The sequence below is a fragment of the Lepidochelys kempii genome, chromosome 2, assembly GCF_965140265.1.
Source record: "Lepidochelys kempii isolate rLepKem1 chromosome 2, rLepKem1.hap2, whole genome shotgun sequence".
Taxonomy (NCBI): Eukaryota; Metazoa; Chordata; order Testudines; family Cheloniidae; genus Lepidochelys; species Lepidochelys kempii.
This window is the reverse complement of record NC_133257.1, coordinates 3,067,566-3,205,066: the sequence shown is the minus strand read 5'-3', so window position 1 is coordinate 3,205,066 and position 137,501 is coordinate 3,067,566. Positions and strand designations below refer to the sequence as shown.

General features: G+C 58.3%; 7 protein-coding genes across 11 annotated transcripts in view; 4 read left to right on the top strand and 3 right to left on the bottom strand.

The window, feature by feature from the left end:
- Positions 1-21,295, bottom strand: part of PPP1R16A (protein phosphatase 1 regulatory subunit 16A) — an 81,603-nt gene extending 60,308 nt beyond the window's left edge. Inside the window, exons 1-2 of the mRNA XM_073329909.1 lie at positions 21,226-21,295; positions 1-296 (exon numbers count right to left, since the gene is read on the bottom strand). The exon at positions 1-296 is cut by the window's left edge and continues 521 nt beyond it. The gene's annotated coding sequence lies outside the window, so the exon portion shown is untranslated. The remainder of the gene's footprint in view (positions 297-21,225) is intronic.
- Positions 21,296-35,917: 14,622 nt separating this feature from the next.
- On the top strand, positions 35,918-42,339 carry LOC140907959 (forkhead box protein H1-like). Its single transcript, XM_073335046.1, has 3 exons — positions 35,918-36,202; positions 40,724-40,828; positions 41,242-42,339. The coding sequence occupies exons 1-3, from the start codon at positions 35,918-35,920 to the stop codon at positions 42,337-42,339; spliced, it is 1,488 nt and encodes a 495-aa protein (XP_073191147.1).
- Positions 42,340-56,362: 14,023 nt separating this feature from the next.
- FOXH1 (forkhead box H1) lies at positions 56,363-59,497 on the top strand. The gene is made up of 3 exons (XM_073329325.1): positions 56,363-56,485; positions 57,468-57,572; positions 58,553-59,497. Exons 1-3 carry the CDS (start codon positions 56,363-56,365, stop codon positions 59,495-59,497), a joined length of 1,173 nt encoding a protein of 390 aa, XP_073185426.1.
- Positions 59,498-60,478: 981 nt separating this feature from the next.
- Positions 60,479-96,889, bottom strand: KIFC2 (kinesin family member C2). 3 transcript variants are annotated; one of them, XM_073329904.1, is made up of 19 exons: positions 96,729-96,889; positions 88,385-88,454; positions 87,916-88,082; positions 85,300-85,552; positions 79,170-79,366; positions 78,652-78,717; positions 77,684-77,821; positions 76,224-76,421; positions 73,690-73,863; positions 73,131-73,278; positions 72,708-72,838; positions 72,385-72,496; positions 71,233-71,414; positions 68,891-68,995; positions 68,284-68,414; positions 66,343-66,466; positions 65,242-65,371; positions 62,306-62,535; positions 60,479-61,823 (listed from the first exon to the last, which is right to left on the bottom strand). In XM_073329904.1, exons 1-19 carry the CDS (start codon positions 96,807-96,809, stop codon positions 61,698-61,700), a joined length of 2,763 nt encoding a protein of 920 aa, XP_073186005.1. In that variant the 5' UTR covers positions 96,810-96,889; the 3' UTR covers positions 60,479-61,697. The 3 variants fall into 3 exon arrangements, with proteins under 3 accessions (XP_073186005.1, XP_073186008.1, XP_073186007.1); XM_073329907.1 differs by lacking the exon at positions 88,385-88,454 and having other exon boundaries at positions 96,729-96,807; XM_073329906.1 differs by lacking the exons at positions 85,300-85,552; positions 88,385-88,454; positions 96,729-96,889 and having other exon boundaries at positions 87,916-87,997.
- Positions 96,890-99,136: 2,247 nt separating this feature from the next.
- Positions 99,137-108,567, bottom strand: LOC140906273 (probable flap endonuclease 1 homolog). Of its 3 annotated transcripts, XM_073329901.1 has the most exons (11): positions 108,404-108,567; positions 107,961-108,051; positions 107,374-107,476; positions 106,911-106,956; positions 106,517-106,602; positions 105,921-106,057; positions 104,068-104,128; positions 102,460-102,591; positions 101,745-101,896; positions 100,823-100,976; positions 99,137-100,478 (listed from the first exon to the last, which is right to left on the bottom strand). In XM_073329901.1, exons 1-11 carry the CDS (start codon positions 108,483-108,485, stop codon positions 100,392-100,394), a joined length of 1,131 nt encoding a protein of 376 aa, XP_073186002.1. In that variant the 5' UTR covers positions 108,486-108,567; the 3' UTR covers positions 99,137-100,391. The 3 variants fall into 3 exon arrangements, with proteins under 3 accessions (XP_073186002.1, XP_073186004.1, XP_073186003.1); XM_073329903.1 differs by lacking the exons at positions 101,745-101,896; positions 104,068-104,128; XM_073329902.1 differs by lacking the exons at positions 106,517-106,602; positions 107,374-107,476.
- A 3,123-nt stretch (positions 108,568-111,690) lies between these two features.
- TMEM276 (transmembrane protein 276) lies at positions 111,691-115,862 on the top strand. The gene is made up of 3 exons (XM_073329899.1): positions 111,691-111,759; positions 112,457-112,568; positions 113,383-115,862. The coding sequence occupies exons 2-3, from the start codon at positions 112,479-112,481 to the stop codon at positions 113,884-113,886; spliced, it is 594 nt and encodes a 197-aa protein (XP_073186000.1). The 5' UTR covers positions 111,691-111,759; positions 112,457-112,478; the 3' UTR covers positions 113,887-115,862.
- Positions 115,863-120,806: 4,944 nt separating this feature from the next.
- Positions 120,807-125,220, top strand: LOC140906271 (ras-related protein Rab-7a-like). The gene is made up of 4 exons (XM_073329900.1): positions 120,807-120,854; positions 121,532-121,848; positions 122,464-122,626; positions 124,613-125,220. Exons 2-4 carry the CDS (start codon positions 121,654-121,656, stop codon positions 124,945-124,947), a joined length of 693 nt encoding a protein of 230 aa, XP_073186001.1. The 5' UTR covers positions 120,807-120,854; positions 121,532-121,653; the 3' UTR covers positions 124,948-125,220.
- The last annotated feature ends 12,281 nt before the right edge of the window (positions 125,221-137,501 follow it).

The following is a 137,501-nucleotide window of genomic DNA, read 5'->3' as shown; positions in this document are numbered from 1 at the left end:
CCCCTGGTGCTCTGCAAGTTAACTGCTTCCCTTGGAACTGCTTGAAAGCCCTCCAAGAGGAAGCGGTGTGTTTGCACTTCCCCTCCCCGGGGTGGACACAAAGGAGAGCTGCACAGGAGCTGGATCTCTAAACCTCGGCTTGCATCCTGGCAGTCAGTGCAAGTGCTCAGGCGGCCTCCCTGGACTAGCTGGCAACTCCTCCCTCCCTACAGTCAGTCACAGTGACACTTGAAAGCTGGGCTGAGCTTCCTGCTATCCTCCGTCAAGCACGCCTGGAGCATGGAGCTTCAGGAGTCCTGCAAAGAAAAGAACAAGGGGAAAAAAATGGGGGGGGGAGGAGTGTTAGGGCTCTGCTGAGGGGAGAGAGCCTGCCCCTCCCTACAAGACCCTGACCCCCCTCTGCACCCCACCCGATGCTGTTTTTGCCCTCTGTTAATCCAGGATTAACCTACAATCAAAGTTTAAGCAAATTACCCAGAGCTTTGCCAATAGCCATTGAAAGCTTCTTTCTCCCTCACTGAAGCTGCCCGCATAGGCCAACCCTCCAGAGCACACCTTCCTGCCAGCAGCATTCCGACAGACCTGCCAAGGCTTGGAAACTCGCAGCCTCCCCTGCAATCCAGGGTGTTGCTCGGGTAAACTGGCATTCAGAGCACCAAGAGGAAGAAAATAAAAGCTTCCTCTAGGAACACAGTTGCACTGAGTTAGCGGATTACAGAGGCGTCTGACCCCCAAAGGGTGAGCAAGAGACAAGGCCGCTCCATCTCCCAAGCACTTGATTTCATTGTCTCAGACTTTATTTGAAGAACATTCTGCAGTTCAAAGCAGTAACCGTAGCCACCCCACCAGGAAAGCTCCTGTGTAACAGACTAGCATGGAAACAAACCCTTTCCTTCACCTTGAAGGGTCACTAGTCCCTGCCAACGAGGGACAGATTATTTACTTACCTGAGGACATGAAGTTTCCAGAATTGGCCAAAGCATCTTATTATTGAATCAGAGAAGGGAAGGGAAACTTACTAGGTCTTAAGAGTATCTCTGGGGCCAGTGCAGGACTGCTCCCCAGCTCTCTTAGCACTCCCAGTCTAGCTGTGACCAGCACCACACACTTTTCCCTTCAGAGAGCCCAAAACACTCCTAGTCCCTTGGGGGAGGGACTGCCTCTTTGTTCTCTATTTGTACAGCCCCTAGCACAATGAGGGCCTGATCCATGACTGAGGCTCCTTGATGGGGCTCCACGGTAATACACATAATAATGCAAGGTGGGTCAGAATTATTATCCCCATTTTACCAATGAGTAAACTGAGGCACAAAGAGGTGTCCAAGGTCACAGCCAGTCTGTAACAGACCTGGGAATGGAACCCAGGTGTCCCAACTTCTAGTATTCTACTACAACCACAAGACCACCTTTTCTCCCATACACCACTTCCCATGGGAGAGCACTGTGCACAACCGAAATCACACAGTGGGGCGGTCCCTAATATTCGCCAGCCTTTTTCTAGTGTATTCTTGGTACCATCCATTCAGGACAGATCAACAGTGAGAGCAGAACTTGAGCTAAACACCACACACTCAGCCAATCAACAGGAGTCACAGAAATATAGAAACTGCCAAACTGGACAGACCCATGGTCCATCTAGCCCAGTAACCCATCTCGGACAGTGGTCAGCACCAGATGCTTCAGAGGAACGTGTAAGAACCCCACAGGAGCAGACATGGGATAATCTACCCGCTATTAAGTCTCACCCTCGTCTCTCTTAGTTAAACATTGATTTAAGCCTGGAAGCAGGAAGCTGAGCGTGTTGGGGCTTGCCCATTTTTCCGGGGGGGCCCCCCAATTGGCCAGGGCCCCGTTGGCCAAACCATCACTGCTAGTGCAGACAGTATTCCAGATGAGGCCACACCACTGATTTACACCACTGGGCAAGAGACCCAAAAGCGTATGCCGGTAGCTGCATAAAACAGCACCTCTGTTACAACAGACGTATATGCATCTGATGAAGTGGGTATTCACCCACAAAAGCTTATGCTCCAATACGTCTGTTAGTATATAAAGTGCCACAGGACTCTTAGCCTCTGTTACAACACTAACTCACAAGAACTTCACAGCAGCAGACAGCCAGAATACTGTAGCCACTGGGATTTGTTTCAGAGCAGTTTCAGCTTGCTTCTTGAAGTGATCAGCCTGATCCATGTGCCTGGTGGAAATGTGTGTCTGCACAGTATGACAAGTGGAAAAAAGGGGCTCCCATCACAAACAGGAGGAACTAAATCAGAACAGCTCAGGAGAAATGCCATATATAGCACGACAAACAAGAATTCCTGTGACACCCATAATCTCCCTCTGAAAGCCAAAATCACTACGGAAAAACAAACAGGAATGTGCTTAGTTCGTCCTTAAGGCTCACATTCACCGGGAAGTGGGGGGGAAGGCTGAAGAATTTCACCACAATTCTGAACCTCATTAAACATTTTTAGGTTTAGCTTAAACCTTTGGCACCGAGAGCAGACATATGTTGACAAGGAAAATGCACTAGGCAGATGCAAATTAAAGAGACAAAACCTTAATTTTGCATTAAGGCACATTATATCTTACCACCATAAGAACAAAACCAGGGCTCTCTGCCCTATTTCCTGTGGCACCTAAAACACTGATCCGGGCGGCCAGGAAGCAGGAGAGGCAGTGATACAGCATGTATGGTCCTAACAGAAGATAAAATGCTACTTTTTTCGAAAGACCTTTCTAGACTATGACTGTTGTGGCTAGAATGGTTGCTCTACGTGTAGCACTGTGTAGTGACAGAATATGTCAGAATCTAATCTCAATTCCACTGATGTAAATCCAAAATAATTTCACAGACATCAGTAGAGTTACTCTACATTTACTCTGGTGGAACTCCTTAAATCAGAATCAGATAGAGGGATCTCACATTTCATATAGCACCTTTCCTTCATAATCAAAAAGGCTGACAAAGGAGGTGCTGTCGTCATCATGAATAGGTCGGAATATGAACAAGAGGCTGCTCGGCAGCTCTCCAACACCACTTTCTACAAGCCATTACCCTCTGATCCCACTGAGGGTTACCAAAAGAAACTACAGCATTTGCTCAAGAAACTCCCTGAAAAAACACAAGAACAAATTTGCACAGACACACCCCTGGAGCCCTGACCTGGGATATTCTATCTGCTACCCAAGATCCATAAACCTGGAAATCCTGGGCGCCCCATCATCTCAGGCGTTGGCACCCTGACAGCAGGACTGTCTGGCTATGTAGACTCCCTCCTCAGGCCCTACGCTACCAGCACTCCCAGCTATCTTCGAGACACCACTGACTTCCTGAGGAAACTACAATCCGTCGGTGATCTTCCTGAAAACACCATCCTGGCCACTATGGATATAGAAGCCCTCTACACCAACATTCCACACAAAGATGGACTACAAGCCATCAGGAACAGTATCCCCAATAATGTCACGGCTAACCTGGTGGCTGAACTTTGTCCTCACCCATAACTATTTCACGTTTGGGGACAATGTATACCTTCAAATCAGCGGCACTGCTATGGGTACCCGCGTGGCCCCACAGTATGCCAACATTTTTATGGCTGACTTAGAACAACGCTTCCTCAGCTCTTGTCCCCTAACGCCCCTACTCTACTTGCGCTACATTGATGACATCTTCATCATCTGGACCCATGGAAAAGAAGTCCTTGAGGAATTCCACCATGATTTCAACAATTTCCATCCCACCATCAACTTCAGCCTGGACCAGTCCACACAAGAGATCCACTTCCTGGACACTACGGTGCTAATAAGTGATGGTCACATAACCACCACCCTATACCGGAAACCTACCGACCGCTATTCCTACCTACATGCCTCCAGCTTTCATCCAGACCACACCACACAATCCATTGTCTACAGCCAAGCTCTACGATACAACCCCATTTGCTCCAACCCCTTAGACAGAGACAAACACCTACAAGATCTCTATCAAGCATTCTTACAACTACAATACCCACCTGCTGAAGTGAAGAAACAGATTGCCAGAAGAGTACCCAGAGTCACCTACTACAGGACAGGCCCAACAAAGAAAATAACAGAACGCCACTAGCCATCACCTTCAGCCCCCAACTAAAACCTCTCCAACGCATCATCAAGGATCTACAACCTATCCTGAAGGACGATCCATCACTCTCACAGATCTTGGGAGACAGGCCAGTCCTTGCTTACAGACAGCCCCCCAACCTGAAGCAAATACTCACCAGCAACCAAACACCACACAACAGAACCACTAACCTAACTAAGGTCAGGCTTGACAAAGCCCTGGCTGGGATGATTTAACTGGGAATTGGTCCTGCTTTGAGCAGGGGGTTGGACTAGATGACCTTCTGGGGTCCCTTCCAACCCTGATATTCTATGATTCTATGATTCTAACCCAGGAACCTATCCTTGCAACAAAGCCTGTTGCCAACTCTGTCCACATATCTATTCAGGGGACACCATCATAGGGCCTAATCACATCAGCCACACTATCAGAGGCTCGTTCACCTGCACATCTACCAATGTGATACATGCCATCATGTGCCAGCAATGCCCCTCTGCCACGTACATTGGTCAAACTGGACAGTCTCTACGTAAAAGAATAAATGGACACAAATCAGACGTCAAGAATTATAACATTCAAAAACCAATTGGAGAACACTTCAATCTCTCTGGTCACGTGATTACAGACCTAAAAGTGGCAATTCTTCAGCAAAAAAACTTAAAAAACAGACTCCAACGAGACTGCTGAATTGGAATTAATTTGCAAACTGGATACAATTAACTTAGGCTTGAATAGAGACTGGGAGTGGATGGGTCATTACACAAAATAAAACTATTTCCCCAGTTTATCCCCCACCCCACCCCGCACTGTTACTCAGATGTTCTTGTCAACTACTGGAAATGGTCCACCTTGATTATCACTACAAAAGGTTCCCCTCCCCCCGCTCTCCTGCTGGTAATAGCTCACCTTAAGTGATCACTCTGGTTACAGTGTGTATGGTAACACCCATTGTTTCATGTTCTCTATGTATATAAATCACCCCACTGTATTTTCCACTGAATACATCCCACGAAGTGAGCTGTAGCTCATGAAAGCTTATGCTCAAAGAAATTTGTTAGTCTCTAAGGTGCCACAAGTCCTCCTTTTCTTTTTGCGAATACAGACTAACACGGCTGCTACTCTGAAACCTTTCCTTCAGAAGCATCTCAAAGATTTTTACCATATATACAGAAGTTATTTTGTCCAACACTGAAATACAGCCACCTCTGAGATTAAATGCAGCAGCTGTTTAACAGCAGCTGAATGATACACAACAGCTTAGGAGTGGAGTGTCCGTTAAAACCACAGTGGAGGAAGCCGGGGGCGGGGGAGGAAGGAGCAGCAGGCAGAATGTAACTTCCAAATTGGAAGGTGCCCAGGATTGCGAGCAAGTAGTAGCTGGGTCCTTGTCAGCACTCCTAACACTATGCTGAGGTGTTAGTTCAATCCTGACTCAGAAGAATGTTGAATCACCGACACCCTTTTCCTGCAGCACCTGGATGTCTTCTCTAACCAGTGACCAAAACAGGCTTAGTTTAGGAGCAGGGATGCCAGAACAGGGCGGGCCAGGGAGCATGACTCCCACCTTTTCTGGGCCATAAGGACAAGTGACAGGGGTCGGGGTGCAGAGGGGAGCAAGCGGGGGGTGAAGTCTTGGAGGGAAAGAGGTGGCACAGGAACAGGGCCTTGGGGAAAGAGATGGTGCGAGGGCAGGAGCATGGGGAGAAGGGGCAGTGTGGGGGCACAGCATCGGGGGGGGCAAGGCCATGGTTTGGGCGCCTGTGGCCCCCACACTTTTAGGGCACTTCCACCACTCCTGTTTAGGAGATGGATGAGATCACAGCCTGATGGAGCAAACAGCATATTCCTGAAGACTATGGAGAGTTCCATGAAAACCTGCTCTCCAGTCAAAGGGCAAATACACAGGATTGCTGGATTATTTCGTATATTTAAGAGATCTGATCCCCATTGTTCGGTTGTTTAATAAGATTAACTGCCACGGGACAATTTTTTAAACTGGGGACTCAGAGTATGGATTGGTCATGGCAAACTATGATTTTGCATATATTAAAACAGTGGCACCCTCAGCTCACAAAAAGAATGAGAGGTACTTGTGGTATTCCTCGTTCTTTTTGCTGATACAGACTAACACGGCTACCACTCTGAAACCTCAGCTCACAGGCATTCCTGCATGCTTGTACTGTTTTCACCTTTGGACAACCTATTTTGCTGTCTCCTGCTGTTCTATTTATGTCAACTGTAAACTCCTCTGGGCAGGGATTCCACCTCGTGATTTCCTTGTTTTGTAAAGCATCACTCACAATTATGGTGTCAGTCATAAATAATAGTAAGGCTAAAGTTAGCAAAAACAAGGAATAGCACAAAAGATTTCCCCCAGATGGCTCTATTAATGTACCTCGGTCATTTCTTACAACACTGCAGAGTTATTGCAGTCCTGCACAACCACACAGACTTGCCAGAGTACCTCAATCCAGTCCCACCTAATATTCCAGTCCTGGGAGCTCCAGACCTCTGCCAAAGCCCTCCTGACACAGCTGGGTCAAGCAAATTTGAGAAATCCTGCCAAACCTTTCAATTGCCTCCAACCCCAAAAGCCAAGATTCAATGCATCACTTTCTTTCCCCACACCTGACCCAAACTGCTAGCCAGACCTGCTGACTGGGGAGGAGACAGCATTCAGTCAGGGAAAGAGAAGCAGGTGATGTGTTTTGTGGAAGGAGTTATGGGAATGGCGGATGGCTGAAAAACAAGGAGTGGACACTGGGAAGTCTGCTGCACGCCCCTGCCAGGAGCAGGGCTTTGACAAAGTAGGAGAGTCTGTTTTCCGGCCAACTCAGTCTCCCTATTGTAGAAACTTTCAGTCAGGGGGTGGGGGAATCTTTCATTCTACACTGGGACAAACAAAAAAACCCATATTTTTCACAGGAGGAAAAATTCTGAAAAATTCCAGAGAACAAATGCAAAATTTTTCAGCCTGGCTCCAGCTGCCCAACTCCCCGGGCTGCTGCCTCCTGGGGTTGCCCGCTCAGAAAAGGTTCCATCAGAACATTTTTGACCAGCTTTGGTAGGAGATACTTTAATTCCCTAAAGCGCTCAAGGTATTACCACTGACCTCTTAGTCAGCACAAAGCAGCTCATTGCCACACCACGTGGCCCTGGGGCCAGGGCACTTGCATTTCTACCTGTTCTTACTGAGGGGTCAGCACCTGGACCCAGTGTTACACCAATAAAATAAAAACCAGCAGGATCTTATTAAAGGGGAAAAGGCAAAATACCACATTTATTGTGAATACAGAAAGAATCATAGTAAGCAGTTAGTTATAGCTATAACATTCCATTCAATCTCATCTTTATTCACACATTCATTCATACACACACACACACACACAGGTTCTGCAAGGTTGTTATCATAGTTACCAGCCTTACTGTTGCTCGTGCCAGGCCACTGGCCAGGTGGCCTGGACACGAAGAGGGAGCTGGGTCTTGTCAGATGCACATCTGACACTCCTGGAAGTTGGTTTACAGAATCAGATCCCAAAGTTCTCAGTTTCTAGAGTCCATTTTTATAAGAATTTCTTCCTATGCCAGTCTATGGGATTTGCTTCATCATGCTGTTGCTGAATCAATCAGCAGATGGCACATTCCTGACGGCTCCCTGTTGTTCTTCGGTTCACCCATCCTTGATGCTGTTGGGTAGATTCCAGTCTGCCTTCTGGTTGTTTCCACTTGACGCCTTCTTCGGCTGATGGACACTGGATTCTTAGGCTGGCACCTCCCTGATCATTCATTTATTATCCACAGCAACCATCCATCCACATACATCCTCTATCTCTATTTTAATCACAATTGTTAACAAAGAAAGATAAATACAACAAAAGGGCGGGGAATCTGTGTATGCTGTTTCTGTTGTTACAAAGTATCGCTTTGAGTCTCTCTCTGTGTGAGTAGTTGTTATAAAGTATTGCTTTGAGAACAGACTCTGTCTTAGGATGCCTTCTCTAATTGCCTTCTATGACGAGATAACTGGTTCTGTGGATGAGGGGAAAGCAGTGGACGTGTTGTTCCTTGACTTTAGCAAAGCTTTTGACACGGTCTCCCACAGTATTCTTGCCAGTAAGTTAAAGAAGGATGGGCTGGATGAATGGACGATAAGGTGGATAGAAAGTTGGCTAGATTGTCGGGCTCAACGGGTAGCGATCAATGGCTCCATGTCTAGTTGGCAGCCGGTATCAAGTGGAGTGCCCCAAGGGTCGGCACTCGGGCCGGTTTTGTTCAATATCTTCATTAATGATCTGGAGGATGGCATGGACTGCACCCTCAGCAAGTTTGCAGACGACATTAAACTGGGAGGAGAGGTAGATATGTTGGAGGGTAGGGATAGGATACAGAGGGCCCGAGACAAATTAGAGGATTGGGCCAAAAGAAATCTGATGAGGTTCAACAAGGACAAGTGCAGAGTCCTGCACTTGGGACGGAAGAATCACATGCACCGCTTCAGATTAGGGACTGAATGGCTCGGCAGCAGTTCTGCAGAAAAGGACCTAGGGGTTACAGTGGATGAGAAGCTGGATAGGAGTCAACAGTGTGCCCTTGTTGCCAAGAAGGCCAATGGCATTTTGGGATGTATAAGTAGGGGCACTACCAGCAGATCAAGGGACGTGATCGTTCCCCTCTATTCGACATTGGTGAGTCCTCATCTGGAGTACTGTGTCCAGTTTTGGGCCCCACACTACAAGAAGGATGTGGAAAAATTGGAAAACGTGCAGCAGAGGGCAACAAAAATGATTAGGGGACTGGAACACATGACTTATGAGGAGAGGCTGAGGGAACTGGGATTGTTTAGTCTGGGGAAGAGAAGAATGAGGGGGGATTTGATAGCTGCTTTCAACTACCTGAAAGGGGGTTTCAAAGAGGATGGATCTAGGCTGTTCTCAGTGGTAGCAGATGACAGAACGAGGACTAATGGTCTCAAGTTGCAGTGGAGGAGGTTTAGGTTGGATATTGGGAAAAAAATTTTCACTTGGAGGGTGATGAAACACTGGAATGGGTTCCCTAGGGAGGTGGTGGAATCTCCTTCCTTAGATATTTTTAAGGTCAGGCTTGACAAAAGCTTGGCTGGGATGATTTCGTTGGGGATTGGTCCTGCTTTGAGCAGGGGGCTGGACTAGCTGACCTCCTGAGGTCCCTTCCAACCCTGATATTCTATGCTTCTATGTACTAACACAATTAGCAGCTTGCAAGTTTCACACTCAGAGGGAGAAACAGTAAAAACAAGAGACCAAAAAGCAAGAGACCTCTTAATTAGTAATACCCTGGAATTTAAACTATGGGGAATCAAACTCATTTGTGATTTTAATACAGAACTTCTTTAATATGATGCAACATAACACCAGGGGTCCCCGTAGCTGCAGGTACACACTGAGCAGGCAGCAGTGCCAGTTCCTTGTATCCCGGTCAGACTGCCAGGTGTACCAATTTCTGGGATGGTTTCATGCGGTGGGTGAACATTCGCTAGGACCAAATTCATTTCACTTGTGGTCAAAGTGTCTTTATCTTTAAGACTGTGTGTACCAATGCAGCAAGAGCAATATTGCATGAACTGCAGTCACGCCTGCCTGCCTCCGTAAAGAGCTGGGTTCTATTTCCAATTCTGCCACTGACTCACTGCGTAATTTTGGTCACCTAACCTCCCCATCTGTGAGATGGGAATAATGCCACTCACCTACCTCTGTAGAATGGTTTGAGATCTATAGATGGGAAGTGCAAAATAGTTGAGCCATATGGGTGGCTGTTGAAATGTGCAGACCCAGGAATGTTTTCAGCTAAAGGCTTCCTAACAGCAGCAAGAGCTTCAAGCATTCAGCACCAGGCTGAGGGACTGGGGCGAGGGTGGGAGGAGAAGTCTGTGAACTTAAGGGGTTCCACAGACATCAGAAATTTTCCCAAACTTTCACTCTTGAGGTCAGCTTTTCCTCTTGACACTCCAGACAGTAACATGGCTCTGCCCATACCCAGGTCAGGGAACCACCACAGGGCCTAACACCTGGTAAATCTGCAGCAGAAGAAAAGCAGCAGCAATTGCCAATATCAGTGTTCAATTTTAAGCAGAAGCCAAAAGTTTGGTTCTGGTCTGCAGGAGGGGAGGGAACACCACACTTCCAGCAACAAACGAGGTGTCAGCAGCAAGAAAGGAGTGTCTGGTGCTCCAAGAGAGTAAAACCAGATTCAAAACCACTCAGAGGGTTTAACTGATGCCCGTGGAAAACAAGAGATTTGGGGGAAACAGGAGATAGCCAGCTTAGACTTTTCAGGCTACGTGCCTCACACCTGAGGCTGGCAGGAACCAAACGTGCAGCAGAAACAGTGTGCTAAGCTAAGTGAGGGGGAATGCCATGAGATGCCCCACAGATCTTACGCATGAGTGGTGGGGATGAGTTCCAATATGACTCACATTCAGTCCTACCAAGTCAAAGAAACTCAGCACAATGCAGGGCCTCGAAAGAGGGGAACAGAAATCCTGAGGACCTTTCTGGTTGGGATGCTTTTCCTTCCCATGGTGAAACAAGGCTACAGAGCTAAATACTCCAGCAGAAAACATTTTTTATAAGATCTCATACAACATTACTAAAGGGTCTGCATTATGTGCAAGCCACAGACTAAGCCCAGGTCTATACTCAGAAGCTTACAGTGACATAGCCGTACTGAGACGTCCGTGCCACTGTCAGAGTGCCCGTGTGTCGCGTTATGCTGACGGGAGAGAGCGCTCCTGTCAACATAACAAAGCCAGATCAATGAGCGGCACTAGCTATGTCAGCAGGAGAGCGCCTCCCACCGACATAGCGCTGTGCACACAAGCACTTATGCCGGCAAAACTTATGCCGCTCAGGGAGTGGTTTTTTCCACACCTCTGAGCAACAAAAGTTTTGTCACCATAAGTGCTAGTGTAGACATGGCCTAACACAAACCTGGTCTCTGGACAGCTGAATCACCTTTCTGAATCTTTGGCAATCATACAGCCTCCAGCCTTCACCACTGATTTACATACGCCAACTACTAAACTATTGATGACCAAATAAATCCAGTCATTTCTTAGGACTGTTCCAACCCAAGGCTTTAGTGACACTAGGGGGTCACAAGTACCAGTGGACCAACACCCTTTGTGAGAGACCCCACTGCTCTTGTGAGAGCTTGACCTAGCCCAAGAATGACATTAGGAAAATCTCCCTGTCGCGGCAGATTAATCAATTGTCTGAGATGCACAAGAAGTGAATTTGTCAAACCCCAAAAAGTAACACACAGGCTTCTTAAACATAATTTCTTTACCCAAATGAACAACACAAAAATTCCTTATGCCCACGAAGGCTACAAACAATAACCCACACTCAGGATGTCTTGCCCCCCCACTACCACCACACACACCACCCGTGACAAAAGAGAATTCTAAATTCACCCATCTCTGGCCTCCAAGAGCATTTGTCTGACAGAGCTCTAACTGTTTCCACTGAATTCAGTGGCCAAACCAAAAAGGACTAGGAATGTCTAACTCTGTGTTCATTCCCCTGCATGGACTCCAGGACATACTTTCTAGAATTAGCCTTGGAAAACTAAAATAGCCTCTGAAATGTCTAAACCAAACAATGGCAACAACTGCTGCTTAAGATATCACCGCTACAGTGGCAGGTCTATAGCCAGCTGTTGGTTAGAGGAGAGGACTTGGACCTGTCATGTGGCTGGCTGAGATGATCCCATGAGGAACCACTTTTCATCACGGATTTTAAGCCTGGGACATTTATGAGTAGCTGCCTGTGTTAAAGCATCAGAGCCTTTGGTGAGTTGGACACTGTTATAAGGATTAATCAGGGCTCTGAAGGGAAAGTGATCTGAGGCCAGCACTGCAGCATACGAATCGCTGTCCTTCACTACCATACCACGTACCATCTGGTCATCACCAAATTTCCAAGTACTTGTGGGGAAACAAATGTACAAGGCATGGCTCCCCAGATCCAAACTGTAGGAGGTGAGTATTCAGTAGTCTGGAAACAAGAGTCACAGACCACATCAGTACCTGGGCAGCAAAGAAATCTGCTTAACAAAGGAGATGCTTCCCTTTTTGCAGTTTCTGGGGAAAGATACCTTCTCTTCACAGCTCTCATCAACACAGCTCTTTTGCAAACAACATTTTAGTTATATTTTGTATTAAGTAAGAGTGTTTTTGAGGCAGGATTCTCTCAGAACACTTCAATTCCCATAGCACTGGTGACACTGTCCCTGGATAGCTGACGATGGGCACTTTACTGCCAGAAAAATAACAACACATTGGGGTTCCACAGGGATCTGTTCTGCGTCTGCTGTTATTTAATATCTTTATTAATTACCTGGATGTAGAAACAGAAAGCATACTGATCACATTTACAGATGACACAAAGCTGGGGGTCGAGGGGGAGGTTACAAACACTTCGGAGGATAAAGTTCAAATTCAAAGAGATCTTGATAAATTGGAGAACTGGGCTACACAACAAAATGAAATTCAGCAAAGACAAATGTAAGGTGCTACACTTAGGGAAGAAAACCCAAATGCACAAATACAGAATGGGGGATAACTGGCTTGGCAGCAGCACGGCTGAGAAGGATCTGGGCGTCTTGTGGATCACAACCTCAACACGAGTCGTCAATGTGATGCTGTTGCAAAAAAACCAAATGCAATTCTGGGTTGCATTAACAGAGGCACAGCGTGCAAGTCACGGGAGGTGACAGTACCACCCTACTCGGCACCGATTAGACTTCAGCTGGAGAGCTGTGTCCAGTTTTGGTCACCGCCATATAGAAAGAAAACTGGAGAGAAACTGGAAAGGATCCAGAGGCGAGACACAAAGATGATCAAAGGGCTGGAACGCAAGCCAGATGAGCAAAGGCTGAAGGAACTGGGTATGTTTAGTTTGGAAGAGAAGAGATTGCGGGGGGAGGGGGGGAGACATGATAGTGGTCTTCAAATACTTGAACGGCTGCCATAAAAAGATGGAGAAAAGTTGTTCTCCTTTGCCACAGGGGGCAGGACAAGAGGCTGTGGGTTCGAACTCCAGCACAGCAGATTTAGATGAAATCTCAGGAAAAACTTCCTAACTGTAAGAACACTAGGAGAATGGAACAAACTGTCAAGGGAGGTCATGGAAGCTCCTTCACTGGAGGTTTTCAAAAGGAGGCTCACTAGCCATCTGTCTTAGATGGTTTAGAGACAACAAATCCTGCATCTTGGCAGGGGTTAGACTAGATGACCCTTGCACTCCCTTCTAACACTATGGTTCTATGATACTAAGATAGAGAGAAGAATTGAGTGATTGGTCCTGAAGGGATTGATTTATAAGAAGAGATTTATAAGAACTGAATCTGTTTAGCTTGGCTAAGTGAGGATAAACGTCTACAAATTTTTGAAGGGTGCAAACATCAAGTAGAAAGAATTATTTACAGTGCCGCCCAAGGAGAGAGAAAGTTAAGCTTCGAATTTCTCAATTTAGGACAGACACCAAGAAGTGTTTCCTGACAGCAACATGGATAAAAATCAATTATTTAAAATAAATAGATAAATCAGAATTATTTTATTTAAATTGATTTTTAATTATTTAAATTATACCTTTTTAAAAAAAAACTTGTTTATAATGAAATCTGAGTTTAATAAAAAATATGTTAAAACCCAAACTTCTTATAATTTAGTTGTAAATGTGGAACATGTTTTGATAAGAGAAGTTTATGTAAACAAAACATTTAAGGTTATTTTGTTTAATAAAAATAAATTTTACATGCTGTTTTGTGTTTAATTAAATTACAGTTACCATCCTAATGCAGCTTGACACAAATCATAAGCAAAAAGTTAATTATCTAATAAATAAGCAACATATCATTTACCATTTTCTAACATACTAAAGGTATACAATTAATAAGAATCTGACAATATTAAGCTATATAATTGCTCAACAAATGTATGTATAGCATACCCTCCAAGGTAGCAAAACAATATACCAAATTAGTGTAAAGGCTCTACTGAGTTGTAAATCAATTTAATAGCTATATCAACCAATGAGAATGCATCTTTCTTTAGAAAATAACTGAAGTACAAATGGAAAAATTGATTAAAATTGATTATTTAAATCGAGACTTTCCACTTGGTGATTTAAATGCCTGGATTTAAATCAATCCACCCTGCCTAACAATGAAGTCTAGAGACTGTAAAATAGTCTCCTAAGGGAAGTGATGGAAACCTCAGCTGAAAGTGACCTGGGCAAGGCATTAGAGCATATACTTTTGGAAATGGTACCCACCCAAAAAGAGGTATGAACTCCAGGGGACCACTAACCCTTTCCATCTCTTATTTCTGTGACTTCAGGTCTCTTTGTGCACTGAGCCCTGAAAGGCTGAGGACGCCACTCCAGCTTGGCAAAAGCAATCAGGCAGCCCGGACAAATGCAGGCAGACAACCAAAGAGCAAGGTTAAGGAGAACTGTGCTGCTGTTCCTTTGAACGTTCCTTTGAACATCTACTGGAAGCATAGAGCACAATATTTTACCTCCATGCAGATGCCCTTCTCTGTCCTGCTCTGAAAGCTCATCTTTTCTTTTAATGCTTTTCTCTCTGAAAGCTGGCAGCGGCGCAGGTTGCTTGGGCTTTGTTTTTGAGACCAACCAGCAGAAATCATGCCTTGGAGCGCACTAGCCTTGCCTTGGAGCTTCAGGGAGTCACTTGACATCACTTGCCAGTGATGTCACTTTCCGGTGGACAAATGAAACAAGGTTAAAGACAGAAGAGTGAGGCAAGAACTCCACTGAGAAATGGCAGCTCAGACACCACGAACGCCATCCTACCTGGAAACAGAAGGCACTCAACCAAACACTAGGCCAGAGAGTTGAGGGACTGTTTCATAATATGAAATATTTACATATAGAGCAAGTGAACATGCGGCCTGATAGCTGACTGTCATGCTTGGCTGCATCAGGATGGTTAGCTCGATGGCACGGTTATTGCGCACCATAGCAGGAGAAAGGAGGACTGGGGCTATTTAAGATTTAAGATAGATGTAGTGCATAATGGCCACAGTTTTCAAACGAAGGGCCCTACAGTCATGTCCCCCCAGGAGTACTGAGCTCCTGCAGCTTCCCCTTAAGCCACTGCTGTGTGGGTGCTCAGCACTTTTGAAAAGCAGAACAATCTAGTTAGGTGCCCTGCTTTAAGTACTCACGTGGGAAAAACGTGGCCAAAGGCAGATTTATGTCGGGGCGCTTCCACAAAAGTATGTTCCTAAGGATGGGAACTGCAGGTTGTTACCATTGGTAAAGTCTCAGCCACACACCTCCCAAGCAAGCAGAGGCCCTTCCACAAAGAAGCTTCCCAAATTTGCCCAGCTGAGGAATACAAATGACAACTTGTCTGGCACTTGAGCGTGGTGCCTAATATGCATGAAATGGAGCAGAATGCAGCTGCTCTGACACTACAGACCAGCCGAGCCCTGGGTCAGGGTGGGTGTTAGCAAGACCTCGCAAAGCAGTAGGGTTTGGAGCTCAGACCCTACTGAGATGCACAGGTCTGACTGCTGGGAAGTTTTTAATCGAGATTGAGCCTAAATTTTCTCTCTCATTTCCTTCCTCTCTCTTACTAATACTTCTAACCACCCGCCCCTCCACCCCTGTATCACTCTGAATAATTGCTCCCTCTGATACATGCTTAATTTGCTTATTCTCCTCCCCCATCTAACCTTGCAGCCTCTGATCATTGTTGTTGCTCTCCCCTGAACTCCGTCTAATTGATCAGCATCTTTCTGGTAACATGGTTCCCACAGTGCATTAAATATTCCAGGTCTGGTCACACCAGAGCTCCTGAGAAAGGGGTAGTTATCTCCATATGCATTTCATACGTCACACTGGACTTTTAGTAAGCTTAGCGCACTGTAAGCTCATTTCTCCTTGTTCCCCACTATCACCCTTATAACTCTGTCACTCCCGCAGTGAGGAGCGGAAGCAGAATTTGGTCATACATGTCGTAATTTCCCATGATTTACTGAAATCTAATATCCTCGTACTACAGCTTTCTGTGAAGCCAGTCCTTATTCATCCAAGCGTAAGAGTACCATTGTGCAACAAGTACATCACGCTTTGGGACTGCCTTAGTGCTGACCAGATGAACAATAACAGCCCCCACATTGAGCAATCCTACCAAACCCAACCAGCACTTGAGCGTAATTATATAGAATGTTACGCCCCCAATTGCTTTCCAAACATTCATCGGCACAACATGCCTGGGAGGCAGGTATTTTACAGAAGAGGACACAAACATGTAAAAATCAAGGGACTTGTCCAAGTTCCCAGAGGCAATATGTTGTGGAGTCAGGAAAAGAACTTAACTGGCTTCAAGGCTGAGCTTGATAAGTTTATGGAGGGCGTGTTGTGATGAGACTGCGTACAATAGCACGTAGCTAATCTGCGACTGCTAGCAGCAAATATTTGCAATGGCCGGGGATGGGACACTAGCTGGGGAGGGCTCTGAGTTATTACAGAGAATTCTTTCCCAGGTGTCGGGCTGATGGATCTTGCCCACATGCTCAGGGTCTAATTGATCACCATATTTGGGGTCGGGAAAGAATTTTTGCCCAGGTAAGATTGGCAGAGACCCTGGGAGGGTTTCGCCTTCTTCTGCAGCATGGGGCGCAGGTCACTTGCAGGTTTAAACTAGTGTAAATGGTGGATTCTCTGTAACTTGAAGTCTTTCAGTCATGATTTGAGGACTTCAGGAACTCAGCCAGAGGTTAGGGGTCTATTCCAGGAATGGGTGGGTGAGGTTCTGTGGCCTGCAGTGTGCAGGAGGTCAGACTAGATCAGTGGTTCTCAAACTTTTGGACTGATGACCCCTTTCACACAGCAAGCCTCTGAGTGCGACCCCCTTCCTTATAAATGTAAAACACTTTTTGTTTATATTTAGCACTATTATAAATGCTGGAGGCAAAGTGGGGTTTGGGGGTGGAGGGTGACAGCTCACGACCCCCCATGTAATAACCTCACAACCCCCAGTTTGAGAACCTCTGGACTAGATGATCATGATGGTCCCTTCTGACCTTACAGTCTATGACCCTATGAGAACTCAACTCTGACTCCAAGTCGTCTGCCTTTATCCACAAGATGAAAAGGAGTACTTGTGGCACCTTAGAGACTAACCAATTTATTTGAGCATGAGCTTTCGTGAAAGCTCATGCTCAAATAAATTGGTTAGTCTCTAAGGTGCCACAAGTACTCCTTTTCTTTTTGCGAATACAGACTAACACGGCTGTTACTCTGAAACCTCTCTTTATCCACAAGATAACATTCCTCAATTGAAGAAAAGCGTTATTTGATGGGACACAAATAGAGACATGCAACCCGGGCTTTTAAAGTTCAAAGCCCAGGGAGTGGCAGTTCTAATAAATCGTGTCAAAAATGTTATCAGAAACTCTCTGGCAAAGAACCAGAAATTTCAGGGTGAGGAGGAAATTCATAGCTGTAAAATCCTTTTTAAAAAGCTCTGTGGAGTTTAAAACAGAGGTAATCCAGTTACTTAGGTTAACACATTTTGCACTGCAATCTATACGCCACCGAAGTGATAGTAAATATAGTCCAGCCCATAATCCTCACTGGCCATGGACCTGACTTGTCATGCACTGACGAGAACCAGTTTAGTGATTTCTCAGAGAGCTCGAGTACTTACCACAAGCCTCATTGCCATGGCAATATGTGCTAGAAAAATTAACAAACAGCCTCCAGAGCAGAACAACATGGAGAACAACAAAGGGTGAAAATTCGGGGATTATTTTGCTGTTCTCCAGAACTAGGCCAAATGCTATACAGATCCAGTTTTATGAAGAAAACTAGTTTTAGCATTTTGCAGTCTACTTTGTCGCTCATTAACACATTTCCTGGTGAGCCACCTATTTCAGGGCTATGCTACACCCAGGAGAAGGAAGCTGATCACACATGCCGATGTATGCATGTGAATCCCATTAGCATCATAATACTTAATAGTACTTAGCACTTACATTGCTCTTTCCAGCCTCAAATGAGCTTCCAGACATCAGCTAATTAATAGGATCAGCAGAAGTAGGATGCACAGGACTGGAGGAGAGCAGTAGCATTGGGGTTTTGTACCAATTTAACGGTGTAACCCCCTAGCATGGACATGAGGATCATTCCGGCATAGAGGTGTTTATATCACTATTGCTTATTTCTGTAATTTACATCTATGCCTGTATAACTGCATCTACACTAGGAGGTTGAATTGATTTAACTACATCAGTTACTAGAGCGTACAAAAAAACTGCGTGTAGAAAAGTATTAGTATTAGTATTGCTCTGCACCTAGGGAAAATCTTGTTCTCCAACGTGTGCCATATAAATATGATGCACTTTGTACTAAGTAAATTCAGGTTATGTACATCAAGCTGTTAGTCACTAACACTGACTAACAATGCACCTGTCCTGGTTCAGAAGATAGAGAAAGGTACAGTCCCCACCCTGAGAAGATGGATATTAGAGGAGGAGGAGAAGCAGTGGGGTAGAGAGACCAAGCCAGCCACATTTCCATGGATTCCCAACCAGGCAAATAAGAACATGATAAAAGTATACAAACTAATGAATGGCCTAGAGAACACAGATCAAGAACTCTCTTCTCCCTCCCTGTTTTCTAACACAAGAACAGGGCACACAATTAAGTTAAAAGGTGGCAAATTCTAACTGACAAAAGGAAATATTTTTATACACAACATGTAATTAGACGTGGAACTCGTGAAATTATGTCACTGAAGCCAAGAACTTCACAAGGTTCAAAAAAGGCTGGACGTTTATTGGATAGTATTCAATATTATAACCCTGGATATTCTCGTTAACAAGCATTTTGGAAGGTATATTAAACCTCCTTCTTCGGGACTTAAACTAATCTCTAACTATTAGTGATTTGGATAAGACCTTCACAAGGAGCAGATTAACCCATATCTGCTTACTCTGGGACTTCTTAAACCTTCCTCTGTAGCATCTGGTGTTGGCCACTTTGAGAGACAAGATACTGGGCTAGATGGACCAGCAATCTGATCCAGTCTGGCAATTCCTATGTTCCACAGAGGCATTGGCAATGGAGCAGGAAGGGAACAGGCCTTCACAGGCCCCACTATGACCAGATCAACTAACTGGATTGAACTGGAAAAACATGGCTGGGGGGCCTTGCATTCTAATCAGGAAAGGAAAGGACCCTGGGAGGGAAGTGCAAGAAAAGTATTGCAAAAGGCATTGAAATGACACAAAAGTGGTGGAATTCAAATAGAATATGATGGGCAGAGTGGAAGTAGGGCACGGTTACTAAGCTTGCTAAAGCAAGTTGGGTGAAGCACCTGAACAGAAGAATGGAGCTGGGAAAATTAACAACTAACCACGTTCTGTGTCTATCTTCCGTGTTGCCTGTCCATTACGTTTTGTATGACATCCTATTAGATTGTAAGCTCCTCGTCACTTACGTGTTTACACAGCACCCAGATCCTGACTGGGGCCACCAGAACATAAACATGAAATAATACATGAATAGCCATCACCCTCCCTTCCCCACGTTCTCACCTGCAGAACATTTCTCTGCTCCAGCTGTAGTTTCCCAAGCTGGGCAAAAACCCTCTCCTGCTGTTCCTGAGATATGGAAAAATGGGGAGAAGAAATATCTGCTACATTTTCAGTCTATAGGAATTCTCTTCTTTGCTTACTCGGATCAAGACCAACTGGGCTCCCCTCGACCCCGCCTGCCAGAAGTGTCAGGACACAGTGAAATGAGGGAAATAACAGTGCCACCAGCATTTCAAGTGTCACTTTAGACCAGGGGTCAGCAACCTTTCAGAAGTGGGGTGCTGAGTCTCCATTTATTCACTCTAATTTAAGGTTTCGCATGCCAGGAATACATTTTAACGTTTTTAGAAGGTCTCTTTCTATAAGTCTATAATATATAACTGAACGATTGTTGTATGTAAAGTAAATAAGGTTTTTAAAATGTTGAAGAAGCTTCATTTAAAATGAAATTAAAAAGCAGAGACCACCGGACAAGTGGCCAGGACCTGGGCAGTGTGAGTGCCCCTGAAAACCAGCTCGCGTGCCGCCTTCAACACGCGTGCCATAGGTCGCCTACCCCGCTTTAGACACTGGTAATGACAGGTTTCAGAGTAGCAGCCGTGTGAGTCTGTATTCGCAAAAAGAAAAGGAGGACTTGTGGCACCTTAGAGACGAACCAATTTATTTGAGCATGAGCTTTCGTGAGCTACAGCTCACTTCATCGGATGCATGCCGTGGAAACTGCAGCAGACTTTATATATACACAGAGAATATGAAACAATACCTCCTCCCACCCCACTGTCCTGCTGGGAATAGCTTATCTGGGAATAGCTTACACTGGTAATGGTGGCCCCTGCCATGAGACCCCTGTCCTCATCATACCCCCACCCCCTCCATACCCATCATGCCATGGTACCCCCACCCCCTCCATAGCCCAACTGACCCATGATAGGCCCCCCCGCCACAGCCCCCCAAGCACAGGCCCCCCCACCCCCTCCATACCCATCATGCCATGGTACCCCCACCCCCTCCATAGCCCAACTGACCCATGATAGGCCCCCCCGCCACAGCCCCCCAAGCACAGGCCCCCCACCCCCTCCATACCCATCATGCCATGGTACCCCCACCCCCTCCATAGCCCAACTGACCCATGATAGGCCCCCCCGCCACAGCCCCCCAAGCACAGGCCCCCCCACCCCCTCCATACCCATCATGCCATGGTACCCCCACCCCCTCCATAGCCCAACTGACCCATGATAGGCCCCCCCGCCACAGCCCCCCAAGCACAGGCCCCCCCACCCCCTCCATACCCATCATGCCATGGTACCCCCACCCCCTCCATAGCCCAACTGACCCATGATAGGCCCCCCCGCCACAGCCCCCCAAGCACAGGCCCCCCCGCCCCCTCCACAGCCCCCCATCACAGGCCCCCGTCCCCCCGCAGCCCCCCCCGCCCCCTCCACAGCCCCGCCCCAAGCACAGGCCCCAGGCCCCCTGCCCCGGGGACGCTCCCGCTCCCGGCTGCACTCACCCGCCGCCGTCGGCAGGAGCCGGATCGCTCTCCGGCTCTCTCCCCGGTAGGGGCGGGTCGCCACAGCGCCTCGCCATAGCAACCATCCACACTTCCGCTCTGGGCGGAGCTCCCGCCGGAACTGGGCGGCTCAGGGCAGACGCCGGCGGCGCCATGTCGAGTGTGGGCGAGAAGCCGGGGGGCGGGGCCAAGGGAGCGCGGCCCCGCCCCCGCCGGTAGGGGGTGGGGCCAGGAGGGACAAAGGGCGGGGCTGGGGGCGACTTAGTGAAAAGCCTCGGGGCCTGGCTGGGGGCCCCATCTCTTCCCCCCGCCCCGGCCTCGGGGCCTCCACAGTGTCCCCATCTCCCCCCACCTCGGAGCCTGGCCGGGGGCCCCCATCTCCCCCCCCGCCTTGGAGCTTGGCCGGGGGCCCCATCCCCCCCAAGCCCCATCTTGGGGCCTCCACAGTGTCCCCATCTCCCCCGCCTCGGAACCTGGCCGGGGCCCTATCTCCCCCCCTCCGGGCCTGGCCGGGGCCCCCATTTCCCTCCCGCCTTGGGGCCTGGCCGGGGGCCCCATCTCCCCCCACCCACCTAGGGGCCTCCACAGTGTCCCCATCTCCCCCCGCCTCGGAGCCTGGCCGGGGGGCCCATCTCCCCCTGCCTGCCTCGGAGCCTCCTCTGTATCCCCATCTCCCCCTGCCTTGGAGCCTGGTCAGGGGCCCCATCTCCCCCCGCCTCTGGGCCTGGACAGTGTCCCCATCTTCCCCCGCCTCTGGGCCTGGACAGTGTCCCCATCTTCCCCCGCCTCTGGGCCTGGACAGTGTCCCCATCTCCTCCCGCCTCGGGCCCTGGCTGGGGTCCCCGTCTCCCCTCATCTCGAGGCCTGGACAGTGCCCCCATCTCCCCCTGTCTCAAGGCCTAGCTGGGGGCCCTATCCCTTCCACATTGGGGCCTGGGCAGGGGCCCCGTCTCCTTCACATCACGTCTCCAGCTGGGTTTCCTGATCCACCCAGCTCAGAGTCCTGACCCACCTGCATCAAGGGTCCCAGGCCGCCCTGCCTTCATAAAGGGCCAGCGGGGTTTTCCAGGCCATCTGGGCCAGGGCCCCTATAGCCCTCAGCTCAGGCTCCGGCTGCCATTCGAATGCCGCCTGCCTATGTAGAGTTGGTGCCATTGACGGATGTCACTACCCCCCATATTTACACTTATACCCAGGGCCCAATCCTGCTCCAAGTGACTCCAATGGGAGCCCTTCGAATGGAGAACACGGCTCACACCACAGCAGGAGGCCTGAGTGATCTCACCAACCTGGACATTCCCCTCATATAAGTGGGACTGGACCAGTCTCAGAAAAAATACTCTAGCCAGCATCTGCTTTTTAATGGGATCCACTGGATCCTAGCACGAGGCACCAGCTGAACCCGTTCCCGGCACATTCTCTCCTTTCCCTGACCCCAGGCTCTCATGGAGTTAGACCAAGAGCTTTGCTCCTTTCAGTGCAATGTTTTCTTCCCACATTTCCACAGCCTTCGTTTCAGTCTTCAGTCTGCCTGGAGGGTTGATTTTTCTCCCTTGCAAGAGTATCTCTAGCTTTTACTTTGTGTTGCATTGATGGCTCTAGGTTAATTGTTGCTACTTCGGTAAAAGAAAAAGAAATAGAAAAATCCTATTCACAAACCATGGTACATTTCCACCCCTTTGATACCTGGATAAATTCATGTAAAATGTCATTGACTTTTTTACTCTTCCCTTTCCCAGAAATGCTCCTCTCCAGAGCCCTAGTGGTGGGTGCTGGCCACATATCTTTTGCTTCAGCCAATGGCCCTTGCCTAGCCAGTTTCCCCCTGGCTTGCATGCCCTAGCAAAGAGATTCCCGCCGGTGGGGGGTGCCCAAGGGCAGGGCATGACTGTTGCTCATGCTGGATCCTGACCTATATTCTCCTACTTTCCCCCCACAGTTGGGGCTACATAATGCTGCTCCCTGCAGTGTTCATGACCTCACACAGGGAGTACGAGAGAAACCGCCACTGCAGGGGGGTAGGGAAACCAGTCCCTGGGTGAGGGATGGAAGGAAGAAGAAAGCCCAGACAGCTGGGGAGGGCTCAGACTAGCAGGCAAGGGGGAAGGGGGGCCCAAAGTGGAGGTAGTGGGGCAGGACGGCCAGCCAGAGACATGCTGTGATCACTGGTAGAAACACAGCCGAGAAGAACAACTAGGAGCCGCGCTGGAGCTGGGGAGGAGGAGAGAGCTGGATAGGGAACGGGGAAGAGGCAGGAGGGGGAGCAAACCCAGAAGCAGACAGAGGAAAGGAGACAAGAAGGGAAAGGGCAGAAAGGAAAAGCCGGGAGAGTCAGAGGATGGGGCAGCAGCTTAGCCAAGGCAGGTCAGGAAGGGCGAGGACAGCTGGTGCTGATGCATTGGACAGGTGCGACCATGGCTGTTGTGAGAGCTCCAGGGGAAGGTTCAGTCCAAACCAAAAGAGCTGCTGCCATTGACGTCCCCCCTTTACTTTCCTGCGAGTATTTCTAGGAACACGGCTTTGTAAAACCCATTAGCAAACACACTCCATAGAGCCCCTAGGACCCCCCAGCGTCTTTCAGCACAACTCCCTATGCAGTAAATGTGCCAGAGAGCAGCAGTTCTCGGTTTTGGATATTAGGTGGATGGAAGAATAACATCAATAGTTCTCTGCACTGTCTGACTCCAGCCATGGAGGGGCTTCAGATCTGAAACACACAAGTGAATAGCCAGGAGGTGTAGCAACTGTTAGTTCTCCTTAGGGTCCCATGAACTTAGTTGGGACTTGGGGAATAGCCATGTCTCCTGGATGTGTCCCCCCGAGGCAGTTTCCAGTTCTAGCTCCGAAAAGGCAGCCGCGGATAGAGCGAAAACCCAGCTTCTCCTGGAGTCTCTGCATCACAGATCCTGCCTTTTCCAAGCAAGGCTTACGTCGGCTTATTTTCATCCTGACTAGTCACAGACGCTCAGCTTGGAGAGCACCTCTGCGGGTAGTGAGGGCTGGCTCCAACACCCAGTGCAATCCAGGGGAGTCTGCATTGTCTGCAAATGGAGCCTGGGAGCAGGTTCTCTCTCCTGCACAGCGGTTCCATCAGCAGCTTGCCACAGTGTCCGTCCCCCCACTCCAGCCTTGAGTAACTCCACGCCCAAGGAGGGCTCTCCACACCCTCCCTGCCTGCTCTCTCCCCTGCCCTAAAGATCCTCACAGTGACATTTTGTCCTGCTTCAGTTTCAGACTTGTTCTCGATGGAGAATTACCCCCCTGAAACACGTGCACGCACTCTCCTCTGTGTTACACCTGGCCAGGTAGGGCTGTTTCCACGTTGCTTCTCCCTGCTCTTTATGCACAGACTGTTTGCCAGCACCCAGTAACGCTCCCCAGCAGCTCGGGACACAGAGCACATCCTGGCTGCAAACCTAGGGAGAGCTAGAATGGAGTTGGAACGTGGCCTCACCTCTCCTTATTTATTAACACTGACAGCAATTCACGTGTTCAAAGTGTTGTACCAATGGGAATTCCACACTGAACCGCCAACGCCAGCCGCACACTGGGGCACTAGGATCAGTGCAAATTCATTGGGGAGAGCGCCTCCTACTGAGCACCCCAAGCGCTGTGCTGGGGCATTGGGGTCAGCACTGACTGCAAGGCGAGGGAGCCTCCCGCCCTAAAATCATCCACACCCTCCCCTGCAGTCCAGCACCGGGCTCAGCACCATCTCAGGAGAATAGCCATTAAGTCCTTCAGCCCCCTTGGTTTTTCTGGTGGTCTCCCATCCAGACGCTGATCCGGCCTGACTCTGCTAAGCCTTCCTGAGCCAAATTCCCCGAGGTACTGACGGCTCACAGCACCCATCACCTTTAGGCAGGGCAGCTGGCACTCACCACCCAGAATGCTTTGCAGGCGGATTCTCGGAAGGACGGGGGAACCACCAGAGCATGGGGGCATTCTGCTGACATCACAGTGGGGAGACTCCATAGCCCGCGGAGCTGGCGGCCCCCGGAGACATCCCGTAGCGCAGGATCTCCGGGCCAGCAGGCCTCCACCTTTCAGCACGCACTGTCAGAGAGATCTGGCCCAGCCCCCAGACATGGCCCAGGCTGGGCCAGCATGGGGCGCATCCCCTCATGCCTGCAGGAGAGGAGGGCACCACGGAAGAATAGACAGGTCTGGGCTCCTTCCTTCCTGTGAAGATGAAGCCGATGATTGGGAGACCGACCCGGACTATATAAATGACGCCACCAAGAGAGGCTTTTGGTCAGGGGATGGCCACGGAGCCTGCTCTGAGATCTCCATTGCCTCCATCATCTCTGGTAAGGACCGGGGAGAATGCTGGGAAAAGACCCTTGACAATAACCGCAGGGGTTCTGCCTGCCCATGGGGATGTGTGGATGGGCTGAGAGCACTGAACACGTGGGCCCACTTCTCCGAGGCACGTTCCTTCCTGCTGCCCTTTCAGCCTCAGCCTTGCTGCTGCTTCAGCTGGGAAACAGCCTGGGGCAGGATGTGGGGCCGAGTGAGGTAGGGAAACTGACCACCAGCCAAACAGATGTGGGTGCTGCTGTGTGCCCCAAGAAGACCCATTGCCACTGTTCCCTCTAAGCTGGGCGCGTGTGCACACAGATCCTAAACCCTGCGCACACGGCAAAACACCGTGCGCACAACAATTTACACAGAAGAAATTTTTTGCGCACACGGACTGTCAAAAATTAGAGGGAACACTGCCCATTACCCCGCTCTACTCACTTTCAGCTCCAGGGCTCACCGATCTGGGTTCCAGTAACAATCTGGGAACGGTCCCTGCTGCAGTGTTTGAGTCTGTGACCCAACCCAATGGGAACCTTTGGTCCCATTTCTACTACAAATTCAACCATGTCCGTCAAAGTGTAATGCCCGAGGGGGGGGAGAGAGATGCATGATGCACACACAGAGTGTAATGTCCTGGGGGCGGGGAAGAGAGAAAGGTCACGTTGTATACACACACACACAGACACAGAGTCATGTGTGGGAAGGGGGAGAAAGCACACACGTACTCGATGATGGCAGGACCAGGAAACAGAACCCAATTACACCAGTCGCAAATGCAAGTCCTGCTGGACAGCCCCCTGTGGGAGCAGACTGTCTGTTGTATGCCCCATCACTTGACGTGCTCTGGGTTGCGGGAGTTCAGACCAATGGTAGGAGCAGGAGGCTGGGAATTAGGAGCCCTGCCCAGCTCAAACCCTGAGCAAGCTGTGTGTCACAGCCCCAGGCAGGCCTCAGTTTCCCCTCCCAGGGAAGGCACTAGAAGAGGGCGGAGGGCAATTACCCTGCCTTGCTTGTTTTGGATTTTACTCTCCTTTCTGGGATTGTTTCAGATCTGTCGAACTCCATCCGTGGCTGTGAGCTGAACCAGCCTGGCACGGCGAAGCCAGGCACACCCCGTGTCCTATCCTACGAGACCAGGGAGCACGGGCGCCCACCCACTGCTGAGGACAGCCACCTCCGGAGCTCTCGAGAGACAATCCAACGGAGCCCGCGGCCAGGCACCGGGACTCGCCTGCTGCGGCCGTACCCCAGCGTCTACCTGCACTCCTCCGCGGGCACGGGCATCGAGAGGGCCTCCGTGTTTGAGTGCAACGCTGCTGAGAAGCTCGACACCTTCTTCTACGAGAAGCTCAAAGCTTGTGAAGAGGCCCCCGCACCGCCCTGCCCTGCCCGGGGTGACTCCAGTACCTACGCGAACGAGGAGCTCCTGGGTGATGAGCCAGGGACGGAGGCTGCCAGCAGGAGGAGGGCCCACAGCAGCACAGACAGAGAGGGGCAGCTGGCGCATCAGAGAGACGGAGCCCAGCAGGGTGGTTTGGCCCCCCAGGACCAGGGTGGGAGGCCCAGACGCAGTCACACCAGACAGAGGAACAGGAGGAGGGACAGCGGAGGCCTCCAGCGGCTGCCCAGTTCTGGAGATGCCCCCGACCCCGCAGCCTTCGATCAGAGCCTGGGGCCGTTCCAGCCAGGGGACAGGACAGCAGCAGGGCCGGGGTGGGAAGAGCCTGCCCATGGGAGGGGGTGCAGCAGACCTTGCCTGGAGGCAGGCGGGCCACCCCGGATACTGCCGCACTGCGTGATTGCTCATCTCCAGAGCTGTACGGCCTGCCAGCGGTTTAACCAGAGCCTGCAGGCCTGGCCTGGGGAGGAGGCCACCTACGAGAACAGCTGGGCCCCACGGGAAGAGGAGAGCGCCCCCAGCAGGAGGGCGAGGTCAGCAGCACCCTCGCAGAGGCAGCTCCGGCAGAGGCTCTCCGAGGTCCAGAAATGGCTGGAGCAATCCATGGCTGAGGAGCCTTCGCTTTGTCCGGGGCCAGAGACCCACAGGGCCCCAAGCCCGGTTGTCCCAGGCTGGTTCTATGCCTGTGAGAGCTACAGGAACTTGGATCAGAAAGAGGGTGGGACCTGGAGGAGGCTGGAGCGGGACGGGGACCCGGGGAGCCGCAAACAGCCTGCAGAGTGGGGCAGCAGGAGAGGGAAATGGGAAGCAGGAAACCCCCCGCGCTGCCAGGTGAGGAGGGGCCTGGAGGCTGAACAGCAAGGGAAGGGGGAGAGAGAGGCCCCTGTGCGGTGCAATAGTCCTGCTGTCAGTAGCCAGCGTGGTGGCATTGTGAGCCCAGGTCACGAGGTCAGGGCTCCCCGTCAGGCTGGTGCTAGCCCCTGGCTGAGCTGCAGGGAGGAGATCCACCAGCCTGGCAGAACGGAGGGGCTACGTGTGGGGAGCAGCCTCGAGCCGCATTGCCTAGGCCATTGAAAACCAGCCCAGACAAAGGCCTGGAGACTCCGGAGGGACCAGCCCAGCCCCAGAGGCAGGGACTAGCCGCTTCCATCAGCCTTGCCCACCTTCCCCCTCAAAGCGAATCCCCCTGGCCGTGGCCCAGGGCTTTGGCAAGCCAGGCACAGCGCCCCCCCACAGGAGAGCAGGGGATTTTCAGGGATTACGGGGAGGGGGATGGGAACTGGGACCAAACACCACTGGCCGGCTGCGTCCAGCCTGTCTGGCAGTAGACAGACGCTCAGCCAGAGGTGGAACAGGAGCCAGGCTAGCAGGCCGGGCTCGCTGGCAAGGAACAAGGGTGCACGGTCTATCAGGGAAATGTGACAAGGGCACGCAGAGAAGGCAGCCCCTGGCATCCCTTTTATTACACAGCAGAGGGCCCTTGCTCCCCCGTCACTGGGAAGCCACCCTTGACTGCAAGGGGTGAAAATGGAGCAAGTTGCGCAGGATTGGACCCTGTCTAACCCCCCCGCCCCCACAGGGCTCAGCTCAGGGCTTGGTCAGAACGGACGGCTTGGGGGTGGGGAGCTTGCGCTGGGAGAGGGAGCAGGCCACAGCGTTTGCCTCCATGCAAGTGTGCCCAGCCGCTCTCCGGGGGCTGCCAGCAGTGCCCTGCAGGCCACCGTTTGGGAGCCGCTGTCCCAGATGACCTGCTAGGTCTCTCCACCCCACTCCGATTTCCAGGGTTGGGGAAAGGATTAGTCACTCCTGTGGCTAAGCTGCAGCTTCCCCAGTGGGCACAACAAGAGATCTCAGGCCTCAGGGCGGATCACCAGCTGGCGTCAGGAAACCATTTCCCTCCATGGCAGCGTTGCAGTTAGATGTACCTGGCAAATGTCCAACTTGCACAGAGCATCTGGCATGGGAGACAGGGTCCCAGGATTGATGGGCTATTGGGCTGTCCTGCTATGGCAGGGGGTAGGATGGACCATGGTCTGTCCTGGTCCGGGGTGGGGTGGTACCCAGATGAGATGGACCATGGTCTGTCCTGGTCTGGGGAAGGGGGGCCCAGGCCATCGTCTGTCCTGGTCTGGGGAGCGTGGGCAGATGAGATGGACCCTGGTCTGTCCTGGTCCGAGGGGGGACGACACCCAGATGAGATGGACCATGGTCTGTCCTGGTCTGGGGAGGTGGGGTGTACCTAGATGAGGTGGACCATGGTTGTCCCAGTCCCTCCCCCAGCACCTGATGCCCTGGGGGTCGGAGCCCCGCAATGCCCGCTCACTGCACTGCGTGACCCCCTCTCTCTGCCGTAGCCTGTGGCGAGGGGCCTTGGCCATGAGGAGCTGAACGCAGCGACCGTCCCGCAGGGCACGTGCTCCTGGCTCTTCTGTGAGCACCAGAGACGCGGCCCAGGCTCCGAACCAGGCCGGCGGAGGGGAGGCCACGCCAACGAGTCTCGGCCCGGCACCTGTTCTGCCACCGAGGCTGCAGCTGCCAAGCTGCAGGCCGAGAGCCGTGTCCAGAGGATAGTGGAGGCCTTTGAGAGACGATCCCGCAGGGAGGCCAAGGCAGCAGCACAGGAGAAGCTGTTCCAGGCCGCCCGGCAGAGGGAGCTGGACAGAAGAACTAGGGCAGTGGCGTCAAAGGAGCACCGAGGGGCCCGGCTCGCTCGGCAGCCTCGGAGCGGTTCCAGGCCACCCCGATCCCATTCCAGGGAGCACTGGCGAGAGGCACCCCGGCCTGAGGCCGTGACTGAGGGGAGGCCCCAGGGCTCCCGGCGGAAGGGAGACACCATGAAGAAGAAGAGGCCAAGCTTTGTGGAGAAACGCAACAGCCATCACTAGTCCCTTGTGATCTGCCTGCAGCTCAGCTGGCAGCCCCAGGACCCACTCAGGAGAAGGGTCGGGCAGCACCTACATGCTGGGAGCCTGGTGTGCCACAGGCACGGACGGGCAAAGGCGGGCTGAGCTGGGCTACAGGGCACCAGATAAAGAGCAGGGCCCATGACAACCCAGGTACCCTCTGCCTGAGCAATCAGGGAAGGAGAAGGGGGGAACCGTGGAACAAGGGGGGCACCAGCCTGGGGGGCCAGGCAGGAGCTCAGAGCTCCTGGGGCCTGCAGAGACCCATGGCCGGGGCCGGCAGCCTGGGACGGGTCCCCCAGAGAGGGCGGGGGCTGCGGAGAACACCAGTGTCCGAGTGATGTGTCCATCAGCGGGGGAGGAGCCGGGCAGGGGGGATCGGGGCCACAGGCTGCCTGAGGAATGCCAGGGGGGCCCTGGTGGCTCCGTGCCACGTGATGCTTTCCGAGATGGTGCAGGAGCCCCCCCGGGGTGGCAGCACCCCTTGGTCCAGCCCAGCTCTCCCCACTGGGGTGAAAGGGCTGTTTCCCGGGGGCGAGGAGAGCCTGGGGCTGGCCTGAGGGCGCTGATGGCTCACTCTGCACCAAGGCCAGAGGAAAACAGGGACCAATACATCATTGCACCACTAGAGGTCGCTGTGTGTCTCCTTAGCGAGGCTGGCGCCTGGGAGGGGAGCCAGGAGCACCCTGAAAGGAGCAATGCCCTGGGGTCTGTCACGCACCCCCACCCCCAGAGCACAGGGGCAGGCCGCAGCAAGGGCCCTGCAGCCACGGAAACAACAGGCACAGTCCCCCAACACCTGGCCACACCTGTGCACAGACGGCACGCACAGCTCAGCCACCCTACAGCAAGGAGCCGGGCACAACCGGCAGACAGACAGACACACAGCTCAGCCACCCTACAGCAAGGAGCCGGGCACAATCGGCAGACAGACAGACACACAGCTCAGCCACCCTACAGCAAGGAGCTGGGTACAACCGGCAGACAGACACACACACACAGTATTGCTCACGCCTAGTGGTCAAAAATCACATAATCTCCCCCCACCCTCCCAAATGACAAGCTTGGCTTAGAGACCCTGTGATTTTCATACTAATCGAGGCTGAGTCTTCACTTGCCTCCTGGTCACTGGGCCTTTGGGGTCACAGTTTCCAGCTTTCCCCCCAAACCGGGGAACTCTGGGCCTTTGTGAAGCGAAGCTGTGCATCTCGCCCGCTCACCTGACTCCAGTAGCTGGGGCTTTAAGAAAACACCAGATGTAAGAATTGGCAAGAAACTCTCCCACGGAGCCTTCCCCACAAGACAGCCACACACACCCCCACGACACAGCCACACCCCACCACACACACAAACACCCCCCCACACCAGAGACGAGCCCTGGCCCCGGCCCCAGCTTTGCACTCCACCTGCTTCTCTGTAGACCCAGATACTGCCCCCACCTCCACCTCCCCCATTGCTCCTTGCTGCTGTTTTTATTTCCCCCTTTTTTAAAACCTCCCTCACTTCTCCCCATCCTGCTTGGGTGGGGCCCAGGCTCGGAGCAGCAGTGGGGGCTGCGGGTCAGGATTGTGAAGAATCGGCAGAACTTGGAGGGTGGGGGGAGCCCAAGGCTGGGACAGCAGCAGGAGCTGCAGGTCGGGATTGAGGGGCAGGGCATTGTCAGAGCTGGGGGTGGGGAGCCCAGGGCATGGAGCCAGGGTCCCTGCCTTCACATCCGCAGACGGAAATCCACATCCCTCCTCCCCAGGGCGATGGGGACTGTCAGGCCTGGTGCTGGCCAAGTCAAGCGGCCACATCAACAAGCCTTTCCCAGCTCCTGCCCCATCCCCCCTGATCTCGCACAACAATGGGGCTGGGGAGGCCCCGCTGAGCTCAATCACCAGCCCAACAAAGGGAGCTCCTGCCTGGCCTGGCGGCAGGGAGATGGCCGCAGACACCTCTGGGGGGGAGCAGCCCTGGCGGGGAGGTGACAAATGCACCAATGCCAGCTCTGGGGTCAAAAGGACAAGGGGGGGAGCAGCCAGAAATGGGGAGCACAGGCCTGCACCCTGCGTGCCATGGGGGGGATGGGAACCAGCAGGCTTGGCTGGGGAGAGCCGGGGGCGGGGGCGGAATTAATGACAGCGGATTTAGGCTGGAGGCGAGATCTCCTGGGCACTGGCATGGGCACTCGCTGCCCCAGGGCTGGGCTAGGCGCCTGGCGGACGGCTTGGAGAGTGCACTAGGGAGGACGTGGCTCATAGCGGTGCTGGGGGCACGACGGAGGCGGCAGGCAGGGCACACGGAGCAGACGGGGACAGAGAGCCTGTGCGGGGTCAGAGCCGCCGGCCAGCCAGCGAGTCCCTACGACCCACCGGGCCCAGGGGAACCGGTGCACGTCCCGGCCACAGCCCAGCGGGTGCAAACCAGCCGCCTTGGAGCTGCACCTGTCCCATCTGCTGAGGTTCCAGCCCTAGCAGCACAGGTCTGGGGGGGCTCAGGGTCGCAATGGGAAAAGCGGGTGTGTTTCCTCGCCCGGCCCTGCCCTGGCCAGCTCAGCCACTGCCATCTCCCCAACCCTCTGCTCCTGGGCTGGCCCCGGGCTCCCACACCATGAGCTCCGCCCAGGGCGGGGGCGGGGGCACACAACAACATGGCCAGCCCCTGGACAGTACCAGTCATACTGTCAGCCCCAGGGAGTCAGCTCCCACCCCAGCCAAATTCCTTAGCAGTGGGAAAGCCAGGGGGTGGGGTAGGGGATTTGGGCATGTCTCTTGACAGATATTGGGAACATGACACATGCCAGCCCATAAGGCTCCAGAGTCCCGATTTACCAGTGCTGATCTCCATCCTCCACTGGGCGGGGCACCCAAAGCACCGTATGCTCCAGGCTGGATTCATCCCAAACCCATCACTAGCCCGCCGGCTGGGGACAGATCATTCCAGGCAGGCTGCAGAGGGGAAAGGGACACCCAGGCCAGCCAGCGAGTCCATGCAGAGCCCTGAATAGAACCCAGGCGTCCTGACTCCCCAGCCTCGGTTTTAACCGTGAGAGCAGCATGTGCCTGCAAGGCCGCCAGGCGAGGGGGGTCAGTCGGTGTCACTGGCACAGTCAGGAGGTGCTCGGTGGTTACGAGCGATGGCCGTGTGCCAGTGGAGAGCTCTGCACTGCTGGTCCGCGGGGTTCCAGACTCCCTGAAACAGACAGCGCCACAACCGGGTGCGGCCCACAGCAGGACACAGCAGGTGTGAAACCCACGGACTGCAAGGGACAGCGCCCCCTACTGAGCCCCTGCCCCCCTCCCTGCACCACAGCGCCCCCTACCGACCCCCGCCCGGCTCCCTGCACCACAGCGCCCCCTACCGACCCCCACCCGGCTCCCTACACCACAGCGCCCCCTACTGAGCCCCTGCCCCCTTCCCTGCACCACAGCGCCCCCTACCGACCCCCGCCCGGCTCCCTGCACCTCAGCACCCCCTACCAACCCGCGCCCGGCTCCCTACACCACAGCGCCCCCTACTGAGCCCCACCCATCTCCCTACACCACAGCGCCCCTTACCGACCCCCGCCCGGCTCCCTGCACCACAGCGCCCCCTACCGACCCCCACCCGGCTCCCTACACCACAGCGCCCCCTACTGAGCCCCTGCCCCCTGCACCTCAGCGCCCCCTACCAACCCGCGCCCGGCTCCCTACACCACAGCGCCCCCTACTGAGCCCCACCCATCTCCCTACACCACAGCGCCCCTTACCGACCCCCGCCCGGCTCCCTGCACCACAGCGCCTCCTACTGAGCCCCGCCCAGCTCCCTACACCACAGCACCCCCTACTGAGCCCCTGCCCCCTGCACCTTAGCGCCCCCTACTGACCCTCGCCCATCTCCCTACACCACAGCTCACCTACTGACCCCCGCCCCGCTCCCCGCACTGCAGCGCCCCCTACCGACCCCCGCCCAGCTCCCTGCACCACAGCGCCCCCTACTGAGCCCCTGCCCCCTGCACCACAGCGCCCCCTACTGAGCCCCGCCCGGCTCCCTACACCACAGCTCCCCTACTGAGCTCCGCTCCCCGCATCACAGCACCCCCTACTGAGCCCCCACCCCACTGCCTGCACCACAGACCCCCCTAGCACCACACCAGGGCATTGGGCTCAGCACCGACTGCCAGGGGAGAGCACCCCCTCCTGAGCCCCTGCCCCACTCCCAGCACCCCCTCCTGAGCCCAACCCCTGCTCCCTGGAGTGCAGCGGCCCCAGCGCCACCCTGGGGCATTGGGGCCAGCACTGACTGCAGCCACGCTAGGGAAGTCCCTGCTGAGTGATGACACGGGACAGCACCGTCTCCCCACAGGGAAACCTAGACAAGGCAGTTTGCGATTGCCACAGGAGTTACAGGGGCAGCCTCGGGTTTGCCCTGACCAGCTAAGCTGCAGGAATGCTTGAAACTGCCTCTTCCCCTGTACAGGAGCTGAGAAGGGAGAGGCCAGCTCCAAACTAATAGGCCTTTAAGAGGGAGGCCTCCAAACCAACCCTGGCCCCCAGAACTCCTGGGTTCCTTTATGTCCTAGGAGGCATGTTCCCTTAGGCACCAGGTCAGGGAAGGAGTTGCTTAGCTGACCTCAGAGCAACCACCGAGCCACCAGTCAGCACAGCCAGGTCTCTGTGGGTACGTCCACACCACAGTGAAAAGCCCGTGGCACCGAGTGTCAGAGGCCAGGGCCACTGACTCAGGCCTGTGGGGATGGGGCTGCAAATTGCAGTGTAAACGTAACCCGAGAGCCCAGTCAGGCTAGAGACCTGCAACCCATAGCAGCAGTAGGGTGGCATGTGTGAAAATTCAGGAGGGGAGGCGGGAACTGGCGCCTATCCCTGAATATCGGAAAAGTCCCTATAAAATGGGGGCAAGTGGTCATCCTTGGCAGCTGGCACAATGTGCTCCTCACATTGAGTCTAGCCTCTCCTTTTCCTGGTTATATGGCCGGGCCGGGCCCCAGGGCAGGACTCCGGGACTGTGCCCAGTCTTTGTAAACTCCAGCCAGGGGTAACCTGCTCTGTCACAGCCAAACCGGGAAAACAAGGCCCAAGAGTGGGGAGCGCCCCCTCCTGAGTCCCCAGTGCCGCTCCCTGCAGCAGGCTGGAGGTTCCTCGGAGGTCTCCCAGCCAGGCCGGAGTCGCTTGTTGGGTCGGTCCTGTGCCAGGTCTGGGGCTGTTGGCGGGCACCCCACCCCCATGGCCCACAGTCGCTCACTGTCACCCACGCGAGTCCCAGAGAGTCACAGGGCCCAGGCTTGGCAAACTCAGCTGGAAACCTGCCCTGAGCATCCACAGCTGCTGCATGGCCCGGGGCCTCACATTTCCATGTCAATCCGGGGAGTTACAGGCACCAAAATCCACTGCTGACTGCGCCCCTTGCTGGGGACCTTTGCTCGGGGCGCTGGGGGCGAAGCCCCCCCCTCTGGATTGGAGTCCCGGGCTGGGGGACTCAGCTTCCCTGAGAAGCAGGCGAGGCCCCAGCTCTCAGACCATCTGGCTAGACTGGCCCAAGCCCTCCAGGTCCAGTGTGAGGAGTGACCCTGGCCTGGACCCAGGGCAGGGGAGAACGGGCCAGATCCTGAACCCCTTGCTCAGGCCTTCCCCAGGCCAGATGCCCACGGGCTTCAGGCTCTGGGCCTGGCCAGGGGGGCCTGACAGATGTTTCAGACTCAGCTCTACCATGGGCTGCCAAAGCCCCCCTCGGGCCAGTCCCCTGCGGGCTAGTGGGGTCCAGCAGGCCGGCCCAGGAGAGGGGCTGCGAGGCCGCAGGTTCTCCCCCAGCTGGGGCTGAGCCCGGGGTCTCATCTCCATCAGCCTTTGACGTCCTCCCAGGCCCCCCCGCTTAACAGAGCCCTGCTAATTGTCGGCCGGCCGGCCGGCCCTGCCCCCTGGTGCCAGCAGTCTGGCTCCCCAGTTGGGGCAGAGATGCGGATCAGCATGAGAAAGGCTTGAATCGGAGCAGGAGAGCCGCTGCCTCCCACCTGAGCCCGCCCCCTGCCCCTCCTGGCCCGGGGCTGCCCTTCACCTTCAGCCGGGCCGGCACCCGGAGCAGCAGCGGCTGGAGCAGCGCCCGGGCCATGTCCCATCCTACGGGGGAGGCAGCCCCTGGGCAGAGCGGCGCAGAGGCGGGGGGCTGCCCGAGCCCCCCGGGGGAAGCGCCCCAGCGCTGTGCCCCGGAGAGGGGAGCTCCGGGCGCTGGGGATGGAGCGGGGCCGGGCGAGGAGCCCCAGGACTCCAGCAGGAAGGGGAAGAAGAAGAAGAAGAAGAAATACAACCGCCACCCCAAGCCGCCCTACACCTACCTGGCCATGATCGCCCTGGTGATCCAGGCCTCGCCCGGCAGGAAGCTGAAGCTGTCCCAGGTAAGAGCAGGGCAGGGGCCCAGGAATCTGGGGGCCTTGATTTCCCCTGTTGTGCGCGGTCCCACAGGCTGGGCGACCGGGGAGGGGGGGCAGAGGGACTATTGGACCATCTAGTCTGACCTCCTGTACCTCCCGGGCCATGCACATCCCCCAGGTCCCCTGCTCTGGTTCCCCGCCCCTCCAGGCGCCCCTGGGAGAGCCGGGCAGCCCAGAGCCGGAGGGAGGGAGGGGGACACTGGGCTCCAGTTGGTACAGGGCCTGACCCCCCTTGCTAGGCTTGCACGGCTCTGGGAGAGCCCCAGGACCAATGGTGGGCGAGGGGGATGCCCGGAGACCCGGGCACTGTCCCTCCCCTCCCAGGGCCTGCTCTGGGGCCGAGCTGGGCGCGTGCAGCGGCCGGGGGATCGGGGATGGGGGCAGGCGACAGACCCCCGCGGAGGGAGGGTTTGGCTCCCGCTGCTCCCAGCGGCCGGGACCCAGCGGCTGAGCCGAGCCCCATTCAGCCCCGCGCCTACTGTATATGGTGTAGATAAGCCGCGGGTCAGGGGTCGGCCAGGGAAGGAGATTAGGAACAGCAGGGGGGGGATTCCTCGGGGGTCAGGTGACCTGGGAGTTTGCACAGACACGGGGGGGATTAGCACGTTGGGATGGAGAGCTCGCCCGACCCCCAGGCCAGGGTCTAAGGGGTCACACGAGGCTTTACCGCTGCCTGGGCCAGCGCCGGGCCGAGCTGCCGGGAGCCGGCGGTTGCTTAAAGCCCAGAAGCTCAGAGCACTTTACAAACACGGAGCGCAAGGCCAGACAGTGTCACTGCACTGGGGAAACTGAGGCACGGGGCCCGTCCGAGGTCCCCCAGCCAGTGGGAACAGAACCCAGGTGCCTGGTTCCGAGTGCTCTGCTCTAGCCACTAGACGCCACTCCACTCATCCTAAGGGACCCGCTCCCCTTGGGCATTTGCCCCCAGCTTGCGTTACTGGCCCCCCACTAAGCCAGGCTAACAGCTGGCACTTACAGCCCCGGGCAACCTGGGAGGGGGCGGGGCCTGGACGAGTCAGCCAATCAGCTCCACCCAGATCAGCTCTGCATGGGGTGGGGGGTCAGGTACCAGATTGGACTCACATGCTCAGCTCTGCTCGGACCCCTTCACCGCCTGGTGCCCCAGCTGCCCTGCCCCATGGCACTGTGGGTGCTGCAAGGGTTAATAGTGGGGGCTGGGGGCTTTGAGATCCGGAGGGGCAAGTGCTGCGGGGGAGGGGGTACTGGGACAGCCTATGGGGTGGGGGTGGTCCCCAGCTCCTCTGGAATGGCAGGGCAGAGCCGGGGGAGACTCTCCCCGGAGCGTGGCGTGGGCTCTGTGGGCTGTTTTGGGGGGCTACTGCCAGTGAGTGGCCCAGCCCTGGCCCTGGGGTACTGTTCAAGTGCTGGAAGCCAGCAGGAGGCATCAGGGAGCCCCCAACAGCCTGCCGTGCTGAGTAATCCCAGCCCCCCTGCCCAGGTTCACGGATGCTGCAGGGGCTCTGTGCTGGTGCAGCTCAGGCCCTCTGCCGGGGCCAGGAGGGGAGATGGGCATTACCGGAACCAGAGCCCAGCCCTGCTCCCATGTAACCTCTGCTCCTGGTGCCGTGGGTTCACTGGGAGCAGGTGGGTGAGCTGAGCTCACACAGAGAAGGGCGGGCATGGGGGGGAGGCCATGGGGACGGGTGTGCACCCAGAGGCAGAGCAGACCTGGGGGTGCCCCAGCACCAGCCTTTTCCACCTTGTGGGAAAGGGGAGCTCCCTCTCCCTGGCCTGTTCGGTCCTTGGCCCCTGCAGAGGCCTAGTTAGTGCTGGTTGGGGGAGGAGGGCGGGGGGGGGGGGGCTGCACAGCATGTCCCCTGGCCTGCTAGGAACAGGGATGCACCCCTCCATATTTGGGTCTCACACGCCACCCAATGGCCACAGTCACGATCCAGCAAGAGCCAGACAGGACCAACACGATGGCTGTCCTCGAGGGGATTAAACCCTCCACTCTGCACCACGCCCTGTGCCCCAGCCTTGCTTCCTGACAGGCTACAGTGCCTCCTTAAAGATGCAGCCAGCTGCAATCTGCTCCAGTCCATGACCACCAGGGGCCTGACAATTCCTTCCTGGCACCTTGTGCCATCAGTCTCATCTGCGCTGGGGGGGAATGAAGCGTCACAAGCCCGCTTTGCACAGGGGTGAAAGATGACATAAGAAAACTCTGAATTGTTTAACAACACTTTGTTAGATGCTCAAAAAAGCCATAATTAAGGAAGACCCTGTTGGTTAAAACGCTGACCTGGTTCAGAGGAAAGTGAAGGCAGCTATACAAAATTAAAAAATAATGTATAACAAATGGAAGAAAGGGGAAGTTGACAGTTATGAGTATAAATCAGAGGTTAGGAACTGTAGAAAATTGATAAGGGAAGCAAAGGAACACAAGGAGAAATCTAAGGCCGGCAGAGTTAAGAACAATAAGGAGTAGTTTTCAAAGTATATTAGGAACAAAAAGAATCCTCACAATAGTATTGGTCCAGTACTAGATGTAGAACTATTAATCATGATGCAGAAAAGGCAGAAAAGTTCATTAAATATTTGTTCTGTATTTGGGGAAAAAAACTTAGATGATGGCATCTCATCATATGATGATGATAACACTACATCCATTCCACTAGTCTCTCAGGAGGATGATAAACAGCAGCTACTAACATTCGATATTTTTAAATCAGCTGGTCTGGATAACTTACATCCAAGAGTTTTAAAAGAGCTGGCTTGACCATTAATCTTGATTTTCAATAAGTCTTGGTACAGTGGGGAGGTTCCAGAAGACTGGAAGAAACCTAATGTTGTGCCACTATTTAGAAAGGGTAAACAGCATGACCCAGGTAATTATATGCCTTTCATCTGATATCAATCCCAGGCAAAATAATGAAGCAGCTAATACGGGACTTGATTAACAAAGAATTAAAGGAGGGTGATATAATTAATACCAATCAACAAATGTTTAGGGAAAGAGATCCCGTCAAACTAATTTGATATCTTTTTCTAATGAGAGTACAAGTTTGGAAGGAAAAGGTAACAGTGTTGATATGCTATTACTTAGACTTCTGGGCATTTGATTTGGTACCACAGGATATTTTGTTTAAAACACTGGGAAGATATAACATGAACACGGCACACATTACATGGATTAAATGCTGGCAAATGGATAGATCTGAGAATGTAACTGTAAATGGGGAATCGTATTAGAGAAGATGTGTTTCTAGTGGGGTCCCACAGAGATCGGTTCTTGGCCCTGGGCTATTTAACATTTTTATCAGTGACCTGGAAGAAAACATAAAATCATCATTGACAAAGTTTTCAGATGGCACAAAAATTGGGGTAGTGGTAAGTAACGAAGAGACCAGGTCTAAATTGCTTGGTAAGCTGGGCACAAGCAAACAATATGCATTTTTATACACCTAAATGTTAACGTGTACATCTAGGGACAGAGAACGTTGGCCAGGCTTACAGGATGGAGGACTCTGGGAAGCAGGGACACTGAAAAAGATGTGGGGGTGATGGTGAATAATCAGCTGAACGTGAGCTCCCAGTGCGACACTGTGGCCAAAAGGGCGAATGCGATCCTGGGACGTATACACGGGAATCTCCAGGAGGAGCAGAGAGGTTATGTCACCTCTGTATGTGGCCCTGGTGCGAGCGCTGCTGGGGTCCTGAGTCCAGTCCTGGGGCCACAGTTCAAGAAGGATGGTGGTAAACTGGAGAGGGGTCAGAGAGGAGATATGAGAATGATTCCAGGATTAGAAAACCTGCCTTGCAGGGATACATTCAGGGAGATCAATCTATTTAGCTTAACAAAGAGAAGATTAAGGGGAGACTTGATCCCAGTACCTACACGGGGGGCACACATTTAATAACGGGCTCTTCAATCTAGTAGAGGAAGGTCTAACACCATCCAGTGGCTGGAAGTTGAAGCTAGACACATTCACACTGCAAATAAGGCACACGATTTTGACAGTGAGGGTCATTAACCACTGGGACAATTTTCCCCAGGTCATGGTGGATTCTCCCTCACTGACGATTTTTAAATCCAGACGGGCTGTGTTTCTAACTGCTCTGCTCCGGGAACAACTTGGGGGCAGGGCTTTGGCCCGCGCTGCACAGGGTGTCAGCCTGGAGTCACGCTGGTCCCTTCTGGCCTTGGAATCGAGGACTCTGAGCCAGCGGAGGGCCGGCCGCAGCCCCCAGCAGTCAGGGAGTTGCATGCAAGGCCCCAGGAGGGAGGAGCCTCCCCAATTTGTGCCACCACAATCTGAGGTGCCCACCTGGCTCCCTGTTCACTGTGTGGCACAAGTGCTGTGTCCCACGCGGGTCCCAGTGAGGTGGCACCAAAGCCAGCAGCCCTGCAGTCCAGGTGGGGACAGCCTGAGGCACGCTGAACACAGCAGTCTCACAGGGCCCGGCGCTGGGGTCTGCTCCGCCCGCGGCCAGGGGCTCTCACCCCCCATCTCTCGGTTTCAGATCATCCAGGAGATCGGTGCCCTCTTCCCCTTCTTCACCGAGGGCTACCAGGGCTGGAAGGACTCCATCCGCCACAACCTATCCTCCAACCGCTGCTTCTCCAAGGTGAGCGCTGGGGTGCAGTGAGGGAGCGGGGGCTGGGGAAGAGAACGGCCTCCGGGGGGCTCTGGAGGTACAATATGTTGGGGGGGGGACTGGGTCCGAGGGTAGGGGGATGGGATGGGGAGCCTGAGGGAGTAAGGATCCAGCTTTGGGGGTAGGTGATGGACTGTCAGGCTCCAGGACAGGGTTGATGGAGCTGGAGAAGGGCCAGGGGAGAGCCCAGGGCTAAGGATGAGGTGGTGGGGGGTGCTAGGCTCTGAGGGGTGAATCGGTCAGGCCTGACACACAGGGAAGCTCTGTCCCCACTTCCTGAGCTCCTGGGGTTGGGTTCGGGGCCTCCCCAGGCTCAGGATTGCTCCATGGCTCCCCCGGAGGCCGATCCCCGCACTGAGCCTGTCTCGCTCTCTCCCTGGCAGCTGCTGAAGGATCCCGCAAAGCCCAAGGCCAAAGGGAATTTCTGGACGGTGGACGTGAGCCGGATCCCCCCGGACGCCCTGAAGCTGCAGAACACGGCCATCTCCCGGCAGGAGGCGGCCTCCTTCGCCAGCGACCTGGCCCCCTTCATCCTGCACGGCTGGCCCTACGGCTGCCAGGGGGCACAGCACCCACTGCAGTGTGCCAGGGCCTCCTCCACCCACGCCAGCTCTGACAATGAGGAGAGCGGCTACCAGCTCGGCGAGGCGGCGAGGCCAAGCAGCTCCTTCACCATCGACTCCCTCCTCAGTGACTTCCAGGAGGTGGGTCTGTCCGGGAAGCCCCGGGAGGACGGGGGCCACCCCCAGCCCGTACAGCCCCCTCCCAGCCAGTCAGCGGGAGACTCCCTTCCCATCAGCATGGACCTGTGGGGCCCAGTCCCCATCTTCCGTGTCTCCTCTGGGCCCCCGTCGCTGCCCTGGCGACCCCTGTGCAGTCTGGCTGCACCGCAGTCTTTCTCCTCCTCCTCCAGCAGCATCTCCACCCTCAGCTCCTTGTCGTCCGACGAGAGGGACCCCGGCAGCCGGCGGTCAAAGCAGGCGCGAGGCTCCCGTGCCCCGGCCAAGCGCCCCCGGCTACTGGCTGCCCGTGAGAGCAGCGGTTCCAGCTCGGACTCCGATGGCTCCGGAGGCTGCACCCCGGCTCCATCGCCCACGCTGGTCCCCCGGCCGTGCTGGGAGCAGCTCCCCACCTCCTACACCAAGTGCGTGGCCCCCAACGTTGTGGCTCCCCCAAGCGGCCCCCCGTTCTTTGCCTTCCCCACAATGCCGGGCCTGCCCTACTACAGCTACAGACCCCCCAGCTACGTCAGCCCGGTGTACTGGGACCTGAGGCCAGGCCCCTCGGTGGCCCCCAGGCAGCAGGGCCCACAACTTCCTGGCCTCTCCGTGGACCTGGACCACACGGTGCAGGGCATGCCCCCCAACAAGAGCGTGTATGACGTGTGGGTGAGCCATCCAGGAGACATTGTGCACCCAGCGCTGTACAGCCAGGGCCCCATGCCCGGCAGCGTGGCGCTGACCCGCTACGACTCCCTGTGACGGGCCCCAGTAGGGGAGGGCTGGGCAGCCCCGTGGCCTCTCAACAGCCCTGTCTCTTCGGGAGCCTGCGCCAGCTGCATGGATAAACTAGCCCTTGCAGGCCCAATGGTGCTCCTCAAAACCGGGGCCAGTAGGCAGAGCTGCATCTGGATCTGCAACGGTGCGGTCCCTGGAGACTACAAATCCCAGCATGCAATGCTCCATGCAGAGCCCACTGTCCCTGGGGGGCCACCCGTCCTCCCACGGAGCCAGCTGGCAGCAAGCAGGGCATCCTGATGGGCTGTTCTGCTCTGCAGGAGGAAGACACGGATGCCATTGACTCTGGTCCTCACCCAGCGGGGAACCATCTCTGCTGCCTTTACTTACCTACCTGGATGGCTGCCTTTGGGCCTCTCCGGATGGGATGGGGGGAGTTCCTGCAGGAGTCTCTCTGCTCCCCCTTCTCCTGAGTTGCCTCCCTGGCAGGACCCTCTGCTCCCTTCCACATCGCGTCTGCACATGTGTGCCCTCCCCCAACATGCTCCGGGGGACAGCGGCTGCTACAGTCCAGTGGCTCCTGGGGAGGGCCTAATCCAGGTTCCCAGCTTCAGCCGGCCCCAACTGTGCAGAGCTGGGGGACATGGAAATCTGAACGCAGATCTGGATTCCTAGCGGGACAAACCATCTGACCACGTGGCAGTGTAACCCACACACCTTCTGGATGTGGTGTTCTGTCCCATCTAGGGGCACTGAGACCAAAGGTGTGTGGATTACAACAGCACGAAGGCTGGGCCTGCCTCTGGGGAGTTTCTGTTCGCCCCGGAATCTGCAGACAGAGACGCAGCTCTCAGAGCGGGGCAGCTTCATGACTTTCTATAATGCTGGGGTACCCTCCCCCATGCAGCCCACCAGGCATCTAGCATCAGCTTCACCAGGACGCGGGCTGCTCGCAAGGCACAATTACCACCCAGGCAAGAAGGGACCAGTGTGACCATCCCATGTGACCGCCTGTGTAACACAGGCCAGAGACCTGCCCCCAAGTCATTCCCAGAGCAGAGCTGTTAAGAAAAAAAACAGTTTTGATTTAAAAATTGCCAGTGATGGAGAATCCACCATGACCCTGTTCCAGTGGTTAATTGCACTCACCATTAAAAATGTTACCCCTCATTTCACTTCCAGTCTGAATCTGTCCAGCTTCAGCCTCCAGCCACTGGATCGTGTCAGACCTTCCTCTGCTAGATCGAAGAGCCCGTTATTAGCTCTTTGCTCCCCACGCAGGTACTCCCAGACTGATCAAGTCACCCCTCCACCTGCTCTTTGTTAAGGTAAATAGATGGAGCTCCTGGAGTCCATTCCCTATAGGCAGGTTTTCTAATCCTTCCATCATTCTCTTGCCTTGTCTCTGCCCCCTCTCCAATTTATCAACCTCCTTCTTGCGTTGTGGGCACCAGAACTGGACCCAGGACTCCACAGCGGTGGCACCAGGGCCACATACAGAGGGAAAATAACCTCCCTCCTCTTACCCAAGCTTACAGTTTGTACCTCCCAGGGTCCCATTCGCCCGTTTGCCCACAGCATCACGCTGGGAGCTCACATTCAGCTGGTCCTCCACCCCCACCCCCAAATCTCATTCAGCGCCGCTGCGTCGCAGGAGAGAGTCCCCCACCCTGTACCTATGGCCAGCAGTCTTTGCTCCAAGATTTTTTACTTCACATTTGGCTGTACTGAAACACACACTGTTTGCTTGTGCCCAGCTTACCAAGCGATCCAGGTCATTTTCTATCAGTGACCGGCCCTCTCTGCTAGTTCCTACTCCCCCAATTCTGCGTCACCTGCAAAATGCACTGGCGATGCTTACATGTTCTCTGCCAGGTCATTGATAAACCCCTTCAGTAGCGTAGGGCCAAGAACCGATCCCTGGGGGACCCCACTGGGAACACACCCCCCTCCATGGTGATTCCCCTCTAGAATTACATTTTGAGACCAGTTAGTCTGGGGGGAGGGATAGCTCAGTGGTTTGAGCAGTGGCCTGCTAAACCCAGGATTGTAAATTCAATCCTTGAGGGGGCCATTTAGGGAACTGGGGCAAAAATTGGGGATTGGTCCTGCTTTGAGCAGGGGGGGTTGGACTAGATGACCTCCTGAGGTCCCTTCCAACCCTGATAGTCTATGATTCAGTCAGCTTTTAATCTCCTTAAGACATGCCACACTGATTTTGATTAAAAACTAGAAAAATACAAAGTATCATAAGGTACCACGTCGAACCCCTCACAGAAATCTGTTACAGCAACACTATTCCTGTTATCAGCCAAACTTGTCATCTCATTGAAAAGACACCGAGTGAGTTTGACAGGATCTATTTTCCATAAGCCCGTGTGGATGGGCATTAGCTCTATCACCCTCCTTTCATTCTTTAACTGCATCCCTGTTACTGAAGCTACTGGAGATCTCCCTCTGCCAGCAGCAGTAGCAAGTCTCTTATCCCCGCTGTGAGTCCAGTCACTAGAGGACGCCATCCCTCACAGCCAACAATGTTACATACCTTAGGGTGGAGTCTCCTCTTGAGTCAGTGTCCAGCATTTCTAAGAACCCTTTTATCTAAGGAGGAGGCCACATTCGGGTCCCAGGTGCCCCAGGAAATGCTGCACGTGTGTCTTCAAGCAAATCTGGCTCATTCTTTTTACTCTTTAATGGTTTTGCCTCCTTTCCTCCTCTTTGTTCAAATCCCCCCTGGAAAAGCAGCACTGGCCAAATGATTCCTAGCGGTGGCACAGCTTCTCTCTTTCCGTTTACAAACCAGCCAGCCGGTCAGCCCGAGGCCACCTGCAAAGTGACACACGTCAGCAGGAATAATCTGAGCCCCTCGTTTATCTGTCTCGGGTGCTTCTATGGTCCCCATCACGGTGACTGAGCAACTCCCGATCTGTAACGTGTTTCGCCTCACAACTCCCCTGGGAGGCAGAGCAGAGCTGTTAGCCCCATTTTATGGGTGGGAAACTGAGGCACAAAGAGACTAAATCACATGGGGGGGGTGTCCTGTGGTAGAACAGAGACTTGAACCCAGGTTTCCCAAAGCCTAGGCTGGCGCTCTAACCACTGGGCCATCCACCGTCTCATAGAAACCACGGGAGGGGCAATCCCGCTGTGGCCAGCTCGCTGCAAAGCTCTGCTGAACGTGTAGCAGAGTGCAAACCCACGGTGTTCGGGGACGGAGGGCAAATCAGATGACGCCCTTCTCTCCATTCAGACTGGACGTGTGGGCCAGGATAACTAGCCATGGGAACAAGCTACCAAGGCGCGTGGGGGATTTGCCGTCACTGGCAATGTTTAAATCAAGACTGGCTGGTTTTCCAAAGACCTGCTCTGGTTCAGCCAGGAATTAATTCCAGGGAATTGGCTGGCTGGGGCTACACAGGAGGGCAGATGAGATGATCACAGTGGTCCCTTCTGGCCTTGGAAGCGATGAACAGGGCCGGCTCCAGGCACCAGCGAAGGAAGCAGGGGCCTGGGGTGGCCAACAGAAAGGGGCGGCATGCCGTCCGTCACCGGGGCGGCACGTCCGGGTCTCGGCCCTGCAGTCCCTCTCTTCCTCTTCGGTGGTACTTTGGCAGCAGTTCAACCAGGCTTGGGTTTTTTAGTTTGGTTTTTTTTTCCTTCGCTGCTTGGGGCGGCAGAAAAGCTGGAGCTGGCCCTGGCGATGAAGCTCGGGGACATGGCCCAGCTACCCACCATAATGAAGGGAAGAGAGGAGGTAAGGTAGATCAGGCTGTGCTCTTCCCTCCCCATCTCCTCCTCCAGGACCTGAGGGGATGGTCAATTAATTTAAAAGGCAAAAACCACATCACCGATCAAAGGAAATTCTGCTCCCCCCGCCCCCCCCGCACACTTGGCCTGTGGAATCCACTGCTCTGGGGATCGCCGAGGCCAAGAGTTTAGCAGGCTTTGTGGGTGAGAACATGCCCCAGGGTTCCATAGGCCGGGCACCCACTGGGGTCAAGCGGGGGCTGCCCCCGTGGAGAGGGTATTCCATAACCACCCACTGGGAAGGTCTTGCCCCATCCCCTGATGAATTGGTGGTGGCCCCAGCAGGCGGGATGCTGGATTAGATGGACCATTGGCAGAGCCCGTGAGAACAGCCCTACATGCCTTAGCCACTTGTTGCAAGGATTTGATTGGAGATTTGAGCTGTGGGGGTGGGTGCTGACTGGATGCCTGGGTCACGTGGCAGGTTGCTGTTCCCTCCATGGAACAAGCGTCCGGGTTCCAGGAGCAAGCCCCTGGGTGCGAGTTCGAAATTCACCTCCGGCATGGACTGTCCCAAGCCCCCAGCTTCCCCGCCCGCTCCCGCCAGCCGCGGCACTCGCGGAACCGGCTGCAGACAGCGAACAGGAGCAGAGGGCGAAAGCAGGCGGAGGAAGTTCAGGGTTTCTGCTAGAGAAAGCGTGGCCAGAGCGTCTGCCCAGGGGCTCTCCCAGGCCTACCAAAAACATGGGGCTTGAGCTAGAACTGCAGCTGGAGTCAGTGGAGCTTGGAGCTGCCCGACCTGTCCCGCCCGCCTCATTAACCCCTGGTCTCCTGCATGTCTCTGAAAGAAGCCCAAACCCTTCTCCGCCCCGAGGTCTCCAGGATCCATCTGTGTCTGACCTGTCTGGTTGCGCTTCTGACGCTAAGCTCCTCCATGACTGTATCTTCTCCTGGGTCCAGTCCCGCACACGGCACCCTGGCTCCATGTCAGTAATAAAGTATTTGTGCCTGGTTAATTGGCTGCAGGTCTGTGCATAGCCCCCTGTGGGTGTGGGGGTTTGGGCTTTCAGAGATTGGGAGGGGTTGTGGGTGTCAGAGACAAGGGGGTGTCACAGATGAGGCCTGAAGTCACAGGCTTAGACTGAGATATGAGCTGGGTGAGAGCAATGGGACCACTCGAGCAATGAACTGAAGGGATCGCCAGCTGGCCCAGGATGAGCGGCAGGGCTGAGGGAGGCAGTTTGGCTGCATCACCTTAACTGAAATTCCCTTTGAACAAGTTCGAGAATGTTCCTCACGCTCACGAGGAAGCTCACGCCCCCCCGGCACAATCCCAAGAGCCCATCCTTATGGGCCTAGGTCGGAGCCCACTCCCGGGGGATCCACTGAATTGTCAGAACAATGGGGAACAGTCTCAATTAAAACACAAGGCTGTGCGAACCCTAGCCTGGCAGGTACCTGTGTAAGTGCAGAGAGCATCCCTCGGCATAACAAACAGCAACCTGTAATAAAAGGCTATAGTTCCCTTAAAACTGCCATCACTATGCTTCAGAGTTAACGGGGAGAGTAGCATTCCAGGCTGCCTGCAGCCATCACTGCGCTGGTTACAGCTCACGGTTGGAGGGTTTTTGTTACATACAAACCAGGAGGGCTAGAAACTGACTTTTTAGATACTAGGGCTTAAAATCTGCAGCCCCATTGTGCACTGGGCATGAGTTTGGCAGCAGGTCCCACAGCTGTGGGATAGCTGGGTGCACATGTCCCACTGCCCAGGTCTGAGCTAACCTGAAGCTCTGCCACCCACCAGGAGCGTCCATCAGGATTAAACCCCAACACACCATTCAGTGCCCCCCTCCCCCGGGCAGCGGGGCTTTTTGCACATCCAAGGCTTCCCCAGGCTTTGTTCAGTGAGCTCCCCTCCCATGTGCTCATTCACTCTCCCCCCATCCCAGTTATCGCTGGGGGAGCAGAGATGGGGGGCTGGTGAGATCCGGCGACAGTGGGGAGCTGCTCACCAGGCACAGAGGAGCGCCCTGTACCCCCACCCCAAAGAAGCCATGCCCACACAGGCATATTTCACGTTTGCCCCCTCCACTGGCAAACCAAACCCACTGCCCCAGAATAGACCCGCCCCATCCCCATCTGCCCAAGACACCAGGCGCCCCACACCGCCTCCAGGAGATCTGCGCCATCTGCCCCCGCCCCTTGCTGGGCTCGCCTGCTGCTGCCCCTTCTGCCCGACTAGATGCACGGTTGGGACCTGCACCTCGAGATCCTCTGCGTGCACCTCCTCTCCTCTCCCAGGAGGCCCCGCCCCAGGGCAGGAGCCCACCGGGGCCTATCCCAACCTAGGCCCCTGCCTGGGAACCCCCCCAGGTCAGAGGTCTGGCATGAGCGGGTTCAGCCGGGCAGGAGCTGGGGGGAAGGGCAGGAACCCAGAAGACTGGGCCCTTGTACACTTGGGCCAAAGGTCCAGCGATCCTCACGCCACTTGATGCATGTAACTGCGGGGGGGGCGCATGTGTGGGCCTGCAACACTGCCCCCTGGTGGTCATGGTGGAGCTATCTGTGCATGGCATCAGGTCGCCGCCGCTGGAATCAGGCCAAAGAAATCTGCAAACTTAATTCCAGCTTTGGAGGGCGCCCTTCTCCCTCCTGCCCTTCCCCCTTTCCCCGCCTGCCTTGGGACCCCACCAGACCCTTCCTGCGCCCTCCACCCCATCTTCCCTCTCACCTCTCATTGCCTCCCCAATCCCAGCGCTAGGAAAACGAGCCATTATTTGCTGCATGGTACAAAATCCCAGCCTGCTCCCCCATCACCTGCAGGGGGGACACTGCCTGATAGGCGCCCCTCTTGCACTGCCCTAAGCCAAATGTCCCACATGGCTCTGGTGCCCCACCCCCACTCCCAGCCTCCAGCCCACTGCTCTCCCACTACCCCCCCATCCCATCCTGCAGCCCCTGCTGTTCTGGTCCTGGCCCTCTCCTGAGCAGAAGCTGACGCCTGTGCCCAGTAGGAGGGTGTTTTTGTGCTGAGACCCCCTAAACTCACCTCACTTGTGGAGACCTGTCTGGAAGGTGAGGCCAGGCTCTGCAGTTGGAGGGGGGGCTGCAGGCAGTGACAGGGAGCTGGGGTCATGCCAAGAGCAGGGATTAATGAATAGATGGTACCAAGGGCCCGTGAACTGGCACAAAGAGGATCAGCGGCAAATGCTCCGCAACAAAAGGTGAGAGGAGTTTGCGTGGACCTGCCCCAGGGGCTGCCATTCAGCCCCCTCCCCCTGCGGCCCAGGCCCCAGGCCCCAGGTTGGGTCGGACTGGCGCAGGGGAGCTGCTGGGATGGCACCAGGGGCTTCAACCAGAATGCCGGGGGGGGGGAGGTCAGTCTGACCAGGGGGATGTAGTCACAGGGAGCTGGGATCCCACAGTCCCATGCAGCAATGCTCCCCGCAGGCCCAAGCCAAACGCCCCCCACCCCAGCCACCAGCCAGGGCCTGACCCCGAGCCTGAGACAGGCTCTAACCCAGCCCTGCACCAGCCCAGCCGCTAACCCAGGCCATAACTTGAGGCCTAACCCAGCTGTCTTAGGGCGCGTCTACACTGCAAAGAAAAACCCCACACCACGGCCTCAGAGCCTGGGACGACTGATTCGGGCTCGCAAGGCTCGGGCTGCAGGGGCTAAAACCAGCAGGGCAGCCGTTCCCGCTGGGTCTGGTGCCCGGGTTCGGAAACCCCAGACGTTCCCTCCCCTTCGCCGGGTCTCAGAGCCCAGCCTCCAGCCCACGCCGAACGGCTATGCTGCTGCTCTCAGCCCCACAGCCTGAACCCCACAGCACTCTGGGCCTGGGCGCCCCAGGCTGGTCTTTGCAGGGTAGCCAGGCCCTCGGAGCCCTCGGGGCAGCCAGGCTGCAGCACGTAGCTGATCAGCTAGAGGTGCTGGGAGCCTGAGAGGTTGGGAACAAATGCGACGGGGCCAGAGCTGTCATTTCCTCCGAGCTGAGCCAGGAGACTCCGGCCTCAGGGCCGACCAGGTCTCTGCTGCTGGACGGTCCGGTCCAGAGGATTTAAGGGAGCGTCAGGAAGCAGCGGTGGGAGGGTGAGCAAGCCGTGTAGTGGGCAGGCCACCCCCCGCCAACAGCCAGAGATCTGTTCATTTCCAATCTGGTGAGCTGTTCAGTCCCTACGCACCTCCTGGGGCCCTGATGGTGCCACTTCTTCCCAAAGCATCCGCAAACTCCCTGGTCACATCAGCTGGCCCCACCCAGGACCGTAGCCCCTAGCCAGGCACTGAGCCAGGCCTGGTCTGCTGGCCCTGCACCGAGCGAGCACCAGCCTCCGGTTCGCTGCTCGGAGGGAGCCGAGGGACCAGGCCAGATACACGCTGTTCACCTGTGTCCGCAGGAGGGACCGGGTGCGGATCCCACGTCTGGGCTGACCCTGCCTACCCTCAACCCCTTTGCCTTGTCTAGGCCAGGGGTTCCCAATGGAGGGCCGGACACAGCCCCCGGGGGTCTGCTGGCTGGGGCGGAGATCGGGGGGCATTAGGAGAGTTGCCCCCCCCGCAAATTGCTTCTTTCCACTCCCCTCCCGGCCCTGGCCCTTCAGCGCAGCCCCAGGGCACACAGTCCTAGCCACTTGCCCGGCCTGGCAGAGCCTGTGTTTGGGGGGCAGGGTCTGGAATTTTTGGGGAATTTTTGGGGGTGGGGGAGCCTGGGTCAGAGGCGCAGAAGAGGCGCAGCTGGAAGGTTTCCTCCTCCCGCCCTCAGCAGCTGGCTTGCAGGCCGGGGGACAGGAGTATCGGGGACCTCCCATGCACTCACCTGTCCCCTTCCCCCATTCCGTCTCTGCTATCCATGCTGGAGCCCCTGCCCCATTGCAGGCTGCACCCGGTGCCCTCCCCAGCCAGCCGTCCCTCGCCAGGGTGGGGCACAGGGCTGCTCCTCAGCTTGCTCCACCACCGGGCTCACTCAGCCGTCTCGCCGCCTGCGGGCTCCCCTTCCCCGTTCCCCCCAAACTCAGGGTCCCCCACACAACATGGCTGCCCCACCCCTTCCGAAACTCCCTTAACTCTTCGTACACCACAGCCCACCCCAGCCCTTCCACCTCCCCATGAGCCATCTATGGTCAGCTTCCTCCGTCTCGGACCAGACTGGTCTCTCTGTGTCGCCCCCTCACCCCTCTGCCCCAGGGCCAGACTGGGGCTCTCTGGGGCGGAACCCCGGCTTTGACTGGGGTAACGGGTTCTGCCCCCTCCCCCTTTCTCTGCCCCCCACCCCCACGCTCCCCAGCCGGAGGGGGCCTGCCTGCTGCAGGAGAACCGGGCCCTGCGGGCCAAGCTGGCTCTGGTAGCCCCAGGACCGAGCAGAATGTGCCCCGCCTGCCACCGGTGAGAGGAACACCAAGGGACCTCACTCAGCCACACCCCCACCAGCATCCCTGTGGGGCAGAGGCCAGGGGACCTTGCTTATCATAAGTGGGGGGGACAGGGAGCTTTGGCTCAATTTGGGGAGGGAGATCAGGGCTTTTGCCTCTGCAAGGGAAGGGGTGCTGGGCACCAGTGGGCAGGAGGGGTGGCACCTGCCCTCAGATGGAAAGATGCCCCCCTGAGTCCTGGCCCCTGCTGGTACATCGAGTTTCTATGTCTGTCAGAATTAATATTAATAGTGTTCCCCAAGGAGTGTGAATGGTGGGCCACAGCACCTATTGCAGCTGCAGAGGGGGGCCTCAGGGAAAACGTCTGGGACCCCCTGGTCTAGGCCAGCCCCCACTGGCCTCAGGGAAGCCCTGCCAAGCAGCCAGACTCTCTGGAGGTTTTCCAATCAGCAAAAGCTCCCCTCTCGGATCCACATGGCGGGTGGCGGCTGCTCTGGGAGCTGTGTGGATAGGAACATCAAGGGAGCAAATGGCTCCCCTCAGGGCAGGAGAACAGGCTAGCAGAGCTGGGCCCTATGCTGTGGGGCTGGGGGCTCAATGCGCTCTGGGCCCTGCCCCCGTCTGTCTAGCTGGGAGGTGCTTCTATGGCCCTCAATATGGGAGTCCCTCTGCTGATGCCCCTCAATCCCTAACCACTGCCCCCTGCTACCCCAGCCCTGGGGTGTGTCCCCCAGCTCTGCCGGTGCCCCTCAGTCCTGACCCACAGCTCCCTGCTGCCCCAGCCCTGGGCTCCCCCACTCCACTCTGCCGGTGCCCCTCAATCCCTAACCACTGCCCCCTGCTACCCCAGCCCTGGGGTGTGTCCCCCAGCTCTGCCGGTGCCCCTCAGTCCTGACCCACAGCTCCCTGCTGCCCCAGCCCTGGGCTCCCCCATTCCACTCTGCCAGTGCCCCTCAATCCTGACCCCCAGCTCCCTGCTGCCCCAGCCCTGGGGTGTGTCCCCCAGCTCTGCCAGTGCCCCTCAATCCTAACCCACAGCTCCCTGCTGCCCCAGCCCTGGGCTCCCCCACTCCACTCTGCCGGTGCCCCTCAATCCTGACCCACAGCTCTCTGCTGCCCCAGCCCTGGGCTCCCCCACTCCACTCTGCCGGTGCCCCTCAATCCTGACCCACAGCTCTCTGCTGCCCCAGCCCTGGGCTCCCCCACTCTACTCTGCCGGTGCCCCTCAATCCTGACCCACTGCCCCCTGCTACCCCGGCCCTGGGGTGTGTCCCCCAGCTCTGCCGGTGCCCCTCAGTCCTGACCCACAGCTCCCTGCTACCCCAGCCCTGGGCTCCCCCCCAACTCTGCCGCTGCCCCCCAATCCTGACACGCAGACCCCTGCTACCCCAGCCCTGGGCCCCCCACACCTCTCGCTCTGCTGCTGCCCCTCAAACCCCGACCCGCAGCCCCCTACCCCCACTGTTCCATCTTACTGTGAACCGTAACCTCTCTGCGACCTCCCCACTGGTGCCAGGGCTCCCCGGTGCAATCAGCCCCAGCATTAGCAGCCCTGTTAGTGCGGGCACTTTGCATAATCCTCCCAGTGTTAGCACAACAAAGGGGCTGGGGCTGGAGGGCGAGGGGAGCCAACTGGGCCAAGGGGAATCCAGGGGGTATCTCGGGGGAAACGGCCCACCAGGGAGGGGGGTCGGAGCATGGCGCAGTTCCCCTAGGGAAGGTGGGAACCTGGGCGCAGCACTGAGGAAACCACGTCTGGGGAGGGTCCTAGAGTCATAGATCAGGGTTGGAAGGGACCTCGGGAGGTCAGCTAGTCCGACCCCCAACGCAGGGTCCTCCCGGACCTCACAGGCTTTGCCACTTGGGATTTCTGCCGTGGAGCCAATCACCCCAAAACACAGCCGTGAGGGGCAGACCCGGCCTGGCCCGGCCTGGCCGGGTGAGCAGCCAGCTCCAGCCCCATGCCTCAGCCATGAAAGCACAGCGCTCACCCGGGGGGACTCCAAACGCTGCACTCCCTGAGGGCTGGAGGCATCTCGCCCCAGGGCTGCTGCGCTACCCCAAGGGGAGAAATGGCTGAATGTAAAGGGTTAACCCTTTCGTTGCTGATTGCTGGAGCAGAAACACCCAGGCAGTAGGAGCAGATATTCCCCTCCCACTGCCAACCTCCTCCCTGACTCCCTCAGCTGGGGAATCTCCCAGGAGACACTTAGCCATGTGTTGAGAACCTGGGGATCACCAGCACCAGGATCCACCTGGGGAAGGGCAGGGAAGCTCGTAGCGTGAGCCTCTAGCTCAGTGGTTCTCAGCCTGCGGCCCGCGAGCCCCCTTCCAGCCCAGTCAGCTCAGAGCTGCGGCCCATGGGACATCCTCAGGGCCATATCTGTAGTATTGGATGCATCCCACAGAACACATTCTGGCCCACCTACGTGGCCCACAATGGTAACTGGGTTGAGAACCGCTGCCTAGCTAATCGGTGATGGACATGCCCAAAGCCGGCCCACAACGGTTGCTGTCCTGACTATGAGCTCACCCCCTAAGCAGGGCGAGGCCTGGTCAAGGTCTGGATGGGAGATGTCCAAAGAGAGGGTGCATCCCACCTTGAGCGGGGGAGGAGGGGAGCTGGCAGGGCTCAAAGGCACGGGAACATGCCCTCCTGCTGAATCTCAGGCAAAGGGCCAGCCCCCTCCCTCGACGACAGTGATGCCACCCCCCAGGAGTGCAGAAATCATGAGATTGGCTTAAAAATCCCGAGATCTTCAAAGCCAAACACCCGGCCTCCGGGTTCCGAGCCTCCAGGGCTCACGCAAGCCTCAGGGCCCAAACCCTGGGAGTAGCAGGCTCTCTCGCCCCCATGTCCTCCCATCCAAACCCCGTGGGGAGAAGAGCCGGGCCTGTGGCTGACGGACAGGATGGTTTGGGCATGGCAGGACAGGGGCCCTGCTTTGCCACAGGACTGCGGTTCCCTGCCTGGACCTGCCTCCCCTCCATGGCAGCGGGCTGGCGGGTTTTATGCCTCTGGCTTTGTGTGGGCATGCAGCCAGTCAATGCCCAGTGGCATCAGGAAAGCCTTGCTGGCAGCTCCGGAGTCCTGCACGTCTCCATGGCCCAGCACCCAAGCGCATCCCCGGGTGGGAGACGGGAACAGCAGGGCTGGGATAGGATCCCAAGGGGTAGAAATAGCTCCTTTGGGTCCCTGCCAGGGCCCCAGCTCAGGGCTGTGCCCTGCAGGCCCTTCAGTGATGGGCCTTCCCCTAGGACAGGGAGTGGGAGGATGGGTGGCCCAGTGCTTAGGTGCTAAACTAGGTTCTGCAACCGGCTGCCGTCCCTACCCTGGGGGTAACAGTGCCGCCCCAGCCCACGGGGAGGCTGGGAGGCTAAATCTCTCCTGTGATTGCCAGGCGGCTGGATACCACAGGGAGAGGGGGCTGCTGCGTGAGCAGCCATAGAGACTCCAGTCAGTGCCCCACAGGGTCTGGAGCCCTCCTTGGGCGTGGTTCTTGCTATTCAGCCTGCTTGAGTTGATGACATTCAGTGAGGACGAATGCAAAGTGCTCCACTTAGGAAGGAACAATCAGTTGCCACATACACAATGGGAAATGACCGCCTAGGAAGGAGCACTGCAGAAAGGATGAGGAGTGGGGGTCATAGTGGATCACAAGCTAAATATGAGTCAACAGTGTAACACTTGCACACAAAAAAAGAGAGAGAGAGAGCGCACACATTCTGGGCTGTATTAGCAGGAGTGTTGTAAGGAAGACACAAGAAGTAATTCTTCCACTCTGCTATGTGCTGATTAGGCCTCAGCTGGAGGATTGTGTCCAGTTCTGGGCACCACATTTCAGGAAAGATGTGGACAAATTGGAGAGAATGCAGAGAAGAGAAACAAAAATGAGTAAAGGTCTAGAAAACATGACCTCTGAGGGACGATTGAAAACACTGGGTTTGTTTAGTCTAGAGAAGAGGGGACTGAGGGGGGACATGATAACAGTTTTCAAGCACATAAAAGGTTGTTACAGGAGGAGAGAGAAAAATTGTTCTCCTTGACCGCTGAGGACAGGGTCAGAAGCAATGGGCTTAAATTGCAGCGAGGGAGGTTTAGGTTGGACATTAGGAAAAACTTCCTAACTGTCCTGGTGGTTAAGCACTGGAATAAATTGCCCAGGGAGGTGGTGGAATCTCCGTCCTTGGAGATGTTTAAGAGTAGGTTGGACAAACACCTGTCAGGGCTGGGCTAGATAGTTCTTAGTCCTGCCAGGGAGGTCCCGTCCAGTCCTACGAAGCTATGATTCTTCCTGGCATCACCCCGACTCATGGTTCCTAGGCCCCCCACCCAACACCCTAAACTAGCCAGGCCAAGCCCTGCCCTGTTCCTGTACCAGGCCTCACTCTGCCCACCGGAATCTCAGCTCATCTGCAGCTGCTTGTCACCCCTGTGCCCAATACCATGGCGGTGCCCCAGGACGGCAGGTGCCCACCCAGCCAGGCGGGGTCACCCCAGAGCCAGGCAGGGCAGGAGGCTCTGGCTGGGGGTGGCTCCCCCCCCCAGCAGCGCTGTCTCAGGCCCCATTGTGCTGAGCTGCAGGGTGAGCTGTGGAGGGGAGGCAGGGGCCACTTCTCACCTCAATCAACCCAGGGCCGCCACCTCCCGCCTCCTCCCAAAGCAGAGCCAGCGCCCAGCCCCTTCCCCTGGGCCGCACCCCAGCCGGGCTGGCTCCAGCGGGGGGCGAGCCGCCCATCTGCATGACAAAGGCCGCGATGGCCACTGAGAGCCCCTAATGCGCCCACCTGGGAGCTCCCAACAGCCGCCGCGGGCGCCTGGCCTCCCTCTTCACACGCTCCGGGCGCCTGGCCGGGACGGACGGACCCAGCCCCCGCGGAGCAGCCCTCGGGCCCCGCCGGCCACCCCACTGCCCAGCCCAGCGCCATGGAGCAGACGCCGCCGAAGAAGAAGAAATACAGCCGGCACCGCAAGCCGCCCTACACCTACCTGGCCATGATCGCCCTGGTGATCCAGGCCTCGCCGGGCAGGAAGCTGAAGCTGTCCCAGGTACGGGGCCCCCCGCCCGGGACAGCTGCGCCCTCCTGGCCGGGCAGCGCAGCGCGCAACTCGCCACGGCCCGGATCGGGGCCCCTGGGTGGTTGGTGCCCCCGGGAGGAGACCCCCGCCCTGAACCAGTGACCCCGGACCGCAGGCTGCAGTTCCCTCCTGGGGTGCCCTGTAGGAGGTTGTGGGGCGGGGACCCAGCGTAGGGTCACCGGTCCCGGGGTTAGCTCCGCTCCAGGCGTCTTGCCGTCTGCCTGCGGGCTGGGGGGCATCGGCTGGGTTTGGGGGGGGCGCTAGGGTGGATTGGCGGCAGGGGCGATGTGGTTTTGGGGTGGTGGGGCAGTGGCTGCGGGGCGATAACTGGTTTGGAGAAGGGGAAGGGGGTCGTTGGGGGGGTCACTGGTTTGGGGTAGGGATGGGGTGGTAGGGGGAGGGGGGTCACTGGGTTGAGGGGGTGGAGGTGTGGGGGTCACTTGTTCGGGATGGGGGGAGAGGGTTTGGGGCGGTCACTGGTTCGGCGTGTGGAAGTGGGGGGTTTCTAGTTCAGGTTAGGGGATGGGGTTGGGTTCAGGGAGGGGGGTCACTGGTTCCGGGTGGAGGTGGGGGTCACTGGTTCGGGGTTTTGGTGGGTGTTTGGGGTCACTGGTTTGGAATGGTTCCGGGTGGGCGGTCAGTGGTTTGGGGTATGAGAGAGGGTTGGGGGGGTCACTGGTTCGGGGGAGGTGAGAATCACAGGTTTGAGGTGAGGGGATGGGAGGTGGGCTCAGTAATTTGGGGGTGGGGAAGGCGGGAGAGAAGGTTTGGGGGTCACTGGCTCGGGGAGAGGTGGGAGTCAGTGGTTCGAGGTGGGGAGATGGGGTGGGGGTCACTGGGAGTCACTGGTTGGGGTCAGGGAAGGGTGCGTGAGGGTCCCCCAGCCGGGATCGGCCCTGGGGTCTGCTCCGCCCGCGGCCAGGGGCTCTCACGCCCCGTCTCTCGGTTTCAGATCATCCAGGAGATCGGCGCCCTCTTCCCCTTCTTCACCGAGGGCTACCAGGGCTGGAAGGACTCCATCCGCCACAACCTGTCCTCCAACCGCTGCTTCTCCAAGGTGAGCGCTGGGCCGGGGCCACAGACACCGGGGGCAGGGGTGGGGTGGGGTGATGGGGCTTTGGGGGGCAGACTGGCGGTGGGGTGATGGTGATGGGGTGTGGTGGGCAGGCTGGCAATATTGGGGGTAGGGATGATGGGGAATGGGGGTCAGCCTGGCAGTGGGGGGGATAAACAGGACATGGGGGGCAGACTGGCAGTGGGGGTGGGGTTAATGGGCTATGTGGTGACAGGCTGGCAGTGGGGAGGATGACAGGACATGGGAAGCAGGCTGGCAGCGGGAGGTGGGGTTAATGGGGCATGGGGCAGGCTGGCAGGGTAGGGATGACAGGTATGGAAGGCAGGCTGGCAGTGGGGGGTGGAGATGATGGGGTATGGAGGGCAGGCTGGCAGTGGGGGGTGGAGATGATGGGGTATGGAGGGCAGGCTGGCAGTGGGTTGGGTAAACAGGAAATGGGGGGCAGGCTGGAAGTGGGGGGTGGAGTTAACAGGGCATGGGGCAGGCTGACAGGGTGGGGAAGATTGGGTATGGAGGGCAGGCTGGCAGTGGGGGGGTAAACAGGACTAATAAATTGGTTAGTCTCTAAGGTGCCACAAGTACTCCTTTTCTTAGTGGGGGGGTGGGGATTATGGGGTGTGGGGATGACAGGGGATGGGGTCAGGCTGGCAGTGAGAGGGGTAAACAGGAAATGGAGGGCTGGCTGGAAGTGGGGGGTGGAGTTAACAGGGCATGGGGCAGGCTGACAGGGTGGGGAAGATTGGGTATGGAGGGCAGGCTGGCAGTGGGGGGGTGGGGATTATGGGGTGTGGGGATGACAGGGGATGGGGTCAGGCTGGCAGTGAGAGGGGTAAACAGGAAATGGAGGGCTGGCTGGCAGTGGGGGGCAGGCTGACGGGGGGGGTCTCTGACTCTGGGGAGCTCTGTCCCTGGAGACCTCCCCCCTCCCACAGGTTGAGCCCGTCTCGCTCTCTCCCCGGCAGCTGCTGAAGGATCCCGCGAAGCCCAAGGCCAAAGGGAATTTCTGGACGGTGGACGTGAGCCGGATCCCCCCGGAAGCCCTGAAGCTGCAGAACACGGCCATCTCCCGGCAGGAGGCGGCCTTCTTCGCCAGCGACCTGGCCCCCTTCATCCTGCACGGGCAGCACTATAGGGGGGGCCCCCAGCAGATGCTGCCTGCAGCCAGCGTGGGCGCTAGAGTTCCCGCACCTGGGGCCGATCCAGAGACTCAGGCCCTGCAGGCCAGGCCCCGGCTGGACACTTCCTTTTCCATCCAGTCCCTGCTGCAGAACCTGCACAAGGTGGACTTGAACAAGCAGCCCGGGGGTCAGGGGCTGCCCAGGCTGGGGAGGTCTCTGCACCCGGAGTGCCAGGAGCCCTCTCCCTTCCCGCTTCCTTCCCCCGCTGCGCTGAGGGCCCCTGGCAGCCCCAGCTACCCCTCCAGGGGCCCTGGCATCCCAAGGACTCGCTCCTCCTCTGCCTCGACGCTGCCCTTGGATGAAAAGAGCCCAGGCAGCCCACAGCCCCCGGCTCTGGCCAAGTGCCCCCAGCTGCTCCATGCCTTCCCGAGCAGCAGCTCCGACTCAGAGGGCTCCACGTGCCGCACCCCGCCAGTGTCCCCCATGCACCAGCTCCCCCCCTCCTACGCTATGGGCCTGACCCCGCTCATCCCCACTTGTTTTGCCTTTCCCCCCATCCCCGGGCTGCCCTACCTCAGCTACTGCCCCGCTGCCTACGTCAGCCCGGCCTACTGGGACCTTGTGCCCCAGCCCTTGCCAGCGGCCCTTCCCCCACTGCTGGGCGTCCCCATGGACCTGGACAGCGCCCTCCCGGCCCTCCCCCACAGCAAGGCCAGACACGCCCCTCCCACGGCGCCTCCGCCCTGGCACACCCAGCATCTGGTGCCCCCCCAGTACGGGGGGTTCTGAGGGACACGGGGGCAGCCCCTTTCCGGCGGGGCAGCAGCGTGGCTGCTGGGCGATGGCTGATGCTAAACGTGCAATAAAGGCCAAAAGCTGGGAAAGGGCAGCTCCACACCGGCCCTGCCCCAGAGACCAGCCCCTCCCGAGCCCCTGACCTGCACCACGCAGCCTGCAGGCCCAGCACGCAGCGTGGCCTAGCCGCAGGGGTTAGGTTGCAGCGGTGCGTGCTGCAGCATGGCCCGGGAGCCTTCCCAGGGGAGCAGGGCCCAGAGCCTGGGCTGGAGGAAGGGCGGGGTGGCTCCCAGGGGCTGGGGCAGCCCGGGCCAGCCCTGCCCCTCCTCCGGCCAGCCCCAGTGGGAAAGTGAGCGGGTGGGGTGGAGACCGTGGGGGGGGTATGCGTGTAAAGTGTGTGCACACACGCACAGCTATGAATAAAGGCGAATGGAGACTTGGCCGTGCCGCTCACTGTGCTGACCCCATCACCTGCCCCTGCCCTACGCTGACCCACAGCCTGCTCCCCCCAGCTCCCTGAGCCTGTCCTGTTCCAGCCCCAGGTCCATCTGCTACTCACTACCGGGTGGGGGGATGGGAGCAATGTGAGGGCAACCGCAGGCAGCAGTAGGGGTGGGGGGCTTCACCATCTGCCCCCTGCTGTGCTTGGCAACCCCACCCCACCCCCCATGAGTGCGGGAACCCATGTCAGGAAATACAACGCCTAACCCCTCTGCCAGGGCACAGGAGCATGGGCTGTGAGACTGTTTGGGGCTGGGCCCCACCAGTTGGGGGCCCAGGACTACCTGTGGGGATTGCAGAGGCTGAGGACAGCAGGTTCTTTGCTCTGGCAAGTGGGGGTGGGGGGGGAGGCCACAAACTGGCTGAGGATGCAGGAGACACAGGGTCCCCTGGGGAGGCAGGGAAGAGGTGGGAGGGGGAGGGACGTCTCAGAGCTGGGCCCCTCACCCTAATAAGGCAGCATCAAGAACAGGCTGGGGATGCAAAGGTTCCTCTTTATTGCACCCAGCGGGAATAGGGCTCAAGTAGCACAGACGCAGCCTGGGGGCCCCAGCCCTCCCCCAGTAGCCCGACTGCCAGGGGCGCAGACCTGGGGATGGGGCATGAAGGGCCTCTCCCAGCAGGCAGTGGGGCAGGAGCACTGGCTGGGAGGGGAGTGCCCAGCTACTCCAGCAGGGGGCAACTGCAAGGAGTGGGGCAGCACCGGCTATGGGGGGGCTCCTAGCTATTCCAGCAGGGGGTGCTGTGGAGGGGGCCAGCAGCGTGGGCATGAGGATGCCTCCCTCCAGGCTATTGCACTAATTAACTCCTGGCACAGAGCTCGGGTTCGAGGAGCGGCGGGGAAGATGAGTCCTCCGTGATCTCCCCCAACATGGGTGGCCGGGGAGATGTTGGTGCACATTTGCCTGGCTTTGCATATGCATTCAGACATGCGTGTGCGGAGGAGCATGCGTGATTGTTCAAGCCAGTGACTGCTCAGCAATTGTCAGGCAGTATGTGGGGGCATTGCTGTGGGGTGGGGGCAAGGCCCTGCTGGTCTCCTATTTGCCCATTCGGAGGGCAGAGTGACTCTCTGTGTGCTTTACACACACGCAGGGAGCATGCCCTACCGTTATGATAGGGCCTACAATAACAGTTGCAGGGTGGGAGCCCATTGTCCCACACAGCTTTCCTCTGTCATCGGGGCCAGCAGAGGGGAGCACAGTGTGGACAAGGGCTGCCAATACCCAGCATGGAGGGCTGGGCGACCTGTACTACAAGGGTAATGGGCGGGGGCACGTCTCCTAGTCCGAATGGGCCCAGAGTGGTCCTGCTCAGGGCAGGTGTCTGGCCCGAGAGGGGCCCCATGGCTGGAGGAAATCACAGCCCAGCTGCCGAGCTGGGGACAGTGTGCCGGGGTACCCGCTAGTGGGCAGAGGGAACCAGCATAGCACGGTCAGCCCAGGCCAGGCCTTTCCCTTCCCCTGCTTCTCTGCCCTGTTGCTGGGCTTAGGACCAGGGCTCCAACCGCAGCTTGGTGTCTGGGACCAGACGCCCCCACTGCCCTGTGGATGCGCTGGCTGTTGCATGTGATTGCTCCCTCCCAGCTGACGGCCGCTGCCTACCCTGCCCTGGTGCCTCCTTGCTGTACCACAGCTGGAGAGAGGTGGGGTTGCTGCCTGCATCTTGGGCCCAGGGACGGGGCCAGGCGGGCTCAGAGCTCGCTCCGGCCCCAGGAGTCGATCCTGCGGGATGCTGGGCCCAGCTCCACCTTGCAGACGCGCTGGGCGAACTTCAGGGAACACATGGTCTCCCCCACGTTCTTCTCCAGTAGCGAGATCTGTGGGGGAGAGATGGACGGAGTAAGGGGGCCTGGTTAAAATAACCCGCTTTCACCACCAAGGGGTAGCGGGCCCCATCCCCCAGAGTCCTACCCCCACACAGGGGTCCCTCATCACGGTAATAACGGACGTGGGTGCTGAGCCGCCCTCTCGGTGGGGGGTGCGGGGGTGGGACGACATGGCCTCGCTGCTCAGCCGAGCAGGAACTAATCGAGCCCTCCGCGATCCCTGTATCATCCTGGGCTGGGAAGTCTGTTAATCAGCAGCGTTCTCCCTACTGGTCAGAGGCAGCAGCACGGGGTGAAATAATGTAGGCCCTACACAAACAACAACGGTTATTCCCCCTTTTCTCTGTCACAGAATGGCGAATTTCCATGAGGCATTTCGGGTGCAGCAGCTCACACGCGGGAGATGTGGCCTGTGGAGCCCCAGCATGCAGTGCGGCCATTCCCCAGCATGCCCCGGGCTCGGCGGTACCTACCTGCACCATCATTACAGTCTTGTTGCCCTTGCCCAGGGAGTCCTGCAGCAGGTAGGTGAGCTTGGAGTTGCGGAAAGGCACGTGGCCCTGCTTGGCTCTGAGGGCCTGGATCACCTCCCCCAGGGCCAGCAGGGACTTGTTAATGTTCTGAGCTTCCTTCAGCCGCTCGCCCTGCGCCCCCGACTTCCAGACCCGCTCAGAACCTGCCAGGTCCACCAGATTCAGCTTCCCTGGGGTGCCGGAGACACAAGAGGAGAGTCTGGGCTTTGTGCGGCAGGCTCTGGGGAGCCAGGAAGGGCTGGGTCTGCCAGGAAGGGGCCAGGTGTGGGGTGCTCTTGGGGGAGCCACAGCCCCTCCCTGCCCACCCTCCCGATCCCCTCGTTCCCCCTCCAGCTGGCACTGGACCCCCAGCACCGAACCACACCTAACACTGCCCCACAAAGAGAGGAGAGCCAGATTTTCAAGCAGGGATCTCTCCATTCTGGGAGCACAATTTTGCACCAATGGTGATAAATCTGAGTCTGCAATTCAGATCACAAAAGCCACTGCCCTGCGGGGACAGCCTGGTACATTGATCACCCAGCGACCTGAACTGCACCCGCAGACTATTATGGGGCCGTGAGTTGTGGCTGTGAAAACAGAGGCCAGCACCCTAGGGCAAAAGGGTGTCCCTAATGCTGGGTGGTTAATAAACACCCTCCCCCCATCCCACCCCCCATGATGCTGACCATGGCCAAGCGTTCAGAGATTGCAGGTGGGAGGCTGGCGGTTCCCTCCCTGGGTCTCGGTCACTTGGACAAGGACAGCAGCCTGGTCAGTTCCACCTTGTTTCTCGTCCATTTCACTGTCAGGGGCTCATGCCCTAGCACAGGGCTGCAGTGTTGGGCCCCTGCCAAGGGGATGAGTGTTCAGCCTGTCAGCCCCTGGGGGGGCCGTCGTTTCCTGCGCATACTTCCAGCGGCAAGCACGGGGGGACACCCCCCCCTCCGGCCTCCAGCTGCTACTGCAAGACTCAGCATGAGCCATGGCCTAGGGGACAGGCGAGGATCAGGGTGCAAGGTCTCTGGAGCACTGATCGCTAAAGGGCGCAATTGGATGCAGTAGGGCCACGGTGTGAATTCAGCGTTAGTGGGTCGGTGGCCCTACCAGGTGGAGCCCTGTACAGATCAGGCAGTGCCAGGATGAGCTCCCCCCACCCCCATTAGCCCTGCCCTATAGGGGTTCCACGGCTCGCCCAGAGAGCCCCAGTACAGCGGCTTCTTCGTGAACATTTGAGAGTTGCATTTATCAATGTTGATCAATGCAAAGTACTGCACACTGGAAAACATAATCCCAACTCGACGTAGAAAATGATGGGGTCTAAATTAGCTGTTACCACTCAAGAAAGAGATCTTGGAGTCACTGTGGATAGTTCTCTGAAAACATCCACTCACTGTGCAGCCGCAGCCAAAAAACTAACAGACTGTTGGGAATCATTAAGAAAGGGATCGATACTAAGACAGAAAATATCTTATTGCTTCTATATAAATCCACGGTACGCCCACACCTTGAATACTGCATGCAGATGTGGTCGCCCCATCTCAAAACAGATCTATTGGAATTGGAAAAGGTTCAGAAAAGGGCAACAAAAATGACGAGGGGACTGGAACGGCTTCTGTAGGAGGAGAGATTAATAAGACTGGGACTTTTCAGCTTGGAAAAGAGACGACTAAGGGGGGATATGACAGAGGTCTATAAAATCGTGACTGGTGTGGAGAAAGTAAATAAGGAAGTGTTATTTACTCCTTCTCATAACACAAGAACCAGGGGCCACCAAATGAAATTAATAGGCAGCAAGTTTAAAACAACCAAAAGGCAGTATTGCTTCACACAACGCACAGTCAACCTGTGGAACTCCTTGCCAGAGGCTGTTGTGAAGGCCAAGACTATAACAGGGTTCAAAAAAGAACTTCATGGAGGATAGGTCCATCAGTGGCTAGTAGCCAGGATGGGCAGGGATGGTGTCCCGAGCCTCTGTTTGCAGAAGCTGGGAATGGGAGACAGGGGATGGATCACTTGATGATTCCCTATTCTGTTCAATTCCCTCTGGGGCACCTGGCATTGGCCACTGTCGGCAGACAGGACACTGGGCTAGATGGACCATTGGTCTGACCCACTCTGGCCGTTCTTCTGTTCTTCTGAGAGGGTGAGGCATATCCATGGGGATCCAGCCTGGGGCCCAGCCAACTCATTTCACAGGGTATACCTATACTGCAATTAAACACCCACAGCTGGCCTGTCTTATCAGACTCGGCCTCTCGCTACGGGGATGTTTAACTTCGGCCTTGGGATCTTCGCCCATTGCAGGGTCCCAGAGCCCAGGCTCCAGCCTGAGTCCCAGCGTCTACCCCGCCAAACTGCAGCAGAGGCCCGAGCCAGCATAGACCCGTGCAGGCCGGCTGGTAGCCAGGAACAACGTCTGGTCACTGCCCTGGAATCAGAGCCAACCCTCCCCTGAGCGAGTCCCGGGCGACTTGACACCTCCTCAGCCAGCCATTCCTGCCTAAGAACCCCACCTTGTCCCTGAGAAGCCTGGTCTTACCTCAGTGCAGCCTCCGTGGGACCTCTGCCCCCCACAGCTCTGCCCCTGCGTGGGGGTGGCCGGAGGAAGGCTCAGGGGCTTCCCACAAGCACCAAGCCTCAAGTTCCTCCTCCACCCCCCGGAAATCCTGAATCAGTGTGTCCCCAGCACTGACCATGACGTCCAAAGCCCCCAGCCCTCTTCCTCGCCTCCTGTCCATCAGCTGCCGCTGTGGACCGTCAGATTCGGGTGGCTCTGCCGCCCCCAGGCTGTCCCAGGGCTTCTCTCCTCTGTGCGCAGCAGCCAGCAGGGGGCGACGCGGAGCAGGCCGGGGGTCCAGGAGAGGATTGTGGCGCAGGCCCGCGGCAGTGAGTACCTGAGGTCTTGGTCCCGGTGCTGCAGTTGGTGCCAGTGATGGTGATGGTGAGCAGGGCGTGGGACCGGGAGCTGCGCTCGTTCATGTTGGTGCAGTAGGTTGCCCGGTTCCTCTTCCCCAGCGACAGCATCTGAGACAGACCCAAAGGCCGAGGGAATGAACCCACCAGGAATGATCCTCACAGCCCCCAGCCCCACCCTCCAAGACGCAGTGAGTCAGCAGTGTGCCCTTGTTGCCAAGAAGGCCAATGGCATTTTGGGATGTATAAGTAGGGGCATAGCGAGCAGATCGAGGGACGTGATCGTTCCCCTCTATTCGACATTGGTGAGGCCTCATCTGGAGTACTGTGTCCAGTTTTGGGCCCCACACTTCAAGAAGGATGTGGATAAATTGGAGAGAGTCCAGCGAAGGGCAACAAAAATTATTAGGGGACTGGAACACATGAGTTATGAGGAGAGGCTGAGGGAACTGGGATTGTTTAGTCTACGGAAGAGAAGAATGAGGGGGGATTTGATAGCTGCTTTCAACTACCTGAAAGGGGGTTCCAAAGAGGATGGCTCTAGACTGTTCTCAATGGTAGCAGATGACAGAACGAGGAGTAATGGTCTCAAGTTGCAGTGGGGGAGGTTTAGATTGGATATTAGGAAAAACTTTTTCACTAAGAGGGTGGTGAAACACTGGAATGCGTTACCTAGGGAGGTGGTAGAATCTCCTTCCTTAGAGGTTTTTAAGGTCAGGCTTGACAAAGCCCTGGCTGGGATGATTTAACTGAGAATTGGTCCTGCTTCGAGCAGGGGGTTGGACTAGATGACCTTCTGGGGTCCCTTCCAACCCTGATATTCTATGATTCTATGATTCTATGACGCGGCAGCTGCGGGGAACCTCCCGCTCTGCTAGGCGAAGCTGCCGGGGAGCGCCGGCCTGAGTCACTGGCACTAGCAAAGGGAGCAAGCAGAGGGGTGGCTGGACCAGGTTTCACCAATTCACGAGCATGACTCCGCCCCTCTTAGCTCCACCCCTGCCAGTATAACTCAGATGCCCTGCCCCCTCACTCCTCCTGCACCCGAAGGCCATGGGTGGCTTTGTCCCGTCCCCTGGTACCTTTCGGATCTCCCGGAGCCCCTGCACCTCCACACTGGTCAGGCCCGGCACATGGAGCTGCCCACTCCCGTCAGGGTTCAGCTTGATGTCCAGCTTCTCCTGCGGCTCCTTCCCAAGCAGATCCCTGCAGGGAGATGACAACATCGGCTCAGGCTGGGTCCCCGTGCCCAGGACGGTCCCTGGGTGCTCTGGGTCCCTCAGGGCGGGTTGAGACAGTATTGAGTCTGCAGACAGGGATGCTAGGGAAGGGGACGGGCCATGGGGAGTCTAGGACGTAGGGCTGGGTAATATCAAGTGCTTCAAAAACCATATAGAGCAATCACTGCTCTCTCCATGGAAGTGCGGCCACCTCTGGAGCAGGCCTGTACAGCCACTCTGAACAGCAGCTTAGAACAAGTGAAGAGGAATCCTGGATCCAACTGAAATCAACAGGAGGGTTTAAGGAGGCAGCATTGATTCACCTGAGCTGGGATTAACTCAGGACCTAGTTTTATGTTTCAGCTTAAATCTGCATCTCCGGAAGCACAGCGCCCCCTACTGCGCTCTGGGGTCCCGTCAGTCAGAGCCGAGAGCGCCCCCCGCAGCACGGCGCCCCCTACTGCGCTCTGGGGTCCCGTCAGTCAGTGCCGAGAGCGCCCCCCGCAGCACGGCGCCCCCTACTGCGCTCTGGGGTCCCGTCAGTCAGTGCCGAGAGCGCCCCCTGCAGCACGGCCCCCCTACTGCGCTCTGGGGTCCCGTCAGTCAGTGCCGAGAGCGCCCCCTGCAGCACGGCCCCCCTACTGCGCTCTGGGGTCCCGTCAGTCAGAGCCGAGAGCGCCCCCTGCAGCACGGCGCCCCCTACTGCGCTCTGGGGTCCCGTCAGTCAGTGCCGAGAGCGCCCCCTGCAGCACGGCGCCCCCTACTGCGCTCTGGGGTCCCGTCAGTCAGTGCCGAGAGCGCCCCCTGCAGCACGGCGCCCCCTACTGCGCTCTGGGGTCCCGTCAGTCAGAGCCGAGAGCGCCCCCTGCAGCACGGCGCCCCCTACTGCGCTCTGGGGTCCCGTCAGTCAGAGCCGAGAGCGCCCCCTGCAGCACGGCCCCCCTACTGCGCTCTGGGGTCCCGTCAGTCAGTGCCGAGAGCGCCCCCTGCAGCACGGCCCCCCTACTGCGCTCTGGGGTCCCGTCAGTCAGTGCCGAGAGCGCCCCCTGCAGCACGGGCCCCCTACTGCGCTCTGGGGTCCCGTCAGTCAGTGCCGAGAGCGCCCCCTGCAGCACGGGCCCCCTACTGCGCTCTGGGGTCCCGTCAGTCAGAGCCGAGAGCGCCCCCTGCAGCACGGCCCCCCTACTGCGCTCTGGGGTCCCGTCAGTCAGAGCCGAGAGCGCCCCCTGCAGCACGGCCCCCTACTGCGCTCTGGGGTCCCGTCAGTCAGTGCCGAGAGCGCCCCCTGCAGCACGGCCCCCCTACTGCGCTCTGGGGTCCCGTCAGTCAGTGCCGAGAGCGCCCCCTGCAGCACGGCCCCCCTACTGCGCTCTGGGGTCCCGTCAGTCAGTGCCGAGAGCGCCCCCTGCAGCACAGCACCCCCTACTGCGCTCTGGGGTCCCGTCAGTCAGTGCCGAGAGCGCCCCCTGCAGCACGGCCCCCCTACTGCGCTCTGGGGTCCCGTCAGTCAGTGCCGAGAGCGCCCCCTGCAGCACGGCCCCCTACTGCGCTCTGGGGTCCTGTCAATCAGAGCCGAGAGCGCCTCCTGCTGCGCCCCCTCCCCCTGTCCCGTCACGGCGCCCCCTAGTCCCATGCTGGGTATTGGGGTCACTCTGGAGTGCTGAGCAGGTCCTTTGGTCAGACCCTGCCCGGTAAGGCAGCGCGGTGCCCAGCCTATGCAGCAGGGTGAGGGGAAGGTTCTGTGGGGGGCAGGGCGTTCCTAGCAGTGCATGGGGCAGGCCCCCTCTCCCGGCCCCCTCTTACCGGATCACCTCGTTGTAGATCTCCACCACGCTGAGGCTCACCGAATACTTCCACAGCCCCTCCCTGGCCTCCATCTCCTGGTACAGGGCCTGCAGCGCCCGCTGGTTTATGCCAGGGTCCTCGGGGACGCCCTGGAGCCAGACAGAGACAGGGCCTCAGGCTGCCGCCCAGCACAGAGGTGGGGGCTTCGGGGGCAGCCTAGGCCCCCTCAGAGTCCCCTCAATGTGGAGGCGTGTGGGGGCCTGTCCGTGCGCGTCGCAGCCCGTTGGCACATGCGTGTGTACCCGTGTGTAGGAGTGTGCAGGTCGGGATCTCCTGCACTGAGCCCCATGCTTCCAGGCGGCTCCAAACGCCCTCACACCGGCAGGACGCCCACAGACGACGCCCTCCTTCCCAAGGGCAGAGAGACAGATCCCACCTCCCGAGAACGGGAGACTGTCTGGGGGGCAGCCGGATTCCCACGTCCCTGGAGGGCTCTAGGCCTGGGATGCAGAGCGGGGTCTCTCCATTCCCCCACCCCCGTGTCAGCCCTTCCTGGAACCTGTGGGGCTAAGTGGGGCAGAACCCAGACTGGCCCCTTCCTCAGCCCCATGGCCCTGCTGCTTACCTCCATGGTGTACGTCTTCCCCGAGCCAGTCTGCCCGTAGGCAAAGATACACACGTTGTAGCCATCCAGACAGGACAGGACCAGGGGCTCGATCTCCAGAAACACCTGAGCGGGAGGCAGACAAACAGGTGGGCATCAGCAGGGGGCCGAGGGACCCGTGTCCCGGTGTGGGGTGCAGGTTCTGCAGTGTGGGTGACAGCCAGCAGAGCTGTGGGGGAAGGGGTGCAGTGCAGGGGGTGCCCTGAGCAGGCGGGGTGAGTGCTGGGGGCTGAGGCTGCCGGTCGTGCGGGAGGAAAGCCAGTTACCTGCGACCCTGGCAATCATGGCTCTGGTGGTCTGGGAGGAGCTCCAGGGTCCTGTCCCTGGCTAGGCACCTGGGGATCAAGGGGTCACAAAGCACCAGGTGGAAAGGTCAGCGCAGAATTAACGAGCCCTCCCCAGGGGGGAGGCAGTGCCCAGAGCTCCCCCACGGCGATAGGCCCCAGCACGCTCTGCCAGACTGCGGAGCACCACCACACGCCGTCTTAGAACACGATCCCCCTGCATGCCGCTCTAGAACAGACCGCAAATGGCTCTAGGACAGTGGAGTTGCACACCGCTCATGCACACCGAGCTCTAGAACAGACCACAAGCGACTCTAGAGCAGTCTAGCTGCACACTGCTCTAGAACAATCCACCCACACACCCGGGGAGCGAGAGAGCTCTAGAACAGTCCATCTCCACCCCACGCACACCTCTAGAACTCAGGCCACGTACCACTCTAGACCAGTCCATACACACACAGAGAGAGCTCTAGAACAGTCCGTCAACACACCGCTCACATGTCATGGTAGAACACTCCACATCACCCCCACATGCTGTTTTAGGACACCGCACCCTGGCACTTCAAATCTAGAATGTTCCACACATCAATCTAGAATGTGCCATATTTCCATTTACTTAGAACACTATAACCCACATGGCATTTTGCAACCCTCTGTTAACCATCCTAGAATGTCCCAGCTTCCCAAGACAATTCTCTAGAACATTTGGGCCATAAATGCTCACCTAGATCACTATATCCTATCTTATTCTAGAGCTCTATAGGCCACCTTTGTGTGCCATTTTAGAACACCATGCGATGCACGGATCTAGAACACTACAGCATGTGTCTCCTTGCAGAACACTCACAAAGGCATGCTGTCCTAGAGTGCCCTACACAGACCATGCTAGAACGCGCCACCCCGCACCCTGATCGAGAACAGCCTGCCCTGTGCGCTGATCTAGAACACTGGCGAGTCTTGCTGTTCTGGAACACATCCTGCCCCGTGGGCTAGAATCTCCCTCCTCCTCCTCCTCCTCCGCTGCTCCCCAGTGCAGCACTGCTCTGACATGCTCCATTTTCTGGAATGCTTTCCCCCCTTCTGCCTGTCTCACTTCCCCGGTTCCTCTACAGCGCTGCACCTCCCTGCACCCTGGAACTCCCTCCCCTCCCCCGCAGCGTTCTGGAGTCCCCCAAGTCCCTCCAGCATTCCAGGAGGCTCCATCTCCCCAGGTTCCAGGACACTATATCCCAGCTCCATTCCCTTCCCCACAGCGTTCTGGACCGCTCCAGGCTCTGCTCCCTTGGCAAGCATGGGGGGCACAGCCGTCACCCCCATACCATCACAGTGCAGATGTGAGGGAGGTGGGGATGGAGTGGGGCACATGCCCCGGCCTGCCCTCCCTCATTCCCAAGAGCTGCCAGGCAGTGCAGCTCCCTGGGGGGCCTGCCGGCCGCATGGCAGCTCTATGGAGGGGCTCCTGGTAATGCAGCCCATCCAGGGGGCCCTCCCCCCATCCACACAACTGCCCCAATCGCTGGGCTGCTGCTGCCCCCGCAGCTGCCAGGGGACGGCCCTTCGGCTGAGTCACACGGGCGCTGTGCCTCCCAGCCCGGGGCGGAGACCAGCACTGACATGGCCAAGGGGCGCAGCACGCCTGGCATGGGCACAATGAAGGGAAGGGAGAGCTAAGTGTCTGGCTGCAGATGCTGCCTTGAGAGCCACCCCTCCCATCTCCCCCACCCCGGCCTGGGGGGCCACAGCTCTGAGGTGAAGATGCCCGTGGGCCCGGCCAGGGCACCAAGTCCCCAGGCATGGCGTGGGTCTGAGAAACAGGCAGGGGGTGGCTCAGATCCAGTCCTGCCACCAGAATGCCCCTGGGGGCCCTGACTGCCAGGAGCTTGGGTGGCAGCTGGGCCCCCAGCTCATGGCCGGCACCGCCCGGGGTTCAGGGCAGGAGGGTGGCCGAGCCGGGGTCCCCAGTCTGACACAGATGGGATGGGGCACGGCGGGGCGGGAGGGAGTCGGGCAGCGGGTCACCTCCTCCTGCGTGGCCTCCGGCAGGAAGACCTTGTCCAGCTCGAAGGTCCTCTCCTTGCCCTTGTAGCGGGCGGTGAGGCTGCTGTCACTGCCGGGCTCCGTGCTGACGGCCGTGCTCACCTCCCCCTCCCGCTGGTCCACCTCCGTCACCGGCTTCAGCCGGCACAGCACCCGGATGTTCCCTGGGGGCAGAGACGCAGGGTCACGGGGGCTCTGCGGGGCCCTGGAAACTGGAGTCCACTACACGCGACAGCCAGGGGCCTGCCACGCTGCCCTCAGCCCTGCCTGGCGCCCTCAGGCTCCATGGCCCAGCCAGCCCCTGGCCAATCAGTGCCAATGGATGCCTGGCCCATGAGAAGCCAGGCTGAGACCGCTACCCACCGCCCCAGAGCCGCCCGCAGACAGGCTCACCCTGCAGCCAGGGCCGAAGCCAGCCCTGCGGGACCCCACAGCGAGTGTCTCCGAGCCAGCTGCTCCCTGTGCAGGGCAGAAGCCAGTACTGAGCCGGGGCGGCCTGGGAAGGGCGCTGTCCCACTGCGGAGGGGAACACATTTGATCCTGTCCCTGCCCAGCACCCTGAGCCAGGGCTGTGGGGAGCAGGGCTTCTGAGGCTGGAGGTCCCAGCTCAGCCCCTGGGTATGGGCCTGGGCAGGGAGGGCTCCAGGGACAGGCACAGGAGCCTGAACCCTGGACCAAGCCAGGGGCTCTGGGGGTCAGCGCAGGTGCCCGAGCCCTGGGCTGGGCTGGGGGCGGGTCACAGGGTCCTGGTGGCCTGGAGCCAGGACCACACCTGGTTTCCACTGGGGCTGAACCCAGCTCAGTGTGAACGGCAGGAGCAGGAGGCGGAGCAGGAACGCCTTGGCTCCTCCCACACAGCTGCTCAGCCAATGAAACACAAGAGGTCGTTGTGCCAAGCCGTCACTGGCTGCTCAGTGACCCAGCAGGCGGGTGGTGACACCTGAGAGCCAGTTAACCCTTTCCCGCCTGCCACACCCCCCATGCTCGGCTCTGGACCGACCCAACCCAGGAGAGCGACCTGCCATCCCAGGCACCCTGGGGCCTCTGCTGGGTGGGGCGAGGGGCCCACCCAGCCCCGCCCATGGCCCCCCGCACTGAATCCATCCCCTGCCACCCTCCCCCAGCCCTTCGCACCTTTCAGCTCCACCAGGTGGGCGTGGTACTTTTTGCGCAGCAGCACCTCGTGCTGGTATTTCCACTGCAGGTCCCGGCTGGCCTCCGATGCCTCGCTGGCGGCCGAGCACATCTAGGGGGACAGGGACACTCAGCCCCCGCCGGGCCCCGCGCAGAGAGCCAGCCTGAGCGCCCAGCGCCGCTGGTGTTGGGGGCAGGAGGCTGGGGGACCAGGAGCAACTGCCCCCTTCCCCTGGACGGGCCTCCCCTGCCCCCTCCATTCCCCGTGGGCGAGCCCCGCTTCTCCCCGACAGGCTGTCCCCCAGCAGCCTCCCCAGCCTCACCTGTCTCCTGGCCTCCCGGATGGCTGCCTCGTAGAACTCGGAGAAGTCGCGCACCTGGCTGCGCAGGCTGGAGTAGCTGGTTTTCATGCCCTTGAGGATGGGCTGCAGCGTGGCCAGGCGCCTCTGGACACCTGCCAGGGGAGCAGAGACCGGGGGCAGCTGCCCTCAGAAACAGGCCCTAGGTAGTCCATCCCCCCCACCCCTGCCCCACACAGGGATCCACTCCGCAGGGCTGGAATCTGCTCCCATCGAGCGCAGGGGATCCACTCCCCAGGGATCAGCTCCCCGGGAGGCAGCACCAGGATCTGATCCCAGCAGGGATCTGCGCCAGGGCACTAGCGTTGTGCGCTCACGGCTCAGGATCCCCTCCTGACCAGGGGCTTTCGGAGACGCTTCCCCAGCCCCTCCCCAGGCCGGCGGTACCTGTCAGCTGCTCACGGAGCTGCTCCAGGTGCTGCTCCGAGCACTCCGAGGCCTCCTTGACGGCCTCCTCCTTCTGGGCTTCCAGGTGGCTGATCTCCCGCAGCAGCTCCTCCCGCAGCTTGGTGATCTCGCACTCGTAGGCAGAGATCTGCAGGTGGGGAGACCCTCGGGTCACCAGGGAGGGCTCGTCTGGCCCTCCCCAGGGGCTGTGGGGGTCACATGAGTGAGGGACGGGGCTCCTGGCTATGGCCTGGGGGGAGGTCGGTCCCTCCACAGGTGAGCGCCTGCTCTGGGGGCTGGACGGAGCAGCTCCATTCCCCACCTCCACCTGCCGTGCCTGGGCCCCGGGGACCTGCCCCCTCTTTCGTAGGGTCTGGGCTACTGGAATGCAAGGCTGGGCTACCCTCCCGTGCCCGATGGCCACCCCCAGGGTTGGGTCTCTATGTCAGGGGATGCGGCTCTCAGCAAAGGAGCAAGGAGCCATGGACCGCGGTATTCTGCCTGCGAGGGCACAAGTTTGAATCCCACCCACCCTGTCAACGGTGCCGCTCTCGCTCACCTTGTCTCGCAGCCCAGCAGTCACCTCCTCCGAGCCTTGCAGCTGCTCCGCCAGCCGTTGGCACCGCTCCCCCTGGCTGCAGAGCTGCTCCTGCAGCCCCCGGTTCCGCTCCTCGGCCTCCACCAGAGACCTCAGGGTCGTGGGGGACTCCACCTCCACTGTCTGGGTCACATACTAGAGACGTGAAATGGATGCTGTGAGGGGCTGGGGGCGTGACTGCCCCCTGCTGGGGGAATCAGACCTGTACGTGTGCGTGTGTCACTGCCCTGTGGGTGGGTGGGTGTCACTGCCCCCTGCTGTGTGTAAGTGTGTGTTTGTGTCACTGCCATGCACGTATGTGTGTGTCACCACCCTTGCTGGGGGAATCGGACCCATGTCTCTGTGTGTGGGTGTGTGTCACTATCCCTGCTGGGGGAATCAGACCCACGTGGGTGTGGGGGTGTGTGACTGCCCCCTGCTGGGGGAATCAGACCCGTGTGGGTGTGGGTGACTCCCCGTGCTGGGGGAATCAGACCCGTGTGGGTGTGGGTGTGGGTGTGTGTGACTGCCCCCTGCTGGGGGAATCAGACCTGTGGGTGTGTGTGGGTGTGTGTCACTATCCCTGCTGGGGGAATCAGACCCGTGTGGGTGTGGGTGGGTGTGACTCCCCCTGCTGGGGCAATCAGACCCGTGGGGGTGTGGGTGTGTGTGACTGCCCCCTGCTGGGGGAATCAGACCCGTGTGGGTGTGGGTGTGTGTGGGTGTGGGTGTGTGTGACTCCCCCTGCTGGGGGAATCAGACCCATGTGGGTGTGGGTGGGTGTGACTCCCCCTGCTGGGGGAATCAGACCCGTGGGGGTGTGTGACTCCCCCCGCTGGGGCAATCAGACCCGTGTGGGTGTGGGTGTGTGTGTGTGTGGGTGGGTGTGACTCCCCCTGCTGGGGGAATCAGACCCGTGTGGGTGTGGGTGACTCCCCGTGCTGGGGGAATCAGACCCGTGTGGGTGTGGGTGTGGGTGTGTGTGACTGCCCCCTGCTGGGGGAATCAGACCTGTGGGTGTGTGTGGGTGTGTGTCACTATCCCTGCTGGGGGAATCAGACCCGTGGGGGTGTGGGTGTGTGTGACTGCCCCCTGCTGGGGGAATCAGACCCGTGTGGGTGTGGGTGTGTGTGGGTGTGGGTGTGTGTGACTCCCCCTGCTGGGGGAATCAGACCCATGTGGGTGTGGGTGGGTGTGACTCCCCCTGCTGGGGGAATCAGACCCGTGGGGGTGTGTGACTCCCCCCGCTGGGGCAATCAGACCCGTGTGGGTGTGGGTGTGGGTGGGTGTGACTGCCCCCTGCTGGGGGAATCAGACCCGTGTGGGTGTGGGTGTGTGTGGGTGTGGGTGTGTGTGACTCCCCCTGCTGGGGGAATCAGACCCATGTGGGTGTGGGTGGGTGTGACTCCCCCTGCTGGGGGAATCAGACCCGTGGGGGTGTGTGACTCCCCCCGCTGGGGCAATCAGACCCGTGTGGGTGTGGGTGTGTGTGTGTGTGGGTGGGTGTGACTCCCCCTGCTGGGGGAATCAGACCCGTGTGGGTGTGGGTGACTCCCCGTGCTGGGGGAATCAGACCCGTGTGGGTGTGGGTGTGGGTGTGTGTGACTGCCCCCTGCTGGGGGAATCAGACCTGTGGGTGTGTGTGGGTGTGTGTCACTATCCCTGCTGGGGGAATCAGACCCGTGGGGGTGTGGGTGTGTGTGACTGCCCCCTGCTGGGGGAATCAGACCCGTGTGGGTGTGGGTGTGTGTGGGTGTGGGTGTGTGTGACTCCCCCTGCTGGGGGAATCAGACCCATGTGGGTGTGGGTGGGTGTGACTCCCCCTGCTGGGGGAATCAGACCCGTGGGGGTGTGTGACTCCCCCCGCTGGGGCAATCAGACCCGTGTGGGTGTGGGTGTGGGTGGGTGTGACTGCCCCCTGCTGGGGGAATCAGACCCGTGTGGGTGTGGGTGTGTGTGGGTGTGGGTGTGTGTGACTCCCCCTGCTGGGGGAATCAGACCCATGTGGGTGTGGGTGGGTGTGACTCCCCCTGCTGGGGGAATCAGACCCGTGGGGGTGTGTGACTCCCCCCGCTGGGGCAATCAGACCCGTGTGGGTGTGGGTGTGTGTGTGTGTGGGTGGGTGTGACTCCCCCTGCTGGGGGAATCAGACCCGTGTGGGTGTGGGTGACTCCCCGTGCTGGGGGAATCAGACCCGTGTGGGTGTGGGTGTGGGTGTGTGTGACTGCCCCCTGCTGGGGGAATCAGACCTGTGGGTGTGTGTGGGTGTGTGTCACTATCCCTGCTGGGGGAATCAGACCCGTGGGGGTGTGGGTGTGTGTGTGGGTGGGTGGGTGTGACTCCCCCTGCTGGGGGAATCAGACCCGTGTGGGTGTGGGTGTGGGTGGGTGTGACTGCCCCCTGCTGGGGCAATCAGACCTGTGCACACGTGTGTGAGAGCAAGAGGCTGCGCCTGCCCTCTAGAGGCCACAGAGGCAAACTGCGGCGCCGAGAGGCAGGCCGGGAGCTGGGCTCACCTGTACATCAGGGGGCCGGTTCTGCTGGGTCTCCAGCGCGAGCTGCAGCTTCTGTATCCGCTCGTCCAGCCTGCGCACCTCCTGCTCCTTCCGCCACTGCATGGCGCTGGCCTGCCCCTCCAGGCCCACCAGCTCCTCCACCTTCTGCTGCAGGGACGTCTCCAGGTGCTGCACCCTCGACCTCAGGCCCTCGTTCTCCTGCAGGGGCCGTGGGCAGGGCGTGGTTACGTGCCAGGAGGCTCCTCGGGGACCTACCTGGCCGGATCTCCCAGCACAGTGCCCACGGGGCGCCGGCCTGGAGCTCAGGGTCCTGCATCCCACAGTGGTAGTGATGCGGGGGCTGGGCATAGGGGGACTCTGGCGGTCAGTGACACGGGGGCTGGATGGGGGGGGCAGGGATCTAGGGGTGAGTGATGGGGGGGCTAGGCGGGGAGGCTGTAGGGGTCAGTGACATGGGGGTTGGGTGGGAGTAGGGCTCTGGGTCAGCAAGAGGGGCCCCGCTCACCTTGGCCAGCATGGCAGAGGACTGGGTATGGGGCGGAGGGAGGGATCTCTAGGGGTCAGTGACACAGGGGCTGGGCAGGGACAAGGCTCTGGGTCAGTGATGTGGGGGCTGGGCATGGGGGGGATCTAGGGGTCAGCGATGCGGGGCCTGGGTGGGGGCCTGGGCGCTGGGTCAGTGACGGGGGGGCTGGGTAGGGGCAGGGCACTGGGTCAGCAACAGAGGCTGCTCACCTTGGCCAGCGTGGCAGAGCGCTGGGCATGGGGCGGGGCTCTAGGGGTCGGCAACGGGGGGGTTGGGCGGGGGCAGGATACTGGGTCACCTTGGCCAGTGTGGCAGAGAGCTGGGCACGGAGGTGGGCTCCAGGGGTCAGCGACAAGGGGTCAGGGGGGCTGAGCAGGGCACTGGGTCAGTGACAGGGGGCTTGACGGGCCCCACTCACCTTGGCCAGCACCTTGGCCAGCATGGCAGAGGGCTGGGCACAGGGGGGGCAGTGGGTCACCTTGGCCAGCGTGGCAGAGGGCTGGGCACAGGGGGGTGGGGGGGCACTGGGTCACCTTGGCCAGCATGGCAGAGGGCTGGGAACGGGGAGGGGGCTCTAGGGGGTCAGCGAGGGGGGTGGGGGTGGGGCGGGGGGGCAGTGGGTCACCTTGGCCAGCGTGGCAGAGGGCTGGGCATGGGGGGGCAGTGGGTCACCTTGGCCAACATGGCAGAGGGCTGAGCACAGGGGGGGCGGGGGGGCAGTGGGTCACCTTGGCCAGCGTGGCAGAGGGCTGGGCATGGGGGGGCAGTGGGTCACCTTGGCCAACATGGCAGAGGGCTGAGCACAGGGGGGGCGGGGGGGCAGTGGGTCACCTTGGCCAGCGTGGCAGAGGGCTGGGCATGGGGGGGCAGTGGGTCACCTTGGCCAGCGTGGCAGAGGGCTGGGCACAGGGGGGATGGGGGGGCAGTGGGTCACCTTGGCCAGCATGGCAGAGGGCTGGGCAGACACAGTCGCCAGCTGCTGCAGGAGCCCCTGGGTGACGCTGAGACTCTGCTTCAGCCCCTCGTTCTCCACCGTCAGGTTGTGGATCCGCTTCTCCGAATCCGTCACCCCCTGGAAGGAAAAGCGGGGCCGGGGAGCTCGAAGCCTCGGCAGCCCCCCCGCCACTGCCCCCGAGAGCCTCGGCAGCCTCCCCCCACTGCCCCCAGGAGCCTCGGCAGCCTCCCCCCACTGCCCCCAGGAGCCTCGGCAGCCCCCCCACACTGCCCCCAGGAGCATCAGTGCCCCCTCCCCACACTGCCCATGGGAGCCTTGGCACCAATCCCACACACTGCCCCCAGGAGCCTCGGTGCCCCCCCACTGCCCCCCCACACACATACTGGCCCCCCCCACACACACTCACTGCTCCCGGGAGCCTCGGCACCCCCCCACAGTGCCCCCAGGAGCCTCGCCCCCACACACACACAGTGCCCCCACAGCAGCTGCCAGCTTTCCTCTCCTGGGAGCGCCCCCCTCCCCCCGCTTCTCTCATCTTCCTCCCCACCCTGGGGAGCAGGAGAAGGGATAGGCCTGTAAAGGAGGCAGTGGGGGGAGAGGGCAGAGACAATAGGGGTGGGGGGGATAAAGTGGGGGGGCAGAAGGAACAAGCCTAGGCGGTACAGTGGGGGGACATGGGGCTGGGGGGCAGATGCAGTGGGGGGCAAAGGGACAGGTGTGGAGGGGCTGCAGTGGGGGGCAGCAGAGGGGATGTGGGGATGCAGTAGGGGGGAGCAAAAGGAACAGGCCTATGGAGTGGAGTGGGGGGAGGAGGCAGAGGGGACGGGGGGTTGGGGTGGGGGACTAAAGCAGGGGGCAGAGGGGACAGGCCTAGGGGAAGGAGGCAGAGGGGATGGGGGGAGGAGGCAGAGGGGACGGGGCTGGGCTGGGGATGTCTTTCTCCTCACCATCCCCGTGCGCAGCCGCCTCAGCTCCTCCTCTCGCTCCTCAATCTGCTGCTTCAGCTCTTGGACCTAGCGGAAGGACACACCTGGCATCAGGCCCCTCCCTCCCCAGGGGCTGCGCGCCACGGCCCCCTCCCCAAAGACGGGGCGCTGCCGATGGAGGGCGCAGTTAGGGCAGGGACAGCCCCAGGGCATAAGGGGCTGGCTGGCGGGGGGTGAGCCCAGTGCCCCACATGGCCCCCAGGGCTGTAAGGATGAGGCTGGTGCCTGCTAGCAGGGGCTCCCCTATAGCTCAGGGACGCTGAAGGGCTGAGTTCTTGCCCTGGTTCCCCAGGGACTCAGCCATCCCTGCCCTGCAAGGCCCTGCAAGCAGAGATCCCACCTGTGGAGCTGTCTCCATCCTCGGGGTCTTCTCCCCTTCCTGGGGCTTTGCTGTGGGCCCCGCCAGCCTCTCCTCAGCAAGAGCATCATTCCCATCCTACCTGCCAAGGTCCACCAGCAGCGCGGCCCCTGGTTCTCACCTGCAGGCCGAAGCTCCCTGCCAGCTGCTGCCTCTCCTTCTCCCCCTCTTCCAGCTGCTCCCTCAGGCCCGTGATCTCCTCCAGCAGCTTGTTCCTCTCTCCCTGCAGGGCACTGATGGACTCCACCAGCCGGTGCACGCCCACAGGGGTCACGGGCGGACACGGGGACAGGGGGCAAGCGGAGGGTGGCTTCATACCTGGGGAGAGGGGGACATATGCAGTCACTCCTAGGACATCCATGTGGGTGCAGAACTAGGTGGGCCATCTGGGGAAGGGATGAGCGGGATGGGGGGGATGCATCCCACCATAGAATTAGCCTGGAGACAGAATCACCCTCCGCTCAGTGAGGGGCAGGCGGGTATGTGCTCGGGGGAGGGGGGGAGGATGTGTCGGGGGTTGGACAGGTATTTTGTATGGGTGGGTAGATGGATGAGTGTATTGCATGGACGGATGGATGGATGGTCATGTTGGATGGACGGGTGGGTGAATGTTGGATAGGTGGATGAATGAGTGGGTGCATTGCATGGGTAAATGGATGAGTCTGTTGGATGTGTGAATGGATGAGTTTGTTGGGTGGACAGGTATATGGATGGATGGTGTGTTGGATGGACAGGTGGATGTGAGGGATGGATGGATGGATGGATGGGCAGATGGATGTGTGTGTTGGATGAGTGTGTTGGATGGATGGTTGGTTCTGTTGGATGGGCAGATGGCTGAGTGTGTTGGATGGTGTGAAGAAGTGGGACTGTTCTTAATGTTTCCTCTGAATAGTGTGGGGGTGCCTCAGTTTCCCCTAGGCAGTTCTTAAGTATCTAGGGGGTGGGATAAGGGTGTATGATCGTTGCAGAGCCCTAGAGGACAGGTATGTGCAGGAGTCTGGACACAGAGAATGGCCGACACCCTGTTTTCTGGCCACTGATGGCCCGGCCCTTTCCCCCTGCAAGGTGAGAGCTAAAGGGTTGGAGAACAAAGGAATCAGGTGACCTCCTGGCCAGGAAAAGGGACAAAGCCCAGAGGAGGAGGGGCTGGAGGGAGTTTCAGTTTGGGGCTGGCTGGGACATGGAGTGAAGGGCAGACATGGTTGTCTGGCTCACTGCCACCCAAAGTGGACCCAGCTGAGGGGTCCTGTTCTCTGCACCTGCAAGCTCTGTTTTAGACCGTGTTCCTGTCATCTAATAAACCTTTTGTTTTACTGGCTGACTGAGAGTCACGTCTGACTGTGAAGTTGTGGGGGCAGGACCCTCTGGCTTCCCCAGGAGTCCCGCCTGGGCGGACTCGCTGTGGGAAGTGCACGGGGGGCAGAGGATGCTGAATGCTCCGAGGTCAGACCCAGGAAGGTGGAAGCTGTGTGAGCTGTGTGTCCTGCAGACAGGCTGCTCACAGAAAGGAGACTTCCCCAGGGTCCTGACTGGCTTCATGGGGAGCAGTTCCAGAGCATCGCCCAGGGACTCCGTGACAGATGGATGGATGGGTATGTTGGATGGTTGGGCAGATGGATGAGTGTGTTGGATGGTGTCAGAAGTCACAGGTGTGGTGCTCTGCTCTGTTAAATGTTGATAACAGTCGGTTGCGTACGTGTGTTCCCTCTGTGTGCTGCCCCGGCTCTGCAGATCGCTGACACAGAAGACCCCGAGAGAACCCCCAATGACCACAGGCTCTGATAAGGTACGAAGGCACCCGGCCAGGTTTATTGTCAAATGAAAGAGTCTCTAGCTCCCCGGATAAGATGTCTACAGTTCTGCTAGTACATATGTGCTCCCTGACAATGGATCATCTCAGCCAGTGGCGGGATTTACCACTGCCCCCTAGGCCAAACCAAGACATCCACTCAGGAGTGCATTCATAGCCACAGCTACAAACAAGTTACACATCACTCCTGACGCATAGAGGTGCAACCCCTCTAGGTATTAGGGTGCCGCCTCTCACAAAGCAACCCTACCATATTACTTTCCTGCCCCTGTCTTTAGGATAGGTCAGCCTGTTCCTGTTATCTGTGGGGTACGTGCTTGTACCAGTGTTCTGGTACCATCCTGGCACGTGTTTCCATAACTAGTGCCCAGTACCTTTTAGGGATGTGTATTTTTACAACATCAGCCCTCTTCTTGCCAGATTCTGTGAGCAGGGCCTGCCTCTGGCTCACAGCTTAACTTTGCTTTATGTCAGCAAAATCTTGACCATTACTTTAGTTCAGGCCTTACGCTTCATACCAGGCCTCTGAAGCAAAAGTTTGTTTCAGGGCATCATCTTACTACAGATGGATTGATGGATATGTTGGATGGATGGTTGGTTGTGTTGGACGGTTGGGTGGATGGGTGGGTGTCTTGGATAGATGGATAGGTGGGTGGGTGTGTTGGATGGTGTAGTAGGAAGAGAGCCTGAGACATAAGCCCTTGTGTCAGAGGCCTGGAATGAGGCAGGACCTGCTCACAAAATCTGGTAAGAACAGGGCTGATATTGCAGAAACACACATTCCTAAGAAGTGCTAGGCACAGAGCACTCACGCAAACACATCTCGATATCAAGTGGTACCAGAACATCCCAATATCAAGGATGGTAGAAAAACATTCCCCAAAGATAAAAGGAACACACTGACCCCTCTTAAAAGATAAGGTCAAGATGACAGTATGTAATAGAGATGTTTTGATCGAACCAACATGTACAAGGTGATGGGTGATAATTCGCCACGTCAGGGGGCAGTAACTATGTCAAAGGGGCAGTACTAACTTGTTTGTATTAGGGCAGGGGTCGGTAACCTTTCACAAGTGGTGTGCCAAGTCTTCATTTATTCACTCTAATTTAAGGTTTCGCGTGCCAGGCATACATGTTAATGTTTTTAGAAGATCTCTTTCTATAAATCTATAATATATACCTGAACGATTGTTGTATGTAAAGTAGATACGGTTTTTAAAATGTTGAAGAAGCTTCATTTAAAATGAAATGAAAATGCAGAGCCCCCTGGGCCGGTGGCCAGGACCTGGGCAGTATGAGTGCCACTGAAAATCAGCTCACGTGCTGCCTTCAACACGCGTGCCATAGGTCGCCTACCCCTGTATTAGGGTATAAAGATGTATCTCAGAGGGAATATCTTTGTCTGGCCTAGGGAGGAATGGAAAGTCCCACCGTTCACTGAGCTGGTCCATTGTTATGGGCATACATGTATTAGTGGCCCAGTAGTCTGTGGGATACTAGTACTGCACTTCTTCGACAATAAACCTGGCTGGGTGCCTTCGTCCCTTAACGGATCTTGTGCTTATTGAGCGGTTCGCTCAAGGTCTGCTGTGCCAGCTGTCTGCACAGGGCTGGGGCGGTACAAAGAGGGAACACACACAAGCAGCCAAATATTTATCAACATCTAACCACAGATGGATGGATGGGTGGATGTGCTTGATGGTTGGGCAGATGGATGAGTGTGTTAGATGGACAGAGAGATGAATTCATGGTGTGTTGGATGGATGGGTGGATGAGTGTGTTGGATGGCTGGACAGATGGATGAGTGGGTGTGTAGGATAGACAGGTGGACGGATGGGTGAGTGTTGGATGGATGAATAAATGGACAGGTGTGCTGGATGGGTGGGTGGATGAGTATTTTGGATGGATGAATTGATGCCTGATCTGCCTGTCCATCCAATACACCCATGCATCCACCTGTCCATCCAACACACCTACCCACACATCCATCACACCCTCCATTCATCCACCCAAAATACTCATCCACCTTCCCCTCCAACACACCGGTCCATCCGTTCATCCATCCAACATGCCCACACATCCATATGTCCTACCAACACACCATCCATTCATTCGTCCGTCCATCCAACACACTCATCCATTTGCCCACCCATCCAACACACGCACCCATCCATCCAACACACTCATCATAGAATCATAGAATATCAGGGTTGGAAGGGACCTCAGGAGGTCATCTAGTCCAACCCCCTGCTCAAAGCCAGACCAATCCCCAACTAAATCATCTTAGCCACGGCTTTGTCAAGCCTGACCTTAAAAACTCCTTCCTTAGAAGTTTTTAAGGTCAGGCTTGACAAAGCCCTGGCTGGGATGATTTAGTTTGGGGTTGGTCCTGCTTTGAGCAGGGGGTTGGACTAGATGACCTCCTGAGGTCCCTTCCAACCCTGATATTCTATGATTCTATGATGAGTGTGTTGGATGGATGAATGGATGGGTGGGTGTGTTGGATGAGTGTGTTAGATGGACAGACGAATGAATGGATGGTGTGTTGGTTGGACATATGGATGTGTGGGCATGTTGGATGGATGAACGGACAGACCGGTGTATTGGAGGGGAAGGTGGATGAGTATTTTGGGTGGATGGATGGAGGGTGTGATGGATGTGTGGGTAGGTGTGTTGGATGGACAGGTGGATGCATGGGTGTATTGGATGGACAAGCAGATGAATGGCTGTGTTGGATGGACGGGTGGATGCATGGGTGGGTGTGTTGGATGGACGGGTGGATACATGGGTGTGCTGAATGAATGGATGGATGGACAGGTGTGTTGGATGGGAGGGTGGATCACTATTTTGGGTGTGTGAATGGTGCATTGGATGGGTGGGTGTGTTGGACATACGGGCAAATTGATGCATGGACATGTTGGATGGATGAACGGATGGGTGCATGTTTTGGATGAACGGATGGGTGCATGTGTTGGATGGATGGGTGGGTGGTGTGTTGGATGAATAGATAGATGGTGGGTTGGGTGGGTGGTATGTTGGATGGATGGGTGGGTGTGTTGAATGGGTGGGTGGATGGTGTGTTGGATGGAAGTGTGGGTGGTGTGTTGGATGAATAGATGGATGGTGCGTAGGATGGGTGGGTGGTGTGTTGGGAGGGTGTGTTGGACAAACAGATGGATGGTATGTTGGGTGGCTGGATGGTGTGTTGAATGGGTGGGTTTGTTGGATGGACGGGTGGATGGTGTGTTGGATTAATAGATGGATGGTGCACTGGGTGGATCGATGGGTGGGTGTGTTGAATGGGTGGGCAGATGGTGTGTTGGATGGACGGGTGGATGGTGTGTTGGATGGATGGGTGGGTGTGTTGGATGGAGGTGTGGGTGGTGTGTTGAATGGGTGGATGGTGTGTTGGATGGATGAGTGGATGGTGTGTTGAATGGGTGGGTGTGTTGGATGGATGGGGGTGTGTGTTGAATGGGTGGGCGGATGGTGTCTTGGATGAGTGGGTGTGTTGGATGGATGAGTGGATGATGTGTTGAATGGGTGGGTGTGTTGGATAGACAGGTGGATGGTGTGTTGGATAGGTGGGGGTGTTGGATGAATAGATGGTGTGTTGGGTGGATGGATGGGTGGGTGTGCTGAAGGACGGGTGTGTTGGATGGACGGGTGGATGGTGTGTTGGATGGATGGGTGGATGTGTTGAATGGGTGAGCGGATGGTGTGTTGGATGGGTGGGTGGGTTTGCTGGATGAATAGATGGATGGTGTGTTGGGTGGATGGATGGGTGGGTGTGTTGAATGGACGGGTGGATGCGTGAGCTGCGGTTCACTGGTTCATCGGGTTACTTCAGAAGACGAAGTCCCTGCAGATCAGTCTCTGTGACTCATTCAGTCCTTGGCCTCTCTCCAGAGGCTGCCCAAGAGGGGCCGACTGACCACCACTCATCACCATTTCGTTTGGACACTGCCCCTTAGCCGAGACCCTCCAGCACACTCTGCCTCCAGTGGCCTCATGGGGCAGCCGAAGCTGCCCGACAGGTGACTTTGAGCAGCCACCATCCTGGAGGTGAAGGGCTCCTCCCCCCTATTACCAACCCCTCTCCATGTCCAACCGCCAGCCAGGTTTCCTCCCATCACCAGTGCAGCCACCTTCCTACATCTCCAGGGCTGCAGCAGGCCCATCACCCTGGTCCTCGTGACAACCTCAGGAGCTCCTCTACCCTGTTGTCTTCAGAGGGGAGGAATTCACACAAGGCCTGACAAGGCGTAGGGGACGAGGCGGGATGCCAGGCAATGGCACCCAGGCCTCGGTGGGATCCCAGCGGTGCCCAGGCCTCGGCGGGGGCGGGACCCCAGCGGCGCCCAGGCCTTGCAAATTTCACCCCCGAAGCCCAGGTGGCTGCTCATGGGCGTTGCTGCGGTCGGGACGAACGACTCCCCACCGTGCAGCATCTCCATGACGTTCTGCTGCTCGCAGATGACGCCCTCCAGGCTCTCGATGAGGCTCAGCTTGTCCTGCACCCGCTGCCTGTAGGCCCTCCTCAGCATCCGCAGCTGCTTCCGTCGCCGGCGCTCCTCCCGGCGCAGGAGGGAGCGGTACTCCCCGGCTTGCTCCTGCAGCCGCTGCATCTGGCCGTAGTGCTCCAGGAAGGAGAGGAGGTGGGACATCACCGAGATGAGCGGGGAGTCGGGGAGCTGGCGTGGGGGCCCGTGGGAGGAGCAGGGGGAGAGGGGGGCCCATGGGGATGGTCCGGCCCGAGTGAAATGGCGGGACGGGGAGGGAGGGGCGGACATGGCAGGTCGCAGGGGCACATAGGACGTGGGGGGATGAGGGAGGTGGTTCGAAGGAGAAAAGAGAAGACAGAGCAGTTAGCGCAGGCAGAGGGTGGGGATGGTTTGCCTAGCGCGGAGGGTGGGGGCCCAGGACTCAGGAGACTGGGCCCTGTCCCTGCCCTGCCACAGACCCCGTTTGACTCTGGAGTGGGTCACTTCATCCACTGTGTCTCGGACCCCCACGCGTGCAGTGTGCTGGCTCCATGAGACGCTATAGGCTACGGTGAGGCACTACGCCCAGGGGCCAGAGGAAACCCCCAGACAGGTACCCCGCACGCAGCAGCCTGCGCAGACCTCACAGCTGCCTGGCACCATCGGCAATCGCACACCAAGAGCAGGGGCCCTGTGCGCTGGGCCCGGCACACTTCGTCGGGGACAGGTGCTGTCTGTCTGTCTGTCTCGGCTGCTGAGCGTGGGAGGAGAAGGGACTCGCCCAAGGCCACCCGTGTAGCCGGGGTAGGAAAGGGGGCAGGTCAGGCGAGCCACCCGAACACAGACCCGGGGGCCGGGCGGGACGGCACTCCGGCAGCTAGACCAAGCGCCCCCCCACCCCGTGCTCCCAGCTGCACTGCTGTGTTTAGTGCACCAGAGTGAGCAGAGCTAGCATGTCTGTCCGCACGAGCTGGGAATCACCTCCCGGCTCAGACCCAGAGCCTGGGCCGCCTCCGAGCCTGGGCTCCTGTTAGGAGCAGAGGGGTCCTTAGGGCCCGGTTCCTGGCTGCCCTGTGTCGTGTCATTGAGGCCAGCGCTCCCAATGGCAGCGTTCTACCCACGCTCTGCCAGGCTGTGCCAGGCCCTTCGGTATCACCGTGACGGGCGCTATCCAAAACCAGGCAGGTGGACATGGAGCCAGGGATGGGCAGCGCTGTAGGATTCCAGAAACCCACACACACTCCAGACCAAGACCATTGGTCCCCTCTGTGGTCTGAGACACACGGTGACCCTGGGGACACAGGGACTGGGTCCCTCCTTCTCTGCTCCAGGCCTCAGCAACCCCCTTCTGGGGAGAGGAGAGAGCTGGAAAAGCTCCTGGGTGGACAGGAGCACTGGCGACTGCCTGGTAAATAGCCAGCAGGTCAGTGAGGGCAGCAAAGCGAGCAGAGTGGAGGACAGGGACGGATGAGACCTGGGAGCTGTCTGGATGGATGGTTCTGCTGGGCTGGTACATGGCCAGTTCAGATCTGACGCGGTGGGTCCTGGTGTGACCCAAGAATCCCGGAATGCCAGCTGGCAAGGGGGTCCAGCAATATCCTGATGCTGGATTGTGCATTCTGGGTCCCCAAAAAGCGAACTGTCCACACAGATGCTGCGTAAGGGGCTATGGATGTCCACTGACAGCGTGCAGGTTTTCTATCGCACAAGGGACTTTTGTTCACCTGGCTCTCGGGCGGGACGTGAGCACCGTAAGCTAACACAGCGTATACCCATGTACATACGAAGCCAGCAGGGGGATGTGAAATCAACAGGGAAGCGGCACACCGGAAAAAGAAACCCCAGTGCGTTATCCTGATCTGAGAACATACACTGAAGTCTGGGGACTTGAGCAGAAGGCAGAGACGACACCCCCCATCCTGCACCTAGGAAGGAAGCGGGCTGGGCATTTACGGTCCTGAAAACAGGATCTCAACCCCCTTGGCTGAGACTCGGCAGAGGAGTTTGGGGGTGAGATATGCTTCATTGGCTGGCAGCTTAGCCTGCTGAGTGAAGTGCAGGCTCCAGAAAGCGTGCTATGATCTTGTTTTACAGGTAACCTTTTGTTTCCATTATTCTCCCTCGCCATCTCTTGGTTCTTTGCCAATGATCTCACCCTTGTTTTCACGATAAAGATCCCTCAGAGCCGTGATATCACACAAAGAGCGGATCCTGACTCTCACAAACAGGGGTACATGTTGGCCCCTGGGGGACAGCAGGCCTGGTACTTCTGGGAGTGTCCTGTGGAGACGGGGCTCGGGGACTGGGGTGCACCTCCTGTTAACCTGCAAGGCAAGGTAAGGGCTGGCACGGCCTGGAGGAGAGGGCCTGGGTGGCTGACAAGAGGGGGGGGTGAGGGAGTGGACACCCAGCTAAGCACAAGCAAGACTCCCCCAGCACAAGAGACGGGGAATACCAAGGGGCCTCACAGCTCTGGGCACCCCGAGACCCATCACACCTGGCCACACCTGTTTGTGTTTCATGCTCCTCATTGCCATGGAGACAGGTCTGATGGGGAACATGCCCAGATTTACCTTCCCGCCAAGGGCCTCTGTGTCCGCTGGGCAGAGCTTCCCCTCGGCAGCTTCCCGCTTGAGGGACAGGAATTCGGTGAGCGGGGTGGCGGCATCCTCCAGAAACCCGCTGTCAGGGCCAGCCTCCTCCTCCTCCGTGCCATTGTCTCGGTCGCTCTCGGAGCTGCCTGCAAAGGCGGGGACCAGCACTGGGCGGGAGCAGCAGCGCCGGGGCGCCCCTTGGTTCCCCCACCGTCGAGACAGCTGTGCCCCAGCTCAGCCACACCCCCCCACCCCGTGTGAGATCCACGCCCCCAACACCCCGCACCCCTCCAGGACATGGGCAGAGCTGGGACACTGTCCCAGCTCACCAGCCCGGCATGCACCGAAATACAGCCAGCACCCGCCCCCTGCAGCTGGGCCCCGTGCGAACCGGACCAGCCGCTGTGGCTCAGAGCCGTGCACGGGGCAGGGAGAGGAGGCTACGCACTGTCCAGCTCCGGCAGCTCCGGCCACAGCTTGCGTCGCCTGGCTGGCTCCGCGGAGAAGGCATCGGGGCCCTGGAGAGCAGGAGGGGAAGGAAACGTCTGTCAGCAACAGAGGCCAGGCCATGGACGGGTCCTCAGAGCCCCCCGAGCAACCTGCCCCCTTCCACGCATGGGTCCTCAGAGCCCCCCGACTAAACCTCCACTGCAAACGAGTCCTCAGAGCTCTCCCCATCACCATGGACGGCATCTCAGAACCCCTTCCCCGCAGACAGTGCTTCAGAGCCCCCTCCCCCCCCCCGAGCAACCCCACACCACAGATGATGCCTCAGAGCCCCCATGGCACCACCCCTTCATGAACAGCACCACAGAGCTCCTCACCCCCTGAACACTCCCCACCATGGCTGCCCCCCCCAAGCCCCTCCGGGCACGGACAGCCCCCCCATGCCACCCCCCACCACTGTGCCCTACAGATCTCCCCAAGAAACACCCCCCAACAGACAGCCCCATAGAGCCCCCCACCACAGACAGTGTCCCCACACACCCCTGGCTACAGATAGCCCCACAGAGCCCGTTCCTGGCCATCAACAGCCCCACAGAACCCCCTCAAGTACCCCCCCACCACAGACAGCCCCATAGAGCTCCCCCCCCACTCCCCACAAGCCCAGCACAGAGCTGACCCTGCTGGGTGCAACTGATGCCCTGAGCTGGAGCCATCTCCGCGATGAAGCTGTCTAGACACCGGGAACACTCCCGGATTGCTCCCTTCAGCACTACGTGCCCAGGGCCTTGATGCACCCCAAGACCCGACCCTCTCCCACGAGGCCTGGCTGGGTGCACCAATAGGGCTGGGGAACAGCAAGGTGCTGAGCTAGCAAGATGGGAACCCTGCTAATGGGGAAGAGCCGGCCCTGCCCGGGTGCTGCCCCCGCTAACATACGCCACGGAGGAGGACACACGCCCGTTCCCCCTCGGTGCCCGGCGCACAGAGGACAAGCAGCTGCTTAGCCCCCAACGGCAAGCCCTGCTCTTTAACTCATGCTTAGCTCTGGAGGTCCCTGGTTCAGCCCAGCCCCTCGCCCAGCTACGCTGATGGGGCACCTGACTGTGTTGCCTGGCCTCACAGCGGGCACCCCCTACTGGAGGAGTCAGCATTGCACCCAGCACCGGCTGGGATGCGGGGGTGCTGCTGTCTGGGTACTGCTCTCTAGGGGGTGCTGGGAGAGCAATGCCCCACGGTGGGCTGCTGCAGAGTTGGGTGCCTGAGGGGGTCAGGGGCTGCCCACAGGGCAGCACGGAGCCAGCGTTACACTGGGGGGGGGGGGCGGGGGATGCTTTGATTTAGACACAGAGACTAGCCCTGGACCCCTGAGCACAACTGCCCCAGTTTGCAAAAACCACCTCCTGCCTCCCCCACCCCGCAACCAGCCTGTACATGACACCTCGTGCATCCCCCTTCCCTCCACCACCCCCGCGGTCTAGACCCTGCCTGTCTCCGGTCCCCGGGACAGACCCTGCTCTCCACCCAGCAGACAGATGGACTCAACCCCTCGTCCAAGCTGTCAGATGAGAATCCCTGCCCATCCTAAACCCAACGCAGCAGCACCAGTGCTGGGGAGCTGTCTGCCTCTGTGCCCCCCGCCAGGGAGACAGACCCACGGCGCAGCAAGTCAAAGCCTGAGCCAGGCCTCCCTGGACAATCAATACAGCCCGGCTGGAAACTGCACCAGCTCCCTGCTAACAAGCTGCAGCCGAGCCAACCTCGGAGCCAGCTGCACAGAGTGGAGCCGAGTGGGGAAACGGCAGAGCGCCAGAGCCGAGATGCCAAGGGGAGGAAATGGGGCAGGCTCTCAGCACCGCCCTATGGATCCAATCAGCCCTCTGGCAGGGGAGATCACGCTGCCTTGAGCGGTCAGGCCCCCATCCTGCTGGGCCCCTTTGGAGAGAACCGACCCCCCAGCTGCTAAAGCGCCCACAGAGCCAACCCGGGCACACCTGGCACGCACATCCCGCCCCAGCAGAGGGGCCCAGCCTGGGAACGGCGCACAAAGCTCTCTGCCAGCGGAACACGAGGCACGGCCAACGCTCCTGGCCCTGTAGACGTGTCTGGCAAGGCTCAGCGGGGCTGGGCGCCGACCCGTGGCTGCGGTGAGGAGGGGTCAGAGACTGGAACAATCGATGTCTATTCAAACAACAGACAACACCCCTGCCCCCAGGCGTCCCCAGTGCAGAGCAGGGGCCCAGGGCAAAGCGGGCAGGGAAAGCCGAGGTTCTGTGCCGTGCTGACAAGCAGAGGGAGACCCAGACCCAGCCCCCCTGCGAGGGGAGGAGTGAATGAACCCCAGTCTGCTGTCCTCTGCGCTGGGTTCGACTGGAACCAGGAGGCTCAGCACAGACAGACCGAGCCCTTCAATCCCTCGCGCCTTCTGGCGCCTGCTCCAAGCGAGTGGGCCCTAGCAGGCTGGGCCCCTGCCCCTGAAGCCACACCGTCCCCAGCCCCTACTCACGTCCCTCGCGCCGCCAGTCTCTCCCACCTCCTTTCCCTGGCGCTGTCGTAACACGCTTGTGAAGCTGGAACTGTTCATAGAATCATAGAATATCAGGGTTGGAAGGGACCTCAGGAGGTCATCTAGTCCAACCCCCTGCTCAAAGCAGGGCCAATCCCCAATTTTTGACCCAAATGGCCCCCTCAAGGATTGAACCCACAACCCTGGGTTTAGCAGGCCAATGCTAAGCGTGGGTCATGTCTCTCGGGGCTGGTCCTGATAGAGGATAAGAGCCTACTGCTGCTGGTGGCTGACGGAGGGATTCCTTTAGCTCAAGCGACGAGGACCTATGCTCTGGTGCGGATCCACAGCGAAGGATGTCACTGAACCGGACCCCGAACAGGCACCCGAATGCCTGCGCTGCCATCCCTTCCCATGCACAGCCAGCTTGGGGAGTAGCCCACGCGTTACCGGCCGACCCTCAATAACAAGCCTGTGTTAAAACAGGGGTAGGTGTTAGCATTGGCACAGGGATTCCACCTGGCCCCAGCATGGGACGTGGGAAATCCAGGCCCATCCATCAACCAGGGGACAGCCTCAGCACCCGCATCTCCAGCAGCTGCCGAGGGCTGCGGTGGAGTCTCCATCCCTAGACATTTTTAAATCAAGATTGACCTCGAGCAGATCTTTCAGAAAAGCATCCAGACAGGAGTTAATGCAGGGCACTCCTAGGGCCGATGTGATAGATACAGAGATCTCACAACGGCGCCTCCTGGCCCCAGGCTCTCAGAATTGATGGAAAAAACACCAGGAAATCACTAGTGGCCCAGGAGCGAGAACACCAGAGTCCTGCAGCGGCCTTGGAAGGGATGTCAACAGGACAGGACCTGCCCCCCATGTACTCCCGAGGGCTCTCACCCCACCACGCTGGGTGCAGGATCCTAGTGATGTCACACGGGCCAGCCTGGGCAAGGATAAAGTCAACCGGCTAAGTGCACAGCTGGGTCAGCAGGTTCAATTCCCCCTCCAGCAGGGCTGAGCTGCCCCCATGCCCACCCCTTCGACCCCTGGCTCTTCGCCTCCCCACTGCCAATTTCAGTCACTTCACTGGTACTGCTAAGTGCCCAGGCTGCTGGCCGCATTGATCTCCAGAACCAAAGCTGTGCCCGGGGCTGCTCTGCCACCACCATAGAATCATAGAATATCAGGGTTGGAAGGGACCTCTGGAGGTCATCTAGTCCAACCCCCTGCTCAAAGCAGAACCAATTCCCAACTAAATCATCCCAGCCAGGGCTTTGTCAAGCCTGACCTTAAAAACCTCTAAGGAAGGAGATTCCACCACCTCCCTAGGTAATGCATTCCAGTGCTTCACCACCCTCCTAGTGCAAAAGTTTTTCCTAATATCCAACCTAAACCTCTCCCACTGCAACTTGAGACCATTACTCCTCGTTCTGTCATCTGCTACCACTGAGAACAGTCTAGATCCATCCTCTTTGGAACGCCCCTTCAGGCTGAAAGCAGCTATCAAATCCCCCCTCATTCTTCTCTTCCGCAGACTAAACAAACCCAGTTCTCTCAGCCTCTCCTCATAAGTCATGTGTTCCAGCCCCCTAATCATTTTTGTTCCCCTCCGCTGGACTCTCCAATTTTTCCACATCCTTCTTGTAGTGTGGGGCCCAAAACTGGACACAGTACTCCAGATGAGGCTTCACCAGTGTCGAATAGAGGGGAATGATCACGTCCCTCGATCTGCTGGCAATGCCCCTACTTATACATCCCAAAATGCTGTTAGCCTTCTTGGCAGCAAGGGCACACTGTTGACTCATATCCAGCTTCTCGTCCACTGTAACCCCTAGGTCCTTTTCTGCAGAACTGCTGCCTAGCCATTCGGTCCCTAGTCTGTAGCGGTGCATTGGATTCTTCCATCCTAAGTGCAGGACTCTGCACTTGTCCTTGTTGAACCTCATCAGATTTTTTTTGGCCCAATCCTCTAATTTGTCTAGGGCCCTCTGTATCCTATCCCTACCCTCCAGCGTATCTACCTCTCCTCCCAGTTTAGTGTCATCTGCAAACTTGCTGAGGGTGCAATCCACACCACCCTCCAGATCATTAATGAAGATATTGAATAAAACCAGCCCCAGGACCCACCCTTGGGACACTCCGCTTGATACCAGCTGCCAACTAGACATGGAGCCATTGATCACTACCCGTTGAGCCCGATGATCTAGCCAGCTTTCTATCCACCTTATAGTCCATTCACCAGTCCATATTTCTTTAACTCGCTGGCAAGAATACTGTGGGAGACAGTGTCAAAAGCTTTGCTAAAGTCAAGGAATCGCACGTCCACTGCTTTCCCTTCATCCACAGAGCCAGTTATCTCGTCATAGAAGACAATTAGATTAGTCAGGCACGACTTGCCCTTGGTGAATCCATGCTGACTGTTCCTGATCACTTTCCTCTCATGTAAGTGCTTCAGGATTGATTCTTTGAGGACCTGCTCCATGATTTTTCCGGGGACTGAAGTGAGGCTGACTGGTCTGTAGTTCCCAAGATCCTCCTTGTTCCCTTTTTTAAAGATGGGCACTACATTAGCCTTTTTCCAGTTGTCCGGAACTTCCTCCGATCGCCATGAGTTTTTAAAGATAATGGCCAATGGCTCTGCAATCACATCCGCCAACTCCTTTAGCACTCTCGGATGCAGCGCATCCGGCCCCATGGACTTGTGCTCGTCCAGCTTTTCTAAATAGTCCCAAACCACCTCTTTCTCCACAGAGGGCTGGTCACCTCCTCCCCATGCTGTGCTGCCCAGTGCAGTAGTCTGGGAGCTGACCTTGTTCGTGAAGACAGAGGCAAAAAAGCATTGAGTACATTTGCTTTTTCCACATCCTCTGTCACTAGGTTGCCTCCCTCATTCAGTAAGGGGCCCACACTTTCCTTGACTTTCTTCTTGTTGCTAACATACCTGAAGAAACCCTTCTTGTTACTCTTAACATCTCTTGCTAGCTGCAACTCCCATTGTGATTTGGCCTTCCTGATTTCACTCCTGCATGCCTGAGCAATATTTTTATACTCTTCCCTGGTCATTTGTCCAATCTTCCACTTCTTGTAAGCTGCTTTTTTGTGTTTAAGATCAGCAAGGATTTCATGGTTAAGCCAAGGTGGTCGCCTGCCATATTTACTATTCTTTCGACACATCGGGATGGTTTGTTCCTGTAACTTCAATAAGGATTCTTTAAAATACAGCCAGCTCTCCTGGACTCCTTTCCCCCTCATGTTATTCCCCAGGGGATCCTGCCCATCAGTTCCCTGAGGGAGTCTAAGTCTGCTTTTCTGAAGTCCAGGGTCCATATTCTGCTGCTTTCCTTTCTTCCCTGTGTCAGGATCCTGAACTCGATCATCTCATGGTCACTTTCTCTCAGGTTCCCATCCACTTTTGCTTCTCTACTAATTCTTCCCGGTTTGTGAGCAGCAGGTCAAGAGGAGCATGGCCCTTAGTTGGTTCCTCCAGCACTTGCACCAGGAAATTGTCCCCTACACTTTCTAAGAACTTCCTGGATTGTCTGTGCACCGCTGTATTGCTCTCCCAGCAGATATCAGGGTGATCGAAGTCTCCCATGAGAACCAGGGCCTGCGATCTAGTAATGGGGATTTGGACCGATGGGCTTTGGACCATGGGTCCCCTCTGGACTGTTGCCCATTTTTGGCTCTGGGACTCCTGCCTCCTTTTTTTCCAGGGGAAGAATCGTTTGCTATCTCCAAGAGCTTGAGTCAGGTGATAGAGACGGCAAACTGAGCAGCACTTAGCCCCCCATTCAGGATACAGGGAACCAGGGACTGTCTGTGAGGTGGAAATACAACACATTTACAACTGATCAGAGAGCCACTTTTCCCACACGCGTCATTAACCTGTGTAACTCACTGTTACTAGACCTTATTGAGCTTAGCAAAATACAAAACAGGGCCAGACCCTTCTAAGGATCATTACCCCAGCCATGGTTACCCATTACAAAGGCTATAATCTCTCCTGGTCCCGGACATCAGCAGCCCCTAACTGAATGATGCGGGGTTAGGAAGAGATGACCCCCGGACAAGTTACTCCATAATCATCCAGTACCAGGTGCCTTGTGCCTTCCTCTGGAACGGCTGGGGCTGGTCCCTTTCACCAATAGGACAGACTGAGACTATCCCTGGTCTGTTCAACCTGCCCATTCTTATGTCCCGAGTGCTGACCCAGACAGACCGGAGGGGCCACTAATCACATTCAGAAAACAATCTCAGCTCCACAGCAAGGCATGGCGAGCGGGAGGGACGGGGCGTGCCTGGAGCCCCACCTAGCCTGAGAGCAGGGGCTGCCCGACTGGGGAGGGGCAGGTAGACTCACTCAGGCAGCTGGCTCCTTAGTGCACCCGGAGCGGGAGAGGACCTAGGGTGTGGGCTGAGCAGTCAGGAGTGGGGAGCCGGACTGAGCTGCTCTTTACATTCCCCTCGGGACCCCAGGACAGGGGGACCTGCCATGCACTTTGCTATGAGCTGGTTGGGAAAGGGGTCTGCTGCCAGGGAGACAGAGTGGGTGCGCAGTTACCATGGCAACAGATGTCTTTGAAATTCCACCACGGAATGATGGCGACAGATCGACTGTTACTTCTGGTTCCTGTCACTGCAAACCATCTCTGAGTACCACTCCTCCCCCACCAGTGTGCCAGGAATAATGGGGATCCATCCAGTCAGGGGCAGGTGCCCCCAAGTCTGCATGGCTAGGACTGAGGTACCCTCCCTCCACCTCTTCCCATGCCGGCAGAGGATCAGTGTCCCATATCACTCCCCTGGGCTGGATCCGGCAGCACCAAAGCTGACCTGGTTTCCTCCCCCTTCCCCTGGCCCGCCAGGCAGATGCGACAGCCGCAGCCAGGCGGGCTTTCATCTCTGCATTGATCAGGGAGCAGCATCCCCACAAGAGAAGCAACCACGGCTACCTGGGCACGCAGCGGCTCAGAAGCCATGCTGCCGGGGACCATGCCAAGTGGACAGAGAGCAGAGATCCAGGGCCGGCAGTGCGAAGGGCCGTGGGGCTGGGAGTGGAGAGGGAATGACTATCTGGCCCAGGACAGAGCAGTCCCACTCGGTCAGGGGACAGGGACTGGCTGCTCCAGGTCAGCAGCAAACTGAACAGCGTGAGGGGAGAGGAACAGCCCATCCCGGTGGGGCAGGTGGCAGCTTCCCATCCCTGCCATGAGTTGGGAGGACTCAGCCGGGCCTCCACCGCCCAGAAACCACCCCACGGCCTGGCACCTGGGGAGTCTGCTCAGGAGACGCCCAAGACCAGCCTGGCCGGGGGGCTGCAGGCTGGGACTGAGGTCAACAGACCTAAGGGGGGAGCCCAGAGCTGGGGGAGCAGGGGGCTGCGGGTTAGGATTGAGGGGCACTGGCAGGGCGTGGAGATGGGGGATAGCAGGGAGCACCGGGGATCTGGCTGGGGGAAGCCAGGCACCCCGGCACAGGGCACCGGAGGACAGTGAACAGCTGTCAGGGGCAGGTGCTGCTGGGGGCGTGCAGAGCAGCTGGGTGCCGGGGGCAAGGCGGGGGGGGGCCGGGGGCACAGCGGGTAGAATAGCTCCCCCCCTTTGCCCTCCCCAGAGGTGGCACTGGCAGGTGTCCCGGGTCCGCACCCCGGGGCCGGGCTCCGCTAACGGGGTCCCCGTGGCCCAGCGGTCCCGTCTCACCGCTTGATCCGATCCAGAGACTGGCCCGGGCCGGGGTTCCCCACAGCGGGGGCGGCTCAGGGCCCTCTGGAGGGCATGACGCTGGCCGAGGGGGGCCGGGGTCCCCCCGCCCGGTGCCCCAGCCCCCCCCCAGCCCCCCCTACCTGCGGCGGGGGGAGCGGCGGCGGGCCGCGGCGCAGCAGCGCGTACACGATGTAGACCAGCAGCGAGTAGAAGGCGAACATGGGGGCGCCGGGGGGGCCGCCGGGGCGCCCTGCGCAGCCCAGCCCGGGGATCCCCTCGCCCGCCCGGCAGCTGCAGCGCCCGCCCCCCGGCCGAGCCAGCCGCAGCGGCTCGGAGCATGCCCAGTGCCCCCGCCCGCCCCTGGCGCTGCGGCACCGGCGGGGCCCGGGCGGAGCTGGGGGGAGCCGCCCACGGGCGGCGGGACGCGGGCACCCCCTGCAGCTCCCTGGGCATGGGCAAGACACGGGCACCCCCTGCAGCCTCCTCACGCCCTGGGCATGGGCGAGACACGGGCACCCCCTGCAGCCTCCTCACGCCCTGGGCATGGGCGAGACACGGGCACCCCCTGCAGCTCCCCTCACTGACACGGGCACCCCATGCATCTCCCCTTGCCCTGGGCACAGGGGCGACTCGGGCACCCCCTGGAGCCTCTTTGTGCCCTGGGCATGGGTGAGACATGGGCACCCCATGCAGCTCCCCTCCTCTGGGCACGTGTGAGACACGGGTACTCCCTGCAGGCTCTTTGTGTCCTGGGCATGGGCAAGACATGGGCACCCCTTGCAGCCTCGTCAGCCCTGGGCAGCGTGGATCTGCAAGACCCAGGGGGCCTGCAGCCTCCTTGGCCCCTGCTGGTAGTGACAGACACCTGGTCAGAGCCCCAGGCCCCAGGCCGCTGTGGTGAGTGTAGGGTCTGAGTGTAGGGCCTGACCCGGGGGGGCGTGAGCTGCTGGCCATGGGGAGGGCTGCGGGCTCTGAGAGATGCAGAGAGCTGTGACAGGGTGGGCATCATGCCCATTTCTCTGCTCCACAGCCCTAGGGAGCTTGAACCACAGCAGGGAGTGAGTGCAGGGGCATGGGTCCGAGACATGCAGCACAAGGGCTGGAGCAGGAGGGTTAGCTATGGAGCACCGAACCCAAGAAATAATCACCCCCCCACCCCCAGTTCCCCGAAAGATTCCCCGTAGGGAGCGTGATGTGCTTTGGGGTGTGGAGGGGGTCTCCAGGGCGCTTTGGCTGCCTCTGTGGCAGGGGAGAGGCAGGGTCCCCCCTCTTCTCTGTGCAGAGCTCTCCCGGTTGCCCCAGGAACCAATTCAGCCAGGCCCTAGCGCAGGGGTGGCCAGCCTGAGCCTGAGGAGGAGCCAGAATTTATCAATGCACATGGCCAAAGAGTCCCAGTAATACGCCAGCAGCCCCCCATCAGCTCCCCCCACACGCTCCCAGCGCCTCCCGCCCACGGGCAGCCCCGCCGAACAGCGCCTCCCCCTCCCTCCTGATCAGCTGTTTCGTGGGGTGCAGGAGGCTCTGGGGGTGGGGTGGGGGAGGAGCGAGGGCACGGCCGGCTCAAGGGAGGGGGCGGGAAGGGGTGGAGTGGGGGCAGGACCTGGGGCAGAGCCGGGGGTTGGCAGTGAGCACCCCCCGGCACACTGGAAAGTTGGCGCCTGTAGCTCCAGCCCCGGAGTCGGTGCCTGGCCAAGGAGCCGCACGTTAACTCCTGAAGAGCCGCGTGTGGCTCCGGGCCCCAGGTGGGCCACCCCGGCCTAGCGCGGCAGCGCTCCGTGCTGAGCCCACCAGCAGAGGGGTGAACGGGTCCACTGGGGCCTCCGTCCCGCCAGGGGCAGCGGGAACAGCACAGCGAGCGGGCCGGCACGGGTTCCGCTCAGCCCCGCCCGCTCCGCCCAGGGAGAGCAGCAATCCCCCTCGTGCCCAGTGGACATCTTTCCCCGAGCCTTCACGGTCCATAGCGAGTCTCACGCCCTTGGGACTCTGCAGCGAGGGGTGGCAAAGTCCCTGGGCTGGCATGGCACGTCCTCCCCGCTGCAAGCAGGCCGAGCACCTCGCACTCCCTCCCGAGCAAGGCCCCTGGCTCTGAGCAGCCACCACCTCAGCTGGGCCTGGAGGGGGGAGTTCCCATGGGGGCGGGGGTGGAACTGCCTCCGCTACAGCTGGGAAGCTTCCTGTCCACCTGAACGGAGCTCAGCACGGTCTGTCCCGGCCGGCTCCGACCCGTCCATCCCCCGGGGGACCGGCCAGCTCCTGGTGCCAGCTGCAGACTCAGAGCAAGGGAGGTACAGAGGTCAGGGCCTAGCTCGTTCACGCCACTGCTAGCAGGGTGGCTGAGCTCAAAACTACTCCAGCCCCCACTTCTCCCAGCAGGGGGCGCTGTGGGGAGCGGGGCAGGAGCGGCTTGGGGGGAGCTCCCGGTTTCTCCAGCAGCTTCTGGAGCAGGAAGACGGTGCAGCTTCACGGGGCAGTGCTGGGACCCTCAGCAGCTGTGACTAACGGGAGCTCTTGTGACAGAAGCTCTTTAACAGTTACAATCAGACTGAACTGTATCACCTCTGACTTTATTGCTGAGCTCCCAGAACAGAACAGGAGACGGTGTCCTGGTGCCCCGTTGGGCTGGCCAGGGCGGAGATATCGGGAGAGTCGCAGCGGGCACGTCTATGCAGCAGCTGGGCGCAAGCTCCCGGCCCCATCAGATACCACCTGACGCCTGGGCTTGGGAGCTGGAGCGCCAGCCCGAGCCAGAACATCTCCCCTGCTCTTTGTGCCCCCCGGCCATGCTCCTCAGTCCGGCCTGCTTTGAAATGTCCCTGGCAGACGATCCCACAGCCGGATCCATCTCCCAGCCGTGGAGTCACTCCTGATATTCACCCTCATTCTTCCCTTCCTTAACCCCATCCCCATTCTGCTCCCATGGGTACCCGAAACAGGCAGTCGAGGGACAGAGCTCCTGTCGGACTGTCTCCAATGCCCTCCTCCCCCTGGCGCTGGGGCCAGGCCAGCAGGAAGGACGGGCCTGTGATCCAAGCACTGGAGAGAGGCTCTGGAGAGCTGGGTTCTAATCCTGACTCTGCCACAGCCTCCTGTGTGACCTTGGGCAAGTCGCTTAGTGGCTCTGTGCCCCTGGTGCCCCGATACCACAGTGCTGGGCCTGGCAGCAGAAACCTGAGAGAGTTCTGAACGGCGGCCAACTTTGGCCTCAATTTGCAGCTACCAGGCACAGAGCGAGCAGGGACTGTGTTACTGCCCCATCCTAGATTGCTGGCGCCCCTCAATCACAACCCGCAGCCCCCTATCCCAGCCCCGGGCTCCCCCCGGCTCTGCCGGCGCCCCTCAATCCCGACCCGCAGCCCCCTAACCCAGCCCCGGGCTCCCCCCGGCTCTGCCGGCGCCCCTCAATCCCGACCCACAAAATCTGTTGGCGCTCTCAGGAGGGGGGTACTGAACCAACCTGTCCAGCCGGTTGTTCTTGCCCCTCATCACACACACACACTCTGCACTTTGCACCCTGGCCACAGGCCATGCAGCTGTCTCCTAAGGCCAGTGCCAGTGGGCGGCCGGCAGAGACTGCAGCTCCCAGCATTCAGTGCCTCACTGGGCCGTATTGCATGCTGGAGCGTGGGCTGCACCGGGGCATTAAAGTCGAGGCGATTTGGTTCCGTCCGTGCCCATCAGGTTCAGCTGCGGGGCTCCCGGCCTGATGCCCCAGCTGCCCACTGGGCGTGGCTGGCAGAAGGCCTGGGGGAGAGCAGACGGCAGCGTATGGGTGCTGTGGCGGGAGCAGGCGCAAGGCCAGCATCTCACTTCCCCGGCTCCGGGCTGCCCGCTTTTCCGGGTGTCCCTGCCTGCAGTTTCTGTCTCTTCCTGCTGGGCCGGGGGCTGGGCACCTGGGGAAGGAAAGTGGCCGAGATCAGACCAGCTCGTCTCACTGTCTGGGTCCTGTTGATACAAGGGCAGCCCCCAGCAGAGAGGGCGGCTAAGACTGATACGTGCCCAGGCCCCTGTTGGGACCAATGGGGCCAGGACTGGAAGCAAAGGGATCCGTGTAGGGCATGAGGAACCCCGATGGCTGGCACCAGGCCTGGCCCTGCCCCCTCCTCACACAAACAACTGGCACAATGAACACCCTGCTCAGTGCTGTTTGCAGATCTCGACCCATACACAGGATAACCCCCTGCGCCATCCCTCGGGCCCGCCCGGTGCCGGGGGGCCTGGCGCGCACACCCCTTACCTCCGGCGGACGTGCCCGTTTGCTGGCTGGGAAGAAATCGCCCAGCTTCCGCTGCCTCCTGCCCTCCTGGGGCACTTGCTGCTTGGGCTGGGCCTCCTTGGGCTTGGGCTGGGCCTCATGCCACCGCTGCAGCCGCCGGCACACCCGCGACTCACTGGAAAGAGAGCTCGGGTCAACGTGGGGGGGGGGCAGGGCCTGGAGGGGATCTGGGCCAGGGGGGCACCACAGCAAGAGGAACGGAAACCAAGGGGGGTTGAGGAGAACCCCCTAAGTGTGGCCCTCCTCGCCCGCCCTGTGCCAGGATCTCAGCAGAAGTGGCTCAGCGCCAGGCCTGCTCCCAGAGCTCCCTGATACAGGGGGTCTGGCTTGAATGGGCTTCCCAAGCTCTGGGTCCACTGTGCCTCAAGGGCGCTGCAGTAGATCTGCTCCATGGACAAGGCCGTGTCCAGCCTCTCCAGGGCTCCGAGAGTCACCCTGGGACTGGGGCCAAGCGAAACAGGCAATTCCTTGGAGCCCAGCTCGGACCCAGGTCAGGCGCTGGAGACTTGCATGGGGCACTCAAGGCCCTGGCGCTCTGAGTGTCGATCCCAAAGGGGGCGGGGGAGTCTGCTGGTGCCACACAGCGAGCTCCATGTTGGTGCGAAAGGTGCCGGACTGGGAGCACTGGAGACGTGTCCCCTGTCTACACACCGCCCCGCCTCCCCCCATCCCGCCCTGGACATCCCCCCTGTGGGCGGGAGAAAGGGGGTGAGTCTCCAAGGCCTATTTAGCTGCTGGCTTCAGGACTGAGGCTGCCAGCTGTGGGGTCAGATTGGGGGCAGCCACACAATGAATTGAGACCCCCCCGAACTCATCACACACAGGACTCCTCCCCATGCTAGGTCATCCCGCCTGCCCCCCATCCAGACAGTGCAACACTGACTTCATGTGCTTCTCGCGGGCGAGGAACTGCACCAGCCCCTCCGGGTCGGGGTCATGCCACTCCAGCGTTATCTGGCCCGGGTCAGCCACCTCCGGCTGCAGGAAGAGCCTGCGAGCTCCCTCCAGGTCCCAGTTGGTGGGCAGCGGGTGCTTCTGCAACAGCAGCAGCTTACAAGCCAGCGGTGCCCTGTGCCCCCAAAGGATCCCAAAGCACTTTGGAGCCCACACCCAGGAACGGCTGTACCCACCGCTGCAATGCACCCACCTCTGGGGAGGGACCAGCAGCTGGTTACCAGTGCATAGCTACACCACAGCCCGGGTTGGGGCCGGGAGTGAAGCAGAACCCTGCATCCACAGTTACCGGATCTAGGACACCAGGGTTCACGCCCCAGGGTCTTTAACGCCCATGGGGTCGATGGGCAGGGGCCTCGGTGTCGTGTCTCATTCAAAGGGCCGCACAACTGCACCAGGGAGCACAGGCCGGCGGGGGGGGGTCACTGCTGTTCCCCCCCCAAGGGGTGAGGGGTTTGTTCCCTCCAACCAGCCCTGCTCCTTTGCCCACTTCTCGGGCATCCCCACTACCTGGCTCTCGCTGGCAGTAACGCCCCTCCTGGCCCTTCCCACCGACAGCGCGGCTTTACGGCAAACCCAGCCCACTCCCCGGCTTGGGCAGCACACGGCTTGGCTGCTCATGCCCAGGCCGAGGCCTCCGGTACCTGCGAGTCGATGTTCTGGAGAACCTGCTCGATGGTCCCGTGTTGCTGCAGCAGCCTGAGGGCCTTCTTGGGGCCCAGCCGCCAGATCTTCCCACAGTAATCACAGCCCAGCAAGATGCACAGGTCCACGAACTGCTCCGGGACAGGCCCAGCCCGAGGAGAGGGGGAAGAAGACAACCATCACCAGAGGGGTTAGCTGGGTGGCCGCCTGCTCCGGCCCTGACCACCCCTCCCACACCCTGGTGAGGCTGGCGGACCAGGGGCCAGCTCATGCCACAAGTCTCAACTGAACCCTGACAAATACGTGGCTGGCATAGCCTGGTCCGCCTGTGGGTTAGTATTGTTCAAACAGGTGTCAGCATTGGAAGACTGTGTTTAGCCTGTATGGAACAGTGGTGAGCTGCTGCCGGCGTCAATCTGACGTATCACGTCCGTATCCCCTCGTGCAAGGGACTATCGGAGCGGTTGGATAGTGAGCCTCTGTGACCCTGTAACTCGCCAGGCAGGAGAGAGACATTAACCAGTGTGAAGTGCTGGCTCCAGCAGGTGTTACATCCTGCCCCACAGGGAAGGTCCATCCACACCTGCTGTGCTCCCCTTCCTCCACCCCACCCCTGCTGAGTCATGCATGTGGTTTCCTCCCATCAGCTGAGTTTGTGGCTCAGAGCACATGGCGGGAGGGGGATAAAACCCCCAGACAGAAGGAAATGATTCTCTTTACTCTGCTTGGACTCTGGAGGGGCAGGTTTCTAGGCAGAAGCAAGAGATCCCCAGTGCTCAGCCTAGGTCAGCCCTAAAGGACGTTTGGAGCTTGCGTGTGACAGATGCTTCTATTCCCTTTTGAAACTTGTGACTGTAACTCGGGTGTGTATCTATGGTTCCCTGCTTAACCTTGTCAATAACTCTCCTGTTTCCTTTTCCTGGTTAATAAAGCTTTAGACAGTTTATTATAGGACTGGCTACAAGCGTGGGCTTTGGTGTGAGAGCTAAGGTGCAACTGACCTGGGGTGAGTGACGGGTCCTTTGGGTCAGGGAGTAACCTGACTATTGCCGTATCCTTGGGGTAAGGGCCCAGCTATCACACAGGCAGCTCCCCTGGGTGGCAGGACAGATGGGGGAGCCCACGGCCTGGCTGTGACTCCCAGGTTAGGCTGTTGTAGGGCCTGAGGAGCTCACACCTGGTAACTGGTTGGTGAAATCGAATACAGAGCTCACAGCCAATGGGGGGTTGGTGCCGGGTTCCCAGCACTCTGCCCTGAGGCTGGCATGCACGCCCTGGGGTCACGGCAGGCAGCCTTACACTCCTCACCAGCACGGTCCCTCCCCGTCCCAGCATAGCCTCACCTGTTCAACATGCACCAGACTGACGGGCAGCCCAAGGGAACGATGAGACAATCCTGCTGGCCAGCGTCGTCTCCCTCTTCCCTTGGGCTGCCCGTCGGTCTGTCTGCATCCACCCGCTGCCTCCTGTCCTCGGATTCTCAGCTCTGGGCGGGGCCTGTCTCTTTGTTCTGTGTCCGGGCAGCACCGAGCGCAGGGGGTTCTGCTCCACCGTGGGGGCCCCACGGTGGTACCACCACACAACAAAACCCATCAATCCATCCCCACCTGCTCCTGAGTCATCCCCAGCTTCTGCAGAATGGCAGGCAAGGAAAACTCTTCCACTTCACTGCAAGAGACAGAGGGCAGCGTGAGGCTGGGGCACCCTCCCCCACCAAGCCCCCATTCCTGTCCGCTTTACCCTATGGCACCCCTCAGAGCCGCGCAGCCATCCCCTGCGGCACAAACCTGGCGTGGCCAGACAGTGGGAGCCCAAGGCCATAACCTGAGTGCAGGCTCTAGTCTCCCGTCTACACCTGTCCAGCCCCCAGCACCTCCCCTCTGCTGGGTGGGCACCTTTCCGGCTCCCCCACCACCCACTCCTCACTTCCTCTTCCACAGATTCCGAGATTCTCAGGCCAGAAGGGACCACTGTGATCATCCAGTCTGACCCCATGTGTAACACAGGCCAGAGCCCTGCCCCCAAACAACTCCTGTTTGACCCAGAGCAGATCTCTTAGATTTAAAAACGGCCAGTGAGAGAGAATCCACCATAGCCTTGGGATGTTGCTCCGGGGTTAATGGTTTTAACCCTCACTGTTAAAAATATGCCCCTTATTTCCAGTCTGAATTTGTCTAGTTTCAACCTCCAGCCATCGGATCATGTTAGACTTTAGTCTGCTGAACTGACAAACCTTCTGTCAAATCTCTGTTCCCACGGAGATACTTATAGACTGTGATCAAGTCACCCCTTCACCTGCTCTTTGGTAAGGTAAATAGATGGAGCTCCTGGAATCTCTCTCTATAAAATATGTTTTCTAATCCTTTAATCATTCTCATGCCTCTTCTCTTAACCCTCTGCAATTTATCACCATCCTTTTCAAATTGTGGGCACCAGAACTGGGCCCAGGATCCCAGCAGCCCTCGCACCAGGGCCACATACAGAGGTGAAATAACCTCTTTGCTCCTCCTGGAGATTCCCGTGTATATCTCCCAGGATTGCATTCGCCCTTTTGGCCACAGTGTCGCACTGGGAGCTCACGTTCAGCTGGTTATCCACCACGACCCACAAATCTTTTCCAGAGTCGCTGCTTCCCAGGATAGGGTCCCCCATCCAGTAAGTATGGCCGACAGACTTTGGTCCCAGATGTATGACTTTACATCTGGTCGTATTGTTGTTTGCTTGTGCCCAGCTTACCAAGCAATCCAGATTGCTCTGTGTCAATGACCAGTTCTCTTTGTTATTTCCCACTCCCCCAATCATTGTGTCATCTGCAAACTTTGTCAGTGATGGTTTTATCGTTTCCTCCAGGTCACTGATAAACATGTTAAATAGTGTAGGGCCAAGAACCGATCCCTGTGCGTTCTTACTACGAACACCGGCTCAGTGGGGATTCCCTGGTTTCAGTTACATTTTAAGACCTATCACTTGGCTAGTTTATAATCTGTGGGCCAGGTTAATTTTATATCATTCTAGTTTCTTCATCAAAACGACATGCAGGACGAGGTCAAACGCCTTCCAGGAGTCTAAGTCCGTTACGCCAACGCTATCAGCGTTATCAGCCAGACTTGTCATCTCGTCAGAAAAGAGACTGAGTGAGTTTGACAGGGTCTATTTTCCGCAAACCCATGCGGATTGGCATTACTGAGATCACCCTCTCGTTCTTTATTAACTGAGTCCCCTCTCAGCTGCTCCGTTACCTTGCCCAGGATCGACGTCAGGCTGACAGCCTATAATTACCCTGGTCACCCTGTTTATCCCTTTAAAATCCTGGCACATGAGCTTTATGCCAGGCCTCTGGAACTTCCCCGGGGTTCCCAGGCGCCAGCAGCTCCTGGATCCCCCTCTCTCCTCTACCATGTCCCCCAGCAGGGCTCAGACCCGCCAAGGGCTCAGCGTGGCCAAGACCGCTGCCACTCACCAGCTTTTCTTGGCGCTCAGGTGGCGGATCAGGCGGAGGCTCCCGAAAGGCAGCGCGTCCATGTCCTCCGTGGCCGTGCACCAAACCTTGCCAGACTTCACCAGAGCTGCGCAGGTGGCTTCTGCCTCAGCCGGAGCCTGCGCACAGGTACAGAGAGCGGCTCTGCTAGCATCCCCGTGGGGACAGCGCCCTCCTTGGGCCATCCCCCAAACGGGACCTGCCAGCGGCACATGGCCCCTCCTCCCCGGTCCCCGCTCAGACCAGCTTTCACTGCTTCCTTTACATCACAGCAACTGGCTTGCTTCTGTCAAGGGTCCATGTCCCTCCCAGAGCACTTTGTGTAGGCCCTAGATAAACAACCCCCGTCTCCACCAGCGATACCCTGCGGCTCTGTCACACTCAGCCATGGACCCTCTGGCCAGCAGAGCCACCTGGGCCACCCCTGAAGAGCAAGAAACTGCAGGCAAAGCAACGGGCTTCGCCCAAGCACAGGGCCTCTCCCCTTCTCCTGAGGAGCCCAGACAGCTGCCCCAGTGACCCACGGGCTGGCCCCTCTGCCACAGGATCCGACCCCATGCTGTCCCACTCCAGGTTACCTGCACACATGGCACACCCAGGTAGCTCAGCAGGGTCTCACAATCCTGCTTCAGGGGCCGCTGCAGGTTTTCAGCCAGGCGGGACTCTGTAACCAGCAGAGGAATGTGGGTCAGGGGGTCCTGATGCAGCAGGGACCCCCGTTCCCAGTTACAGTGCCCCTGCTGTTGCATACAGGCGCTGCATGTTCAAGCCGGACCCCAGGCCTGGACAGCGAAGGCCCTGAAACTAGGCTTGCCACCCGGATAGGGGCCACTGACTGCCACTGCGAGAGCCCAGGGAGCTCTCTGGAAGGCAGGGGAGGGCCCTGTTGGGGCAGGGCAGATGAGGCGAGCCATGGGCCCCCAGCTGCTTTGCAATGTGGCACAGCAGAATTCCACAGGCTTGGGCATTTACCTGCAGCGTCTCTCCTCGCCCTGGCAGCCTCTGCCCGCCTGGCCAACTGCAAGGAAAGGAATCTGTTACAACAATCTGCGCGCAGAGACGTCCTATCCCCTTCTCACCCCAGGCCAGGCATCATCCTCCCACCTGGGACAGAGAACATCGGCATAGCCCCCCCAGCCCCTGTCCCAATTGCTGCAGCGCCCCTTGTGGCTGGGACCGAGAATGATCAGCTGTGTATCCCCACCCCCGCCCCTACCCCATTGCTGCATGTTCTGTCCCCTCTGCCGTGTTCAGGGATCACACAGTGTTCACGAGAGCTCTGCCTTACAACACTGCACCTGGGGCTACTCCTGCATGTAAGGGACCTAACAACAAGAGCTCCCCGCCTGGATGCTCTACCCGGGAAGCTCAGCTCTTAAAGGCACAGCCCACCCTGCGCCATTAACAAACGTCCCAGAACGCCTCTGATACCAACCAGCGGCTGTTTGAGGTCAGGGGGCCGCCCGTCAAACACAAACACCGGTTTGATGCCATTTTCCAGGAGATGCAGCGTCCGGTAAAACAGCCCCTGCAAGTGACTGAGACCAAAAGCCGGGCAGCCTGCGGCTTGCACCACGACACGTGCGCCAGGCGGAACGGCAGCGGGAGCCGCTCCGACAGAACGGGGGAAGCCCATCTGGCGTCACACACCCGCACAGGTGCAGGCCAGAACAATATGGCTGCCCAGCTTCAGTGTGAGGATGTCAGCACCCTTATCCCCACGCACGGAGGAACAGGCAGGGGATGGGGGCTGCTCAAAGCCACCCAGGAAGTCTGTGGCAGGGCTGAGGGCAGGCTCCAGGGGCTCCTGTCTCCGAATCCTGCACACAAGCCATTAGGCCATTGAACTGTCCTCCGCTGGGCCCCCGGCACGGCACGGCACCACGTGAGTGAGCTCCCAAGGCGACCCCCACTGGCCAGGCACTGGGTGTGTGACACCACGGAGCTGGTGCTGCCTAGGGGCTCTGGGAGCAGGGAGCAGCCCTGGGGAAGTTGGGCACTGCTGGGGTACGGGCCACTCACCTGATGTTCTCCCCGTTGCGGTTGAAGATCTTCGGCATGGCCGTGCGGAACTGGTAAATGGCAATGGATGCGTCCAGGGCTATGATGCGGTCTGGGAAGCCCAAGGCAACAGCTAGGTTATTCCCCCAGGAACGGGCATAACCTCCGCCCCATCCTGTCCTAAAGGGCTGGCTGCTCTGGAACTGCCTGCCTGGGGACTCTCACTCCTCATCCTCCATGCCACCCCCCAGGGCTGCTTCCCCATTCACCCCCCTCCCAATTCCCTGGGGTGTCCCCAGCCGCTACCCCCACCATTCCCAGGCGATCTCAGCCTCTCCCACCCTCCTCTTCGCTCTGAATCCCCACCTGCCCCCTGGCCCCTGCCCGCTTGTGCGGTCCCCTCCCGCCGGGGGGCAGCAGGAGGAGCCGTGCCCCAGGCTGGGGAAGAGCTGGGGGGTGCTCACCTCGATACTGTTGCAGAGGGAACGAGCTCACAGCCTCCGCAGCCTCCTCCTTAATCACATCTGCCAACCTGACGATGCCCATGGGCACGATCCGGGAATCCGTGCAGGGGCTGGGCACGGAAGGGGGGGCCACTGGGGGGGGGACGGATAAAGAGTGTCCCCCGGGCTGGGCACGGAGAAGCAGGGGGCAGACACTCCCCAGAACAGGGGACACACACCGGGCAGGCTCCAGGCACGCAGCGGAGCTCAGAGCAGGGACCAGACCGAGGGGCAGCGCGGCCCGGGCCCAGAGCCGGGGCTGCGCGCGGGGAACCACGGGCAGCGGCAGCCGCCGGGCTGGGAGTTCGCGTCCGAGCCGGGCCAGGAAGTGCGGGGCCGGAGCGCAGGGGGAGCCGAGCCGGGCCGGGCCGGGCCGCGCCGGAAGGAAGGAGCGGGGCGGGGCAGCAGCCCGGGCGGGGAGGGAGCTGGGGCAGCCGCAGGTCGGACCGTGGGCAGACAGATCCCAGCAGCAAGACGCGCAGGGATGGGCGGGGGGAGGCTACCCGGGAGCAAAGAGGCTTTTCCAGCTCTGATTGCCCGGGCGAGCCTAATGCTGAGGGGTGCTTGATGCCCCCCGAGGGGGGGACTGGCCCATGGGGACCCCGAGGCAGCAGACGCTCAGTGCCCGAGGAGTGGCCTGGCCCATGCGGCCGGTGATGCCCAGGGGGTACCTGGCGTGTGGGAGTCTTGTCTCTGGCGGGCAGGGGTCAGGTCCGTGTCTGCCCGCCAGGCCCGGCTCTCTCTGCAGGTTGGCAATCACCTGACCCCTCTGCGCGGCTCCTGGCCCACTGGACACTCAGAGCTGCTGCTCCCCAGCATCCCAGTCCCAGATCAGGCTCTGGGCGAGGCCGAGCGCGGAGATATGGATATAGCGACACCAGTCAGTTCATGTCACCCGGTTCCCAGGTGCAGGTGACCCCAAGCAGAAGTGCTGGAAACCAATGGTCACAGACAAAATCCAACCACAAAGCACCTTCTAAACCCTAGGCTGGCTGAGCAGATACCTTCTTACCTTCTGGAGCGACGCTCACCCAAAGTCTTCCCGGTGTGGAACAGCCAGGTCTGGTTGTGATTGTCTATCTGTGGACAAGACGCAGCTGGCAGCTTGCCTCCTTGGTGACGCATCCCAGGTGTCTCTTCACCTGGAGTTAGGCCCTCCAATCCATTGTTTGAATGACACCGCCTAACCAGTGGGTTTTCCTGTGTTTTCCTTTCCTGTTGATTTTCCAAACCCTTGACCAGCATGTGGCTCAAGCTGCAGATGGGCCTCCGTTGTGAGACAGTTGATGCAGAGAGAGACAAGTCCCTTCCCTCCTGCTGCCTGGAGCATGTTTCTCACAGTCTGGTGACCTCTGCAACTCACAGACCTTAGGAATACAGTGTGCGGTCTAGCTCCCTAGCTCCTGAAATATCATCCTACCTACACCTTGCAATGATTATAACGACCAGTGTATTGCTGACTATTGGTAGAGACTTCATATGCCACCCTTTGACACAGTATTATGCATATAGCTGATCCAGAGGATCCCTGTGAACTCTTACGCAGTCTTTATGCCCTCTGCCTGTTCCTGAGTCAGAGTAACCCTGAGACCGTGGCCACACAGTGCCAGGGGAGGGGAGGTGCAGCATGGCTCATAAGGACCCTCAGGCTGGGGGCACTCAGTATCCAGGAAGGGGTGGCATGGCACGGCCCATGGGGACCCCGAGGCTGCAAACACTCAGTGCCTGGTGAGGGGTGGCACGGCCTGGCCCACGGGGACCCCGAGGCTGGGGGTGCTCAGTGCCTGGTGAGGGGTGGCACGGCTTGGCCCACAGGGACCCTGAGGCTGGGGGCGCTCAGTGCCAGGTGAGGGGTGGCACGGCCTGGCCCATGAGGATCCCGAGGCTGGGGGCGCTCAGTGCCCGGTGAGGGGTGGCACGGCCTGGCCCATGAGGATCCCAAGGCTGGGGGCGCTCAGTGCCCGGGGAGGGGTGGCGCGGCCTGGCCCACGGGGACCCCGAGGCTGGGGGCGCTCAGGGCCCGGGGAGGGGTGGCGCGGCCTGACCCACGGGGACCCCGAGGCTGGGGGCGCTCAGGGCCCGGGGAGGGGTGGCGCGGCCTGGCCCAGGGGGACCCCGAGGCTGGGGTCGCTCAGTGCCCGGGGAGGGGTGGCACGGCTTGGCCCACGGGGATGGATTTCCTAGCACAGTGTATAAGCAGCCGGGATGCCAAGTGCGGTGTCACGGAGTCCCTGGGCGATGCTCTGGAACTGCTCCCCATGAAGCCAGTCAGGACTCTGGGGCAGTCGCCTTTCTGTGAGCAGCCTGTCTTCAGGACACACAGCTCACCCGGCTTCCACCTTCCTGGGTCTGACCTCAGAGCATTCAGCATCCTCTGCCCCTCCGTGTGCTTCCCCCCAGCGAGTCCGCTCAGGCGGGGCTCCTGGGGAAGCCAGAGGGTCCTGCACCCCAACTTCGCAGTCAGACGTGACTCTCAGCCAGCCAGGAAAACAGAAGGTTTATTAGACGACAGGAACATGGTCTAACACAGAGCTTGCAGGTGCAGAGAACGGGACCCCTCAGCTGGGTCCATTTTGGGGGGCAGTGAGCCAGACAACCACGTCTGCACTTCACTCCATGTCCCAGCCAGCCCCAAACTGAAAACCCCCTCCAGCCCCTCCTCCTCTGGGCTTTGTCCCTTTCCCGGGCCAGGAGGTCACCTGATTCCTTTGTTCTCCAACCCTTCAGCTCTCACCTTGCAGGGGGGAAGGGCCCAGGCCATCAGTTGCCAGGAAACAGGGTGTCGGCCATTCTCTGTGTCCAGACTCCTGCACACACCTGCCCTCTAGGGCTCTGCAATGATCATACACCCTTACCCCACCCCCTAGATACTTAAGAACTGCCTAGAGGAAACTGAGGCACCCCCACACTATTCAGAGGAAACATTAAGAACAGTCCCACTTCGTCACATGCGGCTCAAGCCGGGTGAGGGGTTCCAGTCTCTGCCCGCTGAGCCCCAGGCACTGGCCAGACAGCCCAGCCCAGCGGGGCAATGGGATACGTGCCCCGCTGCCCTGCACCCCGGGCCTGGCGGCTCCCTTCTGCGCGCAGGGCGAGTCCCAGCCACCCCGCCTCGTGCCCCGGCTGAGGCCGCCCTGGGTCCCTGCGCGCCGACGGGCTGCGATGACTCCTCCGTGCCAGCAGGGGGCGCCAAGGCAGCGCTGCCTGTGTCCGGGCACAGAGCGCGCCTCTCTCGGCTGACTCCCCGTGCGCCGCTCTAGCCCAGGACTCGCTCGCCCGGGCGCCCGCCTGTTGCCGGAAGTGCGGTGGGGGGGCCGGTGAGCGCGGAGCGGCCGGTGGCCGTGCGGGGGGGGCACTCTGGGGGTCGGGGGAGGGGGCGCCCGGAGGGGAGGGGGCGCCGGCCCGGGAGCGCGGGGGGGGCGCCCAGAGATGGGGGGGCGCCGGCCCGGGAGCGCGTGCGGGGTGGGGGGGCGCCCGGAGGGGAGGGGAGGGGGCGTCGGCCCGGGAGCGCGTGCGGGGTGGGGGGGCGCCCGGAGGGGAGGGGGCGTCGGCCCGGGAGCGCGTGCGGGGGGGCACCCGGGGGGGGGCGCCGGCCCGGGAGCGCGTGCGGTGGGGGGGCGCCCGGAGGGGAGGGGAGGGGAGGGGGCGTCGGCCCGGGAGCGCGTGGGGGGGCACCCGGGGGGGGCGCCGGCCCGGGAGCGCGTGCGGGGGGGGGCCCGGAGGGGAGGGGGGGGGCGCCGGCCCGGGAGCGCGTGCGGTGGGGGGGCGCCCGGAGGGGAGGGGAGGGGAGGGGGCGCCGGCCCGGGAGCGCGTGCTGGGGTGGGGGGGGAATGGCCGTGAAGTTCTCCTCCCTAGGCGGGTTTCCCAGCTGGGGGCTCTGCCCTTGGCCCAGGCAGTTGCTTTGCTGTGTGAACTCCGCAGCCGTGTCCTGCCTGGGCAGCTGGAGCTGGGGCTCAGCCGCTGGAGGGAGGCTGCCTGCCAGCCCCCAGTAACCTGCTCTCTTCTCCCTTTCAGGCTGGATAAGGCCTCTGCCCCCATGGCTGGCCGGCCTGCTGAGTGGAGCACGGCTCTGCCCAGCCTGGGGCTGTGCGCCGTGTGTCTGTGCTCAGCTGTCCGCACCTTCCAGGTGAGAGCGATGGCCGCAGGGCTCAGGGACGGGCGAATGTGCCCCTCTTACCGTGGACCTGCCCAGGTGGCAGCTGCGCGGCTGCTCCTGTTTTCCCACCTGACGGAGACAGGTCTTGTTAAAGGAAACTTTCAAGGCAGAGAACAAATCAGCGCACTGCGCGCTAGTGCTGTGGCCTAGCGAAAGGCCGTCTGCGTTGTCCCTCATTCGCTTCTGGCTGCCCCCATATTTACTGGACCAACAGATTTACAGGCCCAAGGATAACTTACCAGGTTTCTTCCTGCAGCACTTGATTGAAAGTTAGTTTAATGCTTACAGGTGTCAAGAGTCTGAAAAGGAGGCCTGGGGCCCGAGTTCAGCGTGTTCTGGTCTACCAGATGAGTCCTTGGTTTCTTGGCAGCATACCTGCTTCACCAGCTCCAGATGATTTTTTGGCAGAAGCTGGGGGAAGGATGAGTCTGTTTGTGAGCGCAGGAGGCGGAGTCAGTGTATCTGGGGCTGGGGAATCTGCTTTGGGGATGGGCAGTTGTCAGTGGAACAAAAGGGGTTTCACAGTCGCACTACAGGTAGGAAGGAACACAAGCAAAGACTTTTTTCTTAATGGGCCTTTGTGAGGAGCCATGTGTGAAGGAAGCAGTGGAGCTCGTGAAGGGTGGACTCCCGCTGACAGCGTGATGCAACTCTGGGTACCAGTCAGGGGGCATGGATCCTCAGGCTGCTACCCTGGGTGTCCAAGCTATTGCTTTGTGTCTGTTCTGCTGAGTTCCCTGTGATCGTGGCCTGCGGCTCATTGCTTGCCTCTGTGTGTTTGTAGATAAATCGCGGGGCTGCGGCAGGGTTTCTCCTCCAGGCCCTGGCAGCACTTGTGGGAGCAGTTGGCTTCTTCTGGACACCTCTTGGCCTTACCTTGGCAGCAGATTCCCAGTCTGGTACATGGGTCTCCACCGTCATTGGCCTCCCTTTGCTGGCTTTTGGATTCCACTGGCTGAACGGCGACCACTCCACTGCCAACATCCTCCTGGGAGGAGCCCTGCTGCTGGCCACGGGCGTGGAGTACCTCACTGAAGAGGGCAGGGCCATGGTTGCCCAGTCTGTCACCGTGGTGGCCTCCATCACCATCCTCATCCTTTCCATTTTCACCATGAATTTCTATGGGATACTGGGCAGCCTGGTGTTGAGCACAGCTGGCCTCCTGTCTGGGGTGAAGGTGGAGAGATTGCTCATGCTGAGGAAGGAAGCCGTCCTCAGCTGTCTCCTGGCAGCAGGAAATTTGGCATTTCAATGGGCCTTACGGACACAGCACCTTGACCTGGATTGATTTTATGTAGGACTGACCTGTGGCGTTCTCAGTGTGGTCTGTGGCTGCCGTCAGCCTTGGTGCAGTGGTTACAGCTTCCGGCATGCAATGTGACCCGAGCCCTTGGACTGTAGAGTTAACCTTCATGTTTACAGCCGCTGTCTGATCTACATTAGCGCACTGGGTGCAGCCCTCAGGCTCCAGGTAAGTCTCAGCAGCAGCTTGTCTCTTGGGTAACTGATTGATGCCGGATGAGAGGAAGATACCAAAGATCGGAGCTGTCATGTTTGCTGCTGTTCCTTGGAGTGGGCCCCGATAGGGCAGAAATACACCCAACTGCTGCTCCAAACTGCTTTGAATTTCTTTGGTCTCTGGGGTGGGGAGAAGAGGCAAGGTGACTATGGAGCCCTCTTAGAAGCCGGCTGGTTCAATACCCCCAGCCTTCCAGGACGAGTTACAGGCCGCCCAGGGAAGAGGCTGGCTGTTCCATCATAGGCTCAAGGGAACTGGTGACAGAAAGGACCTGCCAGTCCGTTTCCCAGCAGACCATTGCATGATACTGTTGCAGACTGAGAGAGTGCCTGGTCCCGCGTCTCCAGCACTTCCCTTGGGAGCCCATTCCTTAAGCAGATGGAGCTCCGGGTATTGTTCCTGCCAACCAGTCTACATTTACTTTTGCTTAATTTCATTCCAGGCATTAACAGACTCTTTTGAATTTACGGGTATTAAATTCAGGGAACTCCAATTTTTTTCCCGCCCCAATATTAACTCAGCCCCTCTGCAAGAATAATGTTGTTATTGAGCCCTTGGCACTTTTCACCATCGAAGTGCTGTAAGTGCTACCAGTGGCCTGTAGTGTCTTGGATGTCCCATGATAACTTGCTGTCATATAGTTCTGATTGCCTTGGGAACTGCACCCTTGAATGTCCTGACTATTATGCTTGTAAAGCCTTGAGCACTAGCTGATTTTTTTTACATTTAATTTCCTCACTTGAAAGGGAAAATAAAAAAGTGAGACCAGATGAAATAAAGCGTTTTCCACCCGGTGCATGTGTCCCCATGGAGTTGCACGAGCACGCTGGCTGTCTCTGTCTGCCTGGGTGATTGCTGGAGGGAGTGCTGCATGGCCGTAGCTCTCTGGATATACACACACCACAAGTGTAACCCAAGAGTGCATCCTCATAAGGAAGCTGGCCTGGCCGCTGTGCTGTGTTCACTTGCTTCTCCTCCAACACTTGGCAAAGCCAAGTCCTCATTGGAGACCCTATAAGACGGTTTCAAACCAAGCTGCTGAAATCTTCTTGAATGTCCCTCTTAACACCCGGGAAAGCTCTCCCCCTGCTGCCTCCCTCCTCCCCTCCCCACACACACACTTAGGGCAATGTTTTGCTCTGCAGCTTGGCTTCTGTTTGCAGAGACCATCCATTCAGGGTGTGGAAGAGCAGCTGGGGGAACCCCCACAAGCATATTTGAGTTTCTTACCCGTATTAATGCTCTGACTGGGCCCCCAGTGTTTGGGTATCTATAGTTGTAGCTGATGCTGGTATAGAGGGTCTCACTTGTACCCTGGCATGGCTTTTCCCAGCCACTGGGATACTCACTGTGCAATGAGACCAGGGGTGGGCAAACTTTTTGGCCTGAGGGCCACATCGAGATTGTGAAACGTTATGGAGGGCCGGATAGGAAAGGCTGTGCCTCCCCAAAGAGCCTGGCCCCCACCCCCATCTGCCCGCTCCCACTTCCTGCCCCCTGACTGCCCTCCTCAGAACCCCTGACCCATCCAACCCCCCAGCTCCTTGTCCCCTGACTGCCCCCTACCCCAACTGCTCCCCTGGGACCCCACACCCTATCCAGACCCCCCCTGTCCCCTGACTGCCCCCCTGACCCCTGTCCACACCCCTGTCCCCTGACAGGCCCCCCAGGACTCCCATGCCTATCCAACCCTGACTGCCCCCTGGGACCCTTGTACCAAACTGTCCTCCCAGGACCTCACCCCCTGTCCATCCCCCCCACTCCCTGGCCCCCCGGGACCCCACTCCCATCCAACCCTCTCTGTCTCCTGACTGCCCCCCCCCGAACCTCTGTCCCATCCAACCTCCCTGTCACCTGACTGCCCCCGGGACCTCCTGCCCCTTATCCAACCCCAGCTCCGCCCTACCCTTATCATGCCGCTCAGAGTGGCAAGACAGGCTTATCTGAAAGCCTGGGAGGTGGGCGGGCGCAAGCCGTGCTAGCTGTGTGGCTGTGGGGGAGGGGGGACAGCAGGGGAGGAGCCAGGGGCAAGCCTCCCCAGCCAGGAGCTCAGGGGCCAGGCAGGACGGTCCCGCTGGTTGGATGTGGCCCGCGGGCCGTAGTTTGCCAACCCCTGAGTTAGATTCTTCCATAATAAGGTTTGAACTTTTCTGTCTTTCCTCATGAAGGTGGTTAAAACATCAACAGCAGCTCTTGGGTTTTTCTCTCAATAAAATTAAAGGAGTCAGGCAAATTCTGCACCACCCCTTGCTCCCCCCGGTCCCCAGTGCAGCTCTGCCAGTAGAACGCCTGACTTCTAGCACTCTCTGCTGACCTTATCTATCTGCATAAATCGTTACCCTGGTGACAGGCGTTCTGTATCCGGACATGAGTCCCTACGTAGTTCAACCCGGCTGTAAGAGTTAGATGCCCTAGAAGTGACTGGACCCCTGCCCCGTTACCAACCCCAAGAGCCTCACAGGCTCTGGCTGGCTCTTTGTTCTTCTTTGAGTGCTTACAGACATTCCACTCAGGTGTGTGCATGCCCAGTGCACCAAAGCCGGAGAAATTCGCCTAGCAGTACCCGTAGGGATAGTGTTTGTGCCCCTTGCCTCATAGCCTGTCCCCTGGCTGTATAAGGGCAGCGTCGCCTTGACCCGCCTCAGTTCCTTCTCACCACCCCCAGCAAGAGGTCGGAGCACTGTGGGCACGGCCCTTTTATCTCTAAGTTGTTGAGAACTTTGTGTTCATAGTTAGTTGTTTAGTAGTTAGTACCTTAGGTGGGTTAGTTAGTTAGCTGTAGTTTCCTGGTGGAATGTCTTCACCAGGATTTAAACGTTGCCCATCATGTGAGGGGCTATTCCAAATAGTGATCCCCACACGCAGTGTTTAATGTGCCTGGGAGAGGAACACAGTAAGGACAGATGCTCCATCTGTAAGTCCTTCAGGACAAGGATGCAGTTAGCAAGGCACTTGAGATGCGAGCAAGCCATGAGGCCCCCGTCAGCACTGGAGATGGTACCAGCTCCTCAGCTGTCGTGTGAGCCTCATCGTACCGATGTTCTGCGGCAGAACTTGGAGGCAGCCTCTAGGAGGGCTCCACCAAGGAAAAGGACCCATAAATCGGAACACAGCTGGCAGAGAGAGTCATTCTCTGCAGGGATCAATGATGGCTCCTTGGGTACCCGTGCAGGAGCTGATCCTTCAACCCATTCTCTCGTACCAAGGCAACATTGAGAGGCTGTACAGTCAACTCCAGCACCATGCGTGAGTCCAGAACTGCCGTCTTCAGCACCAACAATGACAACGCCCGTGGCCTACTAGGCGACATCAGACCTATTATGCCTCTCAGTCCCAGACTCTCCAATCACCAATGAACCGTCAGCAGCAATGACTTCATCAGTGATTAGGGCACTGACACCATCCTTGGTACCACCTGTACGCCTGGGTACCCTGTCTAGGCTGGCGTCTGACCAGTTCTTCGGCGATGACGACTTTGGTACAGACTGAGGCTTGAAGACGGGTGCCAACACCGGCCCTGGAGCCGCCTTGAGAGTCAGTACTGAGCGAGAACATGTTGCCCCTGCAACCCATAGGGCCCCTTATTGACCTAGGGCCCGTGCAAGCAGCATATTGGGCCTTGCATGAAGCTGGATGGTGGCTGGCTGGCTCTGCCGGGAGTTGATCCTCCATTACCCCAAATGACTTTGGGGTTCATCGGGGCTGAATTAGAATTCTTCCTCACCCTCCCTTTTGTCCCCCAGAGGCCGGTTTACAGCTTGGTCCAGACACACATCTGATACTGACATCATGGGATCAATACCAATCACACATTAGGCGTAGGGGCTCTTGGCACGCTACTCATTGGCCACTGATGCCTTACCCATATCCACGATGGCCTGGGAATCTGTGGAACGCTCCTTCTTCCTTCAGATTCCGATCTTCCACCCACTCTAGGGCAACCTCTTCGGTTTCAATTCAACCTCCCAAGTCTCTCCTCCTCCCTGAACTGTTGACCCAACATCACAGCCAGGTTGTTCATCCAGCAGTAGGCAGTCTACCCCTTACCACGTGGGTGCTAGATGAGGAAGAGACGCAGTTAAAGAAGTTCTGCTTAGAGTAGGACATCTGGGGGGGGGCACCTGTTTTTGTCTAAGTGGAAGCAGTTTTCGGTTTGGGGGAACCTCAGAGGGAGTTCATCCTATGTCAGCATGGATTCAGAACGTTCTGGACTATTGGTTGCAGTTGAAATCTTTGGGCCTGGCTCTTAGCTCTTCCAAAGTTCATTTGGCTATGATTTCAGCTTTCTACCCTCCTCTTTGGGGAAAGTTGCTAAATTCACATCCTATGGTAGGGAGGTTTCTGAAAGGCATTGTCTGTCATTTTCCACCAGTGAAGAAAATGGTGCCATTGTGGGACCTTAATACAGTGCTCGTGCCACCAATGAGTCTGTCTGAGTCAATAGTTAACATGCTCATTGGCTCTCCACTCCCAGGAGCTGGCCTTCCCGGTAGCTATAACATCCACTAGACTAGTCAGGGAAGCCTTCATGGCAGCAGATCCCCCATACACCCACTTCTTCAAAGGCAAGGTAGCTTCAAGACCATAGCCAAAATTTCTGTCAAAAGCGATCTCTCGGATTCACCTTAATGAGGTTATTTACTTACCTGTATTTTTTCCCAAACCACACTTGGGCATAGAAGAACAACGTCTTCAGACCTTAGATGCGGGAAGGTGCTCGGCATTTTATCTGGAAAGGACTAACCCCTTTCGTTCATCACCTCTCCTCTTCGTATCTTACACTGAGCGGATGAAAGGACAATCGGTCTCTGCTAAGTAGATAAGGACGTGTATTGCCGCAGCTTCTGGAGCAGCTCAGATTACGCCCCCAAAGTCGTTACGGGCTCATTCGACGAGCGCTCGAGCAACATCAATAGCGTTTCTTAGAGATGTTTCCCCGAGTGGATGGCCGCAGGGCTGCAAGTGGCCCTCAGCGCACACCTTTGCGAGACACTACGCTATCACCACGGCTTCTCGGGCTGACGCACGCTTTGGAAAGGCAGTTCTGCAGTCTCTGTGTAAATCGACTCCGAGCCCTGGGAATACACGTCCGCAAGCACTCGAAGAGGAAAAGACTGTTACTCACCTGCGTTGGAGCTGTTCTTCGAGATGTGGCTGCAGACACGTATTCCACGGCCCACCCTGCACCCCCTCTGCATCGGAGGCTCCAGCCTGGGGTTTGGTGCAAAGGAACAGAGGGGACATGGCATCTCTGCCCTTCTAGAGCCGGGGAGGGGCGTGAGCACTGCCCATGCGTGCTGCTAGGCGGATTTCTCCAGCTTTGGTGCATGAGCGCGGGATACGTGCCTGCAGCCACACCTCGAAGAACAAGTTACCAGACAGGTAAGTAACCATCTGCTATTGTTGATTTGTGCCAAAAGAGTTAAAAGAGCAGGACCACGTGTGGGGTAGAATTTCTGCTGTCACTCGTATGTGGCTTGCAGGAGTGGGGTGGCTACGTGCGTCTCTGCCCATTCTGCTGGGGAGGAGCTGTGCAAAGCAGCCCTTGTAACACACGAGAGGAAGGAGTGTGGCAAAGTGCGGGTGGGAGCAGCAGCAGGAGCTGGGGAACCACCATCAGCAGAAAGTCCCTTGCAGCGCCCGTCCTAAGCCAGGGTACAGGGCACGTTTGGGGCGTGCTGGCAGACCTGGCTGCAGCGCTGTGCCTATGACAAGGCCAAGCCCAGCTGCCGGAGTTCAGTTCCCCTCCCCCCAATAGCTGGCTGAGCACGTGGGGGACGCAGAGAGCAGGATGGTGGCAGGGGAGGCAAATGAGGCCATGCTGCCTTCTATGCAAGGCTGGCTCTGGGAATGCCCTGCGCTCCATCCGCCAGTGGGTAGAACAGGACAGCTTGGTGACGCAGGCCTCCCACCTGGGCCAGTGGTTCACACCTGGGCAGGAGCAGCTGAACATCTCACCGGCCACGATGGAGTAAGTCAGGGGAAGAGGGGGGTCTTGTCCCGGCTGCATCTGCCACTGTGATGAGCCGCCGCGCAGGCAGAGATGCCAAGCCTGGAACGGAGCCCGAGCTCCCTCCAGGGGGCCTCTCCAGTTTATGAATGCAGCGCTCAGTTCCCTCTCTGGTGGCACTGAACCATCAAAGAGCAAATGGGTGAAAGCAGGAGCAGGGCAGAGCAGATCAAGGGGGGATGGGTGTGCATATGCAGTTTTCCCCGTGAGTGCAGTTCCCTGGCAGTGCAGACAGCTCCCTGATCAGCAAGAGGGGGCAGGGGCTGAATGCAGTGGGGCCCAGGGGGCAGGAGCGGCTGGTCACCTTCATCCCCCACCTGGGTCAACCAGACAGACAGGCAAGCCGGTGTCACTGGGGTGGGTAGCTCTCCAGTCTGCGAGGATTGGAGCTCTTTGCTGGACAGATGTTAACCCATGCAGCCCCTGGCGGGTGGGATGGGGACATCTCCAGGTTGCACGGGGGAAACTGAGGCACAGAGCAGGGTTGGGCCCTGCCCCAGGCTGTGGAGTGGGTGTCAGGGCTGCGGGGGGAAACCAGGGTTTTCTGCCTGTGGAGGCTTTATGGAGAAGGGGGCCCCACCCTCCTTTTTTACTGCACTGTGACCGCATGTGACTGCCCTGCTGGGAGGGGTGTGCCAGGTGCATTAGCTCCTCCCCAGGCTCTTCTCCAACGCACCAGGAAGCAGTTGGCAAGCTCCCTTGTGGGCACAGCAAGATCCTGGCCAAGGTAGAGGAACCCCCTCTTAGCTTTGCCGAACCTCCCCCTGCCCTGCTCAGTCAGCTGCCCCAGCCCTCCCCCCGCCCCCCTGTGATGCAGAAAGCAAACACTCTGGCTGGGGGTACCAGCCGCTACTGGAGCCCCGAGGGGGCCCCATTACATCCCAGCTCAGAGTCCCTGTATCAGAGAGCTGCGCCAGGCGAGGCCTGCTGGACCCTCTCCCCTGGCACTCCCCGCTTGGAGGACAGAGCAGCCCAGGCCCCGCTCGTCCCTGCTCCCAGAGTGACTGCGTGAGGGCACGCCTGGGGCGACGGGGAGCTGAACAGGGGGCTCGACAGGGGGCTCTCTCCCCAGCAGTCAGTGCTGGCCCCAGTGCTCCAGAGCAGGGCTAGGGGCCGGAGTCGCTGGAGGTGCCGAATTTCACACCACGCCCTCTCAGGGAGCTAACGATGCCTTCCCAAGGGGCAGAGGGCCCAGGGACTGAGTCCCTACAGGGTCGGGCTGCGGTGTGCTGGGAAGGTTCCTGCCCTGGGGAGAGCTAGAGGCATTCACTGTCTGTGGGGTGGGCCCCCTGGGGCTGGAGCTGGCAGTGAGGGGGGTGTGGGGTTCCCCCAGCATACAGCAGCCTGGGCCCCAGCTGGGGAAACATGCTCCATTCCCTGCTTTCTCCTTCCCTCCGGCTGCAGCCCTGCTAGGTCTGCCTGCCCGTGGCCCAGCGGGACGGGTCCTGCCGGGGAATGGAGCCCCTGGGCCAGGCCTGGGCACTTATCACCCACGGCTGCTGGAGGGAGCCAGCCCCCGCACTGTGATGGCGACTGTGCCCCTGCCCGGGCTGAAGTTCAAGCTCATCCTGCTGGGGGACTTTGGGGTGGGGAAGACCACCCTGTTCCACCACGTCCGGGCAGGGCGCTTCCTGCAGGGGGCCCACGCCCCCACCGAGCACCTGGCCATCTGCGAGAGGACCATGCAGCTCAGCCTCCCCCAAGCCCCCCGCCTGGCCCAGGTATGTGGCTGTGGGCCTGTCCCTCCCCCTCCCCCCAGGGCCGGGTGTGTCTGGGCCACACCAGCGAGACTCCTTGCAGCAGCACCATGGTAGCCGCCGGGCCCTGCCACGGGCACCCAGACTGTCCCGCTCTGGGGAGCGACACCACAAAGGGGTTAATCGGCTGTCGGGAGTTGCTAGGCGACAGCATCCCACCCTCAGGTAGCGGCTCAGGGCTGGGCTTGTGTTGGCTGGGAGCCTTGGTGGTCCCCACTGGTTGGGGGGCCGGGCTGGCAGAGGGCCTGGAGTTGAATCACGATGCTCTGTAAATGAGCTGGTTTTTCTGAGTCCCTCTCTGGACTCTCGCTCCACTCACCACAGCACGTGGGGCTCTGGGCCCATCTTGCCTGGTATCCTGCCGGCGTCCTGAGGGAGATGAAACCAGCCGGCTGGGCAGTGCTGTCTGTGGCATGTCCCTGGCACACCCACAAGCCAGGCGGTTTAGGCCCTGCAGCCCGAGATCTTTACCATCTAACCCAGCCGGCTTACAGACTCCAGCCACAGCGTTTGTCTAGCCAAGTTCATGTGGCAGTGAGTTCCACAGGCTGCCAGTGCCTTGCTCTCTGCTGTGTGCAGATCTCCCTGTGGGACACGGCCGGTGAAGAAAGGTTCCTCTCCCTGAGCAGCTGCTACTACCGGGGCACAGACGCTGTGCTGCTGGTGTACAGCGTCCAGAGCCAGCTCTCCTTCGACAGCCTCCCGCACTGGGTGTGCATGGCCCGGCAGCACTGCCCAGAAGGTAGGGGGCAGGGCAGGTGGGACGGTGTCCCTGGGCAACTCCCGCCGTGCGGGGACGGGGAGGGCCGAGGTTCCCAATACCCCTCCTCTGCACTGTCCCCTGACTCCGCTCCCTCCCAGACAGCGGGTTCCCCCGGCCCGCCAAGGGGGGCGGTTCGCGGCGCTGTCGGAGCAGCAGTGATCTGTATAACCTGTGTGCTCAAAAGGTCTGTTACGCTCCCCGCCCTTTTGTCTCCTCTCCCTCTTTGAATCCCTGCGAGGACGAGGACGTGGCTTTCCCCCGCCCCCTCCCTCCTGGAAGGCTTGTGGGATGGATGGGCTGCCAGAGCAGCTGGAAGAGCTCCCCGTAGACAAGGGGTCTGGGACTCTGATAAGGCAGCGATCACGCCCCCAGTGCATGGACACCTGACGTGGTGATGCCACATGGGCTCTGGCCCATGGCAGGGATGCCCAGCAGGGCCCCATGCCCCCCACGGACCTGTTCTAGCCTCCCCACACACTGTCCCTGCCCCGTGCACAAAGCCCCTCCCCCTCCCCATTCCACTACCTGCGCCCCCCCCCCCTGCATGTAGCTTCCCTCTCCTGGAGGGAGCACCCATCCCATAGGCCTGAGTGCCTGTCCCGGGGTTGGGCCCCGCTGCCCGCCACCCTGAGGGCTGGCATCCAGCCTGTGCCACCCAGCTCTTTCCCAGGCTGGGCTCCAGTCATGCTCGTTAAGCCCTGGGCTCCAGGCCATCTCTCTCACGAGGTTCCCTGGCAGCTTTTCAAAGTGGCTGGAGACAGAGGGAGCCCGGAAAATGGTTAAAGAGAAACCAGCCGCCCTGCCGACATCATGCGTGTGCATCTGTACATGGGTGTGTGCGTGTGCGCATCTGACTGTTAATTAGCGATGCCCTGGCCAGAGCGCTGCTGTCTTCAGACACACATTTGTGACACTTTGCATGACGATGGTGTGTACTGTACGTGTCTCCCCTAAAGCTCTGCCGGTGACCCTCATTCCCGACCTGCAGTTCTTCTATCCTGGCCTGGGGTCCCACCCCCAGCTCTGCCGGTGCCCCTCAATGCTGGACCTCAGCCCTGTGCTCACAGGCACCGACTTAAACCTTCTTTTTTCCGGGAGGGTGCCCCACCCCTGCTCTGCCTGGAGGCCCCTTCCCCAAGGCCCCACCCTTGCTTCACCTCTTCCCGCCCCGCTCCAGTGCCTCCCGCCTGCCAAGCAGCTGATTGGTGGGGCCCGCTGGGCAGCTGATCAGTGGGAGGCTGGTGGGTGCTAAGCACCCACTATTTTTTCCCCATGGCTGCTCTAGCCCCAGAGCACCCCTAGAGTCAGCGCCTGGGCTCCCCACGCACAGCTGTGCTGGGCTCCGGCGGGGAGCTGCAGCCGGGAGGGCAGAGCAGGCAGGAGAAGCCCTTCCAGAGAGCCCGTCTCGTCTCATCCCGGCTCTTATCCAAGCCTGCCCCTTGAGGCAGAATCGCCAGGTGCTCACACGCTGCTGGCCCTGGCAACCACAGGCTCCATTCAGGGCCGGGCCCCAGGGTGCTGTGCAGACACGTACCAAGACACGCCCTGCCCCGAAGAGCTGACAGGGAACACGGGCCACCGGCAGGGCGGGGCGTCCCACGGAGCTGCTCGGCTCTCCCGGTGGCAGGTGTCGTCTGGGATCAGTGGGGGACGCGGGGCCAGTCCATCCGTGAGCTGAGCCCCCCGGGCTCTCGAGCGCTGTACACGAGGGAGTTGGCACAGATGCTGAGGTTGGCACAGATGCTGAGGCAGTGCCAAGGGACAGGGCAGTTCAGGGTGCGGACGCTGGTCTGAACATGTGTCCAGGCCTCCCTGCCATGCGCAGGGGTACAGGGCCCTGGCTGGGCCTCCCTGCATACAGCCGCGGCCCCCCGGTGCTGTACGCAGGTGCTGGCCCTGTCCTGAGCCCTTGGTTTTCCCGTCTCTCTCTCCCCCATCACCCCATCCCATCTCTGCCTCCTGCAGCCCCCATCTTCCTGCTGGGGAACAAGACTGACCTGGAGCCGTGCCTGCCGGAGGACAAGGCTGAGAAGTTTTCTGTGGAGCACAGAATAGCTGGCAGGTTTAACGTGTCTGCCAAGACAGGTAGGGTGGGGCTGCCCCCCTTGCCTCATGCAGCCGGGGAGCTGGGCCCCCCAAATGGGCTCGAGCTGGAGCCCTCTCCAAAACATGATGTGGCAGCTGGGCAGCTTCCCTGCCCCAGCCGTGTGGCCCACCCTGCCCACGGGGCAGGGAGTTCAGGCTCTCGCCCATTCAGTCCTTCTCGGGGGGGCCCTGCCATTGATTTCAGTGGGAGTTAGTACCTTTGGGGAGCAGGACTTCAGTGCCCATGGCCAGTGCTGTGCTGAGATTCCTCCCCAGTTGATACCTCCCCTGTTGAGTGGCTGTCAGACAGGAGCCACTGCCCTAGGGTTGCCAACTTTCTAATAGCAGAAAACTGAACACCCTTGCCCCACCTCTTCCCTGAGGCCCCACCCTCGCTCACTCCTTCCCCCCCTTCCTCTGTTGCTTGCTCTCCCCTACCCTCATTCACTCGCTCATTTTCATTGGACTGAGGCAGGAGGTTGGGGTGCCAGAGGGGGTGAGAGCTCCGGCTGGGGGTGCAGGCTCTGGGGTAAGGCTGGAAATGAGAAGTTCAAGGTGTGGGAGGGGGCTCAGAGCTGGGGGAGGGGTGTGGGCTCCCAGCGGGGGCTCAGGTGCGGGAGGGGGCTCAGGGCTGGGACACGGGAGGGTGTGCGGGTTGTGGGCTCTGGGAAGGAGTTTGGGTGCGGGAGGGGGCTCAGAGCAGGGGCAGGGGGTTGGGGTGCAGGAGGGGGTGTGGGGTGCGGGCTCATTAGGGTGCGGGAGGGAGTTTGGGTGCAGGAGGGGGCTCAGGGCTGGGGTTGGGGTGCGGGAGGGGGAGAGGGGTGTGGGCTCCAGGAGAGATTTTGGGTGCAGGAGGGGGAGAGGGGTGTGGGCTCCAGGAGGGATTTTGGGTGCGGGAGGGGGCTCAGGGCTGGGTTTGGGGTGCGGGAGGGGGAGAGGGGTGTGGGCTCCGGGAGGGAGTTTGGGTGCGGGAGGGGGCTCAGGGCTGGGGTTGGGGTGCGGGAGGGGGAGAGGGGTGTGGGATCCGGGAGGGATTTTGGGTGCGGGAGGGGGCTCAGGGCTGGGGTTGGGGTGCGGGAGGGGGAGAGGGGTGTGGGCTCCGGGAGGGATTTTGGGTGCGGGAGGGGGCTCAGGGCTGGGGCAGGGGGTTGGGGTGCAGAAGTTGGTGAAGGGTGCGGGCTCCGGGAGGGACTTTGGGTGCGGGTGCCCATGTATGGCTCTCAGACACACACAGCCCTTGTGCACACCCGGCCCTCGTGTACACGCTCATGTGTAGAGCCTTCCTTCTCACGCACAGCCCTAGACACATGCATGTGCACTGAATCCCCGTTACGCACAGACACGCACACACACGCTCTGCAAGAGAAGCGGCTCCTCTTCCTTTCCCCCGGGGGGGACTCCTGGTGCTGCCGCCCGTGGCTGAGCCGTGGCCGGTCTCGCCCCTGCAGGGGAGAACGTGGACAGGTGCGTGCAGGACGTGGTGCGGCTGCTCGTCCTCGAGAGCGACGCAGGGTGCGGCAGGCTCACGGTGCCGCTGCAGGAGGCCGGCTCCTCCAGCCCGTGCGCGTGCTGAGAGCCCTGGGGATGCCTGGCAAAACCGCGCTCCGCGTCAGGAAGCTGCTGGGGTCCCGGCCTGAGCCCCGAAAGCCACCGTGCCACCACCAGCCACTGCTCCTGCCGGGCGTGGAGCCACCCCTGGAGAGACCCTCCTGCCCTGTTCCCGGAACGTGCTGCCGGATAATCCCTGCTGTGGGGGGTGAGCAGCCTCGTGCCATCCAGGCATCTTTGTCCCCTGGAAGGGGAGGCTGGACCCCAGGGGCTGGGGCTGAGCCCCACGTCTGTCCCCGCGTCTGCGGTTTGTCCTCTCGCTGCTCACCAGCCTGTAGGGGAGGAGAGCCTCCCACAGGCCCAGCACATGGGCTGCGCCTGGTCGCTGGGAGACCCACGCGCACACACTAGGCCCAGCAGGAGGCCATGTCAGCGGTTATGGGGGCTCTTCCGCCCTCTGGGCCGGCAGCGAATCAATGCCCCCACCCAGTGCTGGAGGGCGCTCTGCGTCCTGTTTGAGAGAGGGTGTGAAAAGCAGCCCCTGCTCCCTAGTGCTCATTGCAAATCCCATTGTTCTCCATGCTGGGTGGTGGGGTAACCTACTGTCCTGTGCCCAGGCCAGATGCCATGTCAAGCACCTGGGCTGGGCTGGGCTCTGGGAGAAGCGAACAAGGAGAAGGGGGCTGCATAGCAGGTGACTTCTTTGCATCAGCCTTCACTGGGGCAGGGGGTGGTGGGAACCGGTCCCAGACTCACTCTTGTCAGGCGCTGCAGAGAAGGGAGGAGGGATTGAGGTGACAGGGGGGTTGCTGGAACAAGCTGCCAAGGCGCTGGCAGTCCCCAGCACCAGGTGGGATAAGCCACCAGTAGTACTGTGTGATCCACACCAGAGGGCGTGGTCCCTGGGACCTCTGGTTGCACCTGCCGTAAGAAAGGTGTTGCCCATGATCCGGGGAGTCACCGCGAGTCTCATCGCAAAGCTCGGGAAACTATCTGAAATGCTCCATCGGGTGAAATCTTGGCCCCATGGAAGTCAATGGCATGTTCCTGTTGGCTTCCCTGGAACTAGGAGTTCACCCATAGATCTTCAAGGCTAGAAGGGAGCCTGAGCCTGACCTCCTCAGCAGGCCAGACTGGATCTCCCCCAACTCCGCCTGTTCTGAGCCCAGCTGCTTGTGTCTGGCTGAGGCAGCTCCTCCAGAAAAGCATCCCATGTTGATGTGAAGATGGCAGAGATGGACAATCCACCACTTGGTGTCTGTTTGTTGCAATGGTTAACTGCCCTGCCTGTTAAAAATGTGTCATCTTTCTAACTTCCATTTGTCTGGCTTTAACTTCCAGCCCCAGTCTCTTGTTCTGTCTTTCTTTGCTAAATCAGAGATTCCGCTTAGGGCCTGGTAGCTTCTCCCTGTATTGATCCCTCTCTACGGTACTGAGTGCCGCCCATCTTGCACTGTCTCGAGTCATCGCTGTAGCTCTCTCCTGCACCCTCACCAAGTTTCAACTTCCTTTGTAAAACGTAGTCTTAGCACGATCAACAAAAAGCCAGGGACGAGCCTGCCCGGGCTCTGCAAGGGAAAGTCACGCCTCTCCGATCTGCTGGCATTCTTTGAGCATGTCAGCACATGGCGGAGAAAGGAGACCCAGGTGATACTTGGTCACCTAACCCTGCTGGTTCCCAAGCCGCCCTTCTGCTGGTGGAGAAACAGTGGGCTGGAGGCTGTGTTTCCTAGCCGCTCTGTGTTCTTGGGGAACCAGGCGCAGCACCCAGCCTGTCTGACTCACGAAAGACATTCCCCCACCCCCCAGCCTCTGCTTGAACCAAAGCTGCATCAGAAGAAAGACTTACAAAAAGCAATGAAAAGGCCGTGGGAGACCCACCTAATCCCCTGGGAGAAGGGTGACAGGATTAAGGAAACTCCCGTAGGCTCATTTGCATCAAAGATGGGACAGGGAGGCATCTCCATTAGCATACAGACTGGAGAACAGAGACTCCGAGGCAAGAACCGCAGGGAACTCTGGGACCAGAAAAGCAGGGAAGCAGTGCATGATGGGGGATCTCTGCTCCAGATGTTAACAAACCCACGCCTGCACACACCCAGCTCAGCAGTTATCAGACCAATTCTAGTAATAAATCCTTGATTGGTATCCAAAATACTGAAGCTGCCTAACTGCATTGGGAGCTCCCTCGAAGGAACACTGCCCATAGCCAGGGATGATCAGCTCCCCTGATCTAGCCTGAACAAAACAACCTCCCTTGTTTACACGGCAACAAATCTAGTGTTCTCCCTTGAACCGTTGTCATTTCTCTACAAAAACCGCTGTCCACGCTCAAGTAAGTGCTCTGATGCCTGGATCCACAATCTGCGTCAGTCCCACTGGGACTTCATCTTCTCCTGACTGATCATGCTGGGGGCTCTGCCTGTCTCCAGCTCTCTGGACCCTCAGCTACCACCACCACCTGGGACCGCCCGATCGAGTCCAGCTTCACGGAGTGGCAAGAACCTAGCTCGCTCTAGGTGCAGCCCCCTGACCCTGACTGGTGGGGTCAGTTAGAGGTTTCTAAACCTGACTTTTACAATTGTGTTTGTTAGATTTAATAGTATCCCTGTTTTGTTTGTGTGGCTCCCCATGGTTATTACCTGGCAATAAATAACTTTCATGGTTAAGCTGGTTGCTTCTCTCTCTCTCTCTCCCCCCCCCCCCATCCCCCTCGTGGGTGTTTTTGGTTTCCTCATTCGCTCTGCAGCAGCGCTCCTCGTGCCTAAGCTACAGATCCCCGCAGCGCCCGACAATCCTGTGGGGTTTGCTCCTCCAGTGGGTTATGAACAGAAGAACGGTAATGGGAAAGTGGGGATAGGGACGTGCTGAACCTGGGGCATAGGAGGGCAGCAGCTGGGGGGTGCTGCTCGGCCCAGTCTGCTGGGGCCAGGGGCATGTCAGGGTGGTGGACTGAAAGTGCTGCTCGGCCCAGCCTGCTCCGGCGGGCTCTGTTCCGGTGCGGTGCCCGTGGCACGTGTGGGCGACCGCTTGGCAGTGCTGCTCCCGGCCTGCTGAGTGCAGGGGCATATGAGGGGTCAGCTGGGGCGTGCTGATTTACCCTGTCCTCTCAGATGCGCCCTGTTAACATGCCTGTGCTCATCTGATTCTGGGGCTGGAGGAACCCAGCCCTGGGAACCGAGGTCCGGCAGGACAGCCCCACTGGAAGGGGACTTGCAGCAGGGAGAAGCAGAGCGCCGTGTGAGAACACAAGTGACGCAAGCCGTACATGGATAGAAGTACAGACATCCCCCTGCCCCCAGAAGAGTAACCCGAATAAATGGGCGTACCCCAAAGTGACGGGCGAAGCTGGCCAGAGCCGTGGCTGGCGATGCAGCCTGAGTCTGCGACAGTCTTCGGGGTGACAAAGGTACACTGCAGATGCGCCTGCTGGTGTGAACCTAGCCCTGCATTGCAGCAGGCTTTCCTGAGGGGTGGGGTAACGAGGACAAAACACGACAGGCCGGGAGACTGAGGCCAGACAAGAAACATCAGTGGCCCTCCAAGACCAGACTCTTGGTTCCAAGGCACCCCCGTGGCCTGTTCCCCCCTTCTCAGAAGCAGCCCTGCTTCTCTCCTTTCTGTGCCCTGGCCCAGTTTGCTTCCTGCTGCAGCAGGACAGGGGGAGCGACTTTCCTCCTCGCTGGAACCCCTGAGAAGCTGCTGGTGAGCCAGGAGTGAGGAGCCAGGTGTTGGGGCGGAGAAAGGACCGTCCTGCTCCTGGTGGCACGGGGGAAGGCGGCTGGTTCCAAACCTCCACCGCAGAGAGCCATTTCCACAGCCCCCTCCGCCGTGTCCTGCTGCTGATCGCCAGCATGGGGCAGGCCTGAGCTGGTTCCAAGCAGCCCCTTGGGTCTGCAGAGAGACTTGGCTTTTCCCCCCGGGGGTGCCGCAGTTAGCAGGTCACGGGATGGTTTGGGGGGCTCAGTGATTGCTGGGCTCAGTGTGCTGCGTGCTTGGCAGCGTGCTCACAGGCTCTGCCCTTGCCCCAGGGCTCGGTGGCGTACACTCAGCAAGCGGGCATTCAATGGAAAACACATTTAAGGCCAAAGGGACACATAAGACTTTGCCTTCTGCGGCTCCTTGGGCATGGCTATTGCCAGCGCTTGAAAACATTCCCTCCCAACCCACCTGGGTGAGATTGTCATCCCCGTTTCATAGACGGGGAAACCGAGGCACAGGGAAGTGAAATGTCTTGGCCAGAGTTTGTTTTGTTCCCGCTTAAATAATTATACAAGAGACACCCAGACAAGCCAGGCTTCAGCCGCTCTAAGCTGCCATTAATACTGCAAGAGAAGCCGGCACCAGGGCAAACTCCTGCCAGCCAGTCACCTCCAGCAAGACTCCTTTCCACCCTCACATCGATGCGGGCAGCAAACCCTCGGCCCTCTCCAAAGCCCTGCCTCACAGGTGGCTTTGGCAGGGTGTCCGTGTCACATAGTCCAAGCTATTTCAGATCAGCGGAGGGAGTGAGTTGTGGGGCTCTCGTGATGCTCCTCCTGCCCGGTCCAGGCTGAAATGGGCTCTTTGGTCTGGTCTCCGTAGGCGGCCTGGTATGTGTGTCATTGTTACAGCTGTGAAACCTGGTCAGCAGCCTAGCTGAGGGACCAAGGAAAACATGCACTCAATGAACCAGGAGCCTCCTGGGCCCAGGATGCAAGTGTCACAGTTCAGGGCTGTGTTTCCCCCCTTGTGGTCCCTGGAGGGCACCCGCTCTAGGCTCCCAGCTCCTCCGTCGTCACCTGTCTCTCTTCCTTCTGAGCAGGGGGTTTTCCAGGCTGCACAGTTCCCTGCCTACACTGCGATATCCCCAGCAAGCCAGACTGCCCGAGCAGGCCAGCTTCTGGGCTTTGCCTTGTTCTCCAAAGCGATAAACGGCCTAGCAGCCATTGGTTACGAGTTCCCACCCAGCCCTTCCTAAGGGAGCACAGTTCTGGGCAGGTGGAAGCATGACAGAGAAAACATTTTAAAAAGTAGCTTCTAAAAAGCTTTCCAGAGGTCACCCCAACTCCAGCCTCAGGCTCGGGCCTGCATCCCTCCTTCCGACTCTCCCCTAAAGCTGTCCCGCCCATTGGCTGGAGCAGAAAGCAGGCCCTGAGTCCCTTTAAACTTCGGCCTTTCTTTACTGGTCTTGGGAGAATCCAGTCTGACCCAGCCTACACGAGCCTCTCCCGCTGGTGGGACTTCTCTGGCGGTGTCACAACCTGAGTGAATTTCCGCAGTCACCCCCTGCTGCTCTGAGTTCCCGGAGGTCTGTGGTCGACTTCCCGCCATGGAATTACAGACAGTCCCTGGCCCATAATGATACAGGAACGTAATACAGTAAGAGCTCCCCAAGACACGGCGAGGCACAGGCCCCAACCCCGGGGGTGCTCCGGGGCTGGAGCCCCCACGGGGAAAATTTGGTGGGTGCAGAGCCCCCACCGGCAGCTCCCCGCCCCACGCCTGGCCCCAGCTCGCCTCCGCTCCGCCTCCTCCCCTGAACGCGCCGCCCTGCTCTGCTTCTCCCCCACCTCCGGCTTCCTGCAGATCAGCTGTTCGCGCGGGAAGGGCTGAGAAGCAGGCGGTGGCTTCGCGCTCAGGCCCAGGGAGGCGGAGTCGGAGCGGAGGGGAGCTGGGGCCAGGCGTGGGGCGGGGAGCTGCCGGTGGGGGCTCTGCACCCACCAAATTCTCCCCTTGGGGGCTCCAGCCTAAGACGCCACTTTTGATGTGATCGGTGGGGGGAGCGGCTGCTCCCCCCCAGCTACGCTCCCCCACCCCTAGGAGCCAGAGGGATCTGCCGGATGCTTCCTGGGAGCTGCCCCAGGTGAGCACCTCCGGGACTCCCCACCTCGCCCCCCAGCAGGTGCTTCTGGCTCTTAGGGGTGGGGTGGGCACCCACTATGGTGACCCACGAGACCCTCCTGCCCGGTTCTGGGGGCAGTCGGGGACAGGGGAGGGAGGTGGATGGGCCAGAGGTCTGGGGGGGGCCTCAAGGAACGCGGCGGGGTTGGATGGGGCAGGAGTCCCGGGGGGCGGGCGTGGGCCACCACCCCCTCATGGGGTGAGGAGGGAACCAGTGGTTAAGATTTTGGCAGCTCATCCCTGGGAGCACCCGACAGCCAAACCAGAAGTCAGCACCTGTGCTGCGGGGCGTTGCAATCCCTGTCACAGCAAGGATGGGCAGCTCCCCGAGAGCATCCCTGGGCTGAACTTTTCCCACTGCGTTTCCTCTTGCGCCCCATCTCCGGAGACACTTGCGGTGGAACCAGCTCTCTGGATTGGAGGCTCGTCTCATGCCAGCTGACTGGGCCGGTGCTGATCCCACAGCAGGGGCCACCGGGGTGCGGGAGGTTCTGAGTCACCAGTCTCTCCATTCGCTGCACCAGCACATTCGACCGCTGAGCCTGGCAGTTTGAAGCACGGATCTTCCGTTTTTAACCCCATAAACCATCTCCTTTCCTTGGCACCCAAGGATCTCAAAGTGCCTAATGGGCTAATTCATCCACCCTCACCCCCCTGGGAGCTGGACAGTATCATCATCCCACCTTACAGAGAGGGAAACTGAGGCACGCATCATGCTAGTTAGGCCTTGTCCCTGTTCCTGTGAATGTAGATGGACACTTCTAAACCATTCAAGGGGTGCAGGATTGGGCCATGAGTTCACCGTGTGTCCTGATCCTTAAACCCAAGGCCATGCCTCCTCTGCCAAACTCAAAGGTGGATTCATTGTGAAAGTCCCTCATAAAGGTGACCTGTAAGGATGGGGAAATGGAGCCTGCGTCCTTATTTGCATGGCTACTTCAAACACTTTGGGGGTGATTATTTGGTGGGGTTTTTTCGTTAATATAAAAGGAATGTCTGGAATATCAGTTCCAAACAGTGGCACTAAATGGAGGAGGAATAACGGAGCCTTGTTAGCAGAGCTCCCAAAAGTCAGACTCCAGTGACTAACCAGCTTGTAGAGGCAGGAAGCCCAACTCCTTCTGTTCATCGAGTGATAGACTCCACGGCCAGAAGGGACCGTTGGGGTCATCCAGCGTGACCTCTTGGGCAGAATCCCCTGGGAGGATAACATGAGGGGGAACGGAGTCCAGGAGAGCTGGCTGTATTTCAAGGAATCCCTGTTGAGGTTACAGGGACAAACCATCCTGATGTGTAGAAAGAATAGTAAATATGGCAGGTGACCAGCTTGGCTTAACAGTGAAATCCTTGCTGATCTTAAACACAAAAAAGCAGCTTACAAGAAGTGGAAGATTGGACAAATGACCAGGGAAGAGTATAAAAATATTGCTAAGGCATGCAGGAGTGAAATCAGGAAGGCCAAATCACAGTGGGAGTTGCAGCTAGCAAGAGATGTTAAGAGTAACAAGTAGGGTTTCTTCAGGTATGTTAGCAACAAGAAGAAAGCCAAGGAAAGTGTGGGCCCCTTACTGAATGAGGGAGGCAACCTAGTGACAGAGGATGTGGAAAAAGCTAATGTACTCAATACTTTTTTTGCCTCTGTCTTCACTAACAAGGTCAGCTCCCAGACTGCTGCACTGGGCAGCACAGCATGGGGAGGAGGTGGCCAGCCCTCTGTGGAGAAAGAGGTAGTTCGGGACTATTTAGAAAAGCTGGATGTGCACAAGTCCATGGGGCCGGATGCGTTGCATCCGAGAGTGCTAAAGGAGTTGGCGGATGTGATTGCAGAGCCATTGGCCATTATCTTTGAAAACTCATGGCGATCGGGGGAAGTCCCGGACGACTGGAAAAAGGCTAATGTAGTGCCCATCTTTAAAAAAGGGAAGAAGGAGGATCCTGGGAACTACAGGCCAGTCAGCCTCACCTCAGTCCCTGGAAAAATCATGGAGCACGTCCTCAAGGAATCAATTCTGAAGCACTTAGAGGAGAGGAAAGTGATCAGGAACAGTCAGCATGGATTCACCAAGGGCAAGTCATGCCTGACTAATCTAATTGCCTTCTATGACGAGATAACTGGCTCTGTGAATGAGGGGAAAGCAGTGGATGTGTTGTTCCTTGACTTTAGCAAAGCTTTTGACACTGTCTCCCACAGTATTCTTTCCAGCAAGTTAAAGAAGTATGGGCTGGATGAATGGACTGTAAGCTCAACAGGTAGTGATCAATGGCTCCATGTCTAGTTGGCAGCTGGTATCAAGTGGAGTGCCCCAAGGGTTGGTCCTCAGGCCAGTTTTGTTCAATATCTTCATTAATGATCTGGAGGATGGCGTGGATTGCACCCTCAGCAAGTTTGCAGATGACACTAAACTGGGAGGAGAGGTAGATATGCTGGAGGGTAGGGATAGGATACAGAGGGCCCTAGACAAATTAGAGGATTGGGCCAAAAGAAATCTGATGAGGTTCAACAAGGACAAGTGCAGAGTCCTGCACTTAGGATGGAAGAATCCCATGCACCGCTACAGACGAGGGACCGAATGGCTCGGCAGCAGTTCTGCAGAAAAGGACCTAGGGGTTACAGTGGACGAGAAGCTGGATAGGAGTCAACAGTGTGCCCTTCCTGCCAAGAAGGCTAACAGCATTTTGGGATGTATAAGTAGGGGCATTGCCAGCAGATCGAGGGATGTGATCATTCCCCTCTATTCGACACTGGTGAGGCCTCATCTGGAGTACTGTGTCCAGTTTTGGGCCCCACACTACAAGAAGGATGTGGAAAAATTGGAAAGAGTCCAGCGGAGGGCAACAAAAATGATTAGGGGACTGGAACACATGACTTATGAGGAGAGGCTGAGAGAACTGGGATTGTTGAGTCTGCAGAAGAGAAGAATGAAGGGGGATTTGATAGCTGCTTTCAACCTGAAGGGGCATTCCAAAGAGGAGGGATCTAGACTGTTCTCAGTGGTAGCAGATGACAGAACGAGGAGTAATGGTCTCAAGTTGCAGTAGGGGAGGTTTAGGTTGGATATTAGGAAAAACTTTTTCACTAGGAGGGTGGTGAAACACGGGAATGTGTTACCTAGGGAGGTGGTGGAATCTCCTTTCATAGAGGTTTTTAAGGTCAGGCGTGACAAAGCCCTGGCTGGGATGATTTAGTTGGGGATTGGTCCTGCTTTGAGCAGGGGGTTGGACTAGATGATCTCCAGAGGTCCCTTCCAACCCTGATATTCTATGATTCTATGACTGCTAAAGACACCTGAAGGGAAGGCGGGGTCAGGGGGAGTCCAGATTGAGACGGGGTCCAGTCTGAAAAGGAATATAACTGGAACTCTAAACCACAGAAACTTTGCAACCTGCCTAAAATAACATTTAGGGTAAGAAATTACATTTTGTAACCTGTTTCTTAAGTATATTGAGTTTAGCTTGCATATTTTGTTTCATTTGCTCAGTAATCTGCTTTGTTCTCTCTTATACTCACTTAAAATTCACCTTTTGTACTTAATAAACTTATTTCTTGTTTATTGTGAAAGTATCACTTACAAATGTAGATTTTTTTTGTTACATAACTGCACTCAAAAACAAAACAATGTAAAACTTTAGAGCCTACAAGTCCACTCAGTCCTACTTCCTATTCAGCCAATTGCTAAGACAAAGAAGTTTGTTTACATTTACAGGAGTTAATGCTGCCCTCTTCTTATTTACAATGTCACCAGAAAGTGAGAACAGGGGTTCCCATGGCACTTTTGTGGCCGGCATTACAAGATATTTACGTGTCAGATATGCTAAATATTCATATGCCCCTTCATGCTTTGGCCACCATTCCAGAGGACATGCTTCCATGCTGATGATGCTCTTTAAAAAAATAGTGTGTTAATTAAATTTGTGACTGAACTCCTTGGGGGAGAATTGTACGTCCCCTGATCTGTTTTACACACATTCTGCCATAGATTTCATGTTCTAGCAGTCTCGGATGATGACCTGGCACATGTTCGTTTTAAGAATACTTTCACAGCAGATTTGACAAAACACAAAGAAGGTACCAATGTGAGATTTCTAAAGATAGCTAGAGCACTCAACACAAGGCTTAAGAATCTGAAGTGCCTTTCAAAACCTGAGAGGGACGAGGTGTGGAGCATGCTTTCAGACATCTTAAAAAAGCAACACTCCGATGGGGAAACTACAGAATCTGAACCACCAAAAACAAGGAAATCAACCCTCTGCTGGTGGCATCTGACTCAGATGATGAAAATGAACATATGTGAGTGCTTTGGATCGTTATCAAGCAGAACCCATCATCAGCATGGCTGCATGTCCTCTAGAATGGTGGTTGAAGCATGAAGGGACATATGAATCTTTAGCGCATCTGGCACGTAAATATCTTGTGACGCCGGCTACAAAAGTGCCATGCGAACGCCTGTTCTCACTTTCAGGGGACATTGTAAACAAGAAACGGGCAGCATTAACTCTTGCTAATTGTAACCAAACTTGTTTGTCTGAGCGATTGGCTGAAGTAAGACTGAGTGGACTTGTAGGCTCTAAAGTTTTACATTGTTCTATTTTTGAATACAAGTTTTTTTATACATAATTCTACATTTGTAAGTTCAACTTTCATGGTAAAGAGATTGCACCACAGTACTTGTGTTAGGTGAATTGAAAATACTATTTCTTTTGTTTTTTACTGTGAAAATATTTGTAATAAAAATAAATATAAAGTGAGCAGCGTACACTCTGTATTCTGTGTTGTAATTGAAATCAATATATTTGAAAATGTAGAAAACATCCAAAAATATTGAAATAAATGGTATTTGATTATGCTTACCTTCCTCCACATTGAGGAAGGAAGCAGATTTCATAATATACCTTTGGGTCTGCACTCCAAGGGAGGTGGACACCTGAGTTCTGGGGCAAGTCCCTTAAGCTGAGACTTCCCAGAACTGATCTCAGTGTCTGTGTCGTTCTGAAGTTCAGTGTGGCCCTGCCTGTGTGTGTGCTGGAGGAGGCTTAATGGCCTGGCTCAGCAAGACAGGTAAAAAGGGTGCCCAGGCTGGCATAAAAGGCAGGCTCAGTGGTATCTCAGCACATCAGGTGGCATCCTAAAGGGGGAAACCCTTCATAGTTCCATTTACATTTAGCCAGATTAAAGTGCATATTGTTTGCTTGTGCCCAATTTATCAAGTGATCCAGATCATTCTGTCAGTTAGGGAGTGAGGGCTCACACTGTAACAGCCTCCAGACACTCCTCATTCCCCAACCCCATCCCCAATTGCATCCTTCAGCAAAACCAGGGTAGACCTGATATTTCTAAAGG

Coding starts and splice junctions, on each gene's coding strand:
- FOXH1 (XM_073329325.1), top strand. CDS start 56,363: ATGGAGCAGACGCCGCCGAAGAAGAAGAAATACAGCCGGCACCGCAAG. Junction 56,486..57,467: donor GGAAGCTGAAGCTGTCCCAG/GTACGGGGCCCC, acceptor TCTCGGTTTCAG/ATCATCCAGGAGATCGGCGC. Junction 57,573..58,552: donor CCAACCGCTGCTTCTCCAAG/GTGAGCGCTGGG, acceptor TCTCCCCGGCAG/CTGCTGAAGGATCCCGCGAA.
- TMEM276 (XM_073329899.1), top strand. CDS start 112,479: ATGGCTGGCCGGCCTGCTGAGTGGAGCACGGCTCTGCCCAGCCTGGGG. Junction 112,569..113,382: donor CAGCTGTCCGCACCTTCCAG/GTGAGAGCGATG, acceptor GTGTGTTTGTAG/ATAAATCGCGGGGCTGCGGC.
- LOC140907959 (XM_073335046.1), top strand. CDS start 35,918: ATGTCCCATCCTACGGGGGAGGCAGCCCCTGGGCAGAGCGGCGCAGAG. Junction 36,203..40,723: donor GGAAGCTGAAGCTGTCCCAG/GTAAGAGCAGGG, acceptor TCTCGGTTTCAG/ATCATCCAGGAGATCGGTGC. Junction 40,829..41,241: donor CCAACCGCTGCTTCTCCAAG/GTGAGCGCTGGG, acceptor TCTCCCTGGCAG/CTGCTGAAGGATCCCGCAAA.
- LOC140906271 (XM_073329900.1), top strand. CDS start 121,654: ATGGCGACTGTGCCCCTGCCCGGGCTGAAGTTCAAGCTCATCCTGCTG. Junction 121,849..122,463: donor AAGCCCCCCGCCTGGCCCAG/GTATGTGGCTGT, acceptor TGCTGTGTGCAG/ATCTCCCTGTGGGACACGGC. Junction 122,627..124,612: donor CCGGCAGCACTGCCCAGAAG/GTAGGGGGCAGG, acceptor TGCCTCCTGCAG/CCCCCATCTTCCTGCTGGGG.
- LOC140906273 (XM_073329901.1), bottom strand. CDS start 108,485: ATGGGCATCGTCAGGTTGGCAGATGTGATTAAGGAGGAGGCTGCGGAG. Junction 108,052..108,403: donor CCCTCTGCAACAGTATCGAG/GTGAGCACCCCC, acceptor TGGGCTTCCCAG/ACCGCATCATAGCCCTGGAC. Junction 100,479..100,822: donor AACGGGCACGTCCGCCGGAG/GTAAGGGGTGTG, acceptor TTCCTTCCCCAG/GTGCCCAGCCCCCGGCCCAG.
- KIFC2 (XM_073329904.1), bottom strand. CDS start 96,809: ATGTTCGCCTTCTACTCGCTGCTGGTCTACATCGTGTACGCGCTGCTG. Junction 79,367..85,299: donor CGTCATGGAGATGCTGCACG/GTGGGGAGTCGT, acceptor CCCTCTCCCCAG/GTATGAAGCCACCCTCCGCT. Junction 73,864..76,223: donor ACCGGCCCCCTGATGTACAG/GTGAGCCCAGCT, acceptor TCACGTCTCTAG/TATGTGACCCAGACAGTGGA.